The 144,179-nt window shown below is 44.2% G+C and overlaps 1 protein-coding gene across 1 annotated transcript; it reads left to right on the top strand.

Moving 5' to 3' along the window:
• The first annotated feature begins 48,781 nt into the window (after window positions 1-48,781).
• CNKSR3 (CNKSR family member 3) lies at window positions 48,782-140,583 on the top strand. Its single transcript, XM_056852755.1, has 13 exons — window positions 48,782-48,833; window positions 93,845-94,008; window positions 108,658-108,860; window positions 113,175-113,262; window positions 115,313-115,354; window positions 118,884-119,003; window positions 120,829-120,888; window positions 126,285-126,353; window positions 127,506-127,652; window positions 130,097-130,221; window positions 133,068-133,273; window positions 137,034-137,123; window positions 140,202-140,583. Exons 1-13 carry the CDS (start codon window positions 48,782-48,784, stop codon window positions 140,498-140,500), a joined length of 1,665 nt encoding a protein of 554 aa, XP_056708733.1. The 3' UTR covers window positions 140,501-140,583.
• Window positions 140,584-144,179: the final 3,596 nt, after the last annotated feature.

The following is a 144,179-nucleotide window of genomic DNA, read 5'->3' as shown; positions in this document are numbered from 1 at the left end:
CTTTGGTTTTCCTTGGTCATTTACAGTACCTCCATGCCATGAAAAGCTTCACCTGTCCATTTCCACACATTAAGTTTCTGTTAAAGGGACAGGACATTTTTCTCCAGGTTGTGGACAACTGAACTGGAGGTATTCATTTTCTTTCTCAAGGACATGTATTGGGAGAAGGAGAATCCTAATTAAAAGCACTGTGGTTAGTATCCAGATGAAAATGCCATCTATACCCCTCCTTTATCTTTCCTAGACTTGATCCACACTGCTAGTTTCCACTACTGCTCTGCCAGTGGAAATGTGGCTCTGTTCCCAAACCGAGGACATTAATCCCTACAAAATGGACTGAATTGGAATTGCAACTGGGATATCGACTATGGCTTTCTCAGCAAAGACATAATGAAGCTTTGAAATATAAGCTGCCCTGTAGGGCCTCTGGGTATTTTGGCAGGAGACCAGAAATTCACACACATACCTAATGTTGCAAATCCATCATTATAATATTTCCAGCTGTTTCCAAAAGTCAGTGAGATACCCAGATCATGACATTCAGGTCATGAATCAGGCTCAGCAGCTGTCTTAGCCCAGTAGCTCTTCTGAATCTTTTCATCTTTTCTCTAAACATATGAGAAAAAAGCCAATCAGTATAATGTCTTTTATGTTATAGGTCCAGTTTCACTCTATCATCGTCTGTACCTGTTGTTAAACCCAATCAGAAAGTAACTCACAGATTTCAGTGTGTGTTTTGAGGTGACCTTTTGGAACAAAGGTAACCAAGTTAAAGTACTTTTTCTTTCCCAGAAACAAAACTCACCCAGATATGATTTGACTCGACAGTAGAAAGGGGTTGACCTGACCTCTGGCACTGATGTGGAATGGTCTTAATGCTTTAATCCACTAAACCACCATGTCAGCTTAGTTTTCTCTTTTCAAAAACTGCAATGCAGAGGACTGCCCCTTTCTCCTAATTTTCGGGGCACAGGCTGCTAGGTTTTCACTCTTTGCCATCCTTCTGTGCCTTTTGATGTGTCTGAGCTTACACATATCACGTGATGTTGTGAAATCATGTTGCGACTATTGTGTGACTGAACACTGCACCCACAATTTTAGCTTGATATTGTATTATGTATAAAAACCTAACCCTTCCCATTAATCTTTTACTGATCTGCTTCTGTAGCACTCTTTTTCTGCAAAGTTCTGGAGCTACCTAGAGCTAAAGAAACATTGATCAATCTTCCCACTTCCTTAGTTTCAATTCTAGGAACAGAATAGAAAATACATGGGATCAGCAGCATTTTTTGCATCCAGTGAATTTCAAACTAAGCAAGGATTTGAACCTGGTTCTTTCCAGGGCTCATCCAACACCCAAACTAGTTCCTTACTGACAAATACATAATTCACATGCAGACAGCACTATAAAATTGTAAAAAAAAACATGAAAATTGCAATAATACAGTGAAACAATAAAGCTTTACAGCATCGGAACTTTTTTCCTTCTTGAGATACAGGCTCTCTTCCTTTGATTTTTGACAAAAGGTTTGGAACCAGCAGAAGACGTCCGCAGACAGAAGTGGGATGATTTCTGCAGATTCCTTGCCTCTTGCAACAGGCCTTAACTCCTCATGTTGTTCTTCTAGATCTCCTGTCCTGCAAGAACAATATTGGAGAGGGGGGGATTTGGAGCTGCAGTGGGAAGGGGGGAGGCAAAAAAGTTGTGCTCCACTGACAAATCCCTGCAGAAATCCCTGCTGTTGGCAGAAATTTCCAGTGGATCCAAGTCAAGAGTTCCTATACAATTCAGTGCACGTAAGCAAGCATTTGTGCATGTCAGCTGCTCAGAGCAGACTTTACTGTGGCTGGCCAACCCATGTATGCAGTGGTGGACTGAGTCTAAAAATATTGGTTGCCAGGAGACAACCTACAACTATAAGGCTATCATTTAATTTTTATTAATTTTTATTTTTAACATATGGTCTAATGTTTAATGGGGCCCACTTCATCAGGGCCCGCAGAAGCCATTTGCCATTGGGCAAGCTAACATGATGGCCACTCTGCCACTGCATGAATGGAAATAACTGTTCATGGGAGTCGGGTCATATTATATTATTGATATATGAAAATTAGATTTTAAAAAATCATGTACATGGCTTCTACAGTCTTCTATTCCCACCCCATAAACAAGTTCGGGCCCTGGTGCTGTTGAGCCAATAAACCATACCAAGGGGGTGAAAGGGAAAAAAAGTTTATTTCTGTGATCACACAAATAAGGTGCCCCTCCAGCTCAAAGGCTGTGAAAAAGAGAAGTACAATGTCACTCACAATCACATACAATATAAAGCATCTCCCCTCCTCCTTCCAGCATACATATTTAGAAATCAAGTTACTAATTGATACATCTACTCATTATTATTCAAGCATGTGTACAACATAATTTGTTGTATAATTAAACTCCCACTGCACTTGCGTGTCCATCCTTAGAAGCAGACCACTTCTACCAATGCTATAGAGTCCAATTGCCAAAGCGGCCATTTTCTCCAGGAGAACTGATCTCTATCAGCTGGAGATCAGTCGTAATAGCAGGAGATCTCCAGATAGTACCTGGAGGTTGGCAACCCTATGGGTCATCAATGTACCCATGGTGCTTTATAAGGTAAAATAAGAGGAAGGTAGCCAGGTATTCCTGCCCATGAAGCACACAATGTAAATTTAACAGAGTAGGAGGCAATTAATGATGAGAAGATGACAACCGAGTGAATGGTATGAGGAAGAAATGGGACACAATCAGGTGTGTGCCGAAATTCCCTTTAACAAGAGACTATGTCTGTGCAGAATGGGCCAGCCAGATTCCCTACAACACATTATCTTAGATTGCCATCTGCATGACGAACCCCGCAAAAAATTTATACTACCTTTAATCAGCAAACTCATGACCCCTTACAGAACAAACATATGCCAATTTTTGCTGAATGATTCTGCAACCGATGATACGACGAAGGTGGCGGAGTTTTTGGTGGAAGCTGTTAAGGTTAAGATTCAAACCTAATTTTAATTTGATATGTAACATATATGAAACGTCTATTTATTTCTGACTTTGTGACCATAACTATTATGCCAACAAAGGTCTGTCTGTCTGTCTGTCAATCAGTTGCACATTTTCTTAGCTTTGCTTCTTTAAGAAATTAGGATGTGTGAAAAGTATTGGGTGTAAAGCAATATGAAAACTGCCGGTGGGGATTTAATCTGTCATAGGCATGTCATACATTGAAGCAATCATCCGGTGATGAACTTGCTTGAGTTACCACACCCTTAATTACTTGCAATTTTTAAAAAATGTGTAGTGGATAAAGGTGGTAAAAAACAGCTACTGCAACACTGCATCATGGCACAAACACATGTTGCCTTTATGAAAATTATATTTATACGGAGTGACTGAGTCAATTTATTTTACAGGTGGGGAAAGAAAGTTTTTATTGGAAGCATTTTCAGTATTTTATCTCACCTTACAGTTCAAAAGACAAGATTTGTGGGAAATGCTTGGAATAATGATTTTTGCACTATGGGACACATAACTAGACTAGTGTGTTTTGTAGCTACTTTACAAGATGTAAGAAACAGGATGTATGTAGGCTTTAATTGCTTCCTTTAGCTCAAAAGACTCCAAAGTTCACCTTGAGAATATATATGCTGAAGTGTAACTGGAGTCTTGTTAGAACATTTGGAAAGACCATTAATAATACTCGGTTCAGATAAAATAATCTTTCCAGCCCTGATCCTGGAGGAAAACACCGAAGCACATGACAAGCCAGATGGCAGACAAAAGAATATTGGGGGAAAGAGGAGCTGTGTCCAGACAATAACTCCCCCCTGGCTAATTTAACGCTTTAGTAATAAATCTGTATTGGGGGTAGAGAAGAGCTACACATTATAAGTGGCTATTGATTTTAGACCTGTTTAACTGTCATGGTTTTCCATGAAGAATTCTGGAAATTTTAGTTGGATAAGAGTGACAAGAGTTCTCAATCCCTCACAGAACAACAGCCTGCCTTGGAGAGGGCATTGACAGCTAAATTAGCCATTAATTAATGTTCATAAACTTTGGGCGAAAACGCACGGTCGCTTGAGCCTCCTTTCTTCCCTGTTCCAGCCAGGATTCAGCCAGGATCGAACGCACCTTCCAATCATTGTCCATATTTTTGCCTTTGGCTTGCCTTTCTTAAATATTATACTACTTGCTAGCTGAGATATAGTAGGGAGCCTGCTGGGAGTTGTAATATGGTGAGGCAGGAAACAGGAGGGTAGAAGGAAGGAGTTTTGGCCTAGTCCTAGTCTGGTTTACTGAGGGTTTCAGCAGTAGTTACCGTATTTTTCGCTCCATAGGACGCACCTTTCCATAAGACGCACCTAGTTTTTAGAGGAGGAAAACAAGAAAAAATCTTGTTTCCCTCCTCTAAAAACTTGTCTTATGGAGCGAATGCCGGCTGGGCGCGTGCGCGTTGGGACGGCATGAGCCGGCGTTCCCCGCCCCGACGGCCAGCTGGGAGGCGGGGGGGTGCACAGAGCCGGCTGGGCGCGTGCGCGTCAGGATGGCGCGAGCCGGCGTTCCCCGCCCCGATGGCCAGCTGGGAGGTGGGCGGGGCCACACAGAGCCGGCTGGGCAGGGCCGCACAGAGCCGGCTGGGCGCGTGCGCCGGCTCGCTCTGTGCGGCCCCGCCCGCCTCCCAGCTGGCCGTCGGGGCGGGGAACGCCGGCTTGCGCCGTCCCAACCTGCACGCGCCCAGCCGGCATTCGCTCCATGAGACGCACGGACATTTCCCTTCACTTTTGAGGAGGAAAAAAGCGCGTCTTATGGAGCAAAAAATATGGTATGCATGATTAACAGCCCATTCCAGAGCTGATGGTGTAGGGGAATGGCGGGGAAGAGGCCCAGCAGCGCCTCTTCCTAAGCCGTTTCCCCTACGCCGTTATGCAAAAAAAAAGCTCTTTCGCGGCTTTTTTTTTTTAAACTGGGGCTTTTCGCCCCATTGAAAACAGTGAGGCTGCGCCTGCAAAGCTGGTGCAGCAAAGCCGTTCCGGCCACTGGCACAAGTGGCTGAAAGGGGGTAGGAGGCCGCCTAACTGGTGGCTCCTCCCCCGGCCCGCCCCCTGCACCAGCACGGCCTCTCTACGCCATTGCCTGCACCATGGAGAGGCCATGCTGGCAGAGAAGAGAGGTGCGGCTCTGTGGTGCTTGGGCGCTGGCGGAGCCGCCCTCCCCGTCAGTGTAAGTGCATGTAATCTCGTGATTACATGCACTTACGCCGGCGGCGGGGTCAGGCCGCCTCCTAAGAGGTTTCGGGGGGCCCCTCAGGAATGGGCTGTAAATTTCACAATAAATCTTGTTTTGAACTTAAATTGTATTCAGTCGTCTGAGCATCCGGGGTGTGTGTGTGACTGCTTGGTCCTCCCTGTCTGCTTTCATGGCTGCAGCCAAGACCCCAGAGCCAGCAAAGGCCTCAGATGCAAAGAGGAGAGGGAATTGACTGAACCTTGTCATCATCTTCATCCTCCTGGAGCCTCCTCCCTGGCCTGCTGTTATGGACCAGGCTTAATTGTGAGCATGCCCAGCATCCCTCCCTAACCTCCCACATCTTTTCCCTTGACCACCTAGCCAGTCTGGACTAGCTGCTGCTGGCAGCTCCTTAAAGGGGCCACCACTCAATGCTGTACAGGAGCTCTGCATTTCCAGGTCTGGCACTGCTGGTGGTGTTTTTGACATTGGGGTGGCCATGGAAGCTGTTTACAACCAGAAGGTTGGGGCTGGGGTCATGGTAGGGTTGCCAACCTCCAGGTAGTAGCTGGAGATCTCCTGCTATTGCAACTGATCTCCAGCCGATAGAAATCTGTTCACCTGGAGAAAATGGCCACTTTGGCAATTGGACTCTATGGCATTGAAGTCCCTCCCTCCCCAAACCCCGCCCTCCTCAGGCTCCACCCCAAAAATCTCCCGCTGGTGGTGAAGAGGGACCTGGCAACCCTTGGTCATGGCTACCTGTTGTGGCCTGGGTAAGTCTGGGAGAAGGTCCAGTCCTGAACACATTGAATGATACAACATTGTGGCCAAGTAGGGCTATCAACCTCCATGTGGAGCCTGGAGTTTTTCTGGAATTATAACTGGTATCCAGACTACAGTGATCAGTTCCAGTTAGGGTTGCCAGCCAGCAGGGGTCTGAGGAGGTGGGGACATGGTGGGGGCACACCATCAGCGCGATGGTGTCATACCACTCTAGGAACACTGGAAGCTAGAGTTTCTGGCAATTCTGAGAGACGTGTGATGTTGCTTCTGGGTTTTCTGTGGAAGTGACTTAACACTGTCACACCAACAAAGATTATTACATTTATTTTTCTCCCACAGGGTGATACAGTGGCGGTATGCAGCAAGGGTTGCTGGTGGGAGACCTGGTAACCCTGGTTACCTTGGAATAAATGGCACCTTTGGAAAGTGAACTCTGTGCCATCACATCACCAATGAGCTCGAAGGGTTGCTAAGTCCAGGTTGGGAGATTCCTGGATATTTGGGGAGAGGGAGAAGGGAGGGACTTCAGCAGTGTATAATGCCGTAGTGTCCACCCTTCAAAGCAGCCATTTCGCCCAGTGGAATTGATCTCTGTAGATCAATTATAATTTCTGAAGATCTCCAAGCCCCACCTACTGAGCTCCCTCCTCTCCACAAATTCTGCCATCCCCAGGCACTGCTCCCAAATCCCCAGGAATTTTCCAAGTTGGAGTTGGCAATCCAGACAACATTGTAGCAGTTTCACAAGCAACTCCTCCAACAGATTTGCAGACCTCGCATTCCTTCTTGGGTCTTATCTCATGGTATGCAGAATTTATTCCGAAATGTGCTTCTGCCATCGAATTACTCAGAGAGCTACTATGGGGAACCTTATGTTTCGTCTGGACAACTGCTGCACAAATTAGTTTTGATGCAGTGAAAGACTTGTCAATAGCCCTGCTCTTTCACTGTTTAATCCTGCACTGCCCGCAATTGTGACAACTGGTGCTTCAGAGTAGGGGCTGGGCACTGTGGTCACCCAGCTTCATGAAGATTGCATAGAAAAGACTGTTGCATTTGCTTCAAGAATGTTTAACATAAGAACATAAGAAAAGCCCTGCTGGATCAGACCAAGGCCCATCAATTCCAGCAGTCTGTTCACACACTGGCCAACCAGGTGCCTCTAGGAAGCCCACAAACAAGACAACTGCAGCAGCATTATCCTGCCTGTGTTCCATGGCGCTTACTGAGGCAGAAAGGAAATATTCAACTGTTGAAAAAGAAGCACTTGCTTGTACTTTAGAAAAGTGGACAACTGTCTGTGGGGCCCTGCAATCAAACTGTGCACAGGACATAGCCTCCTGACAACATTATTAATTACACTAGGACTGTGATGAGCAGGGACTTGTATTACTATATGCTCAGCTAGCCAGGAACCCAAAATGTGACAGCTGATTGCTTGCCTCATTTGCCTTTGCCATCACCAGACACTCCACAAGAGGAGGATGTATTTATTTATGTAGAATATTTATATGCCACCTCTTCAGATTCCAGCTCAAGGTGGTTTCCAATTAAAAACCACAATATGAAACACAAACCATTTAAAAGACACAAGCCATTAAAAACACAAGCAGTAAAAAGACTAGCCATAAAAGAGAGCAGGCTATTAAAAGCTGATTAAGATAAACCCCTAATTAAAAGCATGGGTAAAAAGATGTGCTTTAGCCTCAAAAAGTAAAGTAGGCACCAGGAAAACCTTAAAGGGGAGGGCATTCTAAAGGCAAGGTGCCCCTACAGAAATTGCCTTGTCTCAAATCAGTACCCACCTCACTTCTGAAGGCGAGGGCACAGAACTCAGGGGTTCAGAGGAGATCTTGACTGGCAGGCTGGACAGAATGGGAGCAGACAGTCCTTTGGGTACCCTGACCCCAAGCCATTTAGGGCCTTATAGGTAAGAACCAGAACTTTAAATGGTGACCAGAAACAGTTATGTCAGCACTGGGGTGATAAGGTCCCTGTAATCAACTCCTGACAGTAGCCTGGCCCCCACATTTTTGACTGCTTGAAGTTTCTGAACTGTTTTCAACCAGCCATAGCTGATAAAGGTGATACAAGCCACAGAGGAGACCTGAGGCTACAATCATAGGCCAAGATCCAGCTCCCACAAGCTACAAACCTGCTCCTTCAGAGGAGGTGTAACTCCTCCAGCACAGACTGACTCCGCATACCCAAGCAGCTTCTCCATTGACTAACAGCACCTCAGCCTTGTCTGGATTGAGCTTCAGTTTATTGGCTCTCATCCATCCCATTACCTTCTTCAGGATTTCCACGGACCCAGCTGGATTAGGTGTTAAGGAGAAATAGAGTTGGGTCTCATCTGCATCACTCCAAATTCCAGGAGTTGTTGGAGAAGTCGTTGTTCTTCTTACAAGCACACTTACTGAAGTAACACAGGAGCAATTCCAAGTTGCTTGTTTCGAATGTCCAATTCAACAAAGGCTATGGGAACTTTTGATAAAGAGGACCTGAGGAACTGCAGTGCAAATTCATACACCTTGCCCTTGAAACAATAAGGGATTGTCAGAACCAAACAGAGACAATGAGATCTGTATGGGTGACCAGGGATGGACTCCCAAACTGAAGCAGCGGTTAAAGCCTGTGTTACCTGCCAGCTTGATGACAAGGCAGCAGTGACACATTCAGTGCCCTTACAGCCAGTCCCTCTTTCAAATGCTGTTTGGGAAAAGGTTGCGGGGCCCTTTGGCACAGCTCCAATAGACTGTCATTAAGGTATCACCCAATAGACTATTTCAGTAAAAGGCCTGAAGTAGCATTTACATCGCTATCCTGCTTTTGCCACTGAGCCTCTGCTGCTTCTGCACTACTCAGATCAGTCAGATCAAGTTTATTGTATAAGGCCATAGGCCATTACAATCTAAAACAATATAACAAGTCAAAATATACAAAACCAGAATCATTAAAAGAATATAAAAATTAAGAAATTAAAATATGCCCATTGGGCTCTATCCAGCTTTACCACCTTTCGTGATTTGCTTCGGCCTGATTTTCTTGGCCTCCAGGCCTATTTACATCACTAGTTATCTGTGCTATAGTGATTAAATATCTGTCTATAGTTTTTCATAGGGAAGGGAATCGTAAAGAATTAAATGGAATCCTAAAGAATTAATTTTGGACAATGGTGTTCTGCTTACCTCACTTGAATTTGTTGCTTTTTTTGCACAACAGAATATTATACACAGAAGATCTTTGTTATATTAACCTCAAGTTAATGGGGCAATTTAATAAGTTAACAGAAGCTTGAAAGAGAGTTTGAAAACAGTTAAATTGGAAGAAAAAGCATGGTAACCCTTTACTACTGGTTTACTGGAAGCTTACAGGGCTACACATCATACTACAATGCAGAAATCACCCGCGGAATTATTGCATGGGAGAGAAATGCATACTAAACTGAATGTGGCTGGATTTTTTAAATCAAGGAGCGATGTACCTTTAGAACCTAATATGAGCGATACAGTGGTAAAGAAACAAAAGAAATATGAGGCTTACACGGACAAGCATAACGGAACCAACATTTGGCAGCAGTCTTTTGTTAGAATAAGAAAACCTGAGATGCCACAGAAAGAACACAAATTTACATCCCCCCCTTAAAATTGTTGACAAAAGAGGACCTTACACCCACAGACTTTTTGATGGCACTGTACAGAATGCTTTTGATCTTCTATCAGATTGTCATACACAAGACAAAGCTGGGTCAGATCTGGTAGATGATGTCACCCCACCTCTGGCACTGCAAACAGGCAACATCAGATACTGAGCCTGAAAGATGGGCTAGACAGGCAACCATCTGTGTGGAGTAGAGACTGTTACATAATATTAGACAGTGTGTGTGTGTGTGTGTGTGTGTTAAGTGCTGTCAGTTCGCTCCTGACTCATGATGACCTATGAATCAATGTCCTCCAAAATGTCCTATCTTTCAGCCTTGCTCAGATCTTGCAAATTGAGGGCTGTGGCTTCCTTTATTGAGTCCATCCATCTCTTGTTGGGTCTTCCTCTTTTCCTGCTGCCCTCCACTTCTCCTAGCATGACTGTCTTTTCTAGTGACTCTTGTCTTCTCATAATGTGACCAAAATACGATAGTCTCAGTTTAGTCATTTTAGCTTCTAGGGTCAGTTCAGGCTTTATTTGATCTAGAACCCACTGATTTTTTTTTTTGGCAGTCTGATAAAGACCTCCAACATCTTACAATTTCCAGCCCCTTATATACCTTTACTCCATGGGAACCCTAATCTGCGATTATCTATTATAATCTTTACATTATATCTCTTCAAGGATTTAAAACTATCTCAAAACAAAATTTATCCTTCAAATCTATCAGCAAGGTTCTTTAGCAAGGTTGACTGATATAGATATATAGATAGATAATCAGATTTCCAATGTCAAGCTAATTAATTATAATATGGTGAGAAAGTCACATAAAGGATGCTGATGTACATAGAATAATGAATCGCCATGAATCCTTATTACCTCCACTTCAGGATTCAAAGAGACAAGAAATTTTACGTTCTAATCTTTATGTTTAGCGAAGGTTGCCTTGGCTGAGCGCCTAGAATCATTATGCTTCCGTCTAACGTCTAGCCTGCGGTGAAACCAAAACTTTGCATCATTACACTTGCCAGTCTCCCGGCAGGAGATCAACTTTGATTAACATACATTGCAAGCATTTATATATTTTAAGGCTATATATGTGTAACACTGCTACAGGGTAGCTCTAGAGATCACCAGAAACTCTATGGTGTGGCACTTCAGCTGGTGATGCGAGTGCCTAATAGTTTTTTTTTTCTTTTGCTGCTGCTCGGAGTGGTGTCAGGCACCAGGAGTAAGGGGCAAGGGACCTTTCACCCCACTGGAAGAATAGGACCCCTAAGTAGAAGGAATTTGGCCTGGGCTTAGTCTAGTTTACTGAGTTGTGTAGCAGTTGTTATACCTATTCAAGTTCCACAATAAACCTTTTAAACTTAAAGTGCATTCAGCTGCATGATACAACACATTGTGGCGAACGGCTTCGGCAAGCAAACATAATCCGCCCTGAGCAGGCTTGCTGGGGAGGGCAGACTATAAATCTGATAAATAAATCTGATAAATAAAGAGCCAGCATGGTGTAGTGGTTAAGAGTGGTGGTTTGGAGCGGTGGAATTTAATCTGGAGAACCAGGTTCGATTCCCCTCTCCTCCACATGAACGGCAGAGGCTAATCTGGTGAATTGGATTTGTTTTCCCACTCCTACACACGAAGCCAGCTGAGTGACCTTGGGCAAGTTACAGCTCTGTTAGAGCTCTCTCAGCCTCACCTACTTCACAGGGTGTCTGCTGTGGGGAGGGGAAGGGAAGGTGATTGTAAGCTGGTTTGAATCTCCCTAAAGTGGTAGAGAAAGTCGGCATATAAAAACCAACTTTTCTTCTTAGCAAATACATACATACATACATACATACATACATACATACATACATACATACATACGTCTGACAGCCAGTCAGTCGAATTCAAGGTTCATCTCATCTCACCTTATCATGGTCAGCCTTGAGCAATTGCCAAAAAGCTTCGTGGCTGCAGTGTTTCACCTTAATTTCCTTCTGCCTTGCAAGTGCATGATGAAATAGTAATGATGCTCAAGAACCTGGGCAGTGCTGTGTAGCAAGAGACAAAAAGGACGTTTTCTGGCAGCCATCCTTGTGACAACTCTAGAGCCAACAAGGCAAGTACATACTTGTCTGCCTACCTCCTCCAGGCCTATGCCAGGTTAAACTGCTAGAACAATGAGAAGGAAACAGCTTCCTTACCATATGTGTTAATGCTGTCCTTGCAGGCGACCTGGCAGCCGATAGTAAAACCCCTTAATATCATCACTAATTAAGCTCCATTCAGGAAACTTGGAATTCTTCCTCTTCATATCTAGATGTCCAGCTAAACCCATCACGTTGCAAAATAGGTATAGCCAAACCCCTCTGAGTCACCTCCTCCTTCCTGGGAGCCTCTCCCAAAATATCTCCCCTCATCTGAAAATCTATAAACAGTAGTTAATCAGCAGTATTGATCCTATCTGCTTCTACCACCTGTCTTTTCTTACTCAAACTTCAAAACCTATGAAAGAGCAGTGAAGCCTTTGTCCCTGGCAATGTTTGGTTGCCAGTGAAGTCATAGCGCCCCAGGATATGTTTTGGGGTATAAGTATTGCCCCTCTCATAATGGCAAAGTGTGAGCGTTTTCTTGGATTCAAAACGCGGCACCCTGTACATGTGTGTACAGTCCTTCTCACTTCTGGGTAGTGCAGGTAGCTCCTCGCCTCTATCACAGTTGCCATTTTGGACGTTGTTCATCTGATTGGTCAATATATTTCCCCTGGGAACCTCATATCCTTATGTCCACCTCCTCCTTCCTTTTATTCCCTAGTTCTTGAATGTATCAGGTTCTGTGTGTTTTGCTGTGAGTGTGTATGCAATTTGAGTATTTTCAATAAAAACCTTAAAATTTATACAACACTTCTTTATTTAGGGTATTTCCGCTGATGTGCTCACCCCTGTAAAATTAAGTCTTAAATATTCCATACGCCAGCCTCTCATTCATTTTGTCTCCATAGCTAATTCCCTCAAATTAAAGGTGACCCCTCTAATTGGCGTAACATGATCAGACCATCACATTAATTTCTCATGTGAGTAAAGTGATGCTCCAAATCTTACAACAAAGACTGTTATGCTATATGGAACAAGAAATGCCTGATGTTCAAGATGGATTCAGAAAAGGAAGAGGCACTAGAAATCATAGTGAAAATTTACATTGGCTACTGAAGCATATGAGAGAATTTCAGAACCCACCCCCAGCTTATTTCATAGATTACAGCAAAGCTTTTGACTGTGTGGATCATGAAAAACTATGGTTGGTTTTAAAAGAAATGGATCTGCAATAGCATCTGAATGCTTTGATGTGCAACCTGAACTCTGGACATAAGGCTACTGTTAATACAGAATATGGAGAAAAAGAATGGTTTCCAGTTGGCCAAGGTGTCAGACATGGATGTATTTTATCTCCCTCTCTTCATTCTATATGCAGAACATATCATAAGGAAAACTGGATTGGATTTAAATGAAGGTGAAGTGAAAATTGGTGGAAGGAACAATAACAATTTGAGATATGCAGATGACACCACATTACCGGTAGAAAATGGTGAAGACCTGAAATGACTCCTGATAAAGTAGAAAGTGCTAAACAGCTGAACATCAAGAAGACAAAAGTAATGACTACTGGGGGATTGCACAACTTTAAGGCTGATGATGAAGAAATTGAAATTGTTGATGGCACTTAACACACATAAATAACCCAACAAACACAGTAGAACTGTTTGTGAACACCTGAACATCCCATCAAAAAGGAATTAACTGTTTGTGATTGACAAGTAGAATATAAGTAGAATTGGTGGGTGTTTGACAATCCTATTCAACAAGAGTTGAACTTCCTCTTCAGGGTATTTAGACATTAAATCTCTGAACAGGGAATAGTAACATCTTGTCTGTAGTGCACATGCTTTAAACACATGCTCATGAACACTGTGCTATGCAGTGTTTCACACACTAGGAAAGCATAATTGCCCTAAAAATCCCAGCTGCTGAGATGTTTTGTTTGTATTGTGTAGGGCAATTATGTATATATTTAATCACCTTTAAAATTGGTGGAGTACATGAACTCCGCAGACCGAGAGGAGCCTTCAGCAGTGTATAATAGTAGGAGGGTGGGGAACTAAGGCTGTGATCCTTGGAATGAGAATTGTAGTGTTACAAGAAGCATGAACTGTGAAATATTGGAGAGTATTATTTGGGCATGGTAAGGTGGTTTTGCAGCGTTCATTTAGTTGCACTGTGCCACCCACACGGATATTAGTATATTCCTACCTCACACCCATTTTTATGTCTGGCCTTCTTCCTTCCTTTCCCCTCATTTACTTGGCCTTAGGCAGGTCCCTGTAATATAAGTATTTCCTTTCACGCTGATGGTACTTCTGCACTGCTTGCTTACTGCTAGATTTGTCACTGTAAGAGCAGAACAGGAAGAGACTTCAGTGCTGACATCATTTTTACCCTTGCAAATCCTGAACCTGCTGTCTTTAAGCATTTCTGATCTGAAGTGCAATATGGGGACAAAAGTGAGATGGGCCTCCATAAACGTAAGCACACTCTCACATATAAATTGTGTGCAAAATTTCTACCTACCAAAATTTCTATCTACCAAAATATTTTGGTTGTATAAACAAAGTCTTGTGATACCTCTTAAAGATTAACAAATTTAGTAATGCGCATGCTCTCTTGAGCCACAGCACAGTTCAGCAGAGGCCTGAAGAGGCTTGTTGTTTTTTCATCACCCCCTGTTGACTTCCCCAGATATGAAAAGCTTTTATTTTGCATTTCATTGTATCCTATCATTATGCCAGAATGCAAGCTCTTTGGAAGAAGAATAGGTCTTTAAGCTATCCAGTGACCCAGAGCAATTTACGATGATGACGTATGATGTACTCAAATGCTTAAGGATTCCTCCTCTGCTTAGTTAAGCACGATGGGGAAAGTAGGGATTAAACAGTGTTTTTGAAAACATCTAGCAATTTCTCTGCATAATGGAATAATACAGGCAAATTGTCAGTTCATGGAGTGTATGAGCTGATATAAAGAAGGGCAACCAAGAGGGCTAACGCCCTTACTGTTTGAAACGTTTATTGAGACGTTTTATTCATTCATGATCGCACTTCCCCCCCTCCCGTTGGGGGTGGAACCGTTTTGCAGTCGTGTAATCCCCATGGTTTCCCAAAACACTTATAGACCCGTTTTTCCTTTCTCCGTTTCCCAGACGGCTTCCCCTGAAGTGCAGATAAGATTGAGACGCGGTTTCTTTCTCTGCCCCTCTGTTGTCCACACCCACTGTGTAGCCCATGTCCCCTCCTCTTTCCCTCCGGTGGCCATGTTCGGGTTTTTTAAAAAAATGAATGCACTTGGAGTAACATTGGACCGTTATGTCTTCTTCTTAAAAAAAGGGATCAGGCAAGTTATTTAAAGCCAGCAAAGAAGCGACCCATTCTCCACCAAGTCTCCGTTGTTTCTGTTGTTACAGAGGAGTCTTGGACAAGGCTGTAAAAAGAAACGTGTTGCTTTTGTTCTTCTGATCCCCCCCTTCCCTTGATAGCTGCAGGAGAATGATTGTTTTTGCTTTTCTTCTTTCTTTTCTCCCCCGCCTCCCCTGTTTTCCTCCTGGTGCAATATCCCCAAGGGAAGATCTGAACGATTTCCTGCTTTTTGTCCCTTTGTGTTCCCGCGAGAACTAGAAGCATCGGGGAAAACGTGAGCCCATCGTCCTATAGTCCCGATGCACTGACGATCCCACGCAAGTGCACCAAAATGCCGAGGGAGGTGGAGGGGAACCCAAGCAACATCAGGATTACGTGGTGCTCCCTCCACGCCCCCTTCTCTCTTTTGTGCGCAGTTTCATTGGAGGTGCGCCCTGAAAGCAAACGTTTCAGAGATGTTAGAACTAGCAGAAGTGCAGGGGGGAAATAGGAAATCACAACCAGCACGATCGCTTTTATGGTGTTTTCCATACGTTTCCCAGCCTGGGTGCGATAAGCCTCCAAGTTTCATGTGGGAGAAGATCACCACCATTGCATATATTTTTTGGTGAGTGTTGATATGAAAAGAAAGAAAAATAATTAAGTTCCTTTAGCACTGGTAGTATATATGGCCAAGTCAAAAAGTCATGGAGCTAAACCAAATGCATATCACTGACAAAAAAGGTAGTTATTTAAAATGTTATTGGGTTGCATAGTGTTAATGGAAGTTGCCTATTTTACACTCACCATCTGGTGGTGGAAAGTGCTGTCAAGTCACAGCTGACTTATGGTGACCCCATGGAGTTTTCAAGGCAAGAGGTGTCCAAAGGTGGTTTGCCATTGCCTCCCTCTGCTTGGGCTAAGAGGGTTCTAAGTGAACTGTGACTGGCCCAAGGTCACCTAGCAGGCTTCATGTGGAGGAGTGGGGAATTGAATCCGGTTCTCCAGATTAGAGTCTGCCACTCTTAACCATTACACCCTGCTGGCTCTCATTTAAAATATTTACATCCCCACCTTTCTTCCAGGTATCCCAGGTCCCAAGATGGGTAACAACAATGTAAAAATAATTTAATAAAACAAACTGTGGGCATGGCCGATGTGTCCCAGGCCTCCTGGAGGATGGGCACCTGCAGCAGGCTGAGAAGGAGTCTTTACTCCATGCCCTTGGCCATCCCAAATAACAATCTCATAACAATATTCCTGGCAAGATACAGTGGTGCTCCACCCTGGTCTTCCTGGGAAAGTAGATTCAATTTTCCCTCCCAGTGGACTTCTTCCTTCCATCCTCCTCCTCCCCCATCCACCCCAATGTGCACCTGACCACTTCCTTTAATGCCCTCCTCAACATCTGGACTTGCCCTCGAGCCCCTGCCTTCCCAACTGCCAGCCTCTGCGCAGGCCTAGGGGTATGCCCTCTCCCCAAATAGCTGCCGATGCTGATAACCAACCCTGACTGACTGTGTGGGTGTCAGGACATACCCTTCCCACCAATGGAGTCACTGCCTGGCCCTCATGGCTGTGTCCTTACACTGATCCTCCTCAGGCTCTGCCGGTCTTGGAGACCCCAGTGCTGGCATCACTGTCCCTGTGCCTGAATGCCAGCTGACCCACGACACCCTGGTTTTCACTGGGAGCGGGCCTTCCCTGGTCCTTCCCTGCTACACAAACAAGATATAACTTCTGCTCCAACCAGCATAGTATGCCCTCTTTGCTCAGGTCCAGGCTATCACAAAAGCTCTGCAGAACAGCTGTTTTCCATCCTTGCTGGAAACCAGGAGGGTAGGAGTCCCCCTGACCTCTTTCAGGAGGCTGTTCTGGAGGCATGGGGTGGCCATTGAAAAGGATCATGCCCAGGCTGTTGCTTAGGGTTTCCAGCTGTGGGTTGGGAAATACCTGGAGATTTTTGGGGGTGGAGCCTGAGGAGGATAGGGTTTGGGGAGGGGAGGGACTTCAATGTCATAGAGTTCAACTGCCAAAACAGCCATTTTCTCCACAGCTGGAGATCCATTGTAACAATGGGAGATCTCCACCTAGCGTCTGGAGGTTGGCAACCCTACTGTTGCTGAATATACCTTCAATAAGAGATGTACTGACAATAGACACAGCTGGGAACAACGAAACTGCAACACAGGAACATGCAGGGAAAGGCGGTCTTTCAAGTATATGGGCTTCAGGTCATGATGGGCTTTAAAGGTGCTTACCTTTAAGCGCCCCGTGGCGCAGAGTGGTAAGCTGCAGTACTTCAGTCAAAAGCTCTGCTCATGACCTGAGTTTGATCCTGATGGGAGTCAGTTTCAGGTAGCCAGCTCAAGGTTGACTCAGCCTTCCATCCTTCCAAGGTCGGTAAAATGAGTACCCAGCTTGCTGGGTGTAAAGGGAAGATGACTGGGGAAGGCACTGGCAAACCACCCAGTAAACAAAGTCTGCCTACTAAACGTCGGGATGTGACGTCACCCCATGGGTCAGGAATGACCCGGTGCTTGCACAGGGGGCTACCTTTACCTTTACCTTACCTTTAAGCACCAGCACCTTGAAAGGACTCAGAAACTAATTAGCAGCAAGAGACAAAATTGAGGCAATCCTTGTTGGGAGTGGATTATAATAACACTACAAGCTGTTGCTACAAGCCCATCGTACCCTCTGGCTGTTCTAAATGGAGAAAAGTGGGGGTTGAGTGAAGAGACAGTACACAGCTCTTCCCTACTGGCTGCCCTTGGGGATCTGTAGAACTTTGTTTGGCAGGATATAGATCTTAACATTACAATGTGCCACGGCCCCCCACCTATTATCCTCCCCCGCTCCCCTGTCTTGGAGCCTTGTGGCTTTTTCATCTGTTTATCGCATTTCTATCCAACCTTTCTTCCATCATGGAATTCAAGGAGTCATGCAGTGGGGTTTCTCAAAAGATCTGCACTAGGCATTGGCCAACAAGGCAGCTACATCATGTGTCCTTAGACCATACCCTGAGTGCAGGTTGCCAGCTTTTCAACTGGCCTTTTACTTGTTTCATAAATAGCCATTTGTAATACAAGAGTTGGCAGGTGATAACATTTATCTCCATGGCATGAAAAGCATTATAAGCAGCCAATTCCTGCATATCAAGTTGCTGCTAGCGACAAGAGACTAGGCAGGGTTCCCCCCCACCGGCCCGGCCCACTGGCAACCTTATCTGTAGAATCTGCATAGCAGACAAATGAAGGCCTTGCAAAATCCCTGTGTAATTTCTTGAAGTGTCATGTGATGCCAAGATGCCCCTCTGTGTCTGACTCTGGTGCCAGGCCTTTTCCCCTGTGATAAAATTGGATTTGCATGCCACTGTATTAAATCCTGTGGACCATCCCTGTGCTTATGTTGTCAACTGCATTTTTAAGCCCCAAGGAACCTCAGTCTTGTCAGGAACCACTAACTATGGAAATTGTGCCTGTTGCTGGTCTGAAAGACAGAATAAAAGTGTGTTGTCTAGTTTGTGATATCATAATATATGGTGGTGGCATAATTACCTAGCAACATACCCAAAACTTCCAACAGTGTTGTCACTTAATGGCCTCCAGCATATGTGTCAGGTCATAACAGAACTAGCCTTGGCTCGGCGTTCCCACCACGGCCTGGCACCTGATTTTTGTTGAGACTCTATCCGTCCTGAGAACTTCCTGCTTATCTCCCCGTTGCCTGGCAGCAGCCTGTCCCAGAAAGTTCCTTTTAGATCTAGCCATGCACATCATTACCCATTGCCTGCTTTGTTCATCTAAGGATGCTGTCAGCTCTGTAGTTTGTAACCTGCTAAGTCTTCCATTAAAGTTTTTGCCTCGGATCGTTCCTGTCTGAGTGAATACTTAGGAACAGCTAGGGGTGGATGCCTGTCACTGACATTAAGTAGGCAATCGGGTTTTTCCCCCCTATCTCTCCCGGCTGAGACGACGGCTGTCTCCACTACACACCCATGAGTGGGTCGGAAGGAGACAACAGGTCTGATGGATACAAAGGGGAGGCTCCCGACACCAAGCGGGATGAGACCCAGCCGGTGGTTCCCGAGAAACCCGATGCCGAGCCGGACTGGGGCCAGCCACCGCATGATGTGTGTTCGCAGAACACCTATTTGCAACCCCCCCTCTGGTCCCCAAAGGGGTGGAAAGCCCCGTGTGTGACCACACGACGACGGTATGGAGCAGGTCCTATCACCATGGAAGGGGAGTTGGAGTTTCAACAGACTTTGCATGACTCTCAGTTTGGGGAATTGGGAGCTCGTGGAGAACACATCGTCAGAGAACTGTGGATGAGGAATATACTCAGCTCCAGCAGCAAAACCAGGCCCTTTTGGAGCAACTGGTCGACTTGCGCAGCCTGGTAGTGGAGATGTGGCAAGAGATGCAGGAGCTTCGAAGGACGCATCCTTTAGAAAACGTCCCGGTTGGTCAGGGAGGCTCGGACGGCCAGGTTCCTGGAGGGGGAGACCAGGTTGCAGTGGTTGGCGACCAGAGGGGCAATGTCCCGCCGCCTCAACTGTTTCCAGTAGCACCGGTCATCCCGGGGGTTCCTCAGAGGCTGGGGCCAGACGCCCCAAGGCCGGTCAAGTTTTTCCATCGGGACTTAAGGGCAACTTTTGATGGCTCTGGGGAAAAGTTGCCATACTTCTTAATGCAAGTGGACAGTTTTATGCAGGAACAAGGAGGCACATTTCTGTCGGAAGAGAGCTGAGTGCATTATGTCGGCTCTTTGTTGGAAGGAGAAGCGGGTAGCTGGATGGTTAAACTTTACGACATGGGGTATCGAGCGCTGCTATCTCTAGTTGACTTTATGCACGCTTTGCGATGGAGGTTTGAGGACCCGTACCAAAGCGAACGGGCTAAGACCACTCTCCTGCAGCTCCGACAAGGGTCCAGGGCCGTGGTGCAGTATGCAAGTGAGTTTCAACTGCTCACCGGCAAGGTTGTGGGCTGGAGCGAGGCTACTCGAGTACAGTACTTCCATGAAGGGCTTAACCCAGAGCTCCTACATTGGGCTTTCATGCAGGGCGATTCGCCCAACATGGAAGGATGGATCCAGCTGGCAGCAGAGGTCAAAAATCACCAGCAGTTGCTGAACCTTTCCAAGCAGCACCGGGCCAAAGAGGCTGGCCCACGGCAGGAGAGGGTCACGCGGAGGGGCTATCGGCCTCCCAGAGTTCCCCACAGGTGTCGGAGCGGGCCCGCCAATTCCGCGCAGGTTTGTCTGTCTTGTGGGGGATTGGTGCACTTCGCAGCTAGTTGTCCCTCTCGTGGAGAGATTCCGATCGGGTCCTCACGGGCCTCAAAAGGTGAGGCAAACCGCGAAGCCATCAAAGATCGACGCAGGAGTGCGGCCCTCTTCAGGAAATACAGTTGTCTTCTTATTGCACATTTGTATTTATGTAGTTTTGGGTCTGTGGGTAGGAGGTTGCCAGGATTCTGCTAAGAACATTAATGTTCCATGGGGAATCAAAATATCTATTTTTGGAAGAGCAGACAGATTTTGAGAAGGATTACATTAGATAATTACTTTAACCTTCTAATGTGCTTTACAAGTTCTCATTAAAAAAACTTTTGTGGCTTTAGTTGATGTAAAGCGCTGAGTCACTCATCTGATCTCTTCCTTCTGGACAGTGGTGCTTAAATGCTAGTTTCTGCAATCAGGAAAAATGGCCACACAATTCTTTTTGAATTCCTTCTTCCTGAATTTCTGTGTATGAGCAACATATTCAGAAGCCAGCAAAAGGAGTGTGATTAACAGGTAATGACCACTGTTACCACTTATAATAAACATAATGGTAGTGATAACTCATAAACAGTGTACAATGTTAGTGTACAAAAATAATTAAAATAGGAGTAACTTGTAAAATGTCGATATTGTTTTTCACACCTAATTCCCCCAAGTGAGATCCTCTGGTCAGGTTCCCATGGGCCAGCCTGGGTCGAAAAACAAACACAACTACCTGTCCAATGGGTTACATTTGCTATTTAGTTTTGGTATTTGCTTTGAATTGCCAGCCTTTCTCCCAATTGGGGACCCAAAGTGGATCACATAATTCTCCTCTCTTGCATTTTATCCTCACAACAAGCCTGTGATGTGGGTTAGCCTGTGAGTGTGACTGGCCCACAGTCACCCAGCAAGCTTCCATGGCAGGGTGGGGATTCGAACCTGGGTGTCCTAGTCCAACACTCTAACCCAGGGGTGTTGAACTTAATTGTTAGGAGGGCCGGATATGACATAAATGTCACTTGGTCGGGCTGGGCCATGCCTTGCCAGCTCAGATTGAGAATGGGGTGTGTGGCTGCCTCGGCTGGATTGCGGGCCGGATAAGAGCTTTCAAGGGGCCAGATCTGGCCCGTGGGCCTTATGTTTGTCTCCTGCTCTAACCGCTATACCTACACCAGGACAACCAATTGTCCTTGTGCCACACTGAGAAGCAACTTGTCAAGGCATTAGGCAGCCTTCTTTGAAATGACCAGCGCAATGAGCTATCTAGAACAATAAACCCAGACAAAAAGGGGGAAACCTCCCAAAATGAAGCTAATTAGAAAATAAACACTTCTATGCTACAGAGTACATGAATTCTCTGGATGGAATAAACAGGGAGAAAAAGCACACAAATAAGAACAATTTTGTTTGACTTTCAGATATGTCCATCTGACCTTTTTACTGAGACCCAGTCCAGTATCAGTATCACCTTCTGTGAACTTGCTTTTGTCAGACAAAAAACAAAAACCAGTAGTAGTTTTTTTTTTTGGGGGGGGGTCTATTCCTTTAATACTGAAACACCTAAAGACAGGATGAGCATACAGTGAACTATAGGGTTGTGTTATGAAAGGAATCACAGATAGCAGATAAACTAGAGCTATTGACCACTTTTCAATTGGCCTTCCTATGGTACGTTTCCATTTACCTGTTGGGGTTTATTAGCCAAAGTCAATTACAAAGACATTGTCAGGTGGTTGTTTAGTCATAACTGAATTTATATCTGCAGCTATTGATGCCAACCCACACCCAAGAGGTCCTGGCTGCTACAATAGTGAGAATAATGTGTGTGTTTTTTTTATTGAAAATTGTGATTGGTGAAGAAATTTGTCGAAATGACTAGGGAGACAAGCAGGCAGCCAGCCAGCCATAGGGTGGCAAGAGAGCTCCCCGCCCCCAACACTTCTGGAGCCATAGTCACTGCATCTGTAGCCTTGGAGGCGTGGAGTCTCAGTGCGCCCTGGGAATTGTCAGAGGCCTGTGAAAATGAACACATGGAAACGAATTAAACAAAAATGACGTTATAACATGAAAACAAATGGGCACATCCTTGCTCAAATGTTTTGAGTGATTCTTAAATGAAGGGAAAATAGGAGAAAAAAGGGGTCAGAAGCCATCTGGCAAAGAACAGAATGACCCGAGAAGGAGCCTCAAGAGAGCTGCAGCCTCTGGAGATCTGCAGTAACACAAAAAGCCTGCAGAGCACCAGCACCACTACCACCAGAATGAGCCAGTAGGGTTGCCAGGTCCCTCTTTGCCACCGGTGGGAGGTTTTTGGGGTGGAGCCTGAGGAGGGCCCTCCTGCCAGCATCCTCCAGGCGTAGGTCCTCATGCCGGCATCCCGGGACACGTTCCCGGGGCATTCCGGGGGGTCGGAGCTGCTGTTAGGCAGCTTCCTAGCCCCTTTCAGCCTGGCAATGCCCCCTTAAGCAACAGCGGTGCCGCACCACCTTTTTGTCGGTGCAGCATTGCTGTTTTCGGTGGGGCTTCCCCCCCTTTCCTAATGTTTATCTAAAACATTTTCCCTCCCCCCCTGAAGCAGCAAAACGTCTTTGGAGGCGCCACAGCGCCACTGCAGCCACGCCGTCCCCAGCTGCTGCCACTCTCAGGAATGGACTGTTTGTTTGAGTTTTGTATGTGTGTCCTACTTTGATTCCCCATCCCTCTTTGTTGAATTAAACCCTACTTGTGTTTTAAGTTCTACCAGTGTATGGTTATAGATCGGCTGACCCTATTTCCTTGAGACAAAAACAGGACATTGGGATGGCAAAAATGGGACTGGGGTTATGTAATATTCCATATTCATGAAAAAACAAGATGATAAAAATGTTTTATTACATAAACATATTGAGCTTACCATTTTTCGATAGCCCTGCTATCGTTGCTAGCTGTTAAGCACCAGCAGCATCTCCCCCTGTCACTCCCTTCCTTCTCCCCTCCTCCTTTCTTCACACTTTTGGCATGGGGAGGCGGGGCTAAGTTTCGTGTAGTGTAACCCAATCGGAGCACGTTTTCTATGAGAATTTACCTAGCCATGCCTGCATGCAGCATACGAAATGTCCGACCTGAAGGCAACAAATATTGGAAGTGTAATGAGGTGCAAAACGGGACAAAATTGGCATTTTAATTCAAAAGACGGGACGGTCAGGAAATATGATAAAAACGGGACCATCCCGTTCAAATCAGTACGTATAGTCAGCCTAGTTATAGATGACTGGAGGGCCTGGGAGTTGTGTTAGAATTTTTCGTCTTCATTTTTTGCCTACTGGAAGTGGAGGATAGTGGGCTGGAGGCACCACAGCTTTCTTTTTGTCACTAACAAACCCAGATCCATACTTTCTAGCTAAAAGCTGGGGTTGGTGGGAGAAACTGGGGTTATATAAGAATTTAAAATGTCTCAATCACTGCTTAAGAAAAAGGAAACAACAGGTTTTTAAGCAAACATTTAGGGCAGGCGTGGGGAACCTTTTTTCTGCCAAGGGCCATTTGTATATTTATAACATCATTCGGTGGCCATACAAAATTACCAACTTAAAAATTAGCCGACCAATACGTTTCTCCACGGCCCGGGTGGGAAAGGGTTAACACAGTTTCTTGGGCGGTCCTAGCAGCTCCATAGCTAACGACTCCTCTGCAAGGGGGAAAAAGGTTCCTTTTCTCGGTAAAACAAACACATCTGCCTTGAATAGAGGCTATTCCTGTCCGTGGGAGGGTGCGGATGACCAGTTTAGATCCTTCTGATCTAGAGATCTGCCAGGACCCATGAAGGGCCAGACCAAATGATTTCGCAGGCCTTAAATGGCCCCCGGGCCTGACTTTCCCCACCCCTGATTTAGGGGCTGGTAGGAAAAATGTGGGTAATTGAGGGGAAATTTAGAGTCTAATAATAAAAATTCTGGTAATAAGAGGGGAAATTATGTTAAATAAATATAAATATTGGGGGAAATTGAATATATTTTTGGCATCTTTATAAAAAATTTAGACAAAACTTGATAAAGAAAATATAACACCTTTTCTTTATTCAGAATTGTAGTAATAAAATGAACGAAAAACAATAAAAGCATTAAAAGGAGGCAAAATTACAATCATCTTCTTTATTCCTTTAAGTTCACACCATTATTTGTCTTAATTGTGTTTGGTCTTCCAGAACCTTTTACTTCCCCCAAAGAAATAGTATTAACCCCTTGGTAAAAATACTTTTGGTTTTCAGTGTCCATAATGCATGGCTGTGCTTTTTCCCTTTGGTAAAATTTTTAAAACTGCATATTACATCATAACATTTCCATTAAGACTGTCTTGTTGCAATTATAACATCTTTACTGTATCCTTGATTTTAATTCAACAAAGTTGTCAAAACCTATCAACATTTCATCTCTTTTAACAGCATGATTTATCATCAGTACTGTATTGTTATTGTCTTCCTTAGTGGGCTGTGCAAACCACTATTCCGAATAATGCTTTTTATAGGGTAGGGAGCACTGGGAATGAAGTTATGGAAGCCAAGGGGCAGTGACCCAAAAAAGTATAGGAACCTTTGTTCTAACCAGTTAAAGACTGCACTAGAATCCCATTTGTGGCCTTTATGTGAAATCACAGTGTTGGCATTGATTCCAGCAGGCTCAGATGTCTGTTAGTTATTTAAAATGTATTTTATACATTGTCTATAATCCACCTTTCTCACTAAGATGCAAGGCATTGAAAAACAATGAGACACAACCAGCACAACAAACAATGCAATAAAACATCTTACTGCATACCATGTGATCAGAACTGCCTAAAAATTCCCTATTCATACTACAAGCCTTTATTTTAAAAAAAACACCCTTCTGAAAAATTCTGTTTTCACATATTCTGCAGAATAATAAAGAAGAAGAAGAGTTGGTTTTTATATGTCGACTTTCTCTACCACTTAAGGGAGACTCAAACCGGCTTACAATCACCTTCCCTTTTCCTCCCCACAACAGACACCCTGTGAGGTAGGTGGGACTGAGAGAGCTCTAACAGAGCTGTAACTTGCCCAAGGTCACCCAGCTGGCTTCATGTGTAGGAGTGGGGAAACAAATCCAGTTCCCCAGATTAGCCTTCACCACTCATGTGGAGGAGTGGGGAATCAAACCCGGTTCTCCAGATCAGACTCTACAGCTCCAAACCACCGTTCTTAACCACTACATCACGCTGTGCTGTCCATTGCCGAGTCTTATAAAGGATGATGTTTTAGACATGGAGTAAATAACTGGAACCTAGAAACCCTGACCTGGATGGCCCATTCTAGCCTGATCTCATTAGATTTCAGAATCTAAGCAGTGTTGGTCCTGGCTAGTACTTAGACGGGAGACCACCAAGGAATACCAGGGTCACTATGCTGAGGAAGGCAATGGCAAACCACCTCTGTTAGTCTCTTGCCTTGAAAACCCAACTAGGTTATCATAAGTTGGCTGCAACCTGACAGCACTTTACACGCAGAGATGCCAACACATTTTTATTCCCATTCATAGTACTAAGTGACTGATCACAGGTACTATTATAAAAATCAGCTGTCCCTAAAGTTGGGTTACCGTATATCTTGATTTCACACGATGCCTTTCTGGGTACAGTTAAGCTGCGCTTTTTTTCAGACATGGCTTGTTCATAGGAGGTCTTACTTTAGAGTAGGGAACAGAAGGAAACAACAAGGACCAACAACTCAAACACTATAGCTATTATTATTTGATTCCATTGCCAACCTATGTTAATTTATATTGATTAAAGTTCCCTGATAGAAAATTTAGGGGAAGCTGCTGCAAAATCCATTGTTTCTTCTGAGTAGAGTGTACTGCAGATTCAATGCTGTTTTTGTAATATCTGTTTAGTTACAAATACTGAGGCTTAGCTTGGGAAGCAATCAAACACAATACTAGTCTTTAAAGTACCCCTTTCATCTCATACATACCTTGGACACAGAGACCCATACCAATCAGCTTCCAGAAACCAAACCTTCTGTACAGGCTGCATTCTAATCTCCCCAGCTGTTTCATTCCAGGTCCCACCCAAGCAATTGGGTATGTTATAATTAGTAGCCACCAGCCATCAGAAACCATTGTCCAAGCTTGTTACCAGTGCTCATTAAAGAAACACTGTTAGCTATGAAATTTAAGAACACACCTTATTTTCCCATACCTATATGAAGATGGCCTATACAGGCCTATACAGGCCATCTTTGTATTCTTCTTACTAGAAAGCAGGTCATCTTCGTATCCCAAGAGAATACCTGTAGTTTTAATATAGCGGATATTGGTATAATTCAGCAGACAAGCCATGCTGGAGTGTATGGAAGACTTTAAGAAGGGAGTGTACATGTTCATGGAGAATAGGGCTATCCATGGCTACTAGTCAAAACGAATACTAGTCATGATGCATACCTATTCTCTCCAGGATCAGAGGAGCATGCCAAATATATTAGGTGCTGTGGAACACAGGATAATGCTGCATTCGTCTTGTTTGTGGGCTTCCTAGAGGCACCTGGTTGGCCACTGTGTGAACAGACTGCTGGACTTGATGGGCCTTGGTCTGATCCAGCATGACTTTTCTTATGTTCTTATGAGTCTTATGCAAATGTTAATCCAGTTTCTGAATCATAGTTCACTTTTTCAACTTGTCACCTGCTGGGTTTGACATCCAGTTGTGATGCTCTTTACTGCCTAGTTTATGTTGCTGATATTTTTCTTTTCTAGTTTAAGTTATGCTGAGTACAGAAGCCGGAACGTAAGGGCCACCTGATGTCTAAATCTAGTTTTGGCTCTGACTCATAATGAGTCAATCCATCTCCCTGGTGCAACCTTCTCAGAATAATGCTTGCAACTAGTCCACACAGCAGTTAAGAAATCTAGCTAATTACTGCATTTGTACTTAATGTGCTTCTGGGCTCAGTGTATTAACTGGGGAAGTCTGCAGGAATGAATTGGGGGAGATGTGGGACTAACAGCATAATCCTAAATAGAGTGACACCCTTCTAATATTGTGGTTCCTTGGAACCCATAGAACCCAATGGGAGTGTAAGATTTCTCCTTTGTCAGTCTGGTCTGCTTGACAAAGCACAAGAAGTCAGCTGATTCTCATCCAAAGATGTTGATTATTTTTACATACAAGTAATGCTTATGTAAGAGCAGTTTTACAAGACCCATCTGCCAGCAACTGTGGGCTACTGTAAATTCCACGTTAAATATGTAAGCCATGAAAATATATTAAGAATAAAAGGAGAATCAGTTAGACTGTGGTATGTGCTTGAAATAAACCTAGCAAGAGAAAACAGTAATGAGTATCACAAGAGCCTGTTGCTGCATGATTTGGCCATGCCTTTTGTCTAGAAAAGAGCAAGCCCAGAGTAATGTCTCTGGCAGAGATTCAGCTGTCAGTGTCCTCTGAGAGTGAGAAACTCTGTCACATCTCTGCATCAGAAATCATGGAATTGGGGCTGTCGATTCAGCTCCATCCGAACCGAAAAACAGCCGAATTTCCCCCGATTCGGCGTTTTCCGGTTCAGATAGAGCCGCATTTTAAAAAAGGTGGGAAAACGAGGAGCCGAATTTGGCGACTTTGGGCGAACGCTGAATAAATTCGGCAAATTCGGGGCTCCGAAGCAGCAGCATAACCATCAGTTTGTAAGCAGCATTCTCCCGTGGCCAATGGTGGCCAAGCTGGGTCTTCTCCTGGCCAATCAGAGCAGAGATTCTCACTTTTGAAATGGCCAGGAGAAGAGTATAAAAACTCCCGTCCCTCCCCTCCTGTCCCGACTGTACTCATTGCCTTCCATTTTGGTGGCGGTGCTGCTGAGAGATCCGATTCCTGATTGGGGCGAGCGGCTGCTGCTTACCGGAATAGGATTGGATTTACTTCTCCTCCATGCTCTTGCTTGAAGAAGATATCACACAGTTTGATTTTTGGGTTTTTCCTCTATACCTTTTCTCGTGTGTGTGTGTGTGTGTGTGTGGAAAGCTGAGTCTGTGTGTGTATGTGGGTGGGGGAGCAGTTTCTGTGGGTGGGGGGAAAGCCAAAGGGGGGCTTTCGCCCATTCTGCTGAGGGGGGGGGGTTGAGTACGACGGTGCGGCGGTTTTTTGCCCCTGGATACCCTTGCCTGGAGTTGAGAGCGGCGGTGCGACTTGCGTGAGTCTCCCTCCGCTTGGCAAACGCGCCTCCTCCACCTTGGTTTTCCCCCCCGTTTGGGGTGCAGCAGCCACACCGCATCGGTTTGAGAGGGGGGGAAGAGCGGCGGCGCAACTTGCGTGAGTCTTCCTCCACTTTGCAACCGTGCCTCCTGCGCTTTGGTTTTTTCCCCGTTTGGGGTCCAGCCTAGCCCTATTGGTTTGAGAGGGAGGGTGAGTCTCTGTCCGCTTGCCAAATGCGCCTCCTGCGCTTTGGTTTTCCCCCCGTTTAGGGTCCAGCGTGGTGCCATATTGGTTTGAGGCTAGCTGAGCTGAGGCAGGCTAGCGTGCTTTGGTCACATCATGAGACGACAAGATAAAGTCAAGTGGGAAAGACAGTCAAAGTTACCTGCCCACGCCTCATATTCCATGCTGGGGACACCTGCGTCCTCCCAGTGCTTTTAAAACCACTTATAACCGCAGCTGCGCGTGCTGCATGGAAGCCTGGAAGGCGTCCCACATTGTCCTATACTTTCTGAGGCATTCTCCCAGGGTACACGTATAGTCCCACGCCAGGAGAGCCTGGGAGACCTGTTTAAAGACAGACACACTTTGCTCCTTGGGGACGTCGAACACCTCAAACAGGTATCCCCACCTAGCCTTGAATCGGAGGAGGATGTCCACTTCCTCCTCCAGCCAGGGAGCTCTCCTGCATGACCTCCTCCTCCCTGCCATTTTCCTGGAGTGAGGCCTCCTAGATGCGTAGGGGCTCGTGGGAGCAGGAGGGTGGGAGCACGAGGTGTTCAAATCAGCACTTGCAAAATTTGATGGGGTCGTTTGCATAAGGGGGGAGCGTCCCTCCACCATGAGAAGAAGGAGCAGGGCAGAAAATACTAACTCTGGGGCTTTTTTGCACGGTCTGTTTTGCTGTTTTGCTGCTCGCTAAAAACTGTTTTTGCAAAATGTGACTTTTACAATGCATTTGCATGGTCTCCCAGTCCCACCTGCTACTTTGTTTCTATTTGCTGCGTTAATTAATAGCATATGCAATGCACAGCTAGCGCGCCTCTGCCTTGGAGTTTGCAAATTGCACAATTGCACACTCCTATGATCGTGTGTTGCTTTGCATGGTTTGCAAACTCCTGACTCCCGAGTTCGATGCAAAAGGGGAAATTCCACCCCACCTGCTCCTTATGCATAGCTAGCGCGCCTCTGACCCTTTCTATGGTTTGCAAACTCCCAAGGTGGCGCCACGTGTTGCTTTACATGGTTTTGCAAACTCCGAGTCCAAATAGTCTATTTCTATTCATTCCAATGGGCAGATAGGTGGGGGGACCCCTTCCAGGCCCCATAACTCGGCCCCCCTGCCCCAATTGTCACCAAACTTGGGAGTTCTTGCAGGAAGGGCCCCCTCAAGCTACGGTGAAAGTTTGGGACCTCAACCCCCCAAAATGCCCCCCCCCCGGAGCTGCGGAAGGGCGAGAATGTGTTTTTAATGGCTGTTTCGGCCAAATTTTCCCCCGAACTCGAATCTCGCACTGAATTCCACGGATCAGAATTGGGGGAGTTTGGACTTTGGCATTTCCTGAATCAAAACGGGCCGAATTTTGCCGAATCCGATTTTTACCTAATTTTTTTTCAACAGCCCTACATGGAATAATCCAATTTCATAGCAGAATTACTCCACTGATGACAGATACCCCATGGGTCAGCCAGGACACTGCATGGTTTAGTAGGTAGGGCGCATGGCATAGGACTCTGTCTCAGAGGTCTCTGCTGTGCACACTTAGAGCACACAGCAATACACTTCGGTGACAGGAGAGGGGCACAGAGAGTGCACTTAACACCACTGAGAGAGCACTCAGACTAACACCCAAGGGGGAGAGCAAAGTCCATGCCATGTGGCTGTGTGTCTATTTGGGATGCCTATTTGGGGCCCGGAAGGGGTCCCCCATCTCTGGAGGGGCAACCTGAAGGGGCAACCATGCGCTGAGAGGTGAGCTGGGGTGGGAATCCAGCTACCCCAGCCTGGGAGTCCTTACCTGCCTCCCCTGTTCCCCTTGCCTGTGCCTGAGCGCTGGCTCAAACACCCAAGTTGTGGTGTGTGCATATGGGAATGACCCTAGCCAGGTCCACTTGGCACTAAGTCCCATGTCATACAATGGGTCATACTCCCAGGGAAGTGTACTGTCGTGAGTCAGCCTGAACTCTCCTCGGAAGAAGAGGAGGAAGGAGTGGCAGAGCAGGGTGATACACCGGGGGAAGTCTTACCAGGGCGACTGGACCATAGGTCTGAACCAGCAAAAGGACAGATGCAGAAGAAGGTGGTACATATGGGGAAGGAGCAGAGGGACAGAGAAGGTTATCACCTCCAGACCAGCCCAGCCCAGCCCAGTTAGCCGTCAAAGATCAAAGGTTCGGCTCAGTTTGCAGGAGAGGCGTCGCAGTGCAAGATTGCAGGCAATTGGTTGTAGGTGTTTGCAGGAGCCAACACCAGCGAGTGATGCAGGACAGCTGGCCCGGGAAGGGAGTGAGGAGGAATAGCCATAAATCTTAGGCTGGCCAGTCAGTCAGTGTAGGAACAACTTTGCTCGTGCTGAGATCTCTGTGCTCAGTATTATCTTGAGTAGGTGCCAGCTACCAGCTCCTGCCCTTCTGGTATCCCTGCAGAACCTGGGAGGACCGAGCCTAGACCTTGATGCAAAGGAGCTCGTTCTGGTGAGTAGACCTGTTCCTTGTTTAGAGTGCGGCCTTGGTTACGCACTCAGTCCACCCATACTACCGGGAAGAGTAAACCGCGACAGGCTCTGCTCCCCCCCAGTACTCTCCATTGCTGGGAGTGGAGTCAGAGGCCAAGCACCTCCGCCTGGTCCCTGCCTGTACGCAGCACGTACAGGGCAGCCCTGTACTGGGCTATTAGCATATTCCTTTGCCAGGGCACCCCTCCCCCCAGGCAGGGGACAACTGGAGGTAGGGGTGCCTGGCAGCTTCCCTGCTGTGCTCTGTGGAACAGCTGGCCAAGCAACCATGGGACCCCTCACCTTGCAGGGTTAAGGCCCCATGCAGCAGCAGCAGCAGCAGCTGTGGATAGAGCAATTGCAAAACACTCCCTCAAGGGACTGGATAGCTACAGCATGCACCTGGGGGGTGCTTCTGGACAAATACAGCATGCACCTGGGAGTTAGGGTTGCCAACCTCCAGGTAATAGCAGAAGATTTCCTGCTATTATAACTGATCTTCAGCCAATAGAGATCAGTTCAGCTGGAGAAAATGGCTGCTTTGGCAATTGGAGTCTATGGCATTTAAGTCCCTCCCCTCCCCAAACCCCACCCTCCTCAGGCTCTGCCCCCAAAATCTCCCACTGGTTTCAAAGATGGACCTAGCAACCCTACTGGGGGTGGCTCCACAGACCTGGCAGGGCCTTAAATACATAGCTGAGGCCAGCACTGCATCTGTGCTGTGTGTTATTGCTGCACACTTCTGTTTAGCATCTGTGCAGATGCTGATTCATCAGGGAGACCTGGGAGCATGCCTGGTGCAGTTCTCGCCGCTCTGCTCAGTAACCGGTTCCAGCCCAGCTCCTGCCTCAGGCAGCTTTCCAACCAGCAAGTCCACCTCACGTGCAGGGTGTGTTAGGGACAGCTCAGCGCGTCTCCCCATGTCCTCTGTGAGTAGCTCATGAAGGCACAGGTGCCAAAATGGACAGCAGGAGATGGCAACCCAATTGGTTAGGATGCTAGTCTTGGGTGTGAGGACTGTGGCTTCGCACCAGGCCTGTCTTTTCTTGTCTGTTTTTACCTTTTCAGGGGAAGGGTGTGTGTGGCTTGGAGCAGGGATGACTGCTTGTGGGCAGCCCTTTTGCCGACAGTCAGGCTCTTGCTGGGAATAGGGTAGGCACCTTTCCCCTATGGGCTGGAAGGGCATGCTCAGGCCATGCGCCTCTGCTGGACTTGCACTGTTTCTGGATGAGAACATAAGAAAGGCCCTGCTGGATCAGACCCAGGCCCATCAAGTCCAGCAGTCTGTTCACCCAGTGGCCAACCAGGTGCCTCTAGGAAGCCCACAAACAGGATCTTCCTTCCCTGTCCACTGGCTCTCTGTGGGGGGAGGAATGGTATTCAGGGAGAATGGCTGGGTCAGCAGGATTGTGCTACTCACAGGGGCATCATTGGCTGCTGTTGTCTGATTGGTGGGTATGGCCAAGGTAACTATGGGCCCCGGTGTGCTCGCTATACTGTCTGTGCCTCGCAGAGAGGCATGTGCTCTTCCTTCCTCCTGCAGAAGGCACAGAGGGAAGGAAGTAGCGCAATTGCTTTTGTGTCCGCGGCTGCCTGCCACTGCTACAATGGCCCTTGGGGCTGCACTGCTCATTTCTTAGTGGTAATCAGTTGCATTAAAATCTATCATCATCCCTATTAAAAAAAACACCAATTCCTAACTGCGCAAATACTAATAGAATTTGTAGTAGGCTAATCTGCATCTGCCCTGACCTGGATGGCCCCAGGCTAGCCTGATCTCGTCAGATCTCGGAAGCTAAGCAGGGTCGGCCCTGGTTAGTATTTGGATGGGAGACCACCAAGGAAGTCCAGGGTTGCTGTGCAGAGGAAGGCGCTGGCAAACCACCTCTGTCAGTCTCTTGCCATGAAAACCCCAAAAGGGGTCTCCATAAGTCGGCTGCGACTTGACGGCCCTTCACACACACACAATCTGCATCTACCATTTACTTTTGCCTGCACACAGATTTCCTTTTTCTTTTTCCGCTAATTCAGGGTCTAGTTTGTAAAGCATGCCACCTAAGCAAATAGCACTGAGTGCTTTTAAGAGTTTCTGAATCTCATTTCAGAAGGGCAAGTATAATGATTCAAATGCTGAAGCTTTTCAGGGTAAGATTTCTCCTCAATACTGCAGAAATAGGCCTCTACTCCTCCCTCCAAAATGACTCCTTATAGCCCAACTTCCTAGGGTTGCCAGGTTCCTTTTCGCAACCAGAGGGAAGTTTTTGGGGTGGAGTCTGAGGAGGGTGGGGTTTGAGGAGGGGAGGGACTTCAATGCCATAGAGTGCAATGGCCAAAGTGGCCATTTTCTCCAGGTGAACTGATCTGTATCAGCTGGAGATCAGTTATAATAGCAGGAGATCTCCAGCTATTACCTGGTAGTTGGCAACCCTAAAACTTCCCCTTTTGGACTATATACTGCAATCACAAATTTGGGGGAAGGAGAGGTAGCTATGTCAGTTTGTTGCAGCAAAATGCCTATTTTAAAGAGAGTCATGTGGATTAAAACTAAGATTTATTATGGCATGAACATTTGTAGACTAGAGTCCAATTCATTAAATACATGAAATGTGTCCTCTGCTTTATTTATACATACACAAGTTGGCAATTTGCGAGGCTTCAGTGGGGAGGCTAAATCCCATTTTCCTTTCCCCCAGTAGCAGGTCTAGCTTTCTTTCTCACCTTCTCTCTCCCCCCCCCCAGTTTTTATGCGCTATTTTGGGTTATTATGTCAACACAGTACCACAAATTTAAAATTATTCTTGAAGCCACAACCAGTAGTCATATTTCAATATAAATCTATAAAACCATTCTGAAACAACATGCAATGTAGATTTTGTTGCCTTCCTTAAAATGAGTTCTAAAGTACTGAGGCCATAACAGTGATTATACAATGACATATAATCCTTGCAGAATCTTAATCCAAAAAGGAGGTTGGTTTGAGGAGAAATGCTCCCTAAGATATCCATGACCTACATCATGTAAAGGTTAATGTCAGAACTTTAAATTAAGTGCAGTGCAGCTTCTTCAAAATCAGTCTTGCATGTTTGTGGCAGCCTGTTTCTTTAAAAAGACAGATTGCTGCATTCTCAATAGGTGTCATTGTAAACTCTCTTCAAGATCCACCCCACTTACGAGGCATTGAAGTAGTCATCCCTTTGTCCTTAGAAATGTGCAAGCAGCAGTCCTCAGTTATTTTTATTGCTGTCTGGATTCAATTTCATTTTCTTAATCTGTATCCAATCTACTACTGCCAGCAGATATTGGGCTATAACTGAGAGTGTGGCTCCCAAATCTGTTAAGAACGAGAAACAGAGTTCTGGAAACCTCTCCCAGCATCTTGGCACTTCATGTAAATATTACTGCAACAATGAAAACAGAACTGAACTCTTTGAAATCACCAGTAGGTTCATTAAATAGAATGGAAAAAAAATAATGGGTTATTGTTTCTGGCAAAGACAGATAAGCAGAGTCTAGGTGCCTTAGACAACTCCACAAGAGGCAGAATTTCAACAGGTGATACTTCTCCTATTATCACAGCCTTCAGGCCACACCCAATGATTGATTTTTCTGCTAAAGAGCTGCTGTATATTTTTTAAAATCCACCTTAAACAAAGGAGACACTGCTCAAGCATATAAATAATCTCAAGGGGAAAAAAGATTTTCATTTTTGGAAACTCAGCATCCATATGGGCTATAAAAGCACACAGTTAACTTGTTTAAACAGCATGGCACGAGTCCCATCTGCCCCCCTCTTCTTCCTTCAGACTTTGCTTAAGATTGGCTGGTTACAGAGAAACGACATTTATGCTTTTGCTTTCTCTTAACTCTGGCTGCCACAGATGATGAAAGGGAATCCTCCAAATTTCCCGCTGATACTAAGCTGCTTTAAATTAGGAGTATAGACTGTCTCAGCAAATAAACGCAGGGCACTTCACAAGTGCATTTCTTAAAACAAATTGTTTGCCCGTAAAAACAATCGTAGGATTTGAGGGAGGACAGGGAAAGAACAGTTCAAATTGTACATCTGGACCAAGGAAACAAGCGAGGCCGAGCCAGACCCAGGGGTAGGGGCTATTTGGTGGATGAGGAGGGGTGGATGATTGGCTCCTCAAGGATAGAGGAGGAGGGAGTAAGATCAGGGAGGGGAAAACAGGTGGGCTTCACAGACAGGCCAAGGAAGAAGGAAGCAGCATGATGCCAGAGAGGGAGGAAAGGAGGGACCTGCGGTGCTCACCTGGTGACCTACTTTCCCCAGTTTTGAGGCCTCAGGAGCCCCCCAACATGGAAGGCATGATGACGGAGGGGAAGGAGAGCAACCTTGCTCACACTCACATATATCTTGTATATAACTTGTAGGCCACTAAATCTTGATGTTGTTCATTATAAGAGTCCATTTTAGATCTATTTTCTACTAGCTTTGTGGAAACTGGCAATATTGACAGGCACTTCCATTCAAACTCTTATATTTATTGGATATTTTGTATTTATTTTTATTTACGTCATTTATAGCACACCTTTCTCACGGAGTCTCAAGGTGAATTGCACAGGAATGGGACAGCCAATAAATAATGCAATAGAGATTTGGATGGCGGAAATATGAACACAGAGCTGAAACTTGAGCAAAGCATCGATATGGCATGCAAAATAGAGCAAAAATTACATAGGATTGTAGCAACAGAAAGTACATACTAGACACAGTAATACAGACCACTGTCCCTGTCTCTTTACCAAAGCATCTTTCTGAAACATTTCATTACATATAGTCCTATTATCTGTGTAAAAGACGCCCTCCTGAATATATCTGATTTGCATAGTTCATGAAAAGCCAGGAGGGTGGGAGCCTTCCTGACCTCATCAGGGGGGCGATTCCATAAGGTGGGGGCCACAATAGAGAACGCACATGTACGTGCAGTTGTAGGTTTTGCCCATTTGAAGGGTGGCACCTGCAGAAGGCCCTGCTTGGATGAGCAAAGCTGTGTGGTGGAGCATAGCGGGAGGTAGCCCCTCAGATATGATAGACCCAGGCTGTGAAGGGCTCTGTATGTGATGGCCAATACCTTGAATTGAGGCTGGTAGCTGATGTGCAGCCAGCGGCACACTGTGGCCATTTATGCATGGGAGGTTTTGCCTTGGATTTGCCACTCTCTAGAGCACTGGTTCCCAACCAGGGGTCCATGGACCCCCAGGGGTCCGCGAGAACTAAATTAAGGTCCGTGAAACAAAGTTATAAACCCATAATAAATTAATATTTTCAATTAAAAGTTCTCTATTATAAATATATATATTCAAATATTATTCTAAGCTTAATGCTTAACTAACAGTTAAGTTAATTAAGTTTATTTTCAAATTCTCAGAATTTTTATTTTGAACCTTGGGGTCCCTGCACTGAACAAAAAAGTCCTAGTGGTCACTGGTCAAAAAAAGGTTGGGAACCACTGCTCTAGAGGCACATTTCCCCCATCCAAATTCCCAGAACTCAAAAATAAGCCCCCGTGCAGTGTTTTGACAATTCGGATGGGGAAAATGTGCCTCTAGAGAGCGGCAAATCCAAGGCAAAACCTCCCGTGCATAAATGGCCTTTGAGTAATACGTATGCTCCACCTAGTTCTTGATAATAACCAAGCTGCAGCATTCTGCACTAACTATTCTCCAAGCTGATTCGAGGGGAGACCTAGGTAGAGTGCACTGTGGTATTCTAGTCTTGATGTTGCCGTGGCATGGCTCCAAGTGGTCAGATCAGACATATCAAAGGAAGGGGCCATCTTCTGGACTAGACTGAGTTGGAAGAAAGAGGGTTTTTTTTGTAGCTGGATGAACTTGCTTGTCCAGCAGCAGTTCTAGATCCAGTATAATCCCTAGATTCTTAACCTAGTCAGCAAGGGTCAGCTGAACCTCATCAAAAATAGATAGTACATGTCCTTCAAGATCTTTGTCTTTCCAGTCAACATCACTGTCATCTTGTCCCAGTTCGGTTTCAGTTTTTTTGCTTTTAACTATTTGACCACAGCAGTCATCATGGGATTTGGACAGAGAGATACAGAGCAGAGGGTTATCCACATATTGATGACATCCAATTTTTGTCTGACAGGGAGCTTTGACTCTCAAAAGCTTATACCCTGAAACTCTTTTTGGTCTGCAAAGGCGCCACTGGACTTGAATCTAACTGTTTTACTGCAGACCAACATGGCTACCCTCTGAAACCATCCAAGTCCAAAGCTATGAATGATTTCTCCTAAGGGCTTTACATAGAGGTTGAATAAAATGGGGTACAAGATTGTGCCCTGTGGATCCCTTCAAGATAGCTCCCACACTAAAGATAGCTGGTATCCAATGGCAAGCCTTTGAGTTTGATCCATGACAAATGATTTAAACCAGGCCAAAACCCATCCCCTGATGCCTACTTTTGGCTCCAAATGCCTCAGAAGGATGGTATGATCTATTACACCAAAGGCTGCAGATAGATCCAGTAGGAGCAACAAGGAAGCCCAGACTTTGTCTACATTCATATGGAAGTCATCAACTAAGGGTACCAGGGCCTTCTCTGACCCATAGCCTGGCCTGAAACAAGACCAAAAAGGGTCTAGAGGATATTAGTTATCCAAGAAGACCCGAAGCTGGTCATCTACTGCCCTCTCAATTGCTTTTCCCAAGAAGGGCAGATTAGAGGCTGGTTGATCGTTTTTACTTTTTTTATTTATATCCCACCTTTCTCCCCAAAAGGGGCCCAACGTGGCTTACATTGGTTCTTGTAGGTTATCTGGGCTGTGTGACCGTGGTCTTGGTATTTTCTTTCCTGACGTTTCGCCAGCAGCTGTGGCAGGCATCTTCAGAGGAGTAACACTGAAGGACAGGGTCTCTCCCTCAGTGTTACTCCTCTGAAGATGCCTGCCTCAGCCGCTGGCGAAACGTCAGGAAAGAAAATACCAAGACCACGGTCACACAGCCCGGATAACCTACAAGAACCAATGAACTCTGACCGTGAAAGCCTTCGACAATATTTTGTGGCTTATATTGTTCTCCTCCTCTCGATTTATCCTCGCAACAACCCTGTGAAGTAGGTTAGGCTGAGAGTGTGTGACTGGTGTGTGACTGAGTGAGCTAAAGAGGGTCAGAAGATGTTTAGAAATATGCTAGTGGAAAACTCATACTGAATCTGATGGAATAAGCTATAGAGCCCACTGGGGCTGTGGGGGAGGGGCTGTGGATCAGTGGTAGAGCATCTACTTGGCATGCAGAAGGTCCTAGGTTCAATCCCTGGCATCTCCAGTTAAAGGGACTAGGCAAGTAGGTGATGTAAAAGACATCTGCTTGAGACTCTGGAGAGCCGCTGCCTGTCTGAGTAGACAATGGACCAAGGGTCTGATTCAGTATAAGGCAGCTTCATGTGAGTCACAGTGATAGCGGAAATGTTATTTCTCTAGACTCATTCCATTAGCTTGTTCATATCCATCATAACTGTTTAAGATTGTGATGGACTTGAAGTAGCTATATTCTACTAACACTTGAATGGTCTGCTTCTGCACAATCAGTTGTTGATCTTCCCAAATAAGTGTGGGCTACTTTCCAGACTAAATAAAAACCAATATTTTTTAAATTTGAAAAATTGATTTTTTAAATTCAAATCGTATTTTTAAAATTTAAATCAGATTTTTTAAATAAAATGCTTTTTGAGGAAAAATCTATCAAAAGATAGTTTTCTATTTAAGATACATTATATTTCAAAGGTTATTCACCATGAAATAAGGATTAGTTTTTCATTATGTAGCATGAGGCTGTATATTGATGCAATGTTTACATTTTTTTGGTAAATGAATTCCATTAATCCATTCACAATGTCATGCTCTTCCGGAGGTTTCTGTAAGATTATTTTGGGCTATTTTTCTATCCAGAAGATATTATCACAGATGCTTGGATTTGCAGTTCTCAAAACTGTGAATTTGTGTCTGCAGAGATAAGATTCCTCTTCTTCACAGCAAAAAAATGTTATAAAATAAACATACAGAGTTGAGAAAAAGATCTTAATCCCATTGCTCCTTTGCAAATCTATATACACAGAATCAACTCTTTACCTCTTAAGTGCTAAGTTTCAAGACATTCTGTGAATAGAAGATTGATTGGAGTGGAATAGATCTGCATTAGGAGCTAGGTGTGAGGAGGGAGGGGCAAGCATTAAAAAGATAGTGAAACCTTTTGAGCAGAATTCTTCTCAAGTCTTGGGATCTTTGTGTGTATAGCCTGAGGTTTATCATATTATTCTCTACCTGGAGGAGAAACCCTATAATGGCAGCAGGCTGTAAAAGAGACCCAGTTTGGGAATACATTAATTAAGTTCCTCTACCTGTGGGTAAGGCAGGCATGTGTGCAAAATGCAAACACTGCAACAAAGAAATGCAAGGCCTAGTGGCCCAAATGAAACAACATCATTAGAATTGCTGTTTTGTGTAGAGAACCATGATTTAAATCTAGTCTGACTACTGATTTAAATCAATTTGATATAAATCAAATCCACCCTGCTACTTTTAGTGATTTGTATCTTAGAAAATGCTCAGCATTCAGATTTTTCTCTTTGTATATTGTAAGTTATTCAAACTGCACAAAACTTTGTGTGGCCAATGAAGGACAATTGGATACTCAGAAGCAAGGGCTGCTCTCCCTTTAACAGTTACGTAGCTGTAGAAGGAGAGAGCCAGTGTGGTGTAGTGGTTAAGAGTGGCGGATTCTAATTTGAAGAACTGAGTTCGATTCCCCACTCCTCAACATGAATCCCACTGGGTGACCTTGGGCCAATCACAGTTCTTTCAGAACTCTCTCAGACCATGTGGAAGCAGGCAATGACAAACTCTCTGAATGTCTCTTGCCTTGAAAACCCTATGGGGTTGCAAGTTTTTCTCCATTACCATCGTTGCTGGCCTCCCCATCCTCCCCCCCCCAACTGGTTTGGGGGTGGGGGTTCACTGCCTGACCAGTTTCCTCTAGTGGCTGTAATGTTTGGAGAATGTAATACTGAAGTATGTTTTAACTTGATGTTTTTATGATTGTCACATGCTGTGACCCGCTCTGAGCCCGGCTTGCTGGGAATGAGGGCGGGCTATAGACAGTGGTGGATCTACTATGAAACTAATGAAGCTTAAGCTTCAGGGCAACCTTTTTTTTAATGAGCAAATTTTTCAACAAAATTGAAGGAGTTTTTTAAAGTGTTATTAAAATAAGGCTATTTTAGTGATAGAATCATAAGCCAATGGGTTGAAGTACTCAATATTGACTTTAGAATTTGCTCCAGTACCCATTTCATATGGCCTCAAAATGTCATTGGTCAAACTTCAAAATTTTCTCAGGGGCTTGCAGTGCCCAAACCCCCAGCTGTATGGGCTTGCTGAGCTCGCCAGAATCTATTCATAGCCTGCATTTTGGCAGCTGGATCCTCAAATCCTTTGTTGGTGCATGGCTTAATAGTTCTATAGCTCAGCCCTTAAGCTAGAGCCAATCGGAACCATAAAAAGACATCTGAATTCTCAATTCAGGCTGCACTTGTCTCACTTGTGCATTTTAACACCAAAAATCAGATTTTCACCTCTTTATCCTAACGAGTCCCCTCTGATGACTTTCTACCTCTCTATTAGAGAATGAACCAATACATCTGCCATAGAACAACCCTGTTGAAGAAGATAACGGTGGTTACCCAGACCTCATCGCTGCTGGGAAGGGGCCCCCATAACAGTTCAAGGTTCAGGGTCCCAAAAATGTAGATCCGCTACTGGCTATAGATGCAAATAAATAAATAAATAAATTTAAAAAAAAAAAACCTCAGCCGTGACTTGACGGCACTTTTCACTACCACAGCTGTAGAAGGAAGGAATTTATGGTGGGAAAACCATGGTCAAAGTCCTCCCACCATTTGCAGAGCTACATTGAAATATGGCTGTTGACGCACAAATGGGTGTCAACTGCAATTGTAGAAAAAAATCAGTGTTTCAAGCCAGCAAATAGATTAAAGCAGTTAAACAGAAGGCACAACTTATAAAGAGAAGATAAAGTTATATACAAACTAAGAAAAATGCCCCAATGTAAACAAATCAGCACCTGCCTGAGTCTGACAAAGAAATCGGACACAATGAGGCATGTTTCCTGGGCTCTTAATTGCGTCAGTGATGTTTAGATGGTGTGGAGGAAAAGTAACTACCAGAATGTGAACAATTCGGGTGAGGCCAGGAGGACCATGTGTGGCCTCTTTGGAGCTGCCTGTTTTTACAGGTCATGTTCTACTCTGGAAATGCAGCAAATATTGTTCTTTTTATATTCAAGCTGAAGTCAGCTTGAAATAATTATACCAAAATAGTAGTTTGAGGATTAAAAAACACAACATATATGACTGTTCTGTCTAAAGCAGTGGTTCCCAACCTTTTTTTGACCAGGGACCACTAGGACTTCTTTGTTCGGTGCAGGGACCCCAAGGCTCAAAATAAAAATTCTGAGAATTTGAAAATAAACTTTAATCATAACTGTTAAACATTAAACTTAGAATAATATTTGAATATATTTTTATAATAGAGAACTTTTAATTGAAAATATTAATTTATTATGGGTTTATAACTTTGTTTTGCGGACCTTAATTTAGTTCTCGTGGACCCCTGGGGGTCCATGGACCCCTGGTTGGGAACCAGTGGTCTAAAGGAAACAGGAGTGAAAAAATGAAGAGGGGGTAGCCATAGCCAAAATCTTAACCTCTTTACAACTGGCAATCAGCGTTCAAATTAAAGTGATTATGTTCGATTAGCATCCATATGGGAGACCTACATATGCTGCCTTGATGCTATATATGTGGAAGCAATACTGAGATTGTTACCTTACCCCCCCAACCTATAGAAGTCATCAGAGGCAGCATTGCTTGGCATGGAGATAAGTGTTCTTATAAGGGTTGGATGCCATGGAAGATTTCTGCATGAATAACAGTCCTTGCCACCAAATCCCCGTGTAACAGTCCTTGCCACCAGAGCCCCATGGCGCAGAGTGGTAAGCTGCAGTACTGCAGTCAAAAGCTCTGCTCACAAAGTGAGTTTGATCCCGATGGGAGTCAGTTCCAGGTAGCCAGCTCAAGGTTGACTCAGCCTTCCATCCTTCTGAGGTCAGTGAAATGAGTACCCAGCTTGCTGGGGGTAAAGGGAAGATGACTGGGGAAGGCACTGGCAAACCACCCCGAAAACAAAGTCTGCCTAGGAAATGTCGGGATGTGACGTCACCCCATGACCCGGAATGATCCGGTGCTTGCACAGGGGACCTTTACCTTTTACCTTTTTAACAGTCCTTGCACAAGTAGAAGTGCTAACATTAGTCTTTGCTGTTTGCTTGCACTAAGTGAAAGTGACTGCATCTCCTCTATTCTTTTCCACATGTGGAAGACATAGCCAAGTATTTCTTCTGAAACAATTTCCAAATGAAATTTAATGAAATAATGCAAGCTGTCTGTTGTAAATTCAGTCATTCCATCTGCAAGTAATTCTGTTTAAAATCATATGACAGCTTTTTGTTGCTGTAGCTGTTGTGCTACTGCTTGTACAAACAGACTTGCGCTCACTGCATTTTGCTTTCCACTCACACTGCGCTGGATTCAAGCCCTTTGTTCTCCAATTATGGAATGGGTCCGTTCTAGGTTTGTGCGCTTTCTACCACGTGATAGATCACAATGGGTAGCCGTGTTAGTCTGTCAACAGTGGTAGAAAACAGCAAGAGAAGAAGAAGAGTTGGTTTTTATATGCCAACTTTCTCTACCACTTAAGGAAGAATCAAACCGGCTCACAATCACCTTCCCTTCTCCTCCCCACAACAGAAACCCTGTGAGGTAGGTGGGGCTGAGAGAGTGTGACTAGCAAGGTCTCCCAGCTGGCTTCATGTGTGGGAGTGGGGAAACAAATCCAGTTCATCAGATTAGCCTCCGCCACTCACGTGGAGGAGTGGGGAATCAAACCTGGTTCTCCAGATCAGACTCCACCGCTCCAAGCCACCACTCCTAACCACTACACCACGCTGGCTCTCCAGTAGCACCTTAAAAACTAACAAAATTTCTGGCAGGGTATGAGCTTCAGATGAGATATCCGAAGAAGAGAGGTGTGACTCACGAAAGCTCAAGCCCTGCCAGAAATTTTATTAGTCTTTAAGGTGCTACTGGACTCTGGCTCTTTTCTACTACCGTGTGATAGTAAAATATAAGAGATGTTGACTGGAACCTACCTGCTTATAGTCTTTACATTTTGTTCCAAAATGTACCACTTGTGCTCAGTGTAATAGCGGACCGTCTTGGGTAACTGGTAGTGCAAGGGCTGAACTAGACATTACAGAACCCTTGGGTCTGCCTTGTGGATGCTGACAACATTTTAGAGCTGAACTTGGCCATTTTAAAATGTCACAAGGCCCCATAACATCTATTTTGGCCCTAACTGTCTTGGGAATAAGCACACGGCGGGGCTTTCTCAGTAAATATGGCATAGCCTTGGCCTCTCTCTCCGCACAAAGTTACTGACCATAGAAAAGATTGCTCTGGAACTTCCTACTACCCAGGAACACGGGGAGCTGAAAATTACGCTGAAAACTAGAGTCCTCTGTATTTATTTATTTATTAATTTATTATTTCCACTTATTATCTCGCTCTCCCCGGCCAAAACCGGGCTCAGAGTGGCTTACAAAATATAAATGTCCCATTAAATCAGTAACAGCATTAAAACATTTTAAAAAGCCCTATAAAATCATATAAATGTTATCCTAATTTACCTAAGGTGCCTGTAGAGTGTAACACAAAACACAGACTTCAGCTAGGTGAGCAGATGGCATAAATACAGATTGAATTAAAAGACATTACCGCAGCGGGGAGGTTAGGGAGGCCAGCATTTATATATAGGGAATTGTAGCTGGCCTCAACCATAGGCCTGGCGGAATAGCTCTGTGGAGAATATGTAGAGAATAGAGCAGTATCTCTCATATTTTAGGAAATTACCTTTTTTTCTGATCTTGATCTGAATTTAGTGGTCAGTTGTCAATCACAATGGGGCCACTAACAGACAACATAGGAGATTCGACAGACTACAGGACAATGACTTTGCATGTTAAAAGCCCATCCCCCATTGACAAGGTCAGAATATGCTCCAGGAGATCTGGACGGCTGAGAGTGAGGACAAGGGGGCGCAGAGGGAAACCAGCCTGCTCAAACCCCTGACAAGTGGGTGAGATTTTGGGATGTCCCAAATTTGTTTTCCTGTGATTCCTCGCAGACCTTTCTTCAATTTGTTGAACTAGTAGCGGAGAAGTCAAATATTTGCAGTTCCAATCAGGATGTAGACTAGGCCTAATTCTCAAGCAAGTAAGCAATCTTGCACCTGAATACCCCTCAGTACAAAATCCAGGCTAGCCTGATCTCGACAGATCTTAGAGGCTATGCAGGGTCAGTCCTGGTTAGTATTTGGATGGGAGACCACCAAAGAATACCAGGGTCGCTCTGCAGAGGAACGCAATGGCAAACCACCTCTGTTAGTCTCGTGCTTTGAAAACCCTACTGGGTTGCCGTAAGTCAGCTGCAACTTGACAGCACTTTACACACACACAAATGAAGTTCCTGGTACATAGAATGGTGATATACAATTATTTGGGTGGAGGAACTTGAATCATTTCAACTCCCGTCTACTTCCTGAAGTTGCACCAGCTTACTCTCCCAGTAGGAACTCAACTTTTGAAATTCCAATTGCTTGTTCATAAAAGCATTTTAAATGCTCCACAATGGCCATTTATGCATGGGAGGTTTTGCCTTGGATTTGCCGCTCTCTAGATGCACATTTCCCCCGTCCGAATTCTCAAAACTCTGAATGGGGCCTTATTGTTTTGAGAATTTGGATGGGGAACATGTGCATCTAAAGAGTGGCAAACCCAAGGCAAAACCTCCCATGCATAAATTTGTATGGTCCCCTCATCTCTCCCCCACTCCATTGCCAGAGATAAAAAAAAATTATTTTTGCAGCCAGCCGTCAATTCCAGCCCTAACTGGAGCATAACCAATTCAGTGTGTGCTTCTGTTTGGATGGCGGTTGTTGGTTGGTTGGAACAACTCATTAACTTAAAAAAAGAAAAAACAGCACCAGCATCCCCCCCCCCAAAAAAAAAGACCTTTCGTGATTGCTAAAAAAGAAAACAACCCCAAATCTGATCCCTGGAGAAAGTTTAATAAGGTTGCCAACCTCCAGGTACTAGCTGGAGATCTCCAGCAGATAGAGATCAGTTCGCCAGGAGCAAATGGCCGCTTTGGCAATTGGATTCTATGGCATCGAAGTCTTTTCCCTCCCCAGACCCCTCCCTCCTCAGGCTCCACCCCAAAAACCTCCAGGCGGAAGCGAAGAGGGACCTGGCAACCCTAGAGTTTAAATAATAGAATCCTAGAATCCTAGAGCTGGAAGGGACTGCCAGGGTCATCTAGTCCAACCCCCTGCACAATACAGGAATTTCACAACTACCCCCCCCAGTGACCCCTACTCCATGCCCAGAAGATGGCCAAGATGCCCTCCCTCTCATGAACTGCTTAAGGTCATAGAATCAGCATTGCTGACAGATGGCCATCTAGCCTCTGCTTAAAAACCTCCAAGGAAGGAGCACTTACCACCTCCCGAGGAAGCCTGTTCTACTAAGGAACCGCTCTGTTAGAAAGTTCTTCCTAATGTCTAGACGGAAACTCTTTTGATTTAATTTCAACCCGTTGGTTCTGGTCTGACCTTCTGGGGCAACAGAAAACAACTCGGCATTCTCCTCTATATGACAGCCCTTCAGGTACTTGAAGATGGTTATCATATCACCTCAGTCTTGGAAGGCTTTAAGAGGGGAGCGTTCATGGAGGAGAGGGGTATTCGTGGCTACTAGTTAAAATGGATACTAGTCATGATGCATACCTATTCTCTCCAGGATCAGAGGAGCATGCCGAATATATTAGGTGCTGTGGAACACAGGCAGGATGGTGCTGCTGCAGTCGTCTTGTTTGGGGGTTTCCTAGAGGCCCCTGGTTGGCCATTGTGTGAACAGACTGCTGGACTTGATGGGCCTGGGTCTGATCCAGGAGGGCTTTTCTTATGTTCTACATGGCTCTCCTCTCCCCACTTTCCAAAGTCGGCAGATGTGAGCATTTGGCAACCCACCCCCCACCCCACCCCACCTGGGCCATTTATGCATGGGAGGTTCTGCCTTGGATTTGCCCCTCTCTAGATGCACATTTTCCCCATCCAAATTCTCAGAACTTCACAATAAGCTCCCATGCAGAGTTTTGAGGATTTGGATGGGGAAAATGTGCATCTAGAGAGGGGCAAACCCGTATTCAATGAATTGGAACATAATTTTTTTTACAAAATGGTACAAAACACCAGTGCAATTAGCGAATATGTTTCCAGGACTAAGCCCCACATGTTGGTTCTCCCACATGTTGTGGGAGATTAGGGACCTTTGGACACAAATACTAGAAATTATAAGGAGAACATGTAAAGTATCCTTAACCATAGATTTTAAGCTAATGTTAATGAGCACAACAGGGAACTCGGGGTAAACAAGAGGGATCAGGCCATACTCAAGGCTATGTTATTAGCAAGCAAAGCAGTAATAAATATTGTCGAAGGCTTTCACGGTCAGAGTTCATTGGTTCTTGTAGGTTATCCGGGCCGTGTAACAGTGGTCTTGGTATTTTCTTTCCTGACGTTTCACCAGCAACTGTGGCTGGCATCTTCAGAGGAGTAGTGTCCTTCAGTGTTACTCCTCTGAAGATGCCTGCCACAGCTGCTGGCGAAACGTCAGGAAAGAAAATACCAAGCCCATGGTCACACAGCCCGGATAACCTACAAGAACCAAAGCAGCAATAGCTCTGGGTTGGAAGGATAAAAGTAAATGGACTATAGAAATCTGGCACAACTATCTGTTTGAATTTATACAGTCGGATATCGTCGAGATGATGCGCCAGAAGACTTCACGGGAAGACAAGAGCAGGGAAATCACGAGTAGATGGAAGACCTAAGAGTGGATATCAGTGGAAGGAAGAAAAGACATTCGGTGGAAGATCCAGACTTTGTGCCTGTGGCTGGGGACAAGAGACTAAAAATTACAAGGAGAAGGAGTGGGGCTAGGGAGGGGGATGGGAGGGACGGAAGGGAATGAGAAAAGGACGTTATACAAACAGTGTATGTAGATATTGTCGAAGGCTTTCACGGTCAGAGTTCATTTGTTCTTGTAGGGTATCCGGGCTGTGTGTCTTGGTATTTTCTTTCCTGACGTTTCACCAGCAACTGTGGCCGGCATCTTCAGAGGAGTAGTGTCCTTCAGTGTTGCTCCTCTGAAGATGCCGGCCACAGCTGCTGGCGAAACGTCAGGAAAGAAAATACCAAGACCACGGTCACACAGCCCGGATAACCCACAAGAACCAGTGTATGTAGAGCAGTGGTTCCCAACCTTTTTTTGACCAGGGACCACTAGGACTTTTTTGTTCGGTGCAGGGACCCCAAAGTTCAAAATAAAAATTCCGAGAATTTGAAAATAAACTTTAATCATAACTGTTAGTTAAACATTAAACTTAGAATAACATTTGAATATATATTTTTATAATAGAGAACTTTTAATTGAAAATATTAATTTATTGTGGGTTTATAACTTTGTTTCGCGGACCTTAATTTAGTTCTCGGGTCCGCGGACCCCTGGTTGGGAACCAATGATGTAATATAAATATAATATAATATTGTATAATTATTATTATTTATAATCATTATAATAATTATTGTATATTGTTTAAAATAACTGTAATATAAATATAATATAAACCCATAATAAATTAATATTTTCAATTAAAAGTTCTCTATTATAAAAATATATATTCAAATGTTATTCTAAGTTTAATGTTTAACTAACAGTTATGATTAAAGTTTATTTTCAAATTCTCGGAATTTTTATTTTGAACCTTGGGGTCCCTGCGCCGAACAAAAAAGTCCTCGTGGTCCCTGGTCAAAAAAAGGTTGGGAACCACTGATGTAGAGTAAGAAATATATACTTGAAATTTGTATAAAGAGAAACAATTAAAAAAAACACAGAGAGACAGGGGCAAATCCAAGGCCAAACCTCCCCTGCGCCAACGGCCCAAGTCTGAAAAGAGCATCTGGAAGTTTGCCGAAGTTCCGCTCCAGCCGCTGGAAAGGGCTGCAACGCGATCCCGGCGCTCTCCTGCAGGGGGCGCCGCGGGGAGGCGCTCCGAAGCGAAACCCGGAGGCGGCGCGGGCGGATCTCCCAGCAGGGGCTCCCAAGCACGTGGAGGAGGAGCCGCGCGGGGCGGGCGGGCCCGGGCCGGGGAGGCGGAGCGGGAGATCCTGGAAGGGGGCAGAGGAGAGGGGGGGGGGGAAGAGCGAGCCTGGGCTGGGGAGCCGCGGGGCGCGCAGAGCCCAGAGCCCCGCGCCGAGGAGCATGGAGCCCGTGACCAAGTGGAGCCCAAAGCAAGTAGTGGAGTGGACGAAGGGTAAGGAAGAGAGCGCCGGCTGGCTCCTCTGCGCTGGCTCTGGGCAGGCCATTGATGCCATGGGGTGTGTTTTTTTTTTTTTGGGCTTTCTCGATGCACGTTTCCCCCCATCCAGATTCTCCAAACTCAACAATGGGCGAACAGGCACGGTGGCTGGAGCCTCCTTTCTTCCCTGTCCCAGCCAGGAATGCAGCCAGGATCGAACGCGCGGACGTTCCAGCCAGGATCGAACGCGCGGACGTTCTTCGAACGTTCCAGCCAGGATCGAACGCGCGAACGTTCTTCGAACGTTACGTTCGAAGAACGTTCGTGCGTTCGATCCTGGCTGGAACGTTCGAAGAACGTCCGCGCGTTCGATCCTGGCTGGGACAGGGAAGAAAGGCGGCTCCAGCGCCCGTGCGTTTTCGCCCAATAAGGCCCCGTGCAAAGTTTTGAAAATTCGGATTTTTTGGGGGGGGGAGGGGGGATGTGCATCTGGAGAGTGGCAAAGCCCAGGCAAAACCTCCCGCGCCTAAATGGGAGCGTCTCCCGCTGCAACACCCTGCTCTTGGTGCCTTCTCCTCTTTCCCTGGTAACCTCAGGGTTGAGTTCGTCTCTTCTTCCTCTCCCCCCCCCCTTTCATCCTGTCCCGTTTTCTGCTAGAAGGGCACGGTCGGCTGCCTCGGGATCGTGCCTCTTAATCCGAAAAGTGCCCAGTTCCTTGGCTATGAGCAACCCACACGTCCTCGAGGAGGAAATCCAGCCACCCGTGGGCAAGCCAGCCAGCAGCGGACCTGGGCATGTTTTTGCAGCCTGGGCTGTGGAGCTGGTGTTGGTGTTCCCCTCTTCTAGGGGTGTGGGTTTAACACAGAGGCAAACTTGGCTGGATATTCCTGGGCTGTTTGGGGTTATTTAAAACCAAGGACCGTATTGACACGTTCAGGAGCACGTAAGCGACCATGGAGGGTCCTTTGTAGTGGTCTCTAAAGGGAGAGGGCGTTCTAGCTAATGAACCTCGCTGTTCACCTCCACTTACACCACAGATGTTACCCTTATTGTATAATCTTCTTGTTTTAATTTAATATGCTTTGTAAAGGCCTTTGGCTAGCTACAAATAAATATTTACCTACCTGCCTACTCCACTGGGAGGGAAGGCAGCAGGGTACAGTCAGATCTCGGAAGCTAAGCAGAGTCGGCCCTGGTTAGTATTTGGATGGGAGACCACCAAGGAATACCAGGGTTGCTGTGCAGAGGAAGGCACTGGCAAACCACCTCTGCTAGTCTCTTGCCATGAACCCCCCCAAAAAAAAAGGGGTTGCCATAAGTCGGCTGCGACTTGAGGGCACTTTACACACACCTACTTCACAAATGGAAGAGGGGTTTAACTGCCATCCTGAACAGGTCTACTCCTACTCAACTCAGCTGGACTTATTCCCAGGAAAGTGTTCTTAGGGTTGCATTGTTAGGGAGTGAAGGTCTTCTGCTCACAATAACAGTTGTGTACACATACAATCTCAAAACTGCGATGAGTCCACAGATTTCCTTTTGAACACACTCTTCTTGTGGCTAACTGTATCATAGGTAAACCATGACTCCCCCTCTTTAAAAAGAGCATGTTAAATACCATTTAATGCCAAGACTTTAAGTGGTATTTACACTTTTTGGGGACTGGATCCCTTGGAGCGTAGTTCTGAGAAGACATACATAGTGTTCATTTTCATGAAAGGTGAGGGATACCTTGGAAGGGTGCCTTATATAGTTGGCAGTGTTCTCCTGCCCAAGCATTCCTAGAAGATGATCTTGCTGAACAGAGCGCAGTCTCTGATCATCTGTTTAGATTATAGTGGGCTGCAAATTGAGGGCCGGCAGAACTGGGACTATATACCATGCCAGAATTCCTCCTCCTTTTGTGGTACTGTTTTCCTTTTGTCTGTTTGGTTTGGTTTCAGGTGTCGGTTGCAGGGTGCCCGGTTTCTTTCTATGAATTAGTTAGTGGGTGATATGGAGGTGTTTATTCAAAACAGATAAAGATACTGAACTGTGGAGGATTTTGCCCCCTTTCCTTTGGGCCTCATCTGCAATATTAGTGTAAATTTGGCATGCTGGCATACTGAGGCTACATTTTTAGATGTATACATTTTGAAAAAATGATGGATTTTCAAGGTATGTTTATGTCTGGGGTAGCAAGTATGAGTGTAGATCCCAGTCAATCCATGGTGATTGATCTGGACTAAAATAGTGCAACTTTGCGTAGGAATCCTTAGAAAGTGTTTTTTGTTTTAACATGGAAAAAGAGTTGTAAAAACTTAAATTCTTTGTATGAACCAAGCTAGGTGGGTTAGATTAAGTAGGCTACTTGGGATCTCCCTTTGAAGAAATGGCAGTTCTCTGTATTATTTTAATTGATTTTCTTGTGGTTTTACTGGCTAGTCCTGATTCAAGTATTTGGAAATCAGTACAGTTAAAACATTATCTGTTCAGAGCAAGATATTTTTGACTTGGTTAATTCTTTATCTGATGTGTGTTAAACTGAACTTTATTCCCTGGCCTGCCCCATTTTGTGTTTCTTGCTTATCCTTTGTTACTAGAACAGGGGTGGGGAAAGTCAGGCCCGGGGGCTGTTTAAGGCCCACAAAATCATTTGGTCTGGCCCTTCAGGGGTCCTGGCAGATCTCTAGCTCAGAAGGATCTAAACTGGTGATCCACCCCCTCCCGTGGACAGGAATCGCCTCTATTCAAGGCAGATGTGAGTTTGTTTTGCCGAGAAAAGGAACCTTTTTTCCCCATTGCAGAAGAGTAATTAGCTATGGAGCTGCTAGGACCGCCTAAGAAACTGTTAACCCTTTCTCACCAGGGCCGTGGAGAAACGTATTTCCTCTGTACTACAAGAGGGCTGGGGGTGGAAGTGGCAACAATAGAGGGGTTAAAGGGGGCAGGGCCAGAATGCGTGCGGGGGGGGGGAGTTCTTAGCCAGTGTGTCCTCATTTCACCCCTGCAGGCGGAGGTAGCAGGAGCTGACTGCAGAATCCGCCCCTGACCATGCGGAGCAGGAGCAACTCTGGTGTGCAGCTGGACGGCTACGCCCGGCTGGTGCAACAGACCATCCTGGGCCACCAGGTGGGCGAGTGCGCCACTGGTTGGATGCCTGCCTGCTTGCCCGTGTGTGCGCGCGGGGGGGAGGTCATCTGGGGCAGCTGCCTGCTTGGGGCTTGGTCAGCTAATTTTAAGTTGATAATTTTGTATGGCCCGCAAATGATGTTATAAATATCCAAATGGCCCTTGGCGGAAAAAAGATTCCCTACCCCTGTACCTACCACTGGAGTTCCTGAATAGGCTGTTCCAATTCAAGTTACTCTTCAGTCAGTAATTGAGAAATGAATTTGGCCCAACTCTTCCCCTCTGAATGGATAAGGTTGGTTATCAAAGATGATAAAATCTTTTAACACCCATTTTTAAAGATAAGAATAGGAAGGTTGTGTGACATTTCAAAGTAATCGTAGGATTACTTTGACTGTGAGAACTTCCTTGCATATTTTGAGAGTTCAGTAGATGATGTAAGCTCTGGAGATTCCCTTTCATAGGTATTTCATTCTGTTTGCAAAAAAGCACCTTCAAAGCAGAACAAATTCTTGTGTGGGTTTTGGGTGGTGAAACGGAGGACTGGACGATGGAGGAAAGATAAAACTCTGGCAATTCTATTATTGTTGTTGTTATTATTATTATTATTTAAGAGAAGAGTTCAGTGTCTCACACACCATCCAGAGTCTTGCTGCAGTGATATTCTCTCCTGTCCTCCCCAGTAAAGGTAAAGGCCCCCTGTGCAAGCACCGGGTGATTCCTGACCCATGGGGTGACATCACATCCTGACGTTTACTAGGCAGACTGTGTTTACGGGGTGGTTTGCCAGTGCCTTCCCCAGTCATCTTCCCTTTACCCCCAGCAAGCTGGGTACTCATTTTATGGACCTCAGAAGGATGGAAGGCTGAGTCAACCTTGAGCTGGCTACCTGAAACCGACTTCCGTCGGGATCGAACTCAGGTCGTGAGCAGAGCTTTTGACTGCAGTACTGCAGCTTACCACTCTGCGTACACCCAGTAAAAGTGTGCGGGCAGCAGTATCTCAGCCTGGCATGCAAAAGAGCTGAGATACTGCATGGCCTGTTAGTTGCACACCAGCCACTGATAGAAGTGCTTGGAACAGCACTTTGGGCCTGGGCACTGTGGGCGTCTGGTGCGTTTCTCAACATATAGACAAGGGCGGTGGTCTTCTACCTGTAGACTGGGGCCCTCAGGAGGGTTGTGGAGCCTCATGTAGTAGGTTGTAAAGAGCTGTTTTTCCCCCCACTGCTGCATTTTGGAAAGATCTGCTGTATGTACATAGAGGGAGAGGTCACCATGCTGCCTGCTAGGAATGTGCACCTTGAAAAAAAATTGGTATTTTTTGGATCTGGGAATCAGGGAGATGAAAAATATAGGTATTCCCAGTTATCTGAGTCCCCTGTACTGGTTTGGTATTTGGATCTGTTTTTTTGGGGGAGGATTCTGATATTGTTTGGCTCTGGAGTGCTGAAGGGGCTGTTTTTTGGATCAAATGGCACCAAAATTGCAGCAGAGCTGCTGATGCTTGGCCATTAAATAACCCCCTAGCATCAAATGAATTTTGGACCAAGAGGTCCAATTCCATGAGCCCCTGAACAAGGTGCCCCCCCCACCAGCCACCCTCCATTATTTGCTATGGTGGAAAAATTCCATGCTTTCTCCAGGGCTAAGAATAGCCAAAGACACAAGAGCAAGCAAAGCAACCACTGGCCAAAAGCCTCTCAAAGCAGACAATCCCAGCTGAAGTGCAGGACAATGTGGCAGGACCAATGCAACTAATGTACAATCTAAGAGTCCAACCCAACATCAAACCAGAGAATCATCCAAGCAAAACAAAATATCAATGCAGTTGCAAGGCCAACAAATGTAAAATCTGAAAATCTAAGACAATGTACAGCCCAAGAATCCAAGGCAATGTCAAACTAGAGAATCTACTGTAAACCTCAAAGCTGACACAAGCCAACTTGAGCAAAGAGCACAGTGTTCCAAGACCAACAAAACCAATTTCAAAGGACAGTATCAAAACCAAGTCAACATGGCAAGCCGATACCAAGCCTTGGGAAGAAACAGGCACACAGTAAAATTAAAGAAAAAGTAGTCCTGGGCGCCTTAAAATGTTGCATCCCTATAGGTAAAGGTCCCCTGTGCAAACATGGGGTGACGTCACATCCCGAAGTTTCCAAGGCAGACTTTTGTTTATGGGGTGGTTTGCCAGTGCCTTTCCCAGTCATCTTCCCTTTGCCTCCACCAAGGTGGGTACTCGTTTTACCGACCTCGGAAGGTTGGAAGGCTGAGTCAACCTTGAGCCGGCTACCTGAAACCCACTTCCGTCGGGATCGAACTCAGGTCGTGAGCAGAGCTTGGACTGCAGTACTGCAGCTTACCACTCTGCGCCACGGGATACCCGAATACATCCAGAAAATATGGAAATAAATATTTGAAAATAAATATTTGGAAAAGGTATTTTTCAAATATTTATTCAGACCAGATATATCTGAATGCCCATCCCTAATGCCTGCCTCTGTTTGTATCCATACTGAGAAGACCAGCAGAATGGTGAGATCCACTCAGCAGTGAAGAGGATTCCTTTTCAATATAGGCAGGTTTAGATATCTTCCTTCCTGCAAAAGTTCTTTTTTGCCTTCTCTTTCATCTCCTTCCCAGGAGAGGCTGGCTCAGCTCCTTCCTCACCACTCGCTTCTCCGGAGCATGGTGCCTTTGGAGTCCCTCCAGCAGTAGGTTATAACTCTAGTTCTCCTTTTCCTGTCATATTACTTTGGCATGAGTTAGAGGACAGTTAAAGACACTCTCTATTCAGGTATGGAGATTCCATATAAGTATGAGATTGCCAAAGCCTGGAGTGCAGTTTAGAGCAACAAGTATATGGTGTGTGCCCTAGGCCTGACCACATTTGTCCACTGCAGAAAAGTTTAGGTGGAATGGTAAATAACCCATATATAGCAACTTAAGAGCAGCAAAATGTGTGTACTTGCTGAGCAGATGTTAAGATAATTAAAAAAGAATTTTTTTAGTGGCATTAAGTCAGCCTGAAGTTGCTAGTTATGAATCCTCTGAAGTGATTTCTCGTCAAATGGAAGAATCCTTTGCACGTAGAGTTCTTAGCTCTCTACCAGTGTGAACGTCTAGCTGCTCTCATGCTTTTAAATGACATCTGTGACATTTACAAGTAATGAGATTAGCATGTACCCATAAAGAGGCAGGGTTTCCCCGCAGCTTGCTGCCTTATTATGAGCTCATCGGGCGGAGTGTAGCATTGGGATACTTCTGGGTGTTCAGCTGTGAGGTCAGATCCCCTCTGTATGCTTCAAATAAAATAAAATACCATCTATTCTCCCAGATGCCCTGACCTGGATGGCCAAGGCTAGCCTGATCTCGTCAGATCTCAGAAGCTAAGCAGGGTCAGCCCTGGTTAGTATTTGGATGGGAGACCACCAAGGAAGACCAGGGTTGCTGTGCAGAGGAAGGCACTGGCAAACCATCTTTGTTAGTCTCTTGCCATGAAAACCCCAAAAAGGGGTCGCCATAAGTCGGCTGCGATTTGAAGGCACTTTACACACACACACACACACACATTCTCCCAGATAGACTCCCTTTCAGGCAAAGTGACTGCATTCAACAGAAAGGTTAAACTGCTGACTGTGACAAAGCCAAGCCTTGATTGATTAACAGAGGCCAGGCTAGAATAAATAGTACAAGAAAACAAATCAAGTACGTCTCAGAACACACTAAAACAATATGACTTTTCCAAATGAAAAAGGGAGGTTTGCTCTTAGTTAAACTTTTGGACACATGATAAAGAAAGAAACTTACAGAAAAGAGTAAGCAACTTACTAAGGAAATACTTAATTTATCAAAGCCAAACACATTACTTGAGAACCTTCTCAAGTGAATTTAAATTAACGGTGGTTGTTTATGCGTGGGAGTTTTACCTGGTGTTAGATGCTTGCTCGACCCACACTTTTCTGTTGTGAATCCAAAAAACACTGAAACAGCAAGCTCCAATCCGGAAACATCTCCCCGTCCCTTGAAAATGCTGCTTTGTAATTGGCTGTAGTGCTTGCGGTGAGAAAAATGTCCGGTTCCCATTCCCACCCCCCCAAAACCCAAGTGCCAGTTTACAAATCAGTTTCAAAAACTGGAGCTAAAGGGTGTGTGGGGGGGAGAGAAACCCAAGGTCATTTAAAAACCCTTTCGTTTTTGTGGCTGTCTGCTCAGAAAGAACTCCAGGTGGAAACAAAAATTCAGAAGCATTTGTGTCCCTGCCCCTTTAAACGCTGCTTTGTAATTGGCTGTACTGCTTGCTGTGAGAAAAACATCACCCTCCCTCCCATGTCACGCGTTCTGCCTTATGCATGTTGATTTCACCCGGACTGATCTCAGGGGAGATCAAAGACTTGGGTTGTTAGAGGAATGGGAAGTCCTGGGCTTTGCAAGGGCTGGCTATGAGGTCATCTCTAATGGACAGAAAACTCATGCCTAACTCCAAGGAACAACTAAGGCAGACTGGGGATGAACATGAGTGAAAATACCCATGCATAAGCCACCTGTGTTTCCATCTGTGGTAGGTTACACAATTAAGAACTTTATTCTTTCAACTTGCACATTATGGCTGCAATCCAGCGCATGTTTATTTGGAAGTGTGCATAGCATTGCATCTTATGGCTGAACACAAAAAGAATCCCTTGTGTGCGCAAGCCCCTTATGTACGCTTAAAGTTTTTTTCAAACCTGCAGAAGTTGCTGATTCTCCCTCATAGTGGTTAATCTGGAACATGTATTGCTAGAACATCCTTTCTTTTTAATGGCTTGCCAAGCATCTCTGTGAATTCAACCACCTTATCTGCACTGTGTGGGCTAGCTTCTGGGTATGTGATTTCTTCACATTTAGAACAAAACAATTGCCTGACTTTCTTTTGAAGGCCTTGGTAATTAATACAAACTGATTGTTGACAAAAGATTTATATATGAGCTGAATGTAAACTTTAAAAGGACTGGTTGGAACATACTGTGGTACAGTATGACCTGGATGCCACTGAGTCTTGTGTTTTTAATCTATCCCCATTTCTGATGGTTCATTTGATGCGTCTGTACTGGCATACCGCACTTTATTGCGCTTTGCAGGTATTGCGTTTTTTTAACAAGTTGAAGGTTTGTGGCGACCCTGTGTCGAGCAAGTCTGTCATCACCATTTTCCCAATCGCATGTGCTCATTTGTGTCTCTGTGTCACATTTTTAGCAATAAAGTATTTTTAATTAAGGTATGTACATTTTTTTAGGCATAATGCTATAGCACACTCAGTAGACTGCAGTATAGTGTTAGCATAATTTTAATATTCACTGGGAAACCAAAATAGTTGTGTGACTTGCTTTATTGCGGTGCCCTGGAACTGAACCAGCAATATCTCCGATGTATGCCGGCATATATTTGTGTGTGTGTGCTTGATAACATTCAACACATGAACACATGAAGCTGCCTTATACTGAATCAGACCCTTGGTCCATCAAAGTCAGTATTGTCTACTCAAACGGGCAGCGGCCCTCCAGGGTCTCAGGCAGAGGTCTTTCACATCACCTCCTTGCCTAATCCCTTTAACTGGAGATGCCGGGGATTGAACCCGGGACCTTCTGCATGCCAAGCAGAGGCTCTACCACTGAGCCACAGCCCCTTCCCCATTAATTCGCTGCAGAAACTGCCCCAACCTTCAAGTGGTTTGCATAAGGGTAAACAATGGCTTGAATTCATAGCGTCTGCCCCAGCCTGTTGATCTACTGTGCTACAGAGTTGTGGAATACACTTTTTACCATAGATGGATTAAAACGTAGAGCCTTCAGTGAACAGACGAAATTGCCTTTGGGGTTGGATCTTGCCTGGAGCTGCAGTTGGCTATCCCTGTTCTGTAACTTATTACATCTCTTCCTTTCAGACAAAAAGCGCTGCTGTACAGCTGATGCGGCCTAGCAAATAGCTGGTACTTAAAACAAAACAAAACCTAGTAACAATAGATCCAAGAAATAAACAGCAGCTAGTCATTGTGACTATGCCAATAAGAATAAACCCAGTATGGCAGTCTAAAATAATTAGTTCTGGAACTTGATTTATTGATTGAGAGCTAGCATGGTGTAATGGTTAAGAGCTGTGGACTCTAATCTGGTGAACGGGATTGCTTTCCCCACTCCTCCACATGAAGCCTGCTGGGTGACCTTGGGCTAGTCACAGTTCTCTCTGAACTCTCTCAGCCCCACCTACCTCACAAGGTGCCTGTTTGGGGGGGGGGAGGGAAGGTGATTGTAAGTCCTTACTCCTTACTGTAGAGAAAAAGCGGGGCATAAAAATCAACTCTTATTATTATTTATTCAAACCTCACCTTTCCAGTAGGGGTCCAAAGCAGCTTACATCATTCTATTCTCTTACATTTTATCCTCATAACAACCCTGTGAGGTAGGTTATGCTGTCAGTGTATGACCCAGCATGCTTCCATGATAGAATGGAGATTTGAACCTGCATCTCCCAGATCCTAGTCTGATGTCCTGTCTAGTGCACGTCTCTCAGGAAGTTACCTGTGTGGGTGGATGGATATAGTAATGATTTAAAAAGCAATCAAATAGAATTTTAAGTAAGTTTTGTAACATATGAATCTTACTACATTAAAAAACATTTTTTTGTGTTAAAGTGCTCCTTAGAACGAACATGATGCATCATGAAATCTGAACTGAATACAAACAGACCACATTAAGGGCTGCGCAATAACAATCTCTTAAAACTAAACCCATAACATAGATAAATCAGTGCATTGAAGCCTGCTTTTCTGTGTAAAAGAATGAAACAATATCTAACTCTAAAGGTTAAGGATTATACATATGACCAATATGTCATGTATACATGAATGTGCAAACTGGATGTTTAGGTAACTAGGCGAAACTTTCCATTTCAGTGGAAAGCACTGTTCGGCCTACTGCCAGCTATTGCTTCTGGAAATCTCTGAGCGTGCACTTAAGTGTTTTTCGTCAATGTTCTTGCATGTGTACAATATAACCTAAAAGTAAATTGGTACTTTGCCAGTTGCTTACCTGCCTCAAAATAATATAACAAGTGGGAACCTGCAAGGACTTTGTAGGGTGAATTTCCCCCATTTCCTCTCCCCCATTGTTTCCTTCTTTCCCTTTCCTGAAAACTTCCATGGCTGCTCCCCCCTTTCCTACCGCCTCTTCTTTCCATCCACCAACCAACCTACCTTTATCTTCTCCCCATCTTCAGTTTTTCATCCTACCCTCATCTTGGCACCCTCTACCCAGAAAACTATGGCCAGTTGCATAGTGCCAATTGCCAGGGTGGGCCCAGTTGCCCAGTAGGGAACCTGCAATGATTTGCAAGGGGCACCCACTTTCCTCATCTCAACTTCACCACACTATTTTCACTTTCCACTTGGCACCCCTCATATCCTTAACCTTCTCTGCTTCCTTCTCTCTTTCCCATTCACCCACTTGCAAGGGGCACCCACTCATCTCAACTTCACCACGCTATTTTTGCTTTCTCTCCACCTGGCACCCCTCATATCCTTAACCTTTTCTGCTTCCTTCTCTCTTTCCCATTCACCCACCAACCTCCTTCAGCTGCATTTACTACTTATTTACTTCCATTAGTAGCCCACCTTTCTCCCCAATGGGGACCCAAAGCATTTTACATAATTCTTCTCTCCTCTATTATATTCTCAGAAAACCCTGTGAGCAGTCTGTCTATCCCAGACTGGGAGTGAAAAAACCCTGGGAAGATCTCCCCCAGCCCTCCCTGGCCCCATCCTCAAAGGAGGAAGAGAGGAATAGGCAGTCTGTCTGAACCTGACTCTCCCTCCTAAAGAAGAAGAGGAGTTGGTTTTTATATGCCGACTTTCTCTACCAGGTAGACATCGGCTGTTATCGCACTTGTATTCCCAGCAATGTATTAAAAGTTTGAAAACTTTATAAAAAATACCGTTCGCACTTTGTTTGGCCCCTTTAGCTGTGAAGACGTCTTCCAACCATTTATAAGTTGTGGTATCCAAAAACCCTTTTAAAGCGATGTTTTTTTACAACATTTTCAAACTCTTATTACATCGCTGGGAATACAAAGTGCGGCAACCCCCTCAAACTGGCTTACAATCGCCTTCCCTTCCCCTCCCCACAACAGACACCCTGTGAGGTAGGTGGAGCTGAGAGAGCTGTGACTTGCCCAAGGTCACCCAGCTGGCTTTTGAGTGTAGGAGCGGGGAAACAAATCCAGTTCACCAGATTAGCCTCCGTCGCTGATGTGGAGGAGTGGGGAATCAAACCCGGTTCTCCAGATCAGAGGCCACCAAACCACCGCTCTTGACCGCTACACCATGCTGGGGATGGAAGAAAGGCAGAGGAGGCACCTTGCTTAACTGCTTGGTCGTGGATTGCTTTCCTCACCTCAGGAGGGCCAGGCGCTGCTTCCTTTGTCTTGCATGGGATGGGGATGGGCATGGGCTCCTTCTCCTTGGCCGGGCTGGCAGGGTGCCTCCCTTACCTCACATGGGGCTCAGCTGGGCCAAGCTGGGCACCGCTGTCTGCATCATCTCACAAAGGGCTCGGCGGGTGCAGTTCTCTGCCTTACGTTGCCTTGTGTGGGACTTGATTGAGTACCGCTGTCTGCCTTGCCTTGTCTCACCTTGTGCAGGGCTCGAGGGGGCACTGCCTTCTGCCTTCCCTTGCGCGGGGCCAGGCACCACTGTTGGCCTCGCATGGGCCCAGCCAGGTGCCACCACTTTCCCTATGTCGCCTCTCACGAGGGGCTCTGGTGGGCCAGGCTCGGTTTCCTCTTGCAGGCTGGACGCCATCTCTCGTGCCTTGTGTGGCGCTTTGGTGGGTCAGGCTCAGCTCTTCTGTCCGTGGTCTGGCTGGCCCAGGTGTGGGTGGGAGGCCCTCGGCCCACTGGGAGGCATCCAGGTGCTCGTAATGGTCAACCTTGGCCCTGCCTGTGAGGTGAATCAGGCTGAATAAATGAGTCCTCTACCTGGCCCAAGGTCACCCAGTGAGTTTCCAGGGCAAAACGGGCATTCGAGGTCCTTGTCTGAAATTCTGACCTTACACCACAGTGGCTTTCATAGGGTGGCTGCCGTTGAACATTAGCAAGCGGCCAGACCTAGTTGAGTCAAGTTGCCCTGATGAGTCCTCCCTCAAAGGCCAAAATAGTCCTGAAAAGGGACCTTTCCATTCCCCCTGCCTGTTGTGGTTGCCTAGCAATGGCCACTAAGCATATCTTTTTTTAAAGCTATAGCTGCTCCTGTAATAATTTTGGGGTTTTATAAAACCCCCCATGTTTGTTTGTTTTTTTGGTTTTTTTTTTAGATTTCTGATTTTTCTGCAATCCTACGATGCTTTTTCAGGTCTTTTTGCAAGCTCAGTCTTGGCCCGTCACAGGTCTGATCTCCAGATTTAAGCATCCTCAGATTTGGCTGACTTATTTATTAGAATATGCAAGTGGGGACCCTCATGAAACTTGCGGGAAGGGGGCATTACCCTACATTTGCTTCCTTCCCTCTCCCCCTCCTCGGTCAAAGTTCTCCCGCTTTCTGCCCCCAGCCCTTATCTATCAATCTTCCCTCACCCCTTCTCTCCTCACCCCTTCTATGCCAGTCTTCCCCTCTCTTTCTCCTCCCACCCCATTCTCTAGCAATCTTCTCTCCCCCCTTTATCCCCTCCCTGCTTTTTATCAGTCTCTCCTCTCTTACCTTCAACCCCTTCTCAGACGATGTCCCCCCCTCTTTCCCCACCCCTTCTCAATCTGCCCGTCTTTCTCTCCCCTCCACCTCTCAATTTTTTGCCACCCGGACACTCCCCGCCCTTATTTCTCTTTCTCTCCCTTTCCCGCAGACAATCCCCCTTCTTTATATTTCTCTCCCTCTTCTTTTTTCCTACCTCGGGGACTGCAGTGGCGGCTGCAGGGCCCCTGGGGCTGTGGCTGCTCCTTGGGAGCTGCTGTGCTGGCTGCAAAGCCCCCGGAGTCACCCATGTGTGCAGATAACTTTTTGTCTGGGGGGAGGAGGAATTAAGGCCCACAATGTAATTGTTTTTAAACTTTAAGATTTTTTTTTTTTTTGTAAACCCGGGGGAGGGATTTCCCCCCCAAGGTTGGAGAAAAATCTCCTTTCTCTCAGTGTGGACCCGATCTTTGGCTTTAGATATCAGCAGATCCCCCCACAGTGGAGAAATAGATATATAGATGATTTCTGTAGCGCAAGGGCATGCATAACCGGACATGTTTGAACTATACTCCCAAGTACTATAAAGCCTCTATTTAGTTCAGTGGTTCCCAACCTTTTTTTGACCAGGGACCACTAGGACTTTTTTGTTCCGTGCAGGGACCCCAAGGTTCAAAATAAAAATTCAGGGAATTGGAAAATAAACTTTAATCATAACTGTTAGTTAAACATTAAACTTAGAATTATATTTGAATATATATATTTTATAATAGAGAACTTTTAATTGAAAATATTAATTTATTATGGGTTTATAACCTTGTTTCGCGGACCTTAATTTAGTTCTCGCGGACCCCTGGGGGTCCATGGACCCCTGGTTGGGAACCAGTGATTTAGTTGCATACTGGTATGTTTTAATTACTATAGTAACTGTTAGGTTTGGAAACTTGTTCAGGAAATATGAGCATCTGGTCACTGTGGAAGCTTGACTTCAGGGATTTAAACTGGGCTTGGTGATACGTTCTGATTTTGGTTTAGATCAATCCACCCAACTGCACATTTAAAAAAGTTATCGTACTGAATTATCATTGCAATCTTAAGCAGAGTTAAACCCTTCTAAGCTCACTGACTTCAACACAAGGATGTGACTCTGTTCAGGATTATACTGTCAATATCCTATAAAACCTGTCTGTCTTAACTAGGCGTTGGGAAGCAAGGAAGGAATGGAAGAGTATTCCAAAGTCTGGATTCTGACCTGGTCTATACATGTAGCAGAATGAGGTGGTAGAATTGGGAGGTGCCAAATGGGTTGTACCACTTTGTGTGTGTGTGTGTGTGTGTGTGTGTGTGTGTGTAGAGGGGGATTCCTTTGCAGAATTTGCTAGTTTTAATCTTACAGGGAATTATTAACGTAGGGGAACTTTGGAAAATGTCATCCCCTTACCTGCAGGAGGGAAGGTGCACAATCCATTCTGCTCTTTTATTCTGCTGCATGCATAGACTAGGCCTCAGGTACACATGGCTCACAGAGAAGAGCCCCAGTAGGGTCAAAGCTCTGATAAATCAGAATGATAATGTACAATTTTGTGGGGAATGGGAGGCGTGGAGAATTTACTGTGAAAATAAATTTTTAATGGGACCGTTTAAAGGTTATTCTTTGATTTAATCCCTCTTACATATTTTGTATTACGGTTACATTAAGGTACTGAATTAACAAATTTTAACAAGATAAGATAAGTATATATTAATTAAATGATATGTGGATTAATTTTGTTAGCAAAAGTATATACAATTTATTTTTAGATGGAAAAAAGTGAGGGGGAAGTCATTTTGAGTTTAAATTATTAATTTTTTGTTTTTTACTACTTTTATCAATTTTTAAGTAATAGATGTTGATGTATATGTTGATATATTAAATGGAGAAAATAATAAAATTTTTTTAAAAAAGGCAATTAAATAGGTGTAGAGGAGGTCCTAAGCTGTATAGTTGCTCCGTTAAATTCCTTAATTCACCTTCTAAATATCCTCCAAAAACCTCAAAGACACATCTGAATTCCCAGATGTGTTCCCATCCAGTCCATGTCTAGAACACTATAGCTTCCAGGACTGAACAATGTCCTGGAAGCATAGGAGCTGCTGCATAGGAGCAGCATAGGAGCTGCTGCAGCCTGCGGGTCTGATTAAACAAGATGTTCAATTGGAGTTGTTGAACCTGTGACCCAACACTCACCTTAAAAATAGAGGGTGGGGACACATGGGTTCCTGAGCATTTGCTCAGGGGCACAAGAGGCTTAATTATTCCCTCCTTTCTATCCTACACGTTTCTGTTAGCAGAAAGGGGCCACGGGCTTTGTCTTCCTTCTAGTTTCTTGCGTCTGAAGATCAAGAAGTTCGGCAAGAAAGATGAGGAGTCGGGTGGGATGAGGGGTCCGGCTCAAGGCCTGGGGCCTGTTGCTAGGCAGGAGTGGGGAGGCCGCTCGCCTTTTGGGTCGGAAACCCCTCATCCGCCTAAAGTCCCACCCCCTTTCCCATTACCCCCCAACGAATTGGGGGGGGGCTCGGCATCAGATACTTCCTCCCTATCCGTTCTCTCCCATTGCACAATGTTTCCCTCATCTTAAAAGTAGCTCCCTGCAGGTAGAAAGCTAGTTCAGCAGGGCCATCCCATCACACTGCCCACAAATGTTTTAACCCAGGGACGGTTGGTTTTAATTCAGATAATTTTATGTGCTGCTGTGTTTTTATGTTGTTTTATCTGTTGTGAGCCACCCTGAGAAGGGCGGGATATAAGACTGAAGATAAATAAAAAGGGGACGGACCGTGGCTCAGTGGCAGAGCCTCCGCTTGGTATGCAGAAGGTCTCGAGTTCAATCCCTGGCATCTCCAGTTTAAAAGGATCTGGTAATAGGTGATGTGAAAGACCTCTGCCTGAGACCCTGGAGAGCCACTGCTAGTCTGAGTAGACAGTACTGATGTCAGGTCTCAGCAACACGTTGTGTTCCTGGTTATAAAGACTTTCCTCCAGACGGTGCAGCGAGTTAAAAGTTTTATTTCAGTAAGTCAGTGAGTTCAGCAGATCATAGAAACATAAGGCTAGAATACAGACATGCGGAAATATTGGCACATATATAGGGTAAATACAATGGGGTTGATTAGGTTAGAGAAACAAAGAATACAGAAGTTAACTACCGGTAAAGACTTAAGACGATGCATACAGGAAATAAATGCGTCCGTTAACTGGCTGATCTTTCCGGGCTCCCAGTATTGTCTTGCGGGACCCGGTATCAGATCAGCGATTACTCGGGCGGGTCTACATTGAGGTGCAGATCTTGGGCAGAAGACCGGGTGCAAACGGGGAGGAGCGGAGTGCACAAAAAACTTCATTTTGTCCTTGGGGGGAACCGTCTTGTTTCTTATCCGGGGCCGGCAGAGAGCCTATCTGACAACTGACCTGGATGGACCAAGGGTCTGATTCAGTATGAGGCAGCTTCATGTGTTCTGCCTAGTGAATGTATTTGGGGTGGAAGGGAGGAAATAAGGAAGCCTCTTGTGCCAGTATGCGTGCGCTTGGAAGCTGATTTCCCCCCTCGCTGTTTTTAAAGTGAGTGCCAGTTCACATATTAAAGGAGAGTTATGTTGGGTTTTCCCCGACCTAACTCATGTTTAACCTATCATCTAATCCATTGGTTCCCAACCGGGGGTCCGTGGACCCCCAGGGGTCCGCGAGAACTAAATTAAGGTCCACGAAACAAAGGGCGAAAACGCATGGTTGCTCTATCCTCGTTTAATCCCTGTTTCATCCAGGGTTCAGCCTGGATCGATTGCGTGCGTTTCGCCTAATGTGCGTTCGATCCTGGCTAAAACAGGGATTAAAGGAGGATAAAAGGACCATGCGTTTTCGCCCAAAGTTATAAACCCATAATAAATTAATATTTTCAGTTAAAAGTTCTCTATTATAAAAATATATTCAAATATTATTCTAAGTTTAATGTTTAACTAACAGTTATGATTAAAGTTTATTTTCAAATTCTCTGAATTTTTATTTTGAACCTTGGGGTCCCTGCACCGAACAAAAAAGTCCTAGTGGTCCCTGGTCAAAAAAAGGTTGGGAACCACTGATCTAATCAGGCCATGGTTATTTCTTCTACCTGTTAGGTACCATCAGAGGTTATAGGTCCCTTGGCAGGCGCCTATGCTGTAGTAGACATGCTGTAGTAGACATGTAGACATGCTGGTTAAGAATCCAGGTTCGTGGGAAAGAAACAAAACACAGCTTAAGGCACCCATATTTGACATCTCAACAAACGGAGGACAAAAGTCTTCAGTTAATTCCCGTCTTAGTATATCATGCGGAGGGAGTGGGTGAGCAGAACCAGGATTATGCCTGTCATGAACACACTCTGGTGTGTTCGTACCATCTGAAATGAGTCTACGAAAAGGTCAGAGGTTCACTAGTTCAGGTCTGGCATGAATGCGTGGCTTGCACATCAGACGTTTTTCTAGTTACTTCTTGCACGGGAAAGTGAAGCTTCCCTTTCTTTCCCTTGATACTTTTAGTGAATGAATTATGAGAGCCCTCTAGTGAAGATAAGAGCCCCGTGGCGCGGAGTGGTAAACTGCAGTACTGCAGTCCAAGCTCTGCTCACGACCTGAGTTCGATCCCGACAGAAGTTGGATTTCAGGTAGCCGGCTCAAGGTCGACTCAGCCTTCCATCCTTCCGAGGTTGGTAAAATGAGTACCCACCTTGGTGGGGGTAAAGAGAAGATGACTGGGGAAGGCCCTGGCAAACCACCCCGCAAACAAAGTCTGTCTAGTAAACGTCGGGATGTGACGTCACCCCATGGGTCAGGAATGACCCGGTGCTTGCACAGGGGACCTTTACCTTTACCTTATTTATAGTGAAAATTGGACCCAAATTTGTTCTGGTGTGCCATTTTAGTCTTTTATTGCAATGTATTTTGTGCTGTCCATAATGATATTCTGTGCACGTCTCAGACACCTTCATTCCATTATTTTCTGCCTTTCCTGTACTATAGCATAAAGAGCCCTTGTTTAAAAAACATGCTTTTTTCCCCATGGCCATTGTTAGAAGTAACTGTGACAACCCTTTCACTTCAATGCATATGGCCGTTTAGTGTTAATGGTCTCCCCTGATACAATTGCGCTACAGCTGTTTACTCAGTGAAGCTGCAAAACATAGATGGGGCACGGAAATAGCCAGGGGTGCCACATGTGTCTTCCTAAGGCTTACTTGGGAGCATTTAACTGAGTGTTGCTAGGTACTAAGTAACATAAGTTTAATTATGTGGGTGGTGTTACATTCCTACTTGTGAGTGCTTTGTTTCCCTTCTTGAGCACTGAAAGTGAGGCCCGTTAATTCGGCTGCGGAAGAATTTCCTTTGTTTCCTAGAGGTTAAAAATATATCGAAAGAGCTTTTGCGTAATAAGCCAGGAAATGCCTTTGAATGGATACTCTTTCCAACTATCTATGGCCGTTCTCAACAGGGTCAACCCAATCCTGTTGGCAAAGGTTGAGGTTTTTTTAAAAGTTGACATTCATGGTGGTTAGGGAAAGTTGCATTTTCAATTCCTACTGTCACTTATACAGACACTGTAGCTACTGAGTTGTAGTTGGGGGGGGGGAAAGCTTAAGGGGGGCTGGGGGTCTGTATTTTACCACTAGTTCAAGGTTGGGTTGTTTTTGCCACAGGATTCAGTGTTGCATGAGAATTCTGTTAATGTATGTAGTCTGCTCTGTGGATTTGTCACTTAAAAGAAAGAGTGGATTTGTCATTTAAAAGCATCTTCTATCAGGATGCGTATTTAAAATAAAAATAAAAAAGCAAAGGCAGAATAAATTTACAATTTGGATATGTAAATCCAAAGAAAGAAAGTTCAAATGAACAGAAAGGTGCAGGTGTGGAGGCCTGGGGCCATATGGGAATGGATGCCATGCCAAAGGAAAAGGGGCGGCCAAGGAGGTCAGTGTCTGCCTTGAGTGAACTGCAGAAGCAGCAGCTGCCTGGCTGTGAAGGCACACCCAAGACTTGAATAACTTCCCATTGAGTAATGAGTGAAAGCCTACTTGGGTATGTACTCATGAGGACGGAGGAAGCAAGAAAGGGGTTGGGTTGGAGAGCTGCTTATATGATAAGTAGCATGAGGAGGGAGGGGCCCTGGAAGAAGAAGCTCCTGAGATGCTTGGACAGAATGAGTGTGAGTATCTGACAACACCTTTTATTTCTTGTGAGGTGTGAAGTGGGCCTGAATAGGGTTCCCATCTGCCCAGTTGGGGCGGGTAATTGCCCACCAATCCACTGGGCTTCCCTCCATCAGCTGATCGACAGGCGGAAGCAGGAAGGGGGAGCAACCCGTTGCTTGCATGTGCGGCGTGCAATAACGTCACTTCCAGGAGAGTCACTCTAGAACAGTGGTTCCCAACCTTTTTTTGACCAGGGACCACTAGGACTTTTTTGTTTGGTGCAGGGACCCCAAGGTTCAAAATAAAAATTCAGGGAATTTGAAAATAAACTTTAATCATAACTGTTAGTTAAACATTAAACTTAGAATTATATTTGAATATATATATTTTATAATAGAGAACTTTTAATTGAAAATATTAATTTATTATGGGTTTATAACTTTGTTTCGCGGACCTTAATTTAGTTCTCGTGGACCCCTGGGGGTCCATGGACCCCTGGTTGGGAACCAGTGCTCTAGAAATTTCCTCCAAAAGCTCTATGGAAACCATAGAGCAGGGGTGTCGAACTCATTTGTTACTAGGGCCGGATATGACATAAATGTCACTGGGTTGGGCCGGGCCATGTGTACCAAATCAAATAAACAGGGTTGCCAGGTCCCTCTTCGCCACCAGTGGGAGGTTTTTGGGGTGGAGCCTGAGGAGGGCAGGGTTTGGGGAGGGGAGGGACTTCAATGCCATAGAGCTTTTGGAGGACATTGCTAGAGTGTCCTACATGATGCCGGTGTTTCCGGGATAAACCCAAAAGTGACGTTATCGTACCAAGCATGCACACGGAATACCACTTTAGCCCAGATTGGACGAAGCTCCTGCTGGTGGCCAACTAGAACCTGGCAACCGTAGGCTTAAAGAAGGGTCCTGCTGGGTTTTGAGTGTGTGTGTGCGTGCGTGTGTGTGGGATCACACAGCAGGATTGTTTTCAAACAATTATTTGTAGTGGCCTATTTTAAGAAGACGTACACCTCTTTTGAATCATACATGGTTTGGTGTGCTCTCCTTTTCCCACAATCCTCAAGGCTGTGGTTGGGGAATGGCTGAAGGTCTAATGAAAGCCCAGTCGAATGTTTCAGATTTCCCCCCTAAGGTAATGTGTATGCGAGAAAATCTATTTGCATGGTTTCTTAGGTTATACAGAAAGCCTGGTGTTTCTTCTGATATTTTGTTGATATATGCCTACTTAGTGTTGGCATGAACTTTAGCCCTGATGATTTGCTGCTTATTCTCAAATTGGAAAGCGGTAGGTAGGACCGCTGCAACATCTTCAGGAAACCATATTTGGTAGGAAGGTCATACAGTAGTTCTCCCCCCCACACATAAATCTTGACTCTAGTAACAAATGGGAGGGTGCTCCACAATTCTTTTATCTACCTCCCCCAAACAATTTCATCACTGTAGAGTGACTGTGTAGCCCTGACCTGGATGGCCTAGGCTAGCCTGATCTCACCAGATCTCAGAAGCTAAGCAGGGTCAGTCCTGGTTAGTATTTGGATGGGAGACCACCAAGGAATACCAGGGTTGCTGTGCAGAGGAAGGCACTGGCAAACCACCTCTGTTAGTCTCTTGCCATGAAAACCCCAAAAGGGGTTGCCATAAGTCGGCTGCGACTTGACGGCACTTTACACACACACAGAGTGACTATATTGCAGAGTTCAGAGCAATCAGAGATACCCCAAGATAGTCCAATACCTGAGACAGAAAATCCAAACAGTCCCTCTCCATAGTGGTAAAATATAATAGTAGTAGAGAATTTGTTCACCCTCAGTGGTACTCGTTTTTTTTTTTTTTACATCAGTAAGTTACCTCATCTTACCTAATAGTAAATCCAGTCCTATGGGCAGCTAGTTCTAGTTGAGGTAACATGGCAAATAAGATTCAATGTAAGTAAGCACAAAATGACGTGTATTGGGGCAATATTTTAAGTTTTGCATATATAGTGATGGATTTTGGTGATGTGATCTTGATGTCACGGTGGGAAATTGTTTGAAAAGTCAACTCATTCTGTGAAGGTAGTGAAAAAAGGAAATTTCATGCTAGGGATGTAACCATATTTGCTTTAGTTATCGCATGGCCAATGAAATTAATGGGAAGTAGCTTTGGGAGAGACCAAATGAAGTACTACTTCAAACAGTTCATCATTGATTTATGGAATTCACCATGTTATAGTCATGGGTTCTCATTTAAAGGACTTTAAAAAGTCACTAGACATGGTGATGTAGGGTAAGTTTTTTTCCAATGACTATTAGCTATGATGTCTAGGAGTTGCAAAACTAATTTGTGACACAACTCTGCTTTTGGGGAGAAAGAATGAGAGATGGCTGATTTTTGATACACCTAAACTTGGGCATGTAAAGTAGATCTCAGGATTGTATCTATTGCTTATCTACAAAAGGATATTTCTAGCATAAGGCCTGGCATGTTTACTGATAATCTTGCTTACTCATGTGGACACACTTATTTGTAGCTGTTGTGTGAATGCTGCTCTATTTTGAACAATAGACAGATTCATGTGTTACCTTGAGCTTTCTGAAAAGTGTTGCTGATTTAATGGTATCTACCAGCATTAGATAGTTGTGATAGTTCTTTCAGATTAATGTTCTAATTCCAGTATTAATAGTAATTTCCATATTAATAGTAGGCCAGCCCTGATCTGGTTAGGCCAGGCTAGCCAAATGTGGTCATCTCTTGGAAGCTAAGCAGGGTTAGCCCTGGTTAGTAGTCGGATTGGAGACCACCAATGAAGTTCAGGGTTGCTAGGCAGCATCAGGCAATGGCAAACCACCTCTGAATGTCCCTTGCCTGGAAAACCCTATGGGTTCACCCTAAATCAGTTGTGACTTGACGGGGAGAGGACATTTGGGCAGATCTCTAAGTTGCAAGAAGAGGGACAAGTAGTACGAGTGACATGCTGTAACAGGAAAAATGGTTTGTGTGTTATTTATTGTACTTATTGAGCCAGCATGGTATAGTGGTTAAGGTGTCAGACTAGGATGTGGGAAACCCCCGTTCGAATCCCTGCTCTGCCATGGAAACTTGCTGGGTGACCTTGAGCCAGTCATACATTCTCAGCCTCGACTCTGGCAAGTATTTGGATGGGAAACCTCCAAGGAATACCAGGGTCGTGACACAGAATCAGGCAATGGCAAGCCACCTCTGAATGTCCCTTGCCTTGAAAACCCTAGGGGGTCTCCAGAAGTCAGCTGTGACTTGACTGCAAAAGACAAAACACAAACCCTTTTCCTCTGAAAAATCAAGGTGGCTTCGAGTTAGGTGGCTCCATCCAGCTTGAGACCAGCTTGAGCTTTAGAATGAGGACTTTCTGGAGCTCATGCATCTCACTGAAGTTTGATCTGCATGCTCCGTTTTCCACAGGGCAGTGAAAGAGGGTAAAGAAAGAAGCTGGAGTTTCTCAGTTTGCTCTTCCCTCCCCTATTTCTAGGTAGTTGGTGAACTGGCACAAGGTACAAAAGCCATTGCCAGCATTTTTGTGGATAGATCACTTATGTATGTTGACTCTGTGCATTTTTGGGCTGAAGCGTGCAGCCAATAGATCTGGGTGTGTCATTAGTTCTCTTGCTGCTGCCAAATACAAGTATCAGAGCCTGACAATTGCAGCTGTGCGTCCCCTCCCCTGCCTGGATTCTGTCTGTATCTCAGTTTGCTGTTGCTTGTTTCAGGTTTTTACTGATATTTTGAACAGTCAACCTTCTCTTTTGTTTGTTCAAGATATTTGTATGCCCTCCTTTCCCCTGCGCATCTCAGGACACAAGGTGGGTAAAAACAGTGTTATAAAACAAGCATTAAAACCAATCTAAAATCACCATAAGCTACTGACCTGTGGGTGTTCCACCACTGGCTCAGGCTGCCAAAAGCTCTCCTGTACAGATCTGTTTTGCAGGCTTGCAAGGAGGGTCTCCCTGACCTCTTCCAGGAGGCTGTTCCAGAGGCATGGGGTGGCTATTGAAAAGACTTAAGCCTGGGCTGTTGCTGAATGTACCTTGGACATGAGGGGTACTGACCCAGCTGGGAACAATGAAATTGCCACGTGGGAACATGCAGGGAAAGGCGGACCTTCAAGTATGTGGGCCTCAGGTCATGAAGGGCGTTCAAGGTAAGCGCCAGCCCCTTGAAGTAGACTTGGAAACCCATTGGCAGACTGTGAAGAGACCTCCGAAAAGGCATAACATGGCCCTACCAGCTAGTGCATAGCAAATAGGTTGTTGTATTTTATACCAGCTGCCATTTCCAGATCACCTTCAACGGAAGCCTCATGTAGAGTGTGTTACAATAACCAGCTCCAAGGTAACTGAGGCATGGATCAGCATAGCCTGATGGGGCATCTGCAGACAGGTGATCCCTTTTCCTAACTAGAGATCGCTGGGGTGGGGGGAGCATTTTCCAGCTATTTCACTTTCAGTTCCCTCTTCAAATAATTGGAGTTCGTATCCTGTGCTTCCGCCTTGGGCTCTGTATCTCCCATATCTCATTTAATTTTCTCCTTTCCTTTATATATTTCTCCTTTTTCTTATATATTATTTTTTTTTGTAAACAAAACAAACCTCCGTCCTTGCTTTCTGTCCTATTAGCTAACCGTCGCCTAAACAAACCTGGCTGCAGATCCCAGCTCATTGATTGAAGACCAGCACCCTGTCCTGGCTGCAGCCTACAAATTCTAGAATAAATTCATTTGATCTTCATTGTTGCAATACATGAGGTTATCAACAATTGACAGATGTTCAGCAGGGTGGGGTGTGTGTGTGTCAAAGGCTCATATTTGCTTTAATGACCTACTTTGGAGACTACTCTAAAGCGAATAAATTCAGTTTGTTACGTTTCAAAAACGTCCATCTAAATGTTGGGATAGTAAGTAGCTTCAGGGTAAAGTCATAATGTGATGTTGGCTAGCTGTAGTATTGGTCAGCATGGTTTGTGCATGAACAATGACCACCTTCCACAAATGTTGCATAGTAGAATTGTTTAGCAATTGAGGCATGTCACAGGAGAAGCTATAGATTTTTTGAAATGCTTAGCTATGAAAGGACTATGTTCTTGAGATCCAGTTTCACATCTTGCTACTATTTTGAATGCTCCTGCCCTAGTATCCTATAGCAATGGCAGCATTCTCCTGGGTCCCATATTGCTAGCTTTTATGGTGACTGGGTGTTAATATGGCTCATTGTGGACTATGAACCATCTTCCAGTGCTAATGAAGCTGGGTAACTTGTATTGGGCTTGTGTTGCAAGGGATTACGTTCATTGATTTTAATAAGTGAGATAACCGGAACTCATGTACATCAGGCCATCGGTGGTATCTATAAATCACTGGCAGGTTACTATATTGTTCTGCTTTCTGTTCCAGGGCAGCTTCTGTTAAATCTGGATACACCTGATACTCTGGGATAGCAGAGCAGGGCAACTGTATGCCCCTCACTCCTGCAGGCACAGTTATACTTAAGAGGGTCTTGTGTGTCGGGGTAATCGGCCAACGATTGTCATGTTTTGTTGCTAGCAGTGGGTTTGACTTAATTGAAAGCCTCCTCTCCCTGTTCCTACCAAATGCCCAAGGGGGACTTCTAATTAACTATGGAAACATTTGACCCTGGCTGACAGTTTGTTGATCGCAGGCAAAGCAGAATTTTTTTCCCTAGTGAGGTCAACCTTGAATTTTCATGCACTGTGTGAATAGGGGTATGGACTCTGAGGCAATAATTACCCTACAACTTTGCTTTCTGTACTATTAGCTAACCGTTGCCTAAATCAGTGAGATTGAGTTTAACAAAGGTTGAAATAGTTTGGCACTCAGTAGAATTTCAACGATCATGGAATGCATAGAGATGTCGGTATAGTGGCTGTATGGCTGTGATGTAACTGCAAAGACACCTGCTTTCCTTAAAAATCCCCAGGTTTGTGTGTTTGTAGTTATTGGCATCCCATTGTAAAAAGTCTTCCACCAAAAGAGGCTGTTCAAAGGAACTAGCTGAGACATGCCTAAAGAATGTAGATTGGAAACAGTGCTCTGGCACCGAGTGATGGTGATACCAGTGGGAGACACCAAGATCTTAGGGAAAGCACAGGTATTCTAATTTGAAGCTAGACTTCCCAGAAATGCTTGAGAGTGAACTACTTCTTTCAGAACATATGGTTAGTCTTAGCAATCCTGCTTTCCAATATGTCAGCGGTGCTTGCTGCAGACTAATAATTCACTTTGTTAAGTCTTCTGGGGGAAGTAAATATTATTACATAACATTTTGGTTGTAGTATAAAAATACATTTTTAAAGTTTTTTTTTTTAATTAAGTATTTTTTAAAAAATACATTTTTCAAGTTTCATTTAAAAGTTGTGGTGGGTGTTGGACTGTGACCTGGGACTGGATTCTCACTCTTCCATGAAACTCACTGGGTGATCTTTGGGCCAGTCACGCACCCTTTCTCAGCCTAACCTGTATCAGGATAGTTGTGCAGATAAAAATAGAGGTAGAGGACAAGGAATTATTTGGAGAAAAATGAAATTGGTAGTCTTTAGCTCTTCCCTAATGCCTGCCAGGATTTCTACACTGTGGTGATTATGAGGAGTTTGATAATAAAAGCTGCCATTCTGTTGTAATATGTAAATCTGAAGGCCTGGCCTTTTTTACTTAAATGTCTCCTGCTACTGTTGAGTGTTGGTAGAGTGTGCTACATTTCCTACAAATGCAATTTCTTCTTAGAAGGCTTCCCAGAAGGCATGGTTTAGTGGTTAAGAGCGGAAAGGTGATTGTGAGCCGGTTTGAGTCTCCCTTAAGTGTTAGAGAAAGTCGGCATATAAAAACCAACTCTTCGTCTTCGTCGTCTTTTTCTCAATCTACATTAAGTGAACAATGCTGGGTCAAGTAGTCAGTGAGTGAGTGGGGTCACGTAGTGATAGAGGTCAGGTAAGGTAGGGTTAATGTTAGGGATGCCAGCTCTGGGTTGAGAAATACCTGGAGATTTTGGGGGGTGGAGCCTGAGGAAGGTGGGGTTTGGGGAGGGGAATGACTTGAATGGAGTATAATGCCATGGAGTCCACTTTCCAAAGTGGCCATTTTCTCCAGGTGTACTGATCTCTGTTACCTGGAGATCAGTTGTAATAGTGGGCGATCTCCAGATACCACTTGGAGGTTGGCAACCCTCATTAAGGTTGTTCGTCCTAAGCTTTGCTGGAAAAGAAGGTTCTGAGTGGGACTTGAAGGAGCTGAAGAAATTGGTTGACATTCAAAAGGAAGAAGAAGAAAAAGAAGAGTTGGTTTTTATATGCCAACTGTCTCTACCACTTTAGAAAGACTCAAACCGGCTTTCAATCACCTTCCCTTCCCCACAACAGACACCCTGTGGGGTAGGTGGGGCTGAGAGAGTGTGACCAAGGTCACCCAGCTGGCTTCATGCGTAGGAGTGGGGAAACGAAATTCAGTTCACCAGATTAGCCTCCCTTGCTCATGTGGAGGAGTGGGGAATCAAACCGGGTTCTCCAGATCAGAGTCCACCGCTCCAAACCACCGCTCTTAACCACTACACCATACTGGCTTATACAGAGACTTCCTCTGTATAATGTCTGTTAATGACAGTTGAGCTTAATGCAAGAAACAGCCATAGCTGATCTTGTAGCCTATGGCTGTACTGAAGATGATAAAGGCAAAGCTGAAGGGAGTGGGCTAAGGGTGTGCGGTCTTTCTCTTTAGGCTCAAACAAAGCAAAAAACAACAACCCCCCCCCAATTAAAAACTGAGATTTTAAATGCACATTTTATCTGGAGCATCCCATCTTTTTGAATTCCAAAAATACAAGGTGTCTGGGGCCAAGGTGTCTTTCTAACCTAGCCCTCTCTTTCAGGAGCACGTAGCAATATCCAGGGTCTGCCACTTGAACATTTCATACAAATTTTCATAGTCCTTTGTGGACAAAACAGATAAAAGGAAGTATTTCTTCACACAACGCATAGCAAAACTGTGGAACTCCCTGCCCCAGGATGTGGTGATGGCTGCCAACTTGGAAGGCTTTAAGAGGGGAATGGACATGTTCATGGTGGATAGGGCTGTCCATGGCTGCTAGTCAAAATGAATCCTAGTCATGATGCATACCTATTCTCTCCATGATCAGAGGAGCATGCCCATTATATTAGGTGCTGTGGAACACAGGCAGGATGATGCTGCAGTCGTCTTGTTTGTGGACTTCCTAGAGGTGCCCGGTTGGCCACAGTGTGAACAGACTGCTGGGCTTGATGGGCCTTGGTCTGATCCAGCATGGCTTTTCTCATGTTCTTTACGTTCTTATGTGGTGGTTGGTAGGCGGTGCAAGAAAACTGTATGTTTTAGCAAAAAAGACCAAACAATTCTTATAGAGTGGCTCAACCAATGTTGCGGTTAATCAGTGAAGATTTATTAGGAAACTCCTGTGCTTTATTAGGTTCCCTGGAAGACTGAGGATCTGTATTTTGTTTTGGAAGTAGAGCGAACAAGTGAGCCTTCCTGATACAGCTATGCTAAGATTCGTAGCCCGCGTTGCATTATATAAAATGCACACTCTTAAAAGATTTTCAGCTAAACCTAATCATGGTTAAATAGGTTCTTGTAGGTTATCCGGGCTGTGTGACCGTGGTCTTGGTATTTTCTTTCCTGACGTTTCGCCAGCAGCTGTGGCCGGCATCTTCAGAGGAGTAACAGTGTCCTTCAGTGTTACTCCTCTGAAGATGCCGGCCACAGCCGCTGGCGAAACGTCAGGAAAGAAAATACCAAGACCACGGTCACACAGCCCGGATAACCTACAAGAACCAATGAACTCTGACCGTGAAAGCCTTCGACAATATCATGGTTAAATAGTTTTTCCGAACTGCTGTTGCTCAGCTGATGAGATAAAGACTTCAATTTCAATTCAATTTTCAATTTTCAAGTACCTTTATTGGCATAGTACAATTTGCAGTATATAAGATAAAGACTTAGTAAGATGGCAGCTGGAAGCAGTTAAAGATGACGGACCACCCAGAAATGCAGTGGGAAATCAATCCTGCTTTAATTCTTGAACGTACTGAATTACTTTCACTTTTCTAAATGTGTTTTGTTTTGTAATTTTATCTCAGAAACAAACCTGTCTTCACTGTGATCTGTGCGCAAACTGCCACAAATGGTCAAACCTCTCCCATCCCCATTATGCCAAGTGGCTGAGATGCATAATGGGCATACCATCTTGCTATCAGTCCCCCCCCCATAGAAGTTACTTCCCATTTTATTCTGCTACTTTTTGCTTGATTCAGTGTTTCCAAAGTGATCCAGATCTTCTGTTGCTAAGCTGCTTATCAACTTGGTATCTAAGCAGCCACAATGGGAACAGTGCAGTGCTAGCTTTATTTTCCCCTCCTCTCTGGAGGTTTAACTGGGTAGGGCTTGTACTTGCACAAATCCCAAGTATAATAGGAGAAGAATTTTAACTCCCTGCAAACAGGTCACATGCCTGGCACGCCAGGGCCTTTTATTCAGCGCACAGTCTCAGAAGTATTCACTTCCCAGGTTGTGAACTCTCTTCTGAGAGTGCAGTGATTTATCCTTGCTTGAATGGTGGTTGGACTACTGCCGGAAAACTACAGTGACAAATTAACAGGCCATATTCTCAAATACAAGGTGAATTTTGACTAGGTGGCAGTCTGGTTGCAAAGGAATGAAATGAGGTTCTTGATTGAAACTGGCTTCTTCCAAGTAACTATAGAGCTCAAAATCTTTTCTCCAAAACATAAAGTCATGGCCCTTCTGCTTTTCTGGCACGTTTACCCCAGCACCGCATTTCAGTGATGTGACAGTCTTCTCCAGTTTTGCAGCTGTTCTTGCTCTGAATGAATGTATAAATTCAGACGTTGCTTAGAAATAAGAAGTACCAGATCATGAGACGAAAGGGAAACCCTAAAGCCACGTACTTCACAGTCGTGTGATAAAGAGCATGGCAGCAATGCTTTGATTTGGATTAAGTGGCAGCAATGCTTTGATTTGATTGATTTGGATTAAGTGATTAAAATACCTTTTGATTTTTAACAAAGCACCCCACATTTAATAGGATAGCAGATTTTTTTTTTCTAAATTCACTTTAAAAATGTGAATACTCGCTGTTGTTGGTGGCCCATGTTCTTTTAGAAGAAGTACTATTTGTTTCTCATAGAGGGGAATTACATTACTTAGATGGCACCCACTGCAATAAGTCCATGCATCACCTTCCAAGAGAGATCTTTCCCCCTTAGGATTGTTTAATTCTTTGTACTTGGCTGACTGAGCCAAGTTAGGTTTCCTGGGATGCAGAAGGATGTGATAATTCTCTCCTTGTTGAAGAAAAGCAGCGTGGGTAAAATTGATAAGGCTATATCTATGTTTCCAGTTTGCCTTTTGTAGGGAAAGTGACTGAGAGAGCAGCAGCAGAGCAACTTCAGGGTTTTCTGATTGACAAATCAGCTCTGTTGCCCTTTTCAATCAAGTTTTAGGCCTCACTGCTACAAATCACGGCATCTGTTGCCCTTACCTTCATAGATAAGGGCTGTGCCTCCAAATTATTCTTGCTAGATCTTTAGCCACAACCGGCCACTTTATATTGGTTTGAACCTAGAAGTAGATTTGAAAGGAGAAGTGTTGGAGTCATTTAAATAATTTCTTGACGATTAAATAATTTATTGTAGTAGGAGGCATGGAATCAACAAGATAGGATTATTCCAATAAAAATAATTTCTACATAAAGCTTTGAATTTGTTTAAATCCCACTTTGCACCCCTTTTCGTATATGTATATGTGGTGGGGGAAAGTGTCATCAAGTCACATCTGACTTATGGTGACCCCTCATGGGGTTTTCAAGGCAAGAGACGTTCAGAGGTGGTTTGCCATTGCCTGCCTCCGCATCACAATGCTGGTATTCCTTGGTGATTTCCCATCCGGATACTAACCAGGGCCGATCCTTCTTAGCTTCTTAGCTCGGATGAGATCGGGCTAGCCTGGGCCATCCAGGTCAGGGCTATGTATAAGTATTTGTTACTTAAATTTACATGGGAGCCCTTTAAACACTGTTAACTAAATATGTCAAAATAAATAGGCTAGATCAGATCATGTTCCACTTAGATCATTGGAAAACTTCCTGGAAAACCTTCTGATTCAAATTTTTCTAGAAAGCCCGCATAACTGCTCACCGTGGGGTAAGGTGGGTTAAAAATTCCTTAATTAAATTTTAAAGTTTCTTATGGAATATATACAGATTCAATTAATGAATTCATCCTTTTCTTGAGCCATTTGTTTAACTGGGCTGTCTTCCTAATCATATAAACATTAAATTGGAAAGTATATGGCATTTGCTAAGCTAGTTCTTGCTGACTTGATAGAATGGACCATGGTTCAATGGATAGACCTTTGAACACTGAAGGTCTATAGCCCAGTCCCTGGCATCTTCAGTTAAAAGGGGATGCCGTGCTGGGAGGTTGGGCGGTGATCTTTGATTACTGCTGTCAGTTGTAAATGTGGGAAGGACAAGCGTTGTATAAAAGGAAGCAAGAGCACACTAGGAGTCCCTGATTCAGCCCCTGCTGATAATGGTTGGCCTTCCGGGAATCCCAAGCCATTGCTGCTGCTCTTAAAGCAAGGTTCCATCCATAAACCATGGCTTTATTTTATTTATTGTTTCGATTTGTATCCCGGCCTCACTCCCTGGCCAAGACGGGGCTCAGGGCGGTGAACAACCCGTTCCATAAGGAATACAGTAAAGTCACAGTAGAATAAAAATAGAAAACATTTGACAGCCCCGTAAACATTGATAGGACCATTGGGAAGCAATAGTTTATGGCTTGTCTGACAGTGTCAGCCCATTATTTCATGAGCTGATCAAAGAAATATGCATATCTGTGAAATATGCTTCCAGTTTCAATGTAAGAAAAAAAGAAACCTTATGCTCTGTTGGTCCAACCTGATAGAAGGCATACTTCTGTGTGTGTATGTGTGTGTGTGTTACATCTTGGGGACAATGATGCATTTGATTGGACATTTTTAGTATGTTGTGGTTTTTGTTCTGAGTTTAATTGGGGATCCCCTAACCAGGCTTTTAATGCTGGTTTTGTTTAGCTGTAATTATCTTGCCATGAAGCCAAACCTTTGTCTGTGAGGGGTAGTGATAGTGTCTTTTCCCAGGCAGTATGTTCCCAAGCTAGACGATGGCAGCTAGATTGCGGGTCAAGCAGTGAATGTTTCATGACACATTGTAGTCATTTTCTAGATAGCTATCGCTGCAAGTTTGGGCTGCTTGCCAGCGGCATGGAAATTCTGTCTTACTACATACAGGTTATCTTCCGACTAGTTTATGGGTGTAGCAGACATCCTTTTGGATCCTTGCATATATGCGTATTACTAATCCAGGAGCACATATAAATGGGGGGGGGGGAGAGATGATTCTGATGTGTGTGAGATCTTTGTTGCAATCCTCCAAAACAATGGCACATGGTGGTAGGAGGCATTCTAGCCCAACCTAGGTGTTGCCCCATATTTCCTTGGGAGCCAAGAGCTCACATTGCAACACAACTTCCTGTTTCCACTCTGGGAATAAGCCTCAAAATATTAATTATTTGGGTTCAAGTAAAGGCGTTGTTGTGAGTCACAAGTCCTGTAACCATTAAAAAAAAATATCCAAAAATGTTTGAACAATGCACTCTCTCATCTGAAAGCTGCATGTGAAGTTTTGGAATGTGAGTGTTCCTTTGCACTGTAAAGCAGAGCAAGCAATTATGTGCACAAGCCCTCATGCATAAGAAATACAAACAGGGTTTGCAGTGTATACTGTTGCCTTCTCTTAAAAAAAGTAAAATAAACGGGGACTTGACTTGGCTGAAACCTGGGGCCTTTGTTGACCTCCTAAAATAAATATCTTGCTTACTCAAGTTTATAAATAGTACTCTTCCTGGAGAGGTATTTCCCTGGTTTCCTTGGGTGGCACAAGTGAAAGTTAAATTATTAGTGAGCTGCCAAGGGAATAAAATCCCACAGAAATGTGTTTAGGAGATGTTTGTTTTTTGAGTTTTACATGTAAAATTTTAAAAACATGATTCCTGGTTGTAAAGGATGGGTTCTCCATCAAGGCTCCGTTCTCCTCTGAGGCAAGGGCGTCTTGACTGAGTCTCTTTTCTGAATGTTGTATTTCACAGGGAGGAAAGTCAACTTTGGAAGGAATTTGCCCATTTGGATAACATTTTCATAAATATGCTTACAGTATTTGCGTCTAAAGAGAATGCAGAATTGCAAATATAGTTTATTCATATGTGAGATGCATCATCCTCTCTGCCGTGAAGCATTCTGGGTGAACTGGGGCCGGTCACTCGCTTTTAACCTAACCTACCTCAAAGTGTTGTTGTGACAATCAAATGGGGGGGGGGGGGAAGGACAAGAAGCTCTTAGGATAAAAAATAAAATCTGTAATTCCTAGCTCTTTTTTGATGCATACTAGGGGTTTCTATGCTGTAGTGATTGCAAGCAGCTTGCTAAAAAATAAAAGACAGCTGCTGTTATAGTAAGGGCTATAAAGAGCAATTTGAACATGGACCTACACTTTTGCGTGTGAACACCTAGTGCTTCTGTAGAGCATTGAGAGTCAGTGGTCCATGCTATACTTTGTACACATGGAATTTCTTGGAGGAAGGGCAGGATTAAAATGCACTAGGCTAGGTTAGCTTGATCTCATCAGATCTGGGACTGTAATCAGGGTCAGCCCTGGCAAGTATTTGGATGGGAGACCTCCAAGGAATACCAGGGTTGTGACATGGAGACAGGCAATGGCAAACCACCTCTTTTAGTCTCTTGCCTTGAAAACCCCAGCAAGGGTTGCCATAAGTCAAATGTGGCTTAAAGGCAAAAAAAAAAAATTAAAAAAAAAAAAAGGAAAGGAAAAAAAGAAGAAGGTAGGTGGGGTCATACAGCGCATGCAGTCAGGGCATGAATTCAGGCCCATTTCCCTATTCATGCATACAACATTTTTGGAAGAAGCAGAAGGAGGGAAGAAGAAGAAGAGTTGGTTATTATATGCCGACTCTCTACCACTTAAGGGAGACTCAAACCGGCTTGCAATCACCTTCCCTTCCCCTCCCCACAACAGACACCCTGTGAGGTGGGTGGGGCTGAGAGACTGTGACTTGCCCAAGGTCACCCAGCTGGCTTCGTCTGAAGAGTGGGGAAACAAATCCAGTTCACCAGATTAGCCTCCGTCGCTCATGCGGAGGAGTGGGGAATCTAACCCGGTTCTCCAGATCAGAGTCCACCGCTCCGAACTCCTGCTCTTAACCACTACACCACGCTGGCTCTGGAAGGAGGTCCAGTGTCAGGGAACTGTAATCCACGAGAGGAGAAATGGAATATTCATGCAGAAGAAGGGAGGAAATCAAAGAGCAAACTGATTATGGTGTGGTAAGAACATCAAAAGATTTAAAAGCCTTAAATCAACTTGTGTTATTTTGCTTCTCTGATAGTAATTGCTCCAGTTACTGTACCACACTGGTTATGCAACCCAAACCGAACTGAGGCCTTCTAAACCTGTGCACTTAGAAGGGTGTGACTCTGTTTATGATTGGTTGATAACTTTTGTAAAGAAATGCTGACATCATCCAGGAAATGGTCCGAAACAAGTTTTTTATATTCATTATGGCCATCAATCTATTTTTTCTTTGAACACCTGATAGTGTAAAAATGCTGGACTTTGCTGAGTGATCTTTGTCACTGTCACTTTTTTATATTAATGTCTACTTATGACTTTAGCACCTTATAAATGCTGGAATGGAAACCCAGATAAGAAACCGAAATAACTGCAGAGCCTTGATGGTACAGATGGTGACAATGCAAGGATTCCTAACGTTGGTCCACGTGGCTGAGAAAATATTGGTCCCAGCCAAAGCAAATATGTTACCTCCCTGCAAAGAAAACTGGAGATAGCAAAGTAAAGAAGATGTGAGGAGCGTAGCCAACCCAATGGAAAGAAGTGCTGAGTAAATTTCAGTGCCGTCCAAAGCAGTCATGCCCTCCTAAGGCCATTGAATTTAATGGATTTAGGTGTATCTCTTATTAGGATTGCCCTGTTGGAGTTCAGTTCTAGAAGAAGAAGAGTTGGTTTTTATACCCCGCTTTTCTCTACCTTGAGGAGTCTCAAAGTGGCTTACAATCGCCTACCCTTTCCCCCCCCCCAACAGGCACCTTGTGAGGTAGGTGGGGCTGAGAGAGTTCTAAGAGAACTGTGACTGGCCCAGGGTCACCCAGTAGGCTTCATGTGGAGGAATGGCGAATCGAACCCGGTTCTCCATATTAGAGTCCACCACTCTTAACCGCTACACCACAATGACTCTGGGTAGATCTCTGCTGAGCCTTGAAAGTGAAGATTCAGAATTTACTTGCTACATTCCCAAGGCCTGGACCAACCCTTAATATGAACCTCAGTGTAAATAATTTTGTGACCTTGACCATGGCTGATTTATATATTTTTATTTCTGTGTTGCTGTTGTTTTTATTCAGAAAGTAATTTTCCTGAGCGGGTGCAGAGTGCATTTCTTTCACGATTGAGTTCTCTCCACTTGTCCTTGCCCATCTCAGAATAAGGAGAAAGATTTAAAGAAGCGTTGAGTTTAGAATATATTTTCAGTGTATTTTTTCCACACATGTATACATACTTTAAAGGGTCTGCTTGTATTAAGGCTTAATAAAGTAATATTAAGCCTTAATACAAGCAGACCAGATTTTCCCATATTTTTCTTTAGAAGTAATTGTGGAGGAAGGGGAGGATATTTGGGTTACAGAAATGCACAGAAGGGAAAAGGCTTGATCTAGCTTCCTTTCCCCCCAAGAAGCCCTATCCACCCACCTATGCAACTGCAATTAATGTGTTGTTCCTCGGAAGGTATTTACTATAACATCTTTTCCGTTACTTAAAGTTCTAGCAGTCAGTTACAATAAAAGTGATTTGAATAAATAGCCAACGGCCAGTGTGGTGTAGTGGTTAAGAGTGGTGGACTCTAATCTGGAGAGCCGGGTGTGATTCCTTACTCCTTCACATGAGCAGCGGACTCTAATCTGGTGAACCAGGTTGGTTTCCCCACTTCTTCACATGAAGCCAACTGAGTGACCTTGGGCTAGCCACAGCTCTCTCAGCCCCATCTACCTCACAAGGTCACTCTCCCCACTCCACTGTGGGGAGAGGAAGGGAAGTAGATCGTAAACCGGTTTGATTCTCCTTAAAAACGGTAGGGAAAGTTGGAATATAAAAACCAACTCTTCCTCCTCCTCTTCCTCCTCCTTGTTAGCCATTCCAACCTTGGCTCTGGAGACTCACAAAAGGTTTTCATGCCTGGTTAAAATGCTATATCCTCTCTTGGCAACACAGAATTATAGATTTGTACCTACTAAAGAAACAAGAAATCTGCACTACCCGTTTAGGACTGACTATCAGGGAGAGTTCTAGCACAGTAAAAGCCCTTCCTTTTTAAATGGATGTTGTCCTTCAAGGCAGTTTTGTGGTGGCACTGGAACTGTCTGGGCTTGCTCCAGTAGGGCAGGTGTTTCTTTAGTCCCACTGCTAGTGCGTCCAATTGTTGAAAGAAGCCAGTCTTTGTAGCAGGCTCTGTTGAAACATGAAATGCCGAGTGTCGGCAGCACATCTATGAAAGCACTTTGTTTTCATTTGATTTATTTAAGACTGGATAATAGAGGCCTGGCTTGTGTGTAGAAATACTGTATTTCAGACAAATGCAGCGGGTTACTGTCATGCTCTTAAAAAGCAGCACGGTATATCGAACTCCTTGAGCCCATTGTATCAAGTAAAATATGGATATATTTATTGCTAGAATGTTGGGAAGCTCTTTTTTGGGGTGGAGGGGTGGAGAACCCTTTTTCCCCCTCTAACCCTCAGTTGCGTTTGGTAGATCTTTGGATCTAATACACAGATAGTATTAACTATGAAATAGTATTGAGAGCATGCCAGTTCTGCAACCACAGTCCCCTAAATGTACTAGTAATTGGCAAGCAGATTACAGTAAAACACTTCTGCACACCAGTTTAATTAATACAGGATCAATACAGAATCAACATGTTTCCAGTACCGTTTCATACTTGGTACTAGGGTTGCCAGCTCTGGGTTGAGAAATTCCTGGAGATTTTGGGGTGGAGCCTGAGGAGGGCACAGTTTGGGGAGAAGAGGGACCTCAGTGGGGTATAATGCCACTGAGTCCACCTGCCAAAGTAGCCATTTTTTTCCAGGGGAACTGATCGCTGTAGCCTGGAGACCAGCTGTAATTCTGGGAGATCTCCACCCACCACCTGGAGACTGGCAACCATGTTTGGTGCTGGGGTGTGACTCCAGGTTTGTGTACAGTGCTGTGTCAGTATGAAAATACTGGCACGGTTAAAAATCTGGGTGATGGTTTTTCAAACAGCTTCAAACAGTAGTGCACAGTATCTTATGTAAAGTCTTTGGGGTTGCCAGGTCCCTCTTCCCTATTGGCGGGAGGTTTTTGGGGCGGAGCCTGCGGAGGGCGGGGTTTGGGGAAGGGAGGGACTTCAATGCCATAGAGTCCAATGGCCAAAGCGGCCATTGTCTCCAGGTGAACGGATCGCTATAGGCTGGAGATCAGTTGTAATAGCAGGAGCTCTTCTGCTATTATCTGGAGGTTGGCAACCCTAAAAGTCTTGGGTACTAATTCGATCAATTAGTATGTCAAATAGCAGTTCCTTTACATGAAATTCAGTGCTGTTGTTCATGGGAAGATTGAGAGAGAGCCTGTGCTGCAGCCCTTGAGGAGAGTCTTTGACTCCGGTTCTTGGTTTTCTTCCAGTTCTTGGTTTTCAATCCAATTTCAATCCAATTGCCCTGGATTGCGGTGGCAACGTGTCTGACTCCCTAGCCGTTATCACATGACTCCTTTCTAATTCTTGGATTTATTTTTATTTTCTGCTCTTTCTATCTTTCACTGGAAATGTCGTGCTAATGTCAGTTGTAGCTGAAGCCACAAACTCTTCTACTCCATAAACCTATAAATAGTTCTTGTGTATCTGGGAAATGCACAAAGATTCATTCTAAGGCAATGAGAAAGAGAAGACATTGAGAAACAACTAGCATGAACTATGGGGAAAATATTAGGGCAGATTGAGGGTCTAAATACATATTACATTTTCCCTGGAGACCTCTCTGGGTTGGGGGAGAGGTGAGCATTTCAGTTTGTATTCCCCAGGCACACATGGGCCCAGTTCAGATCATGACTGCAGTGTACAAAACCAAGACTCCCACCAGTTTTAGGGTTGCCAGCTCCGGGCTGGGAAATACCAGGAGATTTGGGGGTGGAGCATAGGGAGGGCAGGGTTTGGGGAGGGGAGGGACCTTAGCAGGGTACAATGACATAGAGTCTACTCTCTGAAGGAGCCTTTTTTTCCCCCCCAGGTGAACTGATCTCTGTTGCCTAGAGATCCATTGTAATTACCAGGAGATCTCCAGGTGCTACCTGGAGGCTGGCGACCCTAACCATTTCCCCAACCTAAAATGGTCTGTGAGTGGCTGCGTGTTTACTGCTGAGCAATGTTGCATTTCCACAGTGAGGCAAATAGTATCCCCCCCAGCCATTTTTGGTTGTGAAAAGAAGTGTGTGCAGGGGGGAAAAGATCTATGCCCACTTCTTTGTGCTCTATGGTCCTAATCCAAATCTGGCCTGCATACAGCTGGGAAGTACAAAACTTCAGAACATGCCCTCTTCCCCCCAACCCAGAAACATACCTGGGAAAAAGGTAATACGTAGTTAGGTCCACCGTGCTTCTAAATCTTTCTGATTTTGTGAATCACAGTTAAAACCCTCACGGTCCAGGAGAGACATCGCTAGTTTGAACAAATTAAATTTGGATAAAGGAATCTTGAAACAAAAACTTTTTGGACAGTGATCCATCTAGGTTGAAATTGTGTCTATTATTACATTCAGTAGGTGATATGCCTTTGGAGGTGGTCCAGCACAAAGTTCAACATTTTCGAGTCCAGTGGAAATCAATGAGATGTTGCTAAAGCCTATATTGCATTGTTTGCTTCTACTTTCCACCCCCCACCCCAGTTATCTTGGATCTGCCCTTCTTCACAAAGATGGGATGCAATGGTTTATGATTAAATGAAGCTAGAATGAGTTATGTGATAGTGATGAGCAAATAGTCACATGAAGAGTTTTCATCAGTTGGTATAAACCTATCCAAATGAATGGTCGCTCAGAAATTGCCTTATGATAAATCACTTTTCACTTACCTTGCAAAACAGTAGGAATAGAGGCTGTTTCGTGTGATTTAAAACTTTCAAAATTGGCAAAAAAGTAAACAGGAGAAGATTAAATGTAAATTTTGAGCACATGTAATAGTGAATAACCTTAAGCTAATTCAGTATATATTAGTATCAGCGGTTGTTTCTTAGAAGCTGCATTTCAGGTCTTTCCGGATTATATTTAGGAAGAAGTAATTTTGTTGCTCAGCATTTTCATATGATGAAAAAAAATTCACAATTGGCTCTTATCCGACATAATCACACTAGATGCTATCTGGTTGATGACTGCAAAGCAGAGTACTGTGCAATAGCTTTTGTGTGCTGCTGAGTTACTTTGGATTTATATTTCTTCAACAGCAGTGCTCTTTCCCCTCCCCTCACTAGACACTGAACATCTAACCTCTGAAACTCAGTAGTGTTAGAAAGGCAATTTTTGTGCAGTTCCGGGTAGGGGGGGACTGCTTTTCCAAGAAAACTCTGCTGAGTTCAGGCTGCCCTTAACACAATATGGCAATCCGTGGAATAGGGTGAGCTCAGTCCACATCCTCAGCTAGAATATTGGTGGGCTGTATCTAAGGACTGTGACCCACCTCATTATTTATGAATGTTAACTAGCGGGCTTTAAAATCTGTTTGGTATCCTACTGTAAGGTCTTCTGTTGCCTTGAGGCCGGTCATCCTTGTAGGTGGAATCCAGGCTCAGACTGTTAAAGTTGAGGAGGGTTGGCTGGGGGCTGCTAGAGTTGGGTTTTTTTTTTAAGCTGTTTCTCTCCTCGCCCACTAACTTATACATTTGCCTGTTTTTGACAGCAGGCCTGCTCAGATCTTCCTCCTTCCCTGTGTCCCAGTATCACTTCTGGTCTGGATGGAAGTGTTGTGGCAGCAATGTGGGTCCCTCACCTAAAGTTCCCGTCTGCATACTGGCCAACAGCATTCAAATCTATGGGCCACAGTCCAACTGTTAGAAGGCAAGAGTAACAATATATACTGTAGAGCACTGGTTCCCAACCGGGGGTCCGCGGACCCCCAGGGGTCCGCGAGAACTAAATTAAGGTCCGCGAAACAAAGTTATAAACCCGTAATAAATTAATATCTTTAATTAAAAGTTCTCTATTATAAAATATATATATTCAAACATTATTCTAAGTGTAATGTTTAACTAACAGTTATGATTAAAGTTTATTTTCAAATTCTCGGAATTTTTATTTTGAACCTTGGGGTCCCTGCACTGAACAAAAAAGTCCTAGTGGTCCCTGGTCAAAAAAAGGTTGGGAACCACTGCTGTAGAGAATAATGGAAACAGCGGACTGACTCTGGCTGAGGACAATGCATGGTTTCTCGTAACAGTATGCTGTTGTCATCTCTGTCTTACACGGGTGGTACCAGCTCCCCTTAGTTGTGCCATCTGGAAGCCTCTTGCTGTGACGCTTGAAAATTTGCTTAGGTCAACAATTCGTTGGCTATGGCTCAAATCCTGGAGGACTGTATCGCCCTACAGCTAAGTTGCCACAAACTTTTCTCTAAAACAAACTGAAAACAGAGTTCTAGTAGTTACCAGCTTGTTTTCCCCTGTGTGTGTGTGTGTTAAGTGCCGTCAAGTCGCTTCCGACTCATGGCGACCCTATGAATGAAAGTCCTCCAAAATGTCCTATCTTTGACAGCCTTGCTCAGATCTTGCAAATTGAAGGCTGTGGCTTCCTTTATTGAGTCAATCCATCTCTTGTTGGGTCTTCCTCTTTTCCTGCTGCCCTCAACGTTTCCTATCATGACGGTCTTTTCCAGTGACTCTTGTCGTCTCATGACGTGACCAAAATACGACAGCCTCAGTTTAGTCATTTTAGCTTCTAGGGTCAGTTCAGGCCTGATTTGATCTAGAACCCACTGATTTGTTTTTTGGGCAGTCCACGGAATCCGCAACACTCTCCTCCAACACCACATTTCAAAGGAATCTATTTTCTTCCTATCAGCTTTCTTCATTGTCCAGCTTTCACACCCATACATAGTAATAGGGAATATAATGGCATGAATTAATCTAGTCTTGGTGGCCAGAGTCACATCCTTACACTTCAAAATCTTTTCTAGCTCCTTCATGGCTGCCATTTCATGGCTGTTTTCCCCTGCCATTGCTATTTAGTTCAGGGGGTGGCCTCAGCCAAAGGGCAGTGGGGCAACTGCCTGGGCCCCCTTCATGGGGAGGGGGAGCTGACTGCCCACAGCCCTGCCTCCTCAAAGGGAACAGGATAGAAGGCCCCTGCCACCACTTGTGCCCTCTGCCCTGCTTAAGGGTTCAGGCAACTGGCTTCCAGTGGCAGTGGTGGTTCATGTCCACCTTGCAAGGTCGACATGAACCACTCCTTGCTTTGCCCCAGTTGAGGGGGGCATTGATTTTGGTTCCCCAACCTGGACTTTGCCCCAGAGTTCCAGAATCACTAAGACTGCCCCAGATTTAGTGCTGTGAGCTGTGACTTCATACAGCTCGGCCCTCACCTAGAAGAACAAGAAGAGTTGGCTTTTATATGCTGATTTTCTCTTATTTTTTATATGCTGATTTTTTAAGGGGAATCCAACCAGTTTACAATCTCCTTCCCTTCCTCTCCCCACAACAGTCACCTTGTGAGGTAGGTGGGGCTGAGAGAGTTCTGAGAGAACCGTCACTAGCCCAAGGTCGCCCACAGGCTTCATGTGGAGGAGTGGGGAATCAAACCCGGTTCTCCTGATTAGAGTCCACCACTCATGCGGAGGAGTGGGGAATCAAACCCGGCTCACCAGATTAGGGTCCACCATTCATATGGAGGAGTGGGGAATCAAACCTGGTTCTCCAGATTAGAGTCCGCTGCTCTTAACCGCTACACCACACTGGCGCTTATATTTTCTCATTTCATCTATTCCCATTTCAGTTATTTTCTTCCAGTTCCTAGTCCAGTTCTGGTTTGCTGAAGAAATGTGCTTTTAAATGTGCACCTCCCCCAGTAAGCACGTCTGCTGTGGCATGATTCACATAACCTTTATTTTAGCTCATTTTAAAAACCAGATTATAAATTTGGTTTTGAGTTGCCATGTGGCAATCAGATATAGGCATATTTGCTGCTTATTTATTTATTTATTTATTTGCCCAGGTACCAGAGTGTCCTTTGTGGATGGCGGTGAGGTGTGGTGGAGTCTGTAGAGCACAGACTTACCACGTGCATGCAGATAGGGGCAGATGAAGTTGGCAGTAGCATGATTAAACGTACTTAAGAATTTGGAATCGAGATCGCTTTACACAGGTTGTGTCCATAGGTTCCATTCCCACTGAAGTGAAGGGAGAACTATTTCTGAACATTGTATGTGCAGTGGTGCTTCTGGTGCCCGAAACTCATAATTAGTCTAGAGTTACTCAGTTTGCAACTTGAGTTCAGTTACTCCTTTAATTTCATTGCATATGTAAAACTAAGCTGTGATTATGAATGGGTAAAGCGTCTGCTTGATTAAATTGCGAAAGGGAATAAGTAGAACGAGCCTAATATTTATTGCAGCGCTGCTTTCTGCTTGGTTGTTAGACAAGCTGCCTTAGTTCACAATGAAGGAACTAAGAACTGAGGAAGGAGGGATGCTCGTCTCTGTGAAATCTGTCCTTTCTGTTTTTGTTGTGTGCCCTAGTTTGATTATCTGATGGCTGTCCCGTTGAGGAATTTAGCTGAACAAAGAGGCTTTTGCAAGTCGAACTGGTGGTTTAATAGCACTTGCATTGTTTTCATTAGCATTCCAGTGATTCAATGTATTCCTCCTTCCGTGGTATCTGTCTACTAGTGCATGATATTACTTTAAAAAACCCAAAAAGTTGATACGTATTCTAACTTACAAGCGATAGCTACAGTTTCGACCCAAATTGACGACGTCCTTTGAATAGGGCTCTGGATTTGTTTCCTGCTTAATGGCTGAGACTGGGAACTAGCCACCGCGACCTGCTGTCTGTTACCAGAGATGAATGAATAAGCTTAACTATTTCCTAATTTTCTCAGATGGCTTCCCCCCCCCCCCCACCGTTTGCTTCTGCTCTGTTTTAGGTCATTTATGCATGGTCGCTTTGCCCTCCTTTAGTCCCTGTTTCAGCCAGGATCAAATTTTTCTGTATGCACGTTACCTCATTCCTTGTCGGCTCAACCCTGTTTCAACGCAAAAGGAATCCGGCTTTTCCCATTCCTCTTCTGGCCCGAATTAAACCGTTCATCCTGGCTCGTTCCGGAATCACTGAGCGAGCGTACAACTTTCTCGGGTTGAGCTTCGCCCCACCCTTTTCCAAACCCCTCTTCAAGGCAGCATACAGATAGCCAAACAGGGGAAGCACAGAAGATTGGCTTCTCTCGCAGCCAATCACGAAGCAGTGTGTAAAGAGGCGGGGATTCAAGTGCTTCCTGCTACCTTGGAGCTCTTTCTGGGCAAAAAAAGGCTTTTTTAAAACGAGGCTTGAATTTCTCCTCTCTTTCAGATTGCTCCTTTTTTTAAAAAAATGCTTTTTTATGCGGCAGTTGGGTCTGGGGGAAGGAAATCTTGGGGGTTACCGCACTTGTATTCCCAGCGATGTATTAAGAGTTTGAAAATGTTATAAAAAATACTGTTCACGCTTTCTATGTATTCCCACCGTTGTATTAAGAGTTTGAAAACTTTATAAAAAATACTGTTCGCCCTTTGTTTGGCCCCTTTAGCTGTGAAGACCTCTTCCAACCATTTATAAGCTGTGGTATCCAAAAACCCTTTTATCGCGATGTTTTTTATAACATTTTCAAACTCTTAATACATCGCTGGGAATACAATGTGCGGTAACCCCCCTTCTCTCGCGAGGTAAGCCAATTACAGAGCAGTATTTAAAGGGGTGGGACGTGATTTGAACTTGGGAGACTGCTTTTCTGTATTCATGCCTCCATTAGCACACAGTTTCGTCCCTGATCATTCCAGCCAATGCATACAGTTTTCCCCAACCCAGGTTACTGGATCCTGGCTGAAACGGGGAATAAAGGAGGTTAACGCAACCATACATAAATGACTTTTGGGATCTTTTGCTGTTCGCCAAAAAAAGGAAAGAAAGATAAACCCTTTTATGCATGTAGAGATTTTGTGCTATTTTGGAGGACTTTCGGGATGTTTTATAACCTAAATGATGCTGCGGTTACAATATCAATGCTACCTACTGGCCTCAGCCGTAGTTTTACTTTTTGTCTTTTTATTTATCTGCAGATAAAACAAAGGGTTATATTTGTTTCACTAGAAGCAAGGCAAGCTATAAATATATCATGGAACTCCAGGCAAAGTTCAGAGGGATAGGAGATCCAGGCATGGACCTCAGAAATTGTTCTGTATCACGTGCAGGCGCATCATACCCTGGGCCCTTTAATGGGAAGGGTGGCCACAAAGTGACCTTTTCTTGGCAGTAGAAAAGAGCAAGGGTGCAGTAGTACCTTAAAGTACCTTTCTGGCAAGGTATGAGCTTTCGTGAGCCACAGCTCACTTCTTCAGATCGTCTTTAAGGTACTACTGCACCCTTGCTCTTTTCTACTGCTACAGACAGACTAACGCAGCTACCCATCGTGCCCTTTTCTTGTAACTGTACCCTGTACATTTTCATAAATGCAAAACCGCACGAAAAACGACGTTAGCTTTCAGCAACTAGCACAAAGAGAGGTTCTTACATCGGAAGCTGTTTTTCAACGTCTAGGAAACGGAAGAGGAGCCAGGCTCTAGAGCAGTGGGCTTCAGCCTGCGGGTCACAGAGGCCTTCCTGCTGGGTAGCAAGTCCGTACAGAGCAAACATTTAATTATTTGCGGCCAGTTGGAAGTGCAGGGTCTGTTGGGTGGAGAGCCATCTCCAAGGTGCCATGCTTCCTGCCTCTGTGCTCTTCTCAGCACGCATGCAACGAAGCAGTCTGGTCACACAGCAGTGAAGAGAAGTCTTCCATGGCTTTGGCCCTGGGCTTGTTTCTTGCAACGCTATACCTGCTGATGCTTGGATTGTGTCCCCTGTCATCAGTTCGTTTGGTCTGCACCGACCAAGGTCATTGGCACTCGTGAGGTCATTGCTGACCTCATTCTCCCTCTTCCTGTCATTCTCCCTCTTCTTGTCACATGACCACCTATCCTGAGCTTGCAGCTTGGTGGGTCCTGAATTAAAGAACACTGTTCTAGAAAGGGTGTAAACATTGAAACACCGGACTTATATTGGATGATATCTGCTGATCTATTAAAAATCCGGTATGAGGCCTCCAGAGCTACCGGAGATGGGTGACAGAAGTATAGATAATTAGCAGATAACATGTTGCACTGTCTTCGTGGCAAGACTTCAAAATATCTGTGTATCGACGAAGTATCCTCTTGACAGCTCATGCCGTCATGATAGCCATTTTTAAGGAACAATTTTATTCATCCCTTCCTCCAAGGAGTTCAGGAGGGCATACATTGTTAGATCTTCCTCCGTTTTACCCTTACAATTGCTTTGTGAGATAGGTTAGGCTGAAAAGAGTGACCAGCCCAATGTCACCTGGCAAGCTTCATAAGATTCCCCCCCCTTTATTTTCCTGCCTACAGATGTTATGGATTTGGAGTTATGTTTTCAGCATATTTTTAAAGCAGTACTTTACATTAAAGTATAGATGTGTGGGATGTATTCTTTTAAATGAAAGAAATGGAAATACAGTATAACTGTTTTCTTTCTTCTTTAGGATTAGATGATTGTCTTCAGCAGTATATCCAAAAATTTGAACAAGAGAAGATAAATGGGGCTCAGCTGCTGCAGATTTCACACCAGGATCTTGAAGAATTGGGTATCACCCGGATTGGACATCAGGAGCTTGTGTTGGAGGCTGTGGATCTCCTCTGTGCATTGGTCAGTGAACAGAGTGAATGTAAAGGTGTGATGTTGAAATTGTCTCCATTTTCGGTCTCTGCTGGGATAATTTGTCAAAAGCAAAGATACTGTGCCTCCTCAGCTGATTCAGAAGAATGTTTCAAGGGTGAAATAGGAAGAAATTGTGCAAACCTGTGTCCTGTTTGCAGAAAGGAAGAAAAGTTGATACAGAAAAAGTTTGCTTAATCATAGAGTTGGAAGGGACCATCAGGGTCATCTAGTCCAACCCCCTGCACAATGCAGAAAATTCACAACTACCTCCCCCCCCAAACCCCCAGTGACCCCTACTACATGCCCAGAAGATGGCTAAGATGCCTTCCCTCTCATCACCTGCCTAAGGTTATAGAATCAGCATTGCTGAGAGATGGCCATCTAACCTCTTCTTAAAAACCTCCAGGGAAGGAGAGCTTACCACCTCCCAAGGAAGCCTGTTCCACTGAGGAACCGCTCTGACTTAGAAAATTGTTCCTAATGTCTAGATGGAAGCAAGTGTTCCATTCATGTGAAGTCATGCTGTTTTGTTGTGGTGGTGGTTGTTGCTGGATGATAATTGAACAATTTTTATGCCAATAAAGATGACTGAAACTGGATGATAATCGAACAATGGAAGGGATGGGAATTGTGATACTATAGTAAGCCTGACCAAAGCTTGGTGGACTGAGGTTTTGACCAAGGTAGGGTTACGGGCCCCTGAAGGACAAGGTTTGCAGCCTGGAGTTGCATTTAGGGCCTCTGCTGCAACAGGAATCCCTTTTGCTGATGAGCCGGCTGCGTCCTGTTCTCTCGTCAGGATTTGCTGTGGTTTGGGAACCTCCTGGTCCCCCTATCATAAAGGGCACAGTGAAGGCTGCCTGTGGAGTTGGTGTGGAAGCGTCGTTTGTACAGAATTCTATGGAGCATTTTCCCCAAGAGCAAGCCTTGGACAAGGTTCCATCATGATCTTAGCTCTCTTGGTTGCTGATCTGCTTCTGCCCCTGTTAAAGGAGTGGTTTAGACTCAGAGCATGTGTATCTTGCAGAGCACCTCCAGTTATATGTTCTTTTCCCCAAATCTGTGAGCGATGCCCTTTTCATGTGTTGTTGACTGCAAAGGGGCAGGGTTTCCCCATAGTGGTAGGCAAATTACGAATATTCTCATTCATAGGCTGCACCTCAGACACCTCGCTGGTGATTTTTTTATCACCAGTGTAAAAACGAAACTCTTTAAGGAAGCTTTCTATTTTTATTTTATTTTTTTTGCAAACTAATCTTTATTTTCGATTGTTGTGTTTGGGTACTATTTGTGTTTTGGCTTGCCTCTGATTTATTTTGTAAGCCTCTCCAAGTGCTCTCTGAACGCCGCAGAATACAGCATACTCAAATGACTAAAACCCCATTGGGATTACCACGGTTACTAATCTTTTGCACTAATTAAATTGAAACAAGTCACATTTGTAGTTCATGCAGGAATAGCTTTATGATGAAGTGTATGTGTGTGCTCTGCTGCTCAAAAAATTAAGTTTTGCACCATAGAAACCCAAGATCTGGACAAGGAAAAGCAGAATTTCTACGGCATCTTTAAATTCTGGGAATTAACAGCTTTGACTGTATTAAATAATTTTGCTTGTACTTTGTTCATGTGAATGAGCAAAGAACTGGGATGAACCTGGAGTTGCATCTCCTGAAAACTTCTTGGCCTCTCCTCTGGCTTCTGTGTGGGTAGTAATTTGGGCTGGTGACTTGCTTTTTTTAAAATGTAGTTCTAGGGCACTCACTGTTCTGCAGTTGTGTAGTACCTACCAGAATTGTGGAGTATACGGTGAGTCTTGCTGCCATGACACGTTCCCATCCATTACATGTTGCATCTCTGTAGTAATATTCCTTTGCTGTGACTTCCTCTGTAACTCCTCTTCAGGTCCCTACCTCTTTAACTTAGGAGTGGGGCACTATAGACCGTTTTGTATACAGAAGGTTCGATTCCTGGATCTCCAGGTAAAAGGCTCTCAGGGTAGGTTGTGTGAAAAGTCTGAAAACTTAGAGAGCCTCTGCCAGTCAAAGTGTTAATACTGACTCTGTATAAAGGCAGCTTCATTGATTCACCCAGGTTTCAGGTTTTTCCTTTCTCATTGTTGGGGGTGGGTATGAATGGATGGCAGTTGTATCATTTAGATTTTAGATTGGTTTGTTTGTTTATTCATTGAAATTTCTACCCTGCCCTCCCCAGCCTAGGCCGGGCTCAGAGCGGCTTCCCTGGTGTGTATAAAACAATAATTTGGTTACTGTGGGAACGGTTATACCAGTGGCGGACTGGGTCTAAAAATGTTGGTTGCCGGGAGACAAAGGGGGCCCACCCACAACTATAAGGCTATCATTTAATTTTTTTTATAAGAAATAAATAAAATTTTCAAAAAAATACATAAATGGAAAAAGGCACAATTAAAATTTTAGTTGTGTACAGTAATAGTATTAGTATAATACTAATAGTATTACTATTATACAGTAATAGTATTAGAACTTCTATTATATTTTCAAGCTACTAAAAGGTCATTAACATTTTAAACATATTGTCTAATGTTTAAGGGGGTCCACCTCATCAGGGGCCCACAGGGCCCACTTGCCCTCGGATAAGCTGGCCAGTTCGCCACTGGGTTATACTTTGCCTTTGCTATCACGTCTCAGCTTCTTTCATTGATGGATGTCAATGTTCTGTCTTCTTTATTGTGTTTAATAGAAAGCTATAAGAAGTGAGCCCCTTGGCGCAGAGTGGTAAACTGCAGTACTGCAGTCAAAAGCTCTGCTCACAACCTGAGTTCGACCCTGACAGAAGTCGGTTTCAGGTAGCCGGCTCAAGGTTGACCCAGCCTTCCATCCTTCCGAGTCAGTAAAATGAGTACTCAGCTTGCTGGGGGTAAAGTGTAAAGTGTAAACCTTGGGATGTGACATCACCACATGGGTTAGTAATGATCCAGTGCTTGCCTTTACAACCTTGCCTTATAAATGACTACCTTTACCTTTATAAGAAGTAGGACCCGCTTCTCAGTGTACTGTACTTTTGGGGCACACTTATAAAGAGCGTCCTGTGGCACCTGGGGATCTCATGGAATTACAGCTTATCTCCAGACTACGGGGATCAATTCCCCTGGAGAAAATGGATACTTTGGAGAGTGGACTGTATGGCATTGTACCCATCTGAGGTCCTTGTCCTCCCCAGGCTCCATCCCTAAATCTTCAGGAGATTGCCAAACTGGATCTGATAACCCTACTCCCCCATCCTTCACTGGTGGCCAGGGGGAATCTGGCCACCCTCTAAGGCACCTTAGAGTACATTATTTATTTATTTATTTAGATTTTTATCCCGCCTTCAATCTTTAGCCAAGACTGGGCTCACAGCGGCTAACAATATAATACTGAATACATAAAAAGCAGTAAAGTACACTAAAATCATGATATAAAGATATAAAACAATTTAACCACCCCATAAAATCATCATATTGAAATAAACAGATGGCGCTCGTTTTTGAGGCACAGGGCCCGAAAAAACAGTCAAGACCCTCACATTTTAGTTGAAACCATTTACAGCAACTGGGAGGTGGGGAGGTAGGGAAGCCAGTTCTGATGGAAAACTATAACTACCCCGAGGCCTAGTAGGGGCCATATAGGGTTGCCAACTGCCAGGTAGTAGTACTCAACTCTATATGCAAAAGTATCAAAAGTGTATTACAATACAGTGAATATGACAGTGAAGTGCAAACGAAAGCTTATAAACAACCTAAACAAAAATAAACATAAGCTTAAGACATGAAGTTCATCGAGTCCAAATGGCTTCTAGAGGATATAAAATCTCATTTATAGTCCATTATAACTTGCATATATCTTGATGCTAAATTTTCCAAAGATCAAGTGATGTCTTGATTCCTTATTGAAGGTAGGTAAAGATGGAAAACGCCTTCCGGAATTTTTAGAAACGTTTTTCGCATATAATGCTTCTTCAGCCTGTATGAATGAACTTTTAAGGCGCCGAACTTCATTCATTCAGGCTGAAGAATGTTTCTAAAAATTCCGGAAGGAGTTTTCCATCTTTACCTACCTTCAATAAGGAATCAAGACATCACTTGATCTTTGGAAAATTTAGCATCAAGATATATGCATGTTATAATGGACTATAAATGAGATTTTATATCCTTTAGAAGTCATTTGGACTCAATTGATGAACTTCATGTCTTAAGCTTATGTTTATTTTTGTTTAAGTTGTTTATAAGCTTTCGTTTGCACTTCACTGTCATATTCACTGTATTGTAATACACTTTTGATATTTTTGCATATAGAGTTGAGTACTGTTTCCTTTCCAACTTATTACCGTACAGTACAGGTGATTTTTTTGTATTAGACAACTGCCAGGTAGTAGCAGGAGATCGCCTGCTAATTCAACTGATCTCCAGCCGATAGAGAATCATCTGGAGAAAAATGGCTGCTTTGGCAATTGAACTCTATGGCATTGAAGTCCCTCCCCTCCCCAAACCCTGCCCTCCTCAGGCTCCGCCCCCAAAAATATCCCGCTGGTTGAGAAGAGGGACCTGGCAACCCTAGGACCATAGAAGCAGAAACACAACAAAATGGGGAAAATGAGAGTGAACATGAGGCCAGGACTCCAGGCCCACAGTTCATTTACAAGTGAATGGACCTTCAAATCTAGAAGGGAATGGATGGTTTTAAAAATAAGGAAGTGTGTCTTTAAGACTGGTGCTTTCGAATGAAGCATTACTTAAATGGAGAATGTTACTTGAGCATATAAAAGAGCAACATCTCCCCTTCCTCCTGTCTTATCAATCCTGAGATCTTGATAATGTAGCAAAACTGAAAAGTGGAGGATTCATGAGACAAGTGAATGCATAATGATCTGCACAGGTCATTCATAAGCTTGTTAGGATATTCATTCTCCCCTGGTGCCTTCTTAAAAAATTCTCATTGCAGTAGTGGTATTGTGTCGGATCCAGTTTACTTTATGATAGAGACTCACTCGATGGGCTTGTTCACATTCTATGAATCATTGCCAACGGTATATACAGTTTCATCAGTTGAGAATGGTGGGAAAGAATGCTCTGTCACTCTTTTGCCTTACTGGGCTACATTCCTTTCATTATGCAGCTCTTCTTGCATTCTTCTTCTGACGCCTGGTATAAAATAAGCTTTTCTTTCAGAAGGATGGAATAGAAATGGTTTATGTCTTGATAAATTGGAGTTGGGGAGTGATTGCGCCCTATGATAAACCTTGTGTTTGGCACAGCTGGCCTAAATATTCCCCATATCTGCAGTTTCACAATTGCAAAGTAATAACACTTTAAAAAAGTGGTGCCAAGGAAGTATGTTTTCATTTAAGAAACTTGGAAATACAATCCACCATGCTGGGATTAGGGTGGTCATATCATACGAGCAAGAAGCATCTGATAAAACGGTAAGATTACTATATTCATTTCTATCTGGAATAATGGACATGGTAGGCACCCAAGAGCATTCTCCCTTTCTGTCTCATTTAACAAGAAAAATTCAACAAAATTGAGAGAGTTGAATATCTGCCAGAACCCAAAGCTTTGTCCTATCTTCTACAATTTCCTCCTAATTTCCTTCATAGATGCACATTTTGGCTTTCGTCCTAGATCTTCTGTTTGGTGCAGCTCAAGTTAATGCGTCAGAATCTTCTTGTGGTTTAGCTGAAATGTCTTCCCCCTTCTGTGGGGGGTCAAGAACAGGAAAGGGTAGGGGTGTGCTGTGCCCTTTGTCACTTCGTAACATCCTTTGTGGGTGTCCAAATATGATATGAGATATTATAGAAGTGTATTTGTAAGAAAATCCACCTTCATGCTTAATTTGTAGTTGATAAAATGAACAAAATATTAGGAAACATAAAGATATGGTTCAAAAACATGGTAAGATTTCAGCTTTGAAACCAGCAGCTATTTGTGTGGAGCGCTTTTAATTCACCCTTCTCCCATAGGAGACTCAGCTGGAACTCTTCACCTATTTAGTATCCCCTGTATCTTTTAGATAAACTTTTATAACATGGATTTATGTTCTGGAATCAGAAGTAGGGAACTGTGGAGCACCTTGAGGACACTTTTTTGCTTTACATTACATTCAGCAATAATATTTTATATTTGGATAATACATTCCTGGCCTTGGCTGGGAGTGAGGGTGGGCTATAAATTTGAATAAATAAATAACTTACACATTATGGGGGCAAATACTTTAAATAAAATAACCACAAGTGAATTCTATTAGAAAGCAGTCTGTTACTGAGATGGTTGAAAGAAGGCAGATGTGGTTATTTTGCTAAATCTCCCCCCCCCCAAGTTTTCAAACTAGAGTAAAAAAATAGGGTGTTGAACAAGTCCTGTATCACCTGTTGCAACAGGACACACAGGTGGGCCATGGGGGTGTGGGTGAGTTAGAAAGCTGTGATTCTTCGCCTCTGACACCAGTTTCATAATGCCCTTACCGGTAACTTGGTTGCTGACCGGGGGCTAAAAGCCTTAGCATTATGTCTGGGAGACCCCAGGTCAAATCTATGCCATGAACTTGCTGCGTGTCTCTAGAGCAGTGGTTCCCAACCTTTTTTTGACCAGGGACCACTAGGACTTTTTTGTTGGGTGCAGGGACCCCAAGGTTCAAAATAAAAATTCCGGGAATTTGAAAATAAACTTTAACCATAACTGTTAGTGAAACATTAAACTTAGAATTATATTTGAATATATATATTTTATAATAGAGAACTTTTAATTGAAAATATTAATTTATGATGGGTTTATAACTTTGTTTCGCGGACCTTAATTTAGTTCTCGCGGACCCCTGGGGGTCCATGGACCCCTGGTTGGGAACCAGTGCTCTAGAGGCAAGTCAAGCTCCACTTCCTCCTGTAAAATGAAGAAGTAAAGGACTGCTGTAAAGATGCCAAGGATAGATGGCTAAGAACTGCTGTCATTCGAAGTGCCATGCCGGTGGTAAATCATATTTGGCCTGTTGGTGCGCTGTTGTTAGTTCGGTTTTAGATCGCCCACGATGCTGTGTTTTAAGGCACAGGCACATTATTAACATTTGTGATATGTCGACCTAGTTTACACTGTTGTGTCTGCAAGCTTTAGGAACTTAGAAAGCAATTTGATCCCCAGCTAGTCAAGTTAATGATTAACTGGAAAGGAATGTTTGACCTTGGTACGTTCCCAGTGCTGTGTTTCTTTCTGTTGTTGAGACGGGTGTAGGAAAACGGATCCTCGGTGTGGGTGTGGGTGAGATAAAAGTCCAGGTGTGCTGAATGACAAAGGGGTTTCTGAGATGCTGTGTCCAAAACTGTCCTTGCAGCTAGGAAAAGGATTATTGACTTCGTATGGAAGCTATACATCGTACAGAATGGTATACTTGTAAAATACCTTTGATATAAAGCAAATCAGACTTATTGGCTCTAGTTGCTTAAAAATTCAGCTGAATGCACGGTCCTATGTAATACTAATAGAGGAAGGCTGGAGCAAGTGCCAGACTAGAGTGTTCTAAGGTCTGACTGATGCTTATCACAGTCGAGCAGCTGTCAGTGACTTGCACATCCTGTTCACTCCCTTCTTTCCTCTTTCCTTGTTTCCTTATTTGTGAATTTGAAGCAGTAGTGTTCAGGTCAAAGAGGTAGAGATGTGAGAACAAAACCTTGTAAAGGTGATTCAGGACATTTTATTATAGAAATATATTTCTAAGAAGAAGAGTTTGTTTTTATACCCCTGTTTTCTGTATCTTATTTAAGGAGACTCAAACTGGCTTGCAATTGCCTTCCCTTCCTCTCCCCACAACAGGCACCTTGTGAGGTAGATGGGGCTGAGAGAGTTCAGAGAGAACTGTGACTAACCCAAGGTCACCCAGCAGGCTTCATGTGCAGGAGTGGGGAAACGAACCCGGTTCACCAGATTAGAGTTCGCCACTCAAGTGGAGGAGTAGGGAATCAAACCTGGTTCTCCAGATTAAGAGTCCACCGCTCTTAACCACCACACCAGGCTGACTCTCCAATGGTACTCTCCAAATCTTTAAGTTAAAAAAGTGGCTCTTGATTTGTTTGAGTTTGTATTTGCTGGAGCTTTGCTCACTCTGGGTTTTTTTTTTTTTAGCATCTTTCCATTTTTTAATCCTCCAAAGTCATTTTTCATGGTTAGGAGATTCTCTTGAAGGGCATAGGATATGGTGAAGAACGGAATCGTTGGAAATTGGGGTCCCTCCCTTGCACAAGTGGAGGTGCCTTCCATTTGTGCATAACACCATTTGAATTCTTGCCATGGTTGATTTTACAGCTGTTGCATCTTGGCTGAAGTATGTTTCAGAGGGTAGCTTTATTGGTCTGCAGTAGAACAGAACTTGAGTCCAGTAGCTAGCATCTTAGACACCCAACAATATTTTGAGGGTATGAACTTTCTCGAGTCAAAGCTGTCTTCATCAGATACATGTTGGGTTGGAGATCCCTGTGTCCTTATATCCCAGTCTGAAGGTGGGAGGGTGTTGCAAAGAAATGAGTCAGGATGCAGAGGTACAATGCAAAAAGCAAAGGCTTGATTAGGGCAGGGGAGAAATGCTTAGGGACAGAAAATTATCATCTGTAGTGAGATAAGAATCCTGTGTCTGTATTAATCCCTGGGGCGAGGTCCATTGTTCTGAATTTGTTAATTCAAGTTCAGCAATCTCATATTGTAATCTTCCCTTGAAGCTTCTCTGTTTGAGGACTGCCTCTCTTAAGTCAGCAGCAGAATGACCTGGAAGATTAATATTCTCCCACTGGCTTTTGAATGTTGTGATTTTTGATGTCAGAATTATGTCCATCTATCCTTTTGCGTGGGGACTGAGCTGTTTGTCCAGTGTAGAGTGTGGAAGGGCATAGTTGACACTTGATGGCATATATAATATTGGAAGATGAACAAGTGAGTGAAATGGTATGGCTGGTGTTGTTAGGTCTGGTGATTGTGTTGTCAGAGTGAATATGGCGTCAGAGTTGGCATCTTGGTTTATTGCAGGCCCTGGTCTCGTAGACCATGTTATGATGTACATTATTGTGAGTGAGAAGTTGTTTAAGGTTAGGAGGTTGTCTGTGAGCAAGAAAAGTTTTGCCTCCCAATGACAGTGAGAGAGAGGTATCATGGTCCAGCATAGGTTGGACCATAATACCAGTTTCATGAGATGAACCAGTTTGAGTGAAGAGGTGAATGTGATAACCAGTGGTGTTCTGTTGTTTTGTTTGGGCCTTTCTTGAAAGGCCTGGTGAAATTTCTCCAGTGGTTCTTTCCCATGCGTCCAGATGATAAAAATGTAATCAATAAATCTCAACTACAAGAGGGGTGTTATCAGATGGGAGCTGAGGAAGCATTGCTCCAGGTCAGCTATGAGAATGTTGGTATATTGTGGTGCCGTGCGGGTGCCTGTATCTGTGCCATTGGTCTGAAGGAATAAATCGTGACCAAATCTGAAGTAGTTATGGGTGAAGATGAACTGGATTGCTGGATTATCATACTTAGTTGGGATAAACTCACTCACAAATTAGAACACATACTGAGCAATTCTGAGGGCTGCCTGTGCCTCCACAACTGGCTGTGATGCAAATATGGCGGTACTAGTCTGCTCCCTGTAGGGATGGAACAAGGACTCCAAGGTCCAACCAAGCTCCGTGAATCCGTAAAGCCTGTTTCCAGTGGTCGTTCCCCCCGCAATCAATTGGAAATGTTGGCCAAACCTCGATCTGAGCTGCCCTATCCCTCTGCGCTGAGGCCCTGGCCCCAAGAACCCAGCTATTTCTTGACAGATTAAACTCCGCTCCCTGCAGCACCTCCAGTCATTGTTTTGCGCTTTCGGCTGAGGACCCACAGTTCAGGGGCAGAGGGCATAGCCCCCGTAGGTCTGTTATGATGCACCCCCCTTTCAACCACTTCAATATCCCACTCTCTCAGCTCAGAATGTATATGGTGAGGGAAAAGCGTTAGCCTGAGTATATTTGTGAGGAGATTATTTTCCTTCTCCTCCAGTCCCACACCAGGATTTACCTCAGAGAGAAATATGACACAAGAGGCTTTTTAACTTAAACAGACAAAACAAAGAAGTTTATTGAACAGAACTCACAGAGATTGATTTTCAAGGAAAAGGCAGAATTGGAGGGAAAACTCAAAGTCAGATTTATCTACACAAGATTACTTCAGAGAGAGAGCTTAGATGTTTTCTTCAATCATGTTCCTTCAGTTCTTAGTTTCAGGCTTAGTTCTGTCCCTCAGAACTGTTACTCAGATTCAGATTCTCAGACTCTGTCCCCAGCCTAGCTCACAGGAGCAAAGGAAGTCTGAGTTCCTTTCCCTCCTCAGAGAACTCACAGAAGTGTGGGGAAATATCCAAAATCCCTCTTCCAGTTCTCTCTGACTACCCCACCTTAGTGGCTGTAATCCTCCACACCTCCCTGCTACTGGAATAGCTCTACCTCAGAGACTAATGCCCCTTTGTGACCTGAGAATGGGTCCTGTCTAACCCAATTCTCACTCCTGTCACTCCCACAGGTTGTGTGTTTCAATAGCTTCGGCTTTAACAGAACCTTCAGGTTCGCAGAGTACAGTCTCACTTATTCTCCGTCTCCTCACCCAGCTCTGAATCTATCACAGCCTTCTCTGGCTGGTTTCAATCTTAGGACTCCTTTCACAGCCTCCTCTCAGGCTGGTTCCCAAGCTTCCAATCTATCACAGCCTCCTTTCAGGCTGGGTCCCAAGCTTTGAATGTTTTTCTGTCTCCCAGAGCTCAGAGTGTCAGCTCTCTGGCTCCGCCCACTCTTGGTCTGTCAGCTCTTGCTGTAGGTTAACCCCTTATCGGTCACATCTGTCCATGCAGGTGTGTCACCATCAGTAGCAGGATGAGAGCCATCCGTTCTGCAGGTGGATTGTAGCCTCCCCAACCATCCTCTAATGACCCCCAGAGACGCACTCACAAAGACACAGTTGTGGCCAATGAAGACACTTTATTAGAGGACTGTAGGGGCAACAGAGCTGAGAGTACCAAACTCTACCTAAGCTTAGCCTCCAGGGAAATGGGTGCAACTCCTCTGGGAGACTTCCAAATGGGGCGGAGGACCAAGAGGGGCATTCAGCTGCATATGATTGGTGCCAAGGGCAGGCTTGTTCTGCGGCCAGGGCTCAGTGTGGCGGGGGGGGGGGAGTGTCAGCAGTTGGAACAGGAGCTCTCCCTGTTGGATTTCCACCTGCAAAACAGAAAAACACAGACACGTGTATTCACACAAGGGGCAAGAGCTCTTTGGTGGGCTCTGAGAAGGTCCCTCAGGGGTTGCCAAAGAGTCCACTTGGCAGCACTTGGTGTGGGACTGTGCTGCAAATGCTGCCCTCCCCCCAGCAAAATGCTCTCGCCATCCAAAACACCCTCACCAGTCTTGCACTCCTGTCCACACTAACAGCACATGGGGGCCCTCCTTGGCATCTGCTCCACAGAAGTCTGCTTCTGCAAAGGAATGAGTCCAGCCCCACTCCACTCAGCATGGTGGGACTCCCTGCCGTGTCTGAGGGGGAGACAAGCAACTACCTGAACTTCCAGTCCAGTGTAGAGCCGACAGCTAGGGCTCCCTTCTCTGGTAGCTGTTCTGGCACAGTCACATGAGCACATGAAGCTGCCTTCTAATGAATCAGACCCTTGGTCCATAAAAGTCAGTATCGTCTGCTCAGGCCGGCAGCGGCTCTCCAGGATCTCAGGCAGAGGACTTTCACGTCATCTACTTGCCTAGTCCCTTTAACTGGAGATGCCGGGGATTGATCCTGGGACCTTCTGCAAGCCAAGCAGAGGCTCTACCACTGAGCCACGGCCCCTCCCCTATGGCTCTACCATCCCAGCCCCTCAAGCATGGGGGCGCTGGTGGTGGGGTCTGGGGCTCTTGCCAGACCTGTTGGCTGCCGAGCTCAGGTGCAGGGGGTGGCATTGCCGGGGCGGCTTCCGTCCATGAGGGAAGGGAAGTGGGGAAGGAGGTTTGGGGGACAGTCCCTTGTTTAACTGTCAGTGCATGATCGCCCCTTAGGGCCCTGGCTGAGGAGATGGGGTACCTGTTAAGGTTGAGATCTGGGAGAGGTCACCGGTTGGGTGTTTGTGCTCTTCCCGCCACCAAGGTGCCTTGCCGCTCGCTCTAAGTCCGCAGCATAGGGAGCTGTCAGACAACATCCTATTGCTGCATGCCCTACCTACTGAGTTGTGGGGTGGCCTAGCCAGGTTTTTTGTAGGGCTGTGGGTCACGATTGGGTGCTGGGTAGGGGGCTTGGCTGCCTCGAGGGAGAGGGGTGATTGATCGTGCCCTTAGTTGGCATCCTGAGCTGCTTGGTATCTCATAGGCATGACCGTTGCAGTGGGAGGGCGCTTGATTTTTCACTTTAATGCCCTGCCTGTGGGCTGCACCACCGTTTTCCTCATTGTAACTGTGGGTCTCTCATGGGTGTGCCCGGGCAGAAAGCACTCAGGGAGATGACTAATTCTGACCATGACCATGCCGGCACAGAGCCCTGCGCCTGAGTTGTGCAGGGGCACAGCCTCCACAATGCTGTGCCAGCTCCTGAGAGCCGTGCAGCAGCGTTGGGGACCTGCACCAGCATAACTGGCCCTTAACTCAGTTGTATCTATGAGATATGAGATACGCCAGCGTAAGGGTCAGCCTACTCCCTGTGCCCATTCACCTCTCCCCTTAGGATTGCACTGTTAATTAAACAGGCTAATATAGTTTGGAAATTATTTGGAACGTAGACCCTGAAAATTTTGCAACTAGAGTTCATCTGAAACGCATCTGCCATACCGTGTGATCGTTGTAAGGTGCTTGACCAAGTTGTCGGGGGGTTGTCCAGTTAATGTTCTTGAATTGAGGCCAAGTGGGGCAGGAATGTATGACGAGCTTAAGTTGAGCTGTAGATTTAACCCCTTGTTGGCGAGAGCGTTGTGAGCTCCCTGATACATTAGCAAAGGAATTGCATTCTCTAAAAATCACATTTATTAAAAAAAATCACACATTGTTGAACTCTGTCAGCAACTTGGTGGGTGTGATGGGGGAAGTGGTATAAAAGCGTTTTCATAGTTGCTATGGAATGAAATGGAAGAACTCAAACGCAAGACCCTCATTCGAATTATTTCTTGTGCTTGGGTGTATTTTTTGAAAGGTGGTAGGTTTATGTTACTGCTGTGTTTAAATGCTTGTTATTATTTATTGAATAACTTAGGACAGATGACCACTACCTTAACTCTCTCTGTGTGGTGCTCTGTAGAGGCCTATTTTGTGCTTTGGAGCACTAGTATTTTTAGAATAATTCTCCTTTCTTATTGCTGTGTAAGGGGATTGTCCAATTAATGTTCTTGAATTGAAGCTAAGTGGGGCAGGAATTTATGTAACAAAAATGTCATTTTTTTTTTAAGTGAGTTTCCAACATGTCCTGGGTTTATCCCTATCATCTCACTTGTTCCTTGGCTTCCTCTGTAAGATATATCATAATAACTGGAATCTTTTAATTTCCAGCTGAATTATAAATAAGGATTATGATGAATGTTTTAATTAAAAATCCAATATTAATCTTACTTGTTTGATTCTCTTAAAATCGTATTTTTAACTGTCACAAAAACACTTCATTTAGAATTAAGACTTGAATCCTACCAACTTTTTCATTGATGCCAGAGGGAAGAAGGCCAATCTCGCCCAGTTCTCCTCTTCCCCGTCTCATGTAACTTTTTGTCCGTGGGGGTCCCACAATTCCTGGTTCAGCCTTTTCAAAAGTCCGAGATGGCCCCTCATCCCTCTTGTACCAGTAGAAATGCCAGTGGGATTCAAAACTAAATCGGAATGTAATGCAAACCAGCTAAGCCCTATATACCTTTCATACCGTCCATGAGTTTGGACTCAGTCCAACTCTATCAAACCCTGAGCTGAAGTCATGTTATTTGAAGCAGGCATTAAAAATATGACTGGTCATGTGCTGATCGTGGTGGGAAAGTTTGACTATTTGTTATCAACCAGCCAGTTTGATCATTGCGGGGAGGGGAGGATATTTCATAGACAAGCAGTGTTTTGTCCAGTAATTACTACGTTTGCTTCTGAAAAGTGTTTCAATTTAAATTTATCTTCCCTGATTGCAAATGAAATTGAACAGGAATTTGAAAAATACTTATGTGTTGAGTTTTTAGTGCCAATACTAAGGTTTGATTCTGGGCCTTTGCTGTTCAGTAAAGACCAAGTCCATGTCTGAGAATTAACTGGGGACACCCTGGATGAATTTGCCTTCTTGTGTGATCATTTTAGATAAGGAGTACTCTTATGAGTTTTCACAATGGAATCAGGTCAAAACCAAGGTAGCTTTACCCAAGCTTATCAAAAGATGAGAAAAGTAGAGAACAGAGTAGTGACTTATGTTTTTGCTGCAATGCCAGAAGTCGAAAATGTCCCCTTTGAATTTCAAGCATGTATTGATTGCATATGTAGAAGTTGAGCTAGGGTATGAGGAACTCATGTGGGCAATGAAAACGATGATCACATTCATATAGTGACCTGACTCATGCTTTGAGGGACCACTTTGGGAAGTTATCATGCTTACTCTCTCTCTCTCCCTGTCTTAAAAAACATTTTCAATAGAATTATGGCCTCGAATCGGACAACATGAAGAGCCTAGTTCTTAAGTTACGAGCATCTTCCCACAATCTGCAAAACTATATCAGCAGTCGGAGGAAAAGTTCAAATTATGATGGAAATACCTTGCGCAAGCCCCCTAATGAATTCCTTACCTCAGTGGTGGAGCTTATTGGTGCTGCGAAGGCCTTGTTGACATGGCTGGACAGGTAATGACCCTTCTGTGTGCTTTTAAAAACCAGCAAAAAAAGCCCTGGAAATCTATCCATGTGTTTTAGGATGCATGTGTGTGTGTGTTAAGTGCCGTCAAGTCGCTTCCGACTCATGGCGACCCTATGAATGAAAGTCCTTCAAAATGTCCTATCTTTGACAGCCTTGCTCAGATCTTGCAAATTGAAGGCTGTGGCTTCCTTTATTGAGTCACTCCATCTCTTGTTGGGTCTTCCTCTTTTCCTGCTGCCCTCAACTTTTCCTATCATGACGGTCTTTTCCAGTGACTCTTGTCGTCTCATGACGTGACCAAAATACGACAGCCTCAGTTTAGTCATTTTAGCTTCTAGGGTCAGTTCAGGCTTGATTTGATCTATAACCCACTGATTTGATGCATAGTTGGCATGAATTCTTTTTTTCCTTCACCTTGCCAAGGCAGACGTCAGAGAGAAGCCAGTGGTTCCTTACTTCCCTCCCTGGGATGTTTTAACATTATCTTGTGCTTTTCTGTGTTATTCCCATATGCTAACCTCAGGATAGATTGCACGGAAGTATTCCAGTTCACACAGTCATTCTTGGCCCATACGATTTAAACAACATAAATGTAGTTAGTCACAAATTAGACTGAATTTTCTTTTCCCCATCTTTATGACAAGAAATTGGAAGAAGGGGCTAAGAAATGAGAAATGTGCCTTCATTGTCTGACTAAAGTTAGCAGCTCACTCTGTAGACAACTGTGGTGGAAGCTGACAAGTATCAGAGCAGATAATGCCACAGTTGGCACCCGGTTTGGGGTTAGGAGACAAAACAAAATCTTCTGCATCCTGCCATCCATCCATAAGAACCAAGTGTATGAGACAGGCGTCGACAGTGAGAGTGTAAACCGAAGAATGCAGTTGTCTGCTCCAAATAAGCATTGTTTCTAGCAAGGAACTGGATCTGTTCTGTGGCTGTTTGCTTCTTCCTATTCTGCTTCCATCACATATCTTTCCTGTTCTGCTTCCATCACAGTCTTTCCTACTTTTTGCAGTTACTGATTTGGATCAGTTTACTCATTTTCAACGCTAATATGTGTTGTGGCCCATCCTGGTTGCTACCCTTGGTTGACCCTCTAAAATTAGTGGGTGAGGGTTTTCTCAGCAGCTCCCCAAAGCTGTGTTTAAGGAAGGCCATAATTATCCTTTTCAGTACTGAGGTAAGCTTGGAAACTGTGTTAAAAGGTTAGCTGCTAATCACCAGGCTTCCCCATATTAGAAAAAAGTACACCATTGTAGAGCATTATTAGAGGATTTCATATGGAAATAATAAAGCACTCCTAAATTTTTATTTCTGAGATATAGTTGGCTAATTTGGACCCTTTAATTTGAAGGGATTTTATAATGAGAGCCAAAGACAATGTAAGAGTGGTTTTGGCGGTGATCAATTACATTAGGAACAAAAAAGAAAAAGCCGCAATGCTTTTTCTAGACGCTGAGAAAGCTTTTGATAACATTTCATGGAACTTCTTGCTGAAAACTTTACAACAAATAGACTGTGGCACACAATTTTTGAAAGCCATAAAGACCTTATACACTAATCAAAGTGCGAGTTTACTGATCAATGGGATGTTAACAGAACATTTTGAAATACAAAAAGGGACAAGACAAGGTTGTCCTTTGTTCCCTTTATTGTTTGGTTTAGCAATGGAGATACTTGCAAACAAGATCAGAGCTGATTCCAAAATAGAAGGAATAAGATACGAAGACCAAGAATACAAAATGAGAAGTTATGCAGATGACGTGGTATTAATATGTCGAAAACCAGAAGCCTCACTGACGGAAATAAAAAAAACAAATTGATCAATTCAGTTATTATTCTGGATATAAGCTTAACAAAACTAAAACAAACATGATTCTCTACAATGTCACAGATGAAGAAAGACTGATTATACATAACAAATTTCAATGGTCAACGCCAAAGAAGAATGTGAAATATTTGGGTGTTAAGATACCAGCGGGATTAGACACGCTTTTTGACCTAAATTACAAAATAGTTTGGGGGGAAATAGAAGATCTTCAACGATGGACTAGACTACAAATTTCCTGGTTGGGTCGTATAGCAGTGCTGAAAATGAATATTATGCCCAGACTTAACTTCCTGTTCCTAACAATTCCAATCTATATAAACTCAATGATATTGACCAAATGGCAGAGAAGATTGAACAATTTTGTTTGGAATGGCAAAAAACCTAGAGTGAAATTTGCAGTCCTACAAGACGAAAAAAGTAGAGGCGGATTGAATTTACCCAATCTTAAACTTTATCACCAGGCAGCTACTTTGACTGCACTGACAGACTGGATCATACGTCCTGAAGATAGAATGGTTAGATTAGAAAAAGCAGATCTTGGACGCCTTTCACCAATGGCTTTGGACAAAAAGACACCACGAGGCCTAAAAATGTTAATACAGAAAATCTACCACTACAGATGATAAAGGTATGGAATTCATTGAAGAGATTTCTCAGCCCATTGCCACTTGGATTAATGTCTCCAATAGAAGCATACGCAGATTTTGCAAGTAGGAGCAATAATGATTTATTTACTTATAATGATTGTATTAAGAAAGATGGTCAAGTGAAAACACTACAGGAACTTCAAGGAGAGAATATTAAGATTTCTTGGTTTGTAAACCATCAAATAATACATGCTCTGAGAAAAGATTATGTACAAGAAGGCAAACAAAGGAAGTTAACAGAATTTGAAACCTTGATTACCAAAACACAAGATCATCTCCTGTCAAAAATCTACAAACTGTTGCTGACCATCAAAACTGCATCTGAGCAAGTAAAAACATGTATGGTGAAGTGGATGCAGAACTTAGGGGAGATGGTTTTGATGCAAACTTGGGAGAAATTATGGAATATAGACATCAGGTTTACCAGATCACAAGCTGTTAAAGAAAACTGGTATACGATGTTTTACAGATGGCACTATGCACCGAAAGATTTACAGAAGATGTACAAATCAAATCAGGCAAACTTCTGGAAATGTTCTGACACAGAAGGGACATATTTTCACCAATGGTGGACATGCAAGAAAGTACTTTTGGAAAAAGATACATAAGGAAATACAAGACTTAACGAACACTAATTTTCAACCAGAAGCTAAATACTTCTTACTGGGTATTATTCCACCTCAAATCCCACCCAATCAAAAAGAGCTCTATCAATATGCCACAATAGAGGCGAAATTGTCATTGGCGCAAAAATGGAAAGATAAGGCAATACCAGATTTAAACATGTGGATTACAAAAATGCATGAATATGCGATGATGTCAAAACTCTCCACCTTGCCGCATCATGAAATGTATGAGGAGCACAAACAGAAATGGCAATCCTTCTATGATAAATATGACAGTTCATAAGTATATATTTCCGAAAACATTGTTATGATACTAATGATTGTTTTTTATAATAGTTCAAAAGGTAATATTAGAGATATTAAACATAATATTAGAGAATTGTTATATGAATGTAATCGAAGAGAGTAAGATTATGACAGAGATAATGACTTAGAATGTCCATACGCCTGTGTTATAGAAATGTAATATGAACAAAGATTGATTATCCCTTTCCCTATTTTCCTTTTCCCATGTAATAAAAACAATAAAAAGAAAGCTACTGATTTCAACAAAAAAAAAGGAGTCTAGCAAAGTTGTCCTCAGTGTTTACTTTTCTTCTGCAAGTCAGTGACTTCCATCTACTTCTCTGTGAGAATGCAAAGGGAACTGCAGTCAGTAGAGTGGACAAAGACGTTCTCTCCACCCACCCACCCACCCACCATATTGGGGCCAGTAATGTTTGAGACAGGCTTTAGATCTTCTTCTTTCCCTCTTTTCTTCTCCAGAGCCCAGCACAAACGGAGGCCTTGCTCCTCCCAAGCCTTTTCTGAGATCCAAAGGTCTCGGATGAGCAGGGCTGACTCTCATTCAACTCACACAGATGCCTATTGCAGAAGATTTTGCCTCTTGGCAGAGCGCAATATGAAGTGATGGGAATGTTATGATGTACTATAATGTTACTTGTATAGTTTATCCCCTGAGCTCTGGCAAGGAAGGAGTGGTTGGTGGCAACCTCAAATAATGGTTGGCTGATAAACCAAGCCAAGTTGTGTATCCAAGGTTAGCAGGGTTATTTGAAACACCCCTGTGGGAGGCGGGGGACGTACCTGCCCTGGTACGTATAGAAGGCCGATGTGTGTTTATGCTAAGCATGTGGGTTACAGCAACTTTTGAATGGCTTCTTCTTTTGTAAAGGTATTTCTGTTGTACCACAGGACTCCATTTACTGGGATAGCCGATTTTTCTACAACAAAGAACAAAATCATTCAACTCTGCTTGGATCTCACCACCACTGTCCAGAAGGTCAGTTGAAGTTTTGTGTGTCATTCTTCCTCCTTCCTCAAAGGAAGGCAGAATGGGTGTGGAGAAGTGGACGTTCATTAATCTGTGTGCAGCTTGGTAACAAAAATATTGGCGTTTGGGAGATTTTTGAATCAAGAGGGAAAGCAGGAGCATGAAGATTGTTGCCAGGTTTTGTTGCTCTGCTACCTCATAGTTGATATTTTTTTGTTTTATTTCCACTAAATGGTTTCTGGAATTATTTATTTAACCACTCCATTAATTTTTAAAGTATTAATCTTCTTTGCATTGTAGAACCTTGTACCTGTCAGTCACAATTGTTCTGTATCCTTGTGTGGCATAGATATTGGCCAGATTCAATGAAGGATTTCGTCAGGCACAAGTGCTCTTGCTACTCCCTATTAATGTGTAAGTAGGGTTGCTAGGTCCTTCTTTGCCGCCGGCAGGAAATTTTGGGGGCAGAGCCTGAGGAGGGGAGGGACTTCAATGCCATAGAGTCCAATTGCCAAAGTGGCCATTTTCTCCAGCTGAATTGATCTCTATCAGCCGGAGAACAGTTGTAATAGCAGGAGATCTCCAGCTAGTACCTGGAGGTTGGCAATCCTATGTGTAAGCGACTGGTGCTTGGAACCCTCCCCCCATTCCAATGTTGTATAAGGGCCGCTGAAGGTTTATTGCCAGAAACTACATATATTACTATGTCGGTAGGTATGGTCCATTGTCTTTCAGGCCATGACAACTGATATAGGCAGGGCTACCATTAGGCGAACTAGGCGGTCGCCTAGGGCGCAGACCTCAGAGGGGCATAGAACTGGCCCGAGGGGCACAGTTTTAAACAGTGTCTTGAAAAAAAAATGCAACTGAAAATTTATATTTTTTACTTTAAGATAACAGTGCTATGGAATATAATTAATTATAATGTCTTATAAAAAGTTTTGTGCTTTTATTTTTTTCTACAAGACATCTGTCTTTGAAAATTGGTTAGCAATTGGGGGGTGGGGGCACAAGTAGTTAGCCTTGCCTAGGGCGTAAAAATGACTGGCACCGGCCCTGGTTATACCATATGTTTGATGATGTGGTTTCATCTTGTGTTGGATACATATTTAAAGTTCTGTAAAATTAAACTAGATAGTATGCTTTGAAAACTTTGCTTAGGCATTCTTTCAAAATTCCAGGCATTAATGTAATCTTCCAAATGAGCCTGCTTTAGTTCAGTGGTTTATACTTCAACCGAGTAAATAAAGCCTTGTTTACTTTTAGAGTTTGCTGGCTTGAATACTTTTGATAGTGTATTTTGGATAACTTCAGATTTTTAATATGCAAAGGCGCTGGGTCAAATTTCAGTGGCTAGGATTGTCAAACCTTAGAAGAAAGTAAGAGATTGTGTTGTTTTTAGAATAAGTATTAAAAGGGAGGGTGATGGTTTGTTCAGCAGACTGCTGTATTCTTTTGCCAATAAAGCTGTGATCAGTGGGCTGTGCATGCAGCGTAGTAGACCACATGTTTCTCGATTGCACGAGCAGTGAGAAATGGTCTGAGATATTGCAGAAATTAACTGTGAACAATTTAGTGCATGCAAAACCAATTTCTTTGGCTGCAGCATGAATTTCCTTGTGAAAGGCTCCTCCTGCACAAGCAAATTAACTTCTGCTAGGGTGGCCAACCTCCAGGTGGTGGCTGGAGATCTTCCACTATTACAACTGATCTCCAGCCGATAGAGATCAGTTCACCTAGAGGAAATGGTCATTTTGGCAATTGGACACTATGGCATTGAAGTCCCTCCCCCCTCTAAACCCCGCCCTCCTCAGGCTCCTCCCCCCAAATTTCCCAACCTGAAGCTGGCAACTCTATCTGCTAAATGTGACCAAGTCTGTTTCTGCATGCACTATCAGGTATTTTGGGTTCCCATTCAAAGAAATCTAGTGGAATGTAGTATCTAGGTATTATGGTCTGTCAGCATGGCACAGATCTTTTACCGAGCAATTTAGAAGTGCCAGCTTGTTGTTGCCACACATGGTTCTTGAAATAAATTACTTTCTTTTTCCTCCCCTAGGATTGTCATGTAGCTGAAATGGAAGATAAAGTTCTTAGTGTAGTAAGTATACGTTTGTTACAAATACCTGCTTGAATTCCTTTTGGAGCTGTTCTTGGAAAAGTTTCTTGATTGAAAGAAGCTTTGCATATTTTGAGCTTAGGCTAGCGATGCCTTGTGGGTTGCCTGCTTCCCCACACTGCTGTCTACCACAATAGAACTTCAAAACTTAACTCTAGAAGTAACATGTCCAAACTTGCTTTGGATGAATTCAGGAAATGTGAAATGCCAGATATTAAAACAAATGAAACTGCCTTATACCCTTGGTCCATCAAGTCAGTATTGTCTACTGGTTCCATTAGCCAAGGAATCCACAGTGCTCGTTTTAAATTCTTTATAGGCTGAAGAAGCCTCAGGGTGAAACGTGGATTTAAATACCTGGGATACACGTACCGCTTTATTGTTGTAATATCCCTAAACATAAAGCCAGAGGGATATAAATGAGAACACCTCAAAAGGATCAGTGGATATGCTACAACCGAGACCCAAGTTACACTAATTGCGTTTGCCATGCTACGCTCCGAGCGGCAGAGGATGCATACATTGGGGGGCGGTGGAGGAAGAGAAGAGGAAGCATACTGGGAGGCAGACATAAAGCTCCACACTTGGCTGGAGAAGGCTGGTGTTCTTTTGTGGTGTGTGGTGCCTACAGAGATCACAACAGGGTTGTGGTGGGTCAACAGTCACCAGGGTTGTGGTGGGTCAACACCCCACATAGGGGTGTCTGGGGGCCCATTCCCCCTACTTGTGTGGGCCTGATTCTTCCTCCTTCTGTCTTGTCTCTTGGCTCACTTTTGTGATCTCATTTCTCCCTAGAGGGAACTGTCAGAGTTGGCCAGTGAGTCCTCCTTAGCCTAGACTGACAATGGGTTAAAGAAGCCCTTGGAGGCCTGACAATTCTGCCCCCTGTCTTCCCCTGGAGGTACAGACAGCTGCCTGCATTTTCTTTTGTTTTTCCGGGTAATTGTGCTGGTGCGTCTGTGTATCCTTCAGCCCAGCAGGTCCCAGATGGTTGCCAGGGCAGTGGCTCCAGGGCTGTCATTGAACCAGGAAATGGGCCGTCTTCCTTTCCATCCAGCTGTTTGTTGGCTGTGTTGTTGGGACCAACAGCCCCTCTGGCTGATCATGCACTCTGCCTTCCTTGGCTCCATTGGCCCCATTGGAGCCCCTCCCCCAGGTGAAGTGTGAGTAGGGTTGCCAGGTCCCTCTTTGCCACCAGCAGAAGGTTTTGGGAGCAGAGCCTGAGGAGGGCGTGGTTTGTGGAGGGGAAGGACTGCAATGCCAGAGTCCAATTCCCAAAGCAGCCATTGTCTCCAGGGGAACTGATCTCTATCGGCTGGAGATCAGTTGTAATAGCAGGAGATCTCCAGGTAGTACCTGGAGGATGGCAACCCTAAGTGTGAGGCTGGGGCCTGTAACAAGTTGCCTCGTAGGCTCATAGGCTATGTGTTTGACACCCCTGTTATAAGGATCTTGATTCTAAATAGAGAAGCATTCTGCACATAAAAAAATATTAAGTACATATAACTGCATAATAAAACTATTTACATTAGAACAAATTTGGCTTCTCATTATTAAAAAAAAGTCTGCACCAGTCATGGAGATATAACAATTCTGTTTCTAATTGCAGTTGATTTAAAAAAAAAGAGTTTTCCAAATATTTTTTCAGCAATCTTCCAGCCTCCAAAGGGATACAGTGACAGGCTTTTTAATATTTTGTAACAGCTAGTCACTGCTTCCGGCTTTTGACATGGATCAGGCTGTGGTGTTTGATAAGGATTTCCGCTGGCTAAGAGATGCTTAGGAATTCATTAGACAGTAGTTAAAAATACCCCTGCCTCCTCTCAAACACAGAATCGTCAAGACTGTTTTAGTTTTAATTTTTCCATACCCAGTTCGGTGAATGTTTTGTGTTGTTGAATATATTATTTTTGCTGCTGCTTTGCTTTGAATTCTTGTAAAATTTCAATTCATTTTGTAGTGTCGGGGGCCGGGATCATTTTGCTAAATTTTGTGCCTACTGATCACTAGGTCATCCAACCCAGTGGTAAAGTTCAACTGCTTTAATGGACTTATTCCATTGTAAGGGTAGCTAGGATTGCAGAATGGTACACAGGCTGCACCTTTCCCTATGAGAGAGTTTGCTAAAATGCACCCTGATGCAAACTTTTGTGCCTGTGGTCGTGTCCGTGGCATATTAGTGGAGGCTGGGGCTACCCTGCAAATACAGTCCTGTGTGAGGCTTCCCAAGGGATCATGCATATTGGGTGAATTTCATTTAGTCACGTAAAATCACCGTACATGGTGCCAGATGCAAACATTTCTAAGGCTCAGTCCGAGCCCTCACAATGCAGAGAATTAACTCAGAAATAGTGTCTGAACCAGGGACAAGCTAGCAGAAATGTTATAAAGTTTTTTGAAAGCTGTGGAACTCTTTCTGTTGAGATCAACCATATTCAAAATGTAATAACCTTGGTTACCAGACAGCCATACTGTAACACAAAGCTGCATTTCTCACAAATTTCCTTCCTTCCTTCCTTCCTTCCTTCCTTCCTTCCTTCCTTCCTTCCTTCCTTCCTTCCTTCCTTCCTTCCTTCCTTCCTTCCTTCCTTCCTTCCTTCCTTCCTTCCTTCCTTCCTTCCTTCCTTCCTTCCTTCCTTCCTTCCTTCCTTCCTTCCTTCCTTCATCTTGCCTTATTCCAAAGTTTTTAGGCAGGTATCAGTACATTATAAACTGCTCTCAATATAACTTTTTAATGAACATGCCCTAGCTTTGACTCGAAGGCAGCTTACAAAATGATTAAAGTCAAGTCCAGTTCAAGAAGCACAAGACTATAAAAATGATCAACGATAAATGAAATGAAAAATAACCCGTATATATAACGTTTACCCTGCATGTAAGCTTAACCTAGATGCCCAAAACCAGCTCATATAAAAGATGTTCATATATTTATGTTAGCTGTTCCAGTAGCCTTTGTCAGGTTTCCACGGAACAAGGATTTCAAGAGCTGAGGAGCAACTGCCAAGAATGTCTCTCCTTGCCCTTGGTTTTTTTAATTGGTGTGCATGTGATAAACTTAAATGGATGTTGTTGAGAAATTGTAGTGATGAAGGAAGTCTCCTAAGAATTGAGCTTATTTAGGAATTTACGCACCATAATAGAATTGGGCCTAGAGCCGGTATGTATGTTCGCTATGATCTTTTCCCATTAGGAAGGTGACCATTGTATTCTTTGCTACAAAAGTTTCCAAACTGCAAGAAAGTCTTCATTACAATGGCCTAGCTTCAAGTTATATAGGGTTTACATTATGGTTTCAGGATTTAAAATATGAAACAAAGGGCCACACCCTTCTTACCAGGTGGGGTTGATGAAAGGTAACTCCTGGCAGCTGCTGCAACCTACAAATTTGGGTAGAACCAGGAGTAGCTATTAAACCTTTTTTTTCTGTTCTTTGGAGACAGCATGGGGACTGTAGAACAGACACTGTGATTATGAAAGTAACACTGTATCTCCTGTTCTTCTTTTGCTGTAGTCCAAAATTTTAAATGGAATTTGTGATAAAACAGTTCGGTCAACCACTGATCCACTGATGAGCCAGGGTGCTTGCCTTGAGGAGGTTCATCTAACCAATATCAAACCTGGTGAAGGCCTGGTAAGAATACTTTTAGGTATAACATATATGGGTTGTGCTGATTGCAGTGTCTTGGATCAGTTTTGGAAGTGGCTCTAATACATGCCTTTTTTTCTGAAACACAAAATTAATACTTAGCCTACACAGCTTTGAGAAAGACCCCCAAGCCTCCTAAAGCCATCTTCCCTTCTCATACCAGATCTCCATTGTCAGTAAGGTTGAAAACAGTTCTGGAGAAAAATGCCCTGTCCCTTAATGTGTAGAAACGGCAATGGAAGCTTTTCATGACATTCATTTGTTCTATTGGAATATTTATATACTATACCTTTCTTCTTGGCTCAAGATGGCTGACAAGTATCAGTTAAAACGTATAAAATTAAAACCCAAATAAAATTAAACAAACCCAAATGCCCCACTTTCAAAGATGCTTGTATTCATATCCCATCAAAAGCTCTGGCAAACAGTCAAGGCTTGTAGCACCTTCTGGAGATCTCCAGTGAGGGGTTCCCTTCTCCTCTTCAGGAAGCCCACTCCACAGAGTGGAAGCTGCAATGGAAAAAGAGCAGGCTTTGGTTGATGCCAGGTGGGCCACCCTAAGCAGGGGAATAGCCAGCAAGTGGCAGCCTGAAAACCATAGCTGGCACATGAGAATGGAATGGCCATCAAGTCTGTAGGCCCCAGGACATGAAGGACTTTAAAGGTCATAACCAATACCTTAAATTGGACTTGGAAACAAACTAGCAGCCAATATAGCTGTTTCAAAACTAGCGAGATATGTTCCCACTGGTTAGTCCCTGGAAATAATTGGGGTGCCACAGTCTGGACCAGCTGCAGTTTCAGAGTTGTCTTCAAGGGCAGCCCATCATAGATCATGTTACATTAATCCAACCATGAGGTTACAAAATGTGGCCAGATCGTCTGAGCCCAAGAAAGGAGAGAGTTGGCGAACCAAATGCAACTGATAGAAGGTGCTCTTGGCCCAAGGCTGGGCCCATGAGCACCACCAAGCTCTTAACTCACTCTGCTAAAGCCAACTCCACTCCAGTCCATCTAAATTACATCAGCCTTCCCAACCAGCATTACTTCAGCCTTATCTGGATTCAGTTTCAGCTTGTTCTGCCATAGCCACCTGACCACAGCCTCAAAGCATGGGTTCAAAACCAAGATGGTCACACCTGAAGACTTGCATAATTTATATATACTCCGTATTACAATTGGTGGATAAATAACACGTAGTAAATAGCATCCTATTAAGCCTCTGTTAAAGGTACAAGTCATTTTTTTCTCCAGGCAGTTAGCAGCCTCTAATTATCTGGGCTAGAACCTGCTTGTGAGTTGGTGTGGTCAATTTTACCATTCAGTTGAATTGTATAGCACTAAGCTATGCAGTGCTCTGACCTGGATGGCCCAGGCTAGCCTGATCTCGTCAGATCTCAGAAGCTAAGCAGGGTCAGCCCTGGTTAGTATTTGGATGGGAGACCACCAAGGAATACCAGGGTTGCTGTGCAGAGGAAGGCATTGGCAAACCACCTCTGTTAGTCACTTGCCATGAAAACCCCAAAAAGGGGTCTCCATAAGTCGGCTGCGACTTGACGGCACTTTACACACACAAGCTATGCAGCTGTGATTTAGAAAACAGAATAGGAATTAATGGGCTTTCCCCCTTCAGCACAGTGAGACTTCTCCCGTTTCAAGCTCCCAGTGCTGGATTGGGCTTGGTGCTGCGGTATTTATGAAAGGGAAAGTTGCTCTTTAGAAATACTCATTGGTACACAGCCCTGGTGTAATTGTGGACAAGCTGTAATTACAGTCATGTTTCTCTTGTCTGTTCATCTACCTACCTTAGGGAATGTACATAAAGTCTACGTATGATGGATTACATGTTGTCACTGGAACAACAGAAAATGTAAGTTTCTTTTTAATGTCTTCTTCAAAACAAAATTAACACATGCTGTTTCTTGCAAGAGGGAACTCAAGGTACTAACTGGAGCAAAAGCAGATTCTGAAGCCATATTGTATTTATTTCAGTTATGCAATACTCTTAGCTTATCCTTGACTGCAGTAATTAAGAGTGTTCTTGTCTGTCTGTGTCAGCCTGTTTATTATCAGCCTGCTAGTTCATTTTGCTCCATGCAAATAGACAAAACTGTTTCAAAACCCGAGCAAGATTTGGAATGACTTGAGTCACCAGAAGTACTGTTTAGCAAAGAGCTTATGGATTTGTCTAACTAAATGCTGCCTGAGCTAATATATGCTCTCATCATGTGCTCTGTCCTTATAAAAGCAACAGCAGGATGTTTAGTCTAAAGATTCTATACACTTCCTGGGACAAAGGAATTTTGCAAGATAACAGAAGCCAGTCCTTTAATTGCAGAGCTTCATGAGAATTGAGACGGGTGAGCTCTGCGATGTACCAAGTGGGTAGCTGTGGAAAATGTTTAGAAGAATTGATGCTTCATTAGTGGCAGCTCTACTATGAAACTAATGAAGCTTAAGCTTCAGGGCCCCTAATCCCGGAGGGCCCCCGAAGCAACCTTTTTTTTAATGAGTAAATTTTTCAACAAAATTGAAGTTTTTTTAAGTGTTAGTTATTAAAATAAGGCTATTTTAGTGATAGAATCATAAGCCAATGGGTTGAAGTACTTAATATTGACCTTAGAATTTGCTCCAGTACCCATTTCATATGGCCTCAAAATGTGCTTGTAATTGGTCAAATTTCTAAATTTTCTCAGGGGCTTGCAGTGCCCAAACCCCCAGCTGTATGGGCTTGCTGAGCTCGCCAGAATCTATTCCTAGCCTGCATTTTGGCAACTGGATCCTCAAATCCTTCGTTGGTGCACGGCTTAATAGTTGTATAGCTCAGCCCTTAGGCTAGAGCCAATCAGAACCATAAAAAGACATCTCAATTCAGGCTGCATTCATCGTGCTTGTCCATTTTAACACTAAAAATCAGATTTTCACCTCTTTATCCTAATGAGCCCCCTCTGATGACCTTCTACCTCTCTATTAGAGAATGAACCAATACATCTGCCATAGAACAACCCCGTTGAAGAAGATAACAGTGGTTACCCAGCCCTCATTGCTGTTGGGAAGGGGCTCGCTGTATGGTCCGCTTTCAACGACTCCACCCCACCACCCTGTTCTCTGCCATTTGGGCCTCGAGGTCCTTGCAAGGGCAGCAAGGGCCTTTGGACCTTGTTGGATGTTGCCCTATTGTTGCTGGTTGCAAAGGGGCCCCTCATAACAGTTCAAGCTTCAGGGTCCCAAAAATATAGATCTGCTACTGTGCTTCAGGTGAAGCTAAGCATCTTGCTGCACCCTTCAGAGATAACGATATTTTTTGTAGCCTAAGGTTTCATGATCTAGAGCAGTGGTTCCCAACCTTTTCAAGGATGAGGACTCCTTTTTAACATTAAAAAACAAAACTATGGACTCCCATGTGATGGTAGTTGTACTATTATTACTGTTGATTGAAAAAATGCATCATGACCAAAAAGTGATTATGAATTCAGTAACGTTTTTAAGTGGATTTCTGTTTTATTAATCACAACTCCATCTACATATATTTGAGAAACAGTAATACATGTAAGTGCAAGACATCTTATTTATTCAGTCTACAGAAGGTATGTGTGCTTATTTATTATATTGAGTAAATTAAAGAGATGGTTTTGCAGCTTTCAGAGACTGGAAGTCTGGTTAAAGTGTAGACAGTACAGACCAATGACTTGACACAGTATAAGAAAGATTCATATGTTTGTATAGGTTTGAGTTACGGTGCATCTGCTTAGAATGACTCCTTTACTAACACAGTTAGCAGTTAATCTGTATTCATGGGAAATCACTTGGATGCCCAATGAACTCTCAGTCCTTGACAGAATAATTGGTGGATTCGTATTTATTTTTATTTTAACCCCTCTTTTCTGTGGTCAGTGGGCTGCCAAAGGATATAACACAAATAATGATTAAAGTACAATACAAAATGTTCCTTGTAGAGAGAATTCTCAGTTGTGCAGGCATGATCAAGGGATGCTTCGCTGCTTCTCCTCTCCCCCCCCCCCCCACGGCCTTAGTAATGGCACTTAGTTTGGAAGAGGGGGAACCTCATCCCCAGAATATGCTGTCGGGATCTCTGGGCTGCAGATCTTTTCCACAGCCGATGATGTAGTGATTACTAACCTAGGTGGCAAAATAAATGAGAAGTCTAGTGGCCTCTTAACGAGTCACACCGTTCGTTCTAGCATAAGCTTTCTTGAGTTAGAGCTCACATCACAGGCATTAACTGTCTGGAGGCAACCCCCCCTCCCCTGTACTTACTGGGCTATCCTGGGGTAGTAAAGAGCGAGACTCAGCATCCCAGAGAAGCTCCTGGCCCCTGCTGGCCACCTGATGCTGTCTGGGCCATCCTGGGGCTCAAAATGTGGGAAATGCCAGGGACTCCAACAGCAGGGCCATGAGGAAGCTGTTGGTTAAACAGGGCTGAAGCACATGCCTCCATTGAAGGCACGGGCATTTCCAGCTGTCACCGGAAGGGGAGGGCTATGGGAGCCAATATGCCCCACCCAAGCCTCTTATGAAGAGTGGTTCTCCTCAAGAGTAGGTTAACAGCCCTGACTGGGGTGTTGCACACTTGGGGGTCCTCCGGCTGAGGATGGCCTGATGCCGCCTGCCTGGAGTGTGGGGGGTCTTGGAGCAGGCTGACTCAGTTGGGGAGGTGTGGTTGTGCTGTGGCAAACGGGCAGTTGAATGAAGCTTAATACAGATGGGGAGGCATGGTGGCCAGCTCAGGGAAAGACACAGATGGGGGAAGGCAGAAACCTGCCCAAGCAAGATGGATTTGTGGACTCCTTGAACACAGGTTGGGAGCCACTGATCTAGCTCCCTTCATCAGATGCTACCATCAGTTGGCGGAGTACAGACCAAAGGAAGGGCAGCAGAGAAGAAGGGAGGAAATATTCCAGGAGAGGCCAGAAGATCCAACTTTCCAAAACATAGATCGTTGCATTATTTAATTTATTGATTAAAACATTTGTATCCTGCCTTTCCTGCTGTACAGCAGCAATTTGAGGTAGCTTATGTTGGTTTCATTAATTTGCAGAGCACAGCAGAGCACAAGATTTAATCAAAGGTGTAAGTGATGCCATATCCAGCATTGTCAGAGTAAGATGAGTAGTGCACATAAGCCTGTGAGCAGGGAGGATTGCTCTCTGTAGAAATTTGCTCCCCTTCCTTGATGAATCAAATTCAGTTTTGAAAATGCATTTAAATTCTGACTCAGCAGCTCCTCCCAGGAGTCGCCTTACTTTGCTGATTCATCAGGAGATTAAATTGCTTATTCGTTTGATGGGATGTTGTTCATATAGGACTGCTTGACCCAAGTGTTAGAATTTCCTAACTATGTTAAATGGCTTAGTGTTGGATCTGTGGATGTTTTTCTAAGGAGAGGGTGAGGCCTCTTCATTTTCAATGTAGCAAATAGATAGTTTTATCCCTTGTGATTTCTCTGCCTTTGCTGTTTGTCCAATAGTAAATGTAAATGATAGCCTTAGTTGGCAGTAGTTAACAGTTATTCAAGAGGAATGGTACGTGTCTGATGCTCAGTCAAGTGACAGGATTTCCAGGTTGTTTTTAATGACATGTAATTTCCTGCTTCTTGTGGGAATGCTGTGACCCAAACACATCTTTCCAGTCTTTTGTTCCAAATGTTTGTGGTGCAAACCTTTAAATTTTTTAGGGGTGTGTGTGGGAGTGAGCTTTCAGAAACAGATTCTCCATCCTGAAAGAGATTTGTTGGTATGTGCAAAACATATTTAGATCCATAACGGCAGAGCATGAGGCATCATGAATCGGGTTATTTGAATGGGTATTTCCAGGCTGGGGAAATCTGTTGCTCATTGTGGCTGGAGATTCCCTATCTTCTACAGAATCTTCCCTCCCTTTCCCGAGAACTCCTTTTCATGATGATTCTACATGGGTAGTTTTCCCTATTACTATGCATGGGTGTGAAAGCTAGTCAATAAAGTAAGCCAGCAGGAAGAAAACAGATTTGAAATGTGGTGTTGGAAGAGAGTGTTACGGATACCGTGGACCGCCAAAAAGACAAAAAAAGTGGGTTCTAGATCAAATCAAGCCTTGAGGCTATCGTACTTTAGTCATATTATGAGAATACAAGTGTCACTGGAAAAGACAATAATGCTAGGAAAAGTTGAAGGCAGCAGGAAAAGCGGAAGACCCAACAAGAGATGGATGAACTCTATAAAGGAAGCCATGGCCCTCAGTTTGCAAGACCTGAGCAAGGCTGTTAGCGAAAGGATGTTTTGGAGGACATTGGTTCATAGGGTCACCATAGGTAAGAAGTGGCTGGACAGCACTTAACACACACAGTTCTTGTTTCACAATTCTGACTCAGTCTGGGGAGAATGTGTTAGACCCGTCAGCTGATGATCAGTGAGGATATCTTTCCCAGGCAGGTTTCCAGGTAGTTCAAGGGGATTATCCTGCCTTCCATTGTTCCAGATAAGGATACAGGGGAAATGAAGCATTCGCTTCAGTAGTATGAGTCACACGCATCAGTTTAGTATGCGTATTTTTTCCCCTTCTTTGACATGTATTGCTAGTGTGTCACCGGACTTGATTATGCGATGTGGAGCAGAGATGTTTGACATAATGGCTGCCATAGTGTCTTCTGTGCTGGGCAGATCTTAGAATAAAGTAAATATTTAGCTGTCTTTAACTGCTGCTTGCTAATATGTACCTGAGGGTGTCATCCATCTAGTTGCCAAATCTTTGCTATGAAGTTTTTAATACCTTTAGGCTTTCGGTGCACAAGTGAACAGGTGGGATGTTCCTCTGACTTCAAAACAGGCAGATGGCTCAAACAACTGTGCTACACATGTATGGTTAAACTTGCAGCTTTTAGTAGATGAATGAGCAATAAAGAGCATGCGCACTTTGGGGTTTGTGAATTCTTAACAAAAATCTGACAGAAGCTCACTGTATTGGAATGAAATACCACAGTATTCATGTGAAAAGCAGCAGAAATGCCTTAATGTTAAATGTTAATACTTTAAACGCTAAAATCTGTAACTACTTAACCATACTACTCTCCTTCTCTTCCTCCTTCTGTAAAGGCAAGAATTTTGCTAGTTATTTAAGCTGTGCTGTCCACACGGAAGGCATGCTGTTTATGCTTATGTAGCTTTTGTCAAGGTTAGCATTGCATGGGGGGGGATGACATTTTGAAAAAAAGCAGTTTTCAGTGGGAAAGAGTGTGGAAAATGAATGTTTCTGTTCCATCTTCCTCAGTCTCCGGCTGATAGGTCTCAAAAAATTCACGCTGGTGACGAAGTGATTCAGGTGAATCGCCAGACTGTGGTAAGTAAAGGTGGCTTATTGCTGATCCTTGTAATTGGTTAAGTAGATTTCAGAGTGTGAGTAGTTCCCAAGATAGATTTGTTGTTTTCTCCTGTGGTTGGCCTTGAAGTAGAAGAGCAAGGAATGTCACTTAGAGCACTTCCTACCCTTTCATATGCTCCTCACTAAAATAACTGTAGACAGCAATATCATTTTCAAAAGGTTGGGCATCAAACATGCCTTTTTCGGGATGAAAATGTTTAAACTGTTTGTTTGTATCAGACCTTTAGGCCCTAATTTTTTAAGATAAAAGATTGCTACTAAAGAAGAAATGCTTATGGGGAATATAGCCTATTTCTTAAAATGGAACAAATTTTATACTGGTGGTGGAGGTTGGGGTACTGGGAGAAAGGACTCTCCTTCCCTCCTTTTGCACTGCCCCCATCCCACAGCTTGCTTCTGCCAATTTCTTCCATGGAGGCAGGTTTTAGAGGGATCCAGCAGCTGTGGTAGAGTTGGCCCTAACCAGACATGACACACGCACATGCATGCGCAAGTGGCCTGTCTGTCTGATTAAACCTAGGCCCATTGCTAGCGTTGATCATGTATACACAAAGTAAGTAGTCTTCCCTCTCCCTCCCCAGTGAGCAGCCAAGTCCCTGCCACACCAGACATGGCTGGGCTTGGTGGACGAGGAAAGAGAAGGACAGTATGTGGGCCGCTTCCTTCCTACAGCCACCTCATAGCGTGGGAGGAGGGAGCGATGAGGGGAGTACTGAGCGTCAGATGAGGAGACGCTTACTGACATTGACAATGGTGGTAGCATTTCACTCCCTTGGCAAGCCAGATAGTCTTTCACTGCCATCCATCTACTCATTCCTTCCCACCGCTGTGCTATGAGCTGGATGTAGAAGCAGCCTCCCTGCCACCCGTCCTTTCCTTCTTTCTCTCCTCACTCAGCCTTGGGAACCCTTGTGAGGCAGCATCGTCCGGGCTGCTTGCCAGGATGGGAATGGTTGGGGAAAGACCAGGACAAGATCAGCAAAATAAGGAAGATGCTTGGATTTGCTGGAGGCGGGGGGAGGGCCTGTAATTTCCACAGTGACGGGGATCGGGAAAGGAACCGCCTAACTTGTCTCTGACAGTGTTCTTCATATCCTTTTCTTACTCAAGGTGGGATGGCAACTGAAAAACCTTGTGAGGAAACTGCGGGAGAACCCTTCTGGAGTCACTTTACTAGTAAAGAAACGTCATACAGGCTCTTTTAATTTTACTCCTGCTCCCCTGAAAAACCTAAGATGGAAACCACCACTTGTACAGGTAACATACAATTATAAATAAAATTGGTCTTTCTTTCTTTCTTTCTTTCTTTCTTTCTTTCTTTCTTTCTTTCTTTCTTTCTTTCTTTCTTTCTTTCTTTCTTTCTTTCTTTCCTTCCTTCCTTCCTTCCTTCCTTCCTTCCTTCCTTCCTTCCTTCCTTCCTTCCTTCCTTCCTTCCTTCCTTCCTTCCTTCCTTCTTTCCTTCTTTCCTTCTTTCCTTCCTTCCTTCCTTCCTTCTTTCCTTCCTTCCTTCCTTCCTTCCTTCCTTCCTTCCTTCCTTCCTTCCTTCCTTCCTTCCTTCCTTCCTTCCTTCCTTCCTTCTTTCTTTTTTCAGCCTTGCACTAATGATACTTTTTTCTTTCTGCCATGTATGTGGTAGTCTTTCTGAACGTGGAGAGTCTGGTACCAATACGATTAAAACATCTCTGTCTCACTCTCATTTTAAAATGACCCATTAATTATTTCCTGACGTATAAAACTTCACTCCTTATTTTTGGCCACAGAGCTGACTGAATGTGCAAAGAGAAGCATACAGTAGACTTTCTCTTTAAGCTACAGATAATTTTGCATCAACAACAGATGTTAATTAAAATATTTGTCGCAGTTACCATGTGGCATCAAAAGGTGCAATTGCTAGAGAATTTGTGGCGACCATTTTATAAAATAACCCCCTTCATATTGCAAAAGAACAAGAAGGGACAAACAGCAGGTTTTCTTTAATCCCTGTAGTGCACTGTTGATATCCTAGAGGGAGGTCATTTGGGGATGAATTGCTTATAATCTTGTGGACTGATGAATTTTGGAAGTAAACAGTAAATACTTCCTGGGTTGTAAGACTAGCAATAAGAGGTTATATTTGTGAAACAGAGCAGCATTATCCAGGGTGGTGTTTGCAGTATCGCGACTTTTGCTTGCCAACTTTCAGCACCAGCAGAACTGGGTATATTGCAATATGCATAGGTTGTAGAGGGAGGAAAAGAAATGAGGGTAATTTCAAGCTGGAGCAAATAATGGCCAGGAAGTGCATAGTTTAACACCTGATTTAACAATTAATTTAATTGCATATAACTGCAACTATATATATAAAATTTTCTCCCTTCTCCCTTTGAGTGGTTCAGCAGCTACTCTGCAATCAGATGCAAACAGATGTTAGTATAGTTCTTTCTTTGCATAATGTATATTTGATTAGGTGGGAATGCCTTTATTTTTATTAGCTGGAAGTAATTAAAGAATAACAATATGGTTCCATCTAGAAGAGGTGTCCAGAGAAGTCAATCTATTAAAAAAATCAGTGGCTAATGAGCCAAGGATGAGCTCAAACGCAGTGAGCTGGATCTTGCCTAAAGTTTCCAGGGATAGAAAGACTTTGGTCTGTGGAAGCAGAGCTTCCCTATATTCCCCATCCTGCTGCAGCCCAAAATACCCCCTTGAAATGCTGCTTCTGGGGGCCGGGGTCATAGCTGAATGGTAGAACATCTGCTTTGCATGCAGAAAGTACTAGGCTCCATCTCCAGCATGCCCAGTTAAAAGGATCAAGTAGCACGTTATATGGTAGATCTCTGTTTGAGACCCTAGAGAGCTGCTTCTAGTCAGCATAGACAGTACTGACCTTGATAGGCAAATGGTCTGATTCAGTATAAGGAATTCATGTGTGTTCATGGGTGTTCATGTGAATCCACAGAAATAACTTTGGGGAGAGGGATCTGAAAGATCTGCTGCAGAATAGTGGATTTTGTGGAAACCCACCTTACGCTGCACTCAGGTGTAATTCAACCTGGTCTCTGATTGCTCCTGTATAATTCCAAACCAATGAAAGATTGGGTTACAGAACGGAGCTTAAGGTACCCTTCACATATGCACACACACAATAGTGTGGGTGTCTCTTTTCTGTGGTATGTTCCCACATGTGGAAGAAAAATCTGTGCAGTCAGGTTTGCACAGATAGTTAGAATGTGCTTACATGTGCTGTCCCAAGGTGTGGCATCACATTCTGGGGAAGCAGCTACACACCGCATTTTATGTGGTGGGGGAGAGGTCTGAACTGTTCCAGAAACGCCATCTATTAGACATCTGATGTAATTAGTTTAAAGCTGTTCTCCAGTTCTAGTTTTTTAGCTGAGACTCTAGTGCCCAATGCTGTTAACCTCAACTTTTGCTTAGGAAGTATTTCTAAACTGCTGAAAATAACAATGTACAACTGCTACTGTGATTCTGCTTGGTCTGAAGCCCAAATTCAAATATGGGAAACTCAAAAATATGGGAAGGTAATCTCTACTTATGGACTTTCAAACTCTGCAACCAACACATAATAAAATCCAGGAGACATACTGAATAATAATGTACAAATATTTCTGCCCAGGAGATCAAGTGAGAGATGGAGAATGTTGTGTTCAGGTAGAAAGTATATGATTTCTAAAAGAATGTTCCATTTCCTTTACTTGCAGACCAGCCCTCCCCCAACTACAACTCAGTCACCTGAAAGCACCATGGACGCTTCCTTGAAGAAGGAGAAGCCAGCCATTTTGGACCTTTACATACCTCCACCACCAGCTGTTCCATATGCTCCTCGGTACGCCAACAGTGCATGCTGGGTGCAGCTCCTTTCGAACTTCTCAGTCCTGGCTGGATTGCAGGACTATACAAATTAGCCCGAGATTTCACAGATTTTCTTTTTAGCTAAATAACTGCCTGAGCTACTAAGCATTTAACAGTACTATTGCTTGTTGGGGGAAATAGTTGTGCATGGGACATGGTCAAAATAGCAACACTTCAAATTCTTTGTTTTCCCTAGCTTAGAACTTGCTGTGGGGCAAAAAAAAAGAGAAACCCTGCTCTTAAAATGCTGATAATGCAGTTATACTGTCACGTGGGTGCAAGTCTGGTCAGCATGTTAAAAAGGCAAGCAGGGGAGGCCAGACTAGAATTTTGAGGCAATGAGTTCCATGTTCTGGACATGATGGTTGAAAAGACCTTGTCTCAGGTCCCCCCAAGTTCCTTACAATCTGTGTGGCCACATAGAGCAGGACCCTAGAAGAAGATCTTAAACATGGGAGGTTTACATGTGCCCTTTTTGCTAAGGTAATGTGTTTAGACAAATCTATAGAAGATGGTAGCCATACTTTGAATTGCATCAAAACTTTTATCTGAAGTGAAGCCAGTTTTTCATTTTTGCTCCCTGTTGTGTCATACCATTTGGTCTAAAATATATTAATAATAAGAAGAGAAGTCTGGTTATTTTTTCTACTTCAGTCCTCAACTAGGGTAGATTATAAGTAAAAATCACCACGGAATCCTCATTATTTGCCTATCCATACATATAATTCTCAACATGGCCCCATTTGCCGATATGTCAATCCATAGATTGAGGCCAAGTAGAGACAAGTGAAATCTTCTGGTTACCTGGGGGGACAAGCAAGTTTGCACAAAAATCCTTAAAGGTGGAAAAAATGGAGGGGGAGGAGTGTTTGCATAAGGCTGCTTCATCACCCCTTCAAATTAAGTGGGGAGGAAGGGGCAGGGTTTGGTCCCTGGCTGGTGGGGAGAGCCAGTCTATACTCATTCCAGGGGCCTGATGCAGAACAGGGGGGTGGCCCAAGGAAGGGGCATATATGGACCTGCTTCAGGCTGGCCCTCCCTCTTTGGAGGGTACAATTCAGGTGAGCACCCTAAGGCATCAGTTTGGAAGATGAAGGGGTAACCCTCAGACCAGAAGCCTGAGGCGTTCATGCCTTCATGGACCTGGGACAGGAACCCCTTGAGGGGTGCCACTATCCTTGACCTATAGACCTTGTGGCTAGGGGAGTTGGATGTGGCGTACCTCCCATGAGCACTAAAGAAGGTTTGGCAAAGAGGAGCATGAGCCGCACCCACATGATAGCTCAGAGCTCCAAACTAGGGTGGCCTTGGCCATAAGATTAGGGGTGCACAAAATAGAGGAAGCCTGACTCCCACCAATTGCCCGCACTTCAATTAGCTCTGGGGTTTTGGCCTGTGTGTGCTGCAGATCCCTCTTGAGCAGTGGAAATAAAGTTGGCCCTTTGATTATCCCAGCTTATGGTGTCGGCTCTCCTTATTCCACATCCGCGGACAAGCACAGATAATGAGCCTCTGTCAGCCCACCATGGGAGATGGAGGAGGAACGGGGGCTACTGCTACCACATGAGACAGATAGCTGGTGGCAGTGGAGGCTGCACTGCATGTAGGTACGGAAGGAGGAGAGTGGGAGCAACTGCCCCGCTATTGCTCCTTTAGGAGTGATGGGAGGGGGGCAGTGGTGGAGGCATTTGTGCACAGAGTAGCAGGGGAGCAGACAGGGCAGGAAGCAGTGGTGAGGGATGGGTGGGCAGAGTGGCAGGAAATTATGTAGGAGGGTGGGCAGAGTGATGTAGAGGGGGGATTGGTGGGTGGCCAATGCTAGAGGAGGAGGGTGAGCAGGCAGCACTACAGGGAGGGGAACAGGAAGGCAGACTGCGGGGGGGGGGGAAGTGTGCAATATTTCCTTCACATGTTTCTCAAGGGTCCTGGGAGGAGTGGGAGCCCAACGGGAGAAAGGGAAGTGAGCTGAGCAGGGGAAAATGAGATACCCCACCATGAGTCTTGCGGGTCCCCACTTGCCCTTGAATAATTGGGTAAAGCAGGCCATGTCTTGTATCTTTACACCAGCGCCTCTCCTTTTCCTACCATTGCTCAGCCAGCCTTACTAAACTCTCATCCCAGCCTCACATTTCTTTATGGTAGCTGTCAGCAATTTAAGGGCTTAAGTTGACAATAGGCAGGTTTGTAACAGAAGAGAAGGGGTAGAATAAGTGTGCTTCCTGTGCATCAGTATGTTTGATTGAAAGCCATGTATATTCAGTACTTAACCCCTCGCCAGTTATGTGCCACAGAAACCCAAATCTGGCACCAACAAAAGTCAAGTTTGAAAGTGTGTATATATTATGCAAATGGAACAGAGATGCAAAATTATCTTCCATGATCAATTTGGAACCAGGCAGTGTTCTGCATACTTTATTGGACTGCTGTTAATCACAGGAAGGATCAACTTGCAGAGCATGCAAGTATCTCACCTCCTGGTCACTGAAATCTTAGCCACCCTCTCAGGTTCCTGAGGTTGCACCTTTTTTTGAGGAGGGGGGGGAAGCATCTTGTTGCAGCCCTAATGGCTAGAATGCTCTTTTAAAAGAGAGTTGGTTCTCAGTAGTCCTACACATTTTGTGCTTTTCTTGCACTTGTGTGGAATTGCAGCCTACATCCAGTGCTGACAAATGCCTTTCACCTTTACACATACTTTGTTTCCTGCTACAGCTCAGTGGAAGCTGAGCAGTACCAGGCCCCAAGATACTGTAAGGGTTCTGAGAGTGAAGCATTTCAGTAGCTTTACACTTGCATTGCTAATCCAATCAATTGTCCTTCCAGGGATGAGAAGGGGAGCTTTGTTTATGGAGGAGGCAATAAACCAAAGTTGCCCTTACCTGGTTCCAAAGGCACAGAATCTCCCAATTCTTTCCTGGATCAAGAATGCAGGAGGCGAAGGTTTACCCTTACCGATTCGGATCCTTTGACTCATCCCATAGAAGCAAATATGCTTCCTGCTAAGATGCGAGAAAAAACTCCATCTTATGGTGAGTAAATCCCTGTTGTTTTCTCAGTCCTTGTTCTTCAAAGCCTTAAAACAATTTTTTTTTGTTTTAAGTTGAATTTGGCAGGCTAAGAAATGAAATTTGAAATCGCTTATTAGAATTTGTCAAAGTGAAAGCTTGTTGAGACATCACTTTTTAAATGATTTGTAGCTTTAAAAAAAGAAAGAACAAAAACAGTTGGCCAAGTTTAAACGTCAGAGTCAGTAGGTGATGAAACGTCTGATGAAAACACTAAAAATAGAAACCTGTCTGTCTGATTTGTAACGTTCATTGGAATTTAAGTTGAGAATTAATGTAGTTCATTAATTAATGTGTCCTCATTCTTGAAGTGTATTGGCAGTGCAGTTTGGGACCCATGAAAAGAAGCACTTCCTTCTTCAGAATGCTATTAACTTGTAGGGTTCTCCATCACAAAATATACTGGAGTCTAATAGCACCTTAAATCCAAATGAAGTTCACTCCAGCATAAGCCCATTTCTTTGGCTTCATTGGTTGAAGTGTGACCGTATCCATTAAAGCTTATGCTGGAATAAAACTTAGTCTTTAAGGTATTGCTACCGTTCATTGTTAGGAGCCCCGTGGCGCAGAGTGGTACGCTGCAGTATTGCAGTCAAAAGCTCTGCTCACAACCTGAGTTTGATCCTGACAGAAGTCGGTTTTAGGTAGCTGGCTCAAGGTTGACTCAGTCTTCCATTCTTCCGAGGTTGGTAAAATGAGTACCCAGCTTGCTGGGGGTAAAGGGAAGATGACTGGGGAAGGCACTGGCAAGCCATCTTGTAAACATAGTCTGCCTAGTAAACGTTGGAATGACATCACCCCATGGGTCAATAATGAGCCGGTGCTTGCACAGGGTACTACCTTTACCTTTAGTGTTCATTGTTGCTGCAACAGATCAGCATGGCTCCCCCTGTGGAGATACACTCTGAGATGTATTAATTACATTAGGCAGTTCTAAAAGAAGATCAGACAAATTCATGAAAGATAAGTCTATCAACAGTTGCTAGTCTTGATATCTAAATAAAACATCCATGTTCAGAGATAGTATAAATCTTAATACATGGTCTTGGGGATAAACAGAAATGTTCTCCTCTTCCTGACTTGTCTTGCTGACAACTTCCTATTCCAGAAGGTGGACAGGGAAACAAGGGGGTCTGCTATCTTAGACTTGATTCTCACCAACAAGGAAGAACTGGTTGATGAGGTTAAAGTAGTAGGCACCCTGGGTAGTAGTGACCACGTCATCTTCGAATTTACAATCTTGGGGAGAGGAAAACCTGTACGTAGTCAGACATGTAGGTTGGACTTCAAAAGAGCTAATTTTAACAAACTTAAACTTATGCTAGGTAGAATCCCATGGTCAGAAATACTTAAGGAGAAGGGAGTTCAAGAAAGGTGGGCGTTTCTTAAAAATAAAATACTGAAGGCGCAATCCCAAACCATTCCTATGAGAAGGAAAAATGGGAGGAGCCTAAAGAGGCCAGGGTGGCTCCATAAACAGCTTTTTAAAGAGTTGAGAAAGAAAAAAGACTCATTTAGGAAGTGGAAGGAGGGCCTTATAACCAAAGAGGAATATAAGCAAATAACTATTGCTTGTAGGGAGAATGTTAGGAAAGCTAAAGCTCAGTATGAACTTAGGCTAGCGAGAGATGCTAAACGCAACAAAAAAGGGTTCTTTTCCTATGTACAGAGTAAGAGTAAGAACAAGGACAAGATATGCCCATTGCGTGGACCGGAAAGTAAAATTGTAACAGGAGATGAAGAGAGGGCAGAACTCCTCAATTCCTACTTTTCCTCAGTTTTTTCTCGTGAGGGAAGTGGTGCTCAGCATGGCAAAAACAGAACATGTGATGAGAGAAGGGATTTGCAGCCTAGAATTGGCATTGGGGTAGTGCACAAACACCTGGTTTCTTTAAATGAAACAAAAACCACTGGGCCAGATGAATTGCACCCAAGGGTACTCAAAGAACTTGCAGATGTAATTTTGGAACCTCTGTCCATTATTTTTGAAAAGTCATGGCAAACAGGTGAGGTGCCAGAAGATTGGAGGCTGGCAAATGTTGTCCCCGTCTTCAAGAAGGGGAAAAAGGAGGATCCGGGTAACTACCGACCCATCAGCTTGACTTCTATACCAGGAAAAGTGTTCGAACAAATCATCAAACAGTCAGTCCTTGAGCATTTAGAAAGGATGGATCTGATTACTAAGAGCCAGCACGGGTTTCTCAAGAATAAGTCATGTCAGACTAATCTTATCTCCTTTTTTGAGAAAGTTACTACCTTGCTGGATCAGGGGAATGCTGTAGACATAGTTTATCTAGATTTCTAGTTGACAAATTGGGGAAATGTGGGTTAGATCCTATTATTGTTAGATGGATCTGCAACTGGTTGACAGATCGTACCCAAAGAGTGCTAGTTAATGGTTCCTCATCCACTTGGAGAGAAGTGACTAGTGGAGTTCCTCAGGGATCTGTGCTGGGCCCTGTGTTGTTCAACATCTTTATAAATGATTTGGATGAAGGAATAGAGGGGATGCTTATTAAATTTGCAGATGATACTAAATTGGGAGGGGTAGCAAATACAGTGGAATGCATCTTGACAGTGGATACAGTGGATGATCTTGACAGGCTGGAGAAATGGGCTAGAACTAATAAAATGCACTTCAACAAAGACAAATGTAAAGTTCTGCATTTTGGTAGGAAAAATCAAATGCATAATTATAGGATGGGGGAGACTTGTTTGAGCAGTAGTGTGTGTGAAAAAAATCTTGGGGTCTTAGTAGACCAAACACTGAACATGAGTCAGCAGTGTGATGCTGTAACTAAAAAGGCAAATTCAGTCTTGGGCTGCATCAACAGAAGTATAGTGTCCAGATCACTCTTAAGTGATGGTATCGCTTTACTCTGCTCTGGTTAGACCTCAGCTAGAGTACGGTGTTCAGTTTTGGGCACCACAATTTAAGGAAGATGTAGACAAGCTGGAACGTGTCCAGAGAAGGGCAACAAAGATGGTGAGGGGTCTGGAGACCAAGTCCTATGAGGAAAGGTTGAAGGAGCTGGGTATGTTTAGCCTGAAGAGGAGAAGACTGAGAGGGGATATGATAACCATGTTCAAGTACTTGAAGGACTGTCATATAGAGGAGGGTGCTGAGTTGTTTTCTGTTGCTCAAGAAGGTCGGACCAGAACCAGTTAGAGCGGTTCCTTAGTGGAACAGGCTTCCTCGGGAGCTGGTAAGCTCTCCTTCCCTGGAGGTTTTTAAGAAGAGGTTAGATGGCCATCTGTCAGCAATGCTGATTCTGTGACCTTAGGCAGATGATGAGAGGGAGGGCATCTTGGCCATCTTCTGGTCACTAGGGGTGTGGAGCGGGGAGGTAGTTGTGAATTTCCTGCTTTGTGCAGGGGGTTGGACTTGATGGCCCTGGTGGTCCCTTCCAACTCTAGGATTCTATGATTCATACCTTGCTTTTGAGCATATGGGGGTATTTGTCTAGCAGGTACTGGAAAAGTCTAGGCTAGGCAGGTCCTTGTTCTGATTCCACAAGGCAGCTCTTCTTCTGAGGTTTACTCTTGCCTTCTACTGTAGTGAGCAATGCATCTTGGAATAATTAGCTGATTTCTACTTTAATGGTTGGTTTTAACTGTTCTTGTAATTCTTCTGTTGTGAAGCTGAGGTAATTAACGTTCTCTCAGCGTTCAGCTCTTGGTAGCAGCACTGCATTCTTCTTGGATACTTCTCTGTTTTCCTCAGGAAAGCCTCGCCCGCTGTCTATGCCTGCAGATGGAAACTGGCTGGGAGGTGTAGAACCTTTCTGTAAGCCCCGAGCAATGGGGAGAAAAGGTAAGGCATGGAAGCAAGCTGAGTCGAAGGACAACACACAACTTGATGTGGATTTCTGATCATGCTGAGAGAGCTAAAGCTATGTGCCTGGCTCCAGCGAGAGGTTTGCAATGAGAGTGCAGTTAGCCTTGCAGAACATCGAATATCCACTATGAATTTGTCAGGTGTTAATATTTCACTGTCTTCTGCATAGTGTTTGTTCCATCATGGGATTCAAGGTGACATATGACCTCCTTGGAGGTCTTCCATCCTGGCAGTGATCAGACCCAGACCTGCTTCAGCAATGTTGCTGGATCACATGGCCTTAGAACGTACTTGGGATGGATCCTGTTTGTTGAAGCACACAGCTTTGGCCTTCTACTCATGTAAACAGGCAGCTGCAGGGAGAGGGAGTGTCTGTCTGCCATCAATTGGCTAACTAATATTTCTGCAAGGATCAGACTGTGTCAGTTCATACTGGGATGACATGAGTATTATCCTTATATCTGAGTTATATCCTTATATCCAGCATGGTGTACTGGTTAAGAGCAGTGGACTGTAATCTGGTGAACTGGGTTGTTTTCCCCACTCCTACACATGAAGCCACCTGGGTGACCTTGGGCTAGTCACAGTTCTCTTAGAGCTCTCTCAGCCTCACCTACCTCACAAGGTGCCTGTAGCAGGGAGGGGAAGGGAAGGAGATTGTAAGCCCGTTTGATGCTCCTTAAAAGGTAGAGGAAAGGGGCATATAAAACCAACTCTTCCTCTTCTTCCTGCTCCTCCTCTTCCTCCCGCCCCCTTATTGGGCTCAGAGGTGGGTCAAGAGCTTGGATGCCAAATTGTTCTTCACTGTATTGTGGAGAACTCATACAAACCTTTGGGGTTGAGAAATGTTCCAGGCCAAAGACTGCTTACCAGAGCCTAATGAACTGTTCCAAGATATTGTTTTTCTCCCATTTTCCTCTGAGCCACACTATCATTATCAAATCTTTAGAACAGTCTGTGTTCTGTTGAAGGCCATAAATATATTAGGAGTCTGGTTTTATTTTATATGTGAGCTGAGTGGAAACTTTTGAGGTGCTTGTTTGAAACGTAATCTTATCTGTGGGGCAACTTGATGGAGAGGCTGCTGCAGCGTAGAAACTTTGGTCCTTTCTACCTGTCCTGAGGCACATGGGATAATGTCTGACTGTGCAAAAACCCTATGAATAGCTTCCAGAATACTGCAGATAGATGTGGTTATGAGTCAGACACTTGTATTGCTCAGTGAGTGTCTTGGCAGACAGATTTCCAAAAGACGCACTGCTCTTTTGCAGTGGAACGTGTGATGCCGCCTCGTGATGGAGACGAATTTTATAGCCCTTATGAAACCTTAATTGAACATTCACACTGATCCCTATTCATTTGCTGGATACTGCCAGCCTGTCCCATTCCCTGTTCTACAGCAGCAGTTATCATAATCTATGCTGCACTAGCAGCCATGGAAAACACCAATGGGACACAGGAGTACAGCATAAGGAGTAGGATTGCCAACCTCCAGGTACTTAAGCAAGCACAATTTTTATGTGTGACAAGAATAAAGCAACAAAAACAGCTAACTATCTAATAACATGCAATAAGTGTATAAGAACAAAGTGTGGTACTGAACAACAATATATACAATTTTCAGGCCACCGCCCCTTGGTTACACAATCTCAGCCCCAGCACCCCCTACCCTATCCATCCACACGGTTGAAGGGGCCCACCTCTAGCGCCCCCCTGCTGCCCCCTTGCCTTTTAGTGTCCCTCTAGGTAATCCCACCGCCCCCGGGGGGTGGTTCTGCCCACTTTGAGAACCACTGTTTAGAGGAAGCAAGTTTAAAGAGAAATGGTGAAGAATCCGAGTACTTAATCTTTGCCTGCTACTTCTTTGCTGCAGCCCCCCCCCCAAAAAAAACCCTTCCCCTACAAAGATTTCATATGTGGGTCTGCAAGGGTGATCATGTCTACAATGCCATGAGAGGAGAAGCCTATAAAGGGGAAAGGTAAACATCCTCTCCATGTAACGGCCAGTAGCTTAGGCAGCTGCAAAGGTGATTTAATGAATTCATGGAGGCAGCTGGGTGTAGTGGTTAAAGTGCTAGGCTAAGATCTGGGAGAGTCTGGTTCAAATCTAAATCCCCAGTCTGCCATGACTCTAGCTGGGCGGCCTTGGGCCGGTCAGTCTCCTTTCAGCCTAACCAGCCTCACAGGGTTGTCGTGAGAGTAAAATGGCTGAAGGAGAGACCGATGTATGCTGCCCCAAGCTCGCTGGAGGACAGGTGGGATAAAAATGTACTTACTGAATAAATTCAGAGGCCCATCACTGGATATTAGCCATGAGGACTAAATGCATGTATCTCTGAATTTCTGGGGGCTGTGGCTTGAACAACAAATGGAGGAAGGGCTTTGTGTTCTTTTCGTGGGCTTTCCAGGATAAGGTTGCCAACCTCCAGGTACTAGCTGGAGATCTCCTTCTATTACAACTGATCTCCAGCTGATATAGATTAGTTCCCTTGGAGAAAAGGGCCGCCTTGGCAATTGGATTCTATGGCATTGAAGTCCCTCCCCTCTCCAAACCCAGCCCTCCTCAGGCTGTGCCCCAAAAACCTCCTGCCAGTGGTGAAGAGAGACCTGGCAACCCTATACCAGGAGCATGTGGTTAGCCACTCTGGGGGACATGATTTTGGCTTAGTTAGACCCATTGTTAATCTGGTTCAGTAGAGCTCTTCCTCATTTCTCTGTGTCAAAATTCCCCTCCCCAGCTTCCCGCACCCAAGAAAGAAACCCAGAACTGGAGATTGCTTTTAATGTATGTGCTTGTATGTAACGTATAGTTTGGCCCTGAAGGCAAGAACACACATCCTCAGTAGCAAAAGCAGAGGGCAAACTGAGGCTGTAAATAGTTTATTGCAGGGATACCGTAAGAGGACAACTGTAGTATTACCCACCCCAAGTGAAAGCAAAAGGAAAGCTGAGGCTACAGCTGAGGAGTCTGTTACCTTGATAAGCTGCATGTCCTATTTCAGCCACCCCGGCAGTACATAAAAGTGATGTTTGATTAATGTTGTTCTGTCGTAGGTGAAAACGTCCTGTGTCGGTACTTCAGCAACGAAAGGATCCCTCCCATTATTGAGGAAAGTGCCCCCTCACAGCATCGTTTCTCCAGGCCTGCGGTTGAAAGGCAGCTAGTGAGGGGTGCCGACTACATCAGGGGAAGCAGGTACTTTGTCAACGCCGATCTTCATAACAGCGCAACAATCCCTTTTCAGGAGGAAGGGGCCAAAAAGCCACCTGGGACCACCTCCACAAAATCTTCCTCCACAGAACCTTCACTGCTGGTCAGCTGGCTCCAAAGGCTGAAGCTGTTAACTCACTAAATCACCGGTTGGATTATAATTTTTAGGATATGCTATCAAGTGCCTTTTCCTCCAGTCCCCACTCGGTCACCCAGCAAAATTATTGAATGATCGTATGCTTTTTATTTTTCGTTCTACTCCTGGAGAATCCACCTCTTCTGAGATTGCTGTCTCAAATTCACGGGAATCGGAGAGAGATCATAAGATGTCGCCTTTCCTGTCTTCCCAAGATCAGAGGGGCATTCGGTCCTTCGGAGAAACGGATCAGGCTTGAGCGATCTCGCAGGTTTCTGCTGATCTGAAAGCCGCACAACCTGTGCCGGGCAAAGCAATCTCTGCATTGTAATGAAACCTGGTAGCACTTCATTTGCTATGATGTCGTGCGACCTACTGCTCATGCGGACTGTGTAGTACTCAGCAGAAAATAAATTCCCCAGCTGCTCTCCTGACCAAAAAGGACAAAAAAAAGGACAAAAAAAAAAAAAGGGAGATAACTCTCCCCTTGGTTGAGCGACATTGTGGTATTGCCTGCAGACGACTGAAATCCATACGGAATAAAAGGCAGTTTCTTCTTTTCGTTCTGATTAGTCAGAAATGGGAACCTATCCTGGTTGATACCCTAGTTATTAAAATCTCAGGACAGGTCAAAACTCTTCCCTGAATTGCTGCAACGTGCGTCCAATTAAGACATGGATGGCTACAACATGCCAAGGAAATGTGCCTGTAGGGATGATGGTAAAAAGAACAATCTCCTTGCGTTTTTCTTTTCTTTTATGATGTTAAAACTGAATAGCTGTTAACCAAAGTATTCTTCTGACAACAAAACCCTTCTGCTTTCTGGAGCAGCCACAGTAATTCAAGGTTGAGCCGGTTGGATGCTGTTTGTGCTTTAAGACACTTTGCTCATTTAAAGCGTTGCTGGAAAACTCATTTGGCCTCCGTTAGTTTAGTAGCATTGCATGAGAGGTGGGCTGGTTTGTGGAGGAAGGAACTTGCGAGAGTGTTTGGTTACTGAGAAATTGTTGTTTTATAAAACAAATGTATAGAAGAGTTTTGTCAGAAATCCACAAAGCGCATTCTGTTTTCAACATAATTTAAAAGTGTTAAATAGAGCTGTATATATTTTTTTTACTCTTAACCCTAGGAAATTTGTACATTCCTCTCTCAGTACTGTGCACTAATTAGCCATTGCAAAAAGTTATTGTTTCCTATTAAATTAACAGCCAGCTATTTTACTTGGATGGTCTCAGCTTGGTTGATGGGCTTTCGTGAACCACTTACACTAAAGAAAGGAATTCAGCAGATTTTATATTACTGTCTAATGTTATCATTTTGACCTCAGCAAGCTTCACTGAGCAGTTTATAATAAGGATGGGATGAGTTATGATGTTTTTTGTATGCTTGTTTTCAGTCTGAAGGGTAGACTTTCTTATAACTATATGGGAAAACGGATTCAACTTTATTAAGCTCTGTGGATTTGAACTAACGTTTACCATTTAAAAATTGATATGGGTATAAACTAGTTCGATGCAGTCTTCAGACAAGAGCCAATGATAGTATGACATTCAACATTTATCTTCTTTGCCAAAACAGAGTAGTGTTCGGCACCAGCTGGATAAATGTCATTAATACTGATACAACCCAGGTGCATCTTGACGTTTTTTTACGGTGTCTAAAATGTTGCTTTGATTTAAAAGGAAGGGGAAATTGGCATATAGGGTCTGTTTCCCTGCTCATCGTGAATTGTATGATAGAAGGATTAACTGTTTAGAACTGCACAGTGAAGGACTCAGCTTAGATGCCTGATACACCTTTCATATTCCATAAAACCGGTGGTCTTTGAAGGGTGCAGCTCTCTTTAGGATTGCACTGACGGTCTCTTGAATGATTGAGAAAGATGCAGCACTAACTAAGGGAGCCCGATTCTTGGACCGTAAAGAGTATAAAGCTTGCTTTGAAGTTCCCATATTTCTTTATATGTTTAGGCAATCATTGCCTCAGGTTTTTTTTTTTTAACTTACCGTACGTTTCATTGCTTGTTAGCTAATCTGGAAAACATCATGATAAATGTCTGATTGCATTTTATATGAGAAGTGGTGCTGTATTAGTGGCTGAGGCTATGAGACTGAGCTAGGGGTGCCAACCTCCAGGTGGTAGCTGGGGATCTCCCAGAATTACAACTCCTATCCAGGCAACAGAGATCAATTCCCCTTGAGAAAATGGTTGCTTCAGAGGGTGGACTCTATGGCATACCTTGTTGAAGACAAATCCCACCCTCCTCATGCTCCACTCCCCAAAATCTCCAGGTATGCCCAACCCAGAGCTGGCAACCCTAGACTGATTTCCTGGTTCAAATCATACTTCTGCCCATTTATGCAATATATAGCCCTTCAGTAAACTTTTACTTTACCACGCTTCCTCCTTAAGAAGATCAAGTCACCTCTCTTGCCATCTGTTCTTCACAGCAACCCTGTGAGATAGCTCAGGCTGAAAGGTTACAACTGACTCAAAATGACTGAGTAAGCTTTATGACTGACTGGTAAGTCCTGGGTTCAAATCCCTGCTTAAAGTCCAACGTGAGAGCTATTACAACCCACTGGTGCTCAACCTTGCTTCCCCCTGTCCCCAATATGGGGATGATACTGAATGTAGCCTCTGCAGTAAGGCCAAAGACCTAGAAGAGGCTTCAGTCTTGATCTTGCTGTGTTTGAGATGGACTCGAAGATTCTTGTCTCTTTCTTCCCCTTTTGCAATTTCTGCCATCATTTTGTTTCTTTAGGATCTCTTCCAGGGCCCTTGGGAAACCAGACACTTTTGAGCTTGTAATTAGAGTAAGTAAACTGGGTATTCCTCCCTCTAATTCAGCATTTGATTACTGAATGCAGGAAGGTCAGTGTAGCTGCTCATGGTCAAATATATTTATTCAGCTTGGGTAGGGGTCTCTGCTCTAGCAAAGGGAAGCAAATGAATGGCTAGGGTTGCCAGGTCCCTCTTCGCCACTGGCAGGAGGTTTTTGGGGCAGAGCCTGAGGAAGGCGGGGGGAGGGGCTTCAATGCCATAGAGTCCAATTGCCAAAGCAGCCATTTTCTCCAGGTGAAATGATCTCTATCAGCTGGAGATCAGTTGTAATAGTAGGAGATCTCCTGCCACCACTTGGGGGTTGGCAACCCTACGAATAGCACCTACTGTCTCTAAATTGCTTTTCTTCAAAGAAAGATTTCTACCTGATAAGGGCTCAGAAAGGAGTTACTGCTGCTTAAAGCAGTAGTGTTGCTGGGCATTTTCCCATTGGTTACATCCCTTGTGAGCCAACTTGTACAGTTTGTTCTTATTCATAAGTCCTGGCAAAATGGTACATAGTGCAGTATGCATAAAAATGCTGGTATGCCATTTATGTAGCTCATTTTCACGTGTGTATGAATAAGGCATGCGTTCTAACAAAACCCACTGTGTATTGTGCATGCAGGTATGCTAACGCCTTAGACTTTCATACCCATAACATAAAAGCTGTTTCCCTTGGTTTTGTCCTATGCCACTGGTGTAGGGTTGCCAACCTCCAGGTACTAGCTGGAGTTCTCCTGCTATTACAACTGATCTTCAGCCGATAGAGTTCAGTTCCCTGGAGAAAATGGCCATTTTGGCAATTGGACTCTATGGCATTGAAACTCCTCCCCTCCCCAAACCCCACCCTCTTCAGGCT

Source organism: Euleptes europaea, chromosome 7 (assembly GCF_029931775.1).
Source record: "Euleptes europaea isolate rEulEur1 chromosome 7, rEulEur1.hap1, whole genome shotgun sequence".
Lineage (NCBI taxonomy): Eukaryota > Metazoa > Chordata > Lepidosauria > Squamata > Sphaerodactylidae > Euleptes > Euleptes europaea.
Note: the sequence above shows the minus strand (reverse complement) of the source record. Positions and strands in the feature narration are given on the sequence as shown.

Bases quoted from the DNA above. Each gene is read 5' to 3' on its own strand.
- CNKSR3 (XM_056852755.1), top strand. From the start codon at position 48,782: ATGGAGCCCGTGACCAAGTGGAGCCCAAAGCAAGTAGTGGAGTGGACG. The intron at 133,274-137,033 runs GTGAGTAAATCC...TGTTTTCCTCAG, and splicing joins AGAAAAAACTCCATCTTATG to GAAAGCCTCGCCCGCTGTCT. The intron at 137,124-140,201 runs GTAAGGCATGGA...GTTCTGTCGTAG, and splicing joins CCGAGCAATGGGGAGAAAAG to GTGAAAACGTCCTGTGTCGG.